This window comes from Pseudophryne corroboree, unplaced genomic scaffold, assembly GCF_028390025.1.
Source record: "Pseudophryne corroboree isolate aPseCor3 unplaced genomic scaffold, aPseCor3.hap2 scaffold_1105, whole genome shotgun sequence".
Taxonomy (NCBI): Eukaryota; Metazoa; Chordata; class Amphibia; order Anura; family Myobatrachidae; genus Pseudophryne; species Pseudophryne corroboree.
The window spans coordinates 8661-147129 of record NW_026967731.1 but is presented as its reverse complement, the minus strand read 5'-3'; the positions used below and the strand labels follow the sequence as shown (position 1 = coordinate 147129).

The 138469-nt window shown below is 45.4% G+C and overlaps 50 non-coding genes and 13 pseudogenes across 50 annotated transcripts; 33 read left to right on the top strand and 30 right to left on the bottom strand.

Annotated features, from left to right (window-relative positions):
* Window positions 1-54296: 54296 nt before the first annotated feature.
* On the bottom strand, window positions 54297-54459 carry LOC134989226 (U1 spliceosomal RNA). Its single transcript, XR_010194529.1, has one exon. It is a non-coding gene; the product is annotated as a U1 spliceosomal RNA (small nuclear RNA).
* Window positions 54460-54611: 152 nt separating this feature from the next.
* On the bottom strand, window positions 54612-54775 carry LOC134989252 (U1 spliceosomal RNA). The gene has a single exon (XR_010194544.1). It is a non-coding gene; the product is annotated as a U1 spliceosomal RNA (small nuclear RNA).
* Window positions 54776-55446: 671 nt separating this feature from the next.
* LOC134989221 (U1 spliceosomal RNA) lies at window positions 55447-55609 on the bottom strand. The gene has a single exon (XR_010194526.1). It is a non-coding gene; the product is annotated as a U1 spliceosomal RNA (small nuclear RNA).
* Window positions 55610-55761: 152 nt separating this feature from the next.
* Window positions 55762-55925, bottom strand: LOC134989261 (U1 spliceosomal RNA). The gene has a single exon (XR_010194552.1). It is a non-coding gene; the product is annotated as a U1 spliceosomal RNA (small nuclear RNA).
* Window positions 55926-56596: 671 nt separating this feature from the next.
* Window positions 56597-56759, bottom strand: LOC134989220 (U1 spliceosomal RNA). The gene has a single exon (XR_010194525.1). It is a non-coding gene; the product is annotated as a U1 spliceosomal RNA (small nuclear RNA).
* Window positions 56760-56911: 152 nt separating this feature from the next.
* Window positions 56912-57075, bottom strand: LOC134989260 (U1 spliceosomal RNA). The gene has a single exon (XR_010194551.1). It is a non-coding gene; the product is annotated as a U1 spliceosomal RNA (small nuclear RNA).
* Window positions 57076-57773: 698 nt separating this feature from the next.
* Window positions 57774-57909, bottom strand: LOC134989229 (U1 spliceosomal RNA; annotated as a pseudogene).
* Window positions 57910-58061: 152 nt separating this feature from the next.
* On the bottom strand, window positions 58062-58225 carry LOC134989249 (U1 spliceosomal RNA). The gene has a single exon (XR_010194541.1). It is a non-coding gene; the product is annotated as a U1 spliceosomal RNA (small nuclear RNA).
* Window positions 58226-58915: 690 nt separating this feature from the next.
* Window positions 58916-59057, bottom strand: LOC134989228 (U1 spliceosomal RNA; annotated as a pseudogene).
* A 152-nt stretch (window positions 59058-59209) lies between these two features.
* On the bottom strand, window positions 59210-59373 carry LOC134989262 (U1 spliceosomal RNA). Its single transcript, XR_010194553.1, has one exon. It is a non-coding gene; the product is annotated as a U1 spliceosomal RNA (small nuclear RNA).
* A 671-nt stretch (window positions 59374-60044) lies between these two features.
* Window positions 60045-60207, bottom strand: LOC134989219 (U1 spliceosomal RNA). The gene has a single exon (XR_010194524.1). It is a non-coding gene; the product is annotated as a U1 spliceosomal RNA (small nuclear RNA).
* A 152-nt stretch (window positions 60208-60359) lies between these two features.
* LOC134989259 (U1 spliceosomal RNA) lies at window positions 60360-60523 on the bottom strand. The gene has a single exon (XR_010194550.1). It is a non-coding gene; the product is annotated as a U1 spliceosomal RNA (small nuclear RNA).
* A 698-nt stretch (window positions 60524-61221) lies between these two features.
* Window positions 61222-61357, bottom strand: LOC134989217 (U1 spliceosomal RNA; annotated as a pseudogene).
* Window positions 61358-61509: 152 nt separating this feature from the next.
* On the bottom strand, window positions 61510-61673 carry LOC134989248 (U1 spliceosomal RNA). Its single transcript, XR_010194540.1, has one exon. It is a non-coding gene; the product is annotated as a U1 spliceosomal RNA (small nuclear RNA).
* A 690-nt stretch (window positions 61674-62363) lies between these two features.
* On the bottom strand, window positions 62364-62505 carry LOC134989227 (U1 spliceosomal RNA; annotated as a pseudogene).
* A 152-nt stretch (window positions 62506-62657) lies between these two features.
* LOC134989267 (U1 spliceosomal RNA) lies at window positions 62658-62821 on the bottom strand. Its single transcript, XR_010194558.1, has one exon. It is a non-coding gene; the product is annotated as a U1 spliceosomal RNA (small nuclear RNA).
* A 671-nt stretch (window positions 62822-63492) lies between these two features.
* On the bottom strand, window positions 63493-63655 carry LOC134989222 (U1 spliceosomal RNA). Its single transcript, XR_010194527.1, has one exon. It is a non-coding gene; the product is annotated as a U1 spliceosomal RNA (small nuclear RNA).
* Window positions 63656-63807: 152 nt separating this feature from the next.
* Window positions 63808-63971, bottom strand: LOC134989250 (U1 spliceosomal RNA). Its single transcript, XR_010194542.1, has one exon. It is a non-coding gene; the product is annotated as a U1 spliceosomal RNA (small nuclear RNA).
* A 666-nt stretch (window positions 63972-64637) lies between these two features.
* LOC134989214 (U1 spliceosomal RNA) lies at window positions 64638-64800 on the bottom strand. Its single transcript, XR_010194522.1, has one exon. It is a non-coding gene; the product is annotated as a U1 spliceosomal RNA (small nuclear RNA).
* Window positions 64801-64952: 152 nt separating this feature from the next.
* LOC134989251 (U1 spliceosomal RNA) lies at window positions 64953-65116 on the bottom strand. Its single transcript, XR_010194543.1, has one exon. It is a non-coding gene; the product is annotated as a U1 spliceosomal RNA (small nuclear RNA).
* A 671-nt stretch (window positions 65117-65787) lies between these two features.
* Window positions 65788-65950, bottom strand: LOC134989275 (U1 spliceosomal RNA). Its single transcript, XR_010194565.1, has one exon. It is a non-coding gene; the product is annotated as a U1 spliceosomal RNA (small nuclear RNA).
* Window positions 65951-66804: 854 nt separating this feature from the next.
* On the bottom strand, window positions 66805-66967 carry LOC134989218 (U1 spliceosomal RNA). Its single transcript, XR_010194523.1, has one exon. It is a non-coding gene; the product is annotated as a U1 spliceosomal RNA (small nuclear RNA).
* Window positions 66968-67119: 152 nt separating this feature from the next.
* On the bottom strand, window positions 67120-67283 carry LOC134989247 (U1 spliceosomal RNA). Its single transcript, XR_010194539.1, has one exon. It is a non-coding gene; the product is annotated as a U1 spliceosomal RNA (small nuclear RNA).
* Window positions 67284-68645: 1362 nt separating this feature from the next.
* LOC134989230 (U1 spliceosomal RNA) lies at window positions 68646-68787 on the bottom strand (annotated as a pseudogene).
* Window positions 68788-68939: 152 nt separating this feature from the next.
* On the bottom strand, window positions 68940-69103 carry LOC134989253 (U1 spliceosomal RNA). The gene has a single exon (XR_010194545.1). It is a non-coding gene; the product is annotated as a U1 spliceosomal RNA (small nuclear RNA).
* A 671-nt stretch (window positions 69104-69774) lies between these two features.
* LOC134989279 (U1 spliceosomal RNA) lies at window positions 69775-69937 on the bottom strand. Its single transcript, XR_010194569.1, has one exon. It is a non-coding gene; the product is annotated as a U1 spliceosomal RNA (small nuclear RNA).
* Window positions 69938-70089: 152 nt separating this feature from the next.
* On the bottom strand, window positions 70090-70253 carry LOC134989274 (U1 spliceosomal RNA). Its single transcript, XR_010194564.1, has one exon. It is a non-coding gene; the product is annotated as a U1 spliceosomal RNA (small nuclear RNA).
* Window positions 70254-70924: 671 nt separating this feature from the next.
* LOC134989280 (U1 spliceosomal RNA) lies at window positions 70925-71087 on the bottom strand. The gene has a single exon (XR_010194570.1). It is a non-coding gene; the product is annotated as a U1 spliceosomal RNA (small nuclear RNA).
* Window positions 71088-71238: 151 nt separating this feature from the next.
* LOC134989245 (U1 spliceosomal RNA) lies at window positions 71239-71402 on the bottom strand. Its single transcript, XR_010194537.1, has one exon. It is a non-coding gene; the product is annotated as a U1 spliceosomal RNA (small nuclear RNA).
* Window positions 71403-78573: 7171 nt separating this feature from the next.
* On the bottom strand, window positions 78574-78740 carry LOC134989266 (U1 spliceosomal RNA). Its single transcript, XR_010194557.1, has one exon. It is a non-coding gene; the product is annotated as a U1 spliceosomal RNA (small nuclear RNA).
* A 2865-nt stretch (window positions 78741-81605) lies between these two features.
* Window positions 81606-81769, top strand: LOC134989258 (U1 spliceosomal RNA). The gene has a single exon (XR_010194549.1). It is a non-coding gene; the product is annotated as a U1 spliceosomal RNA (small nuclear RNA).
* A 152-nt stretch (window positions 81770-81921) lies between these two features.
* LOC134989281 (U1 spliceosomal RNA) lies at window positions 81922-82084 on the top strand. Its single transcript, XR_010194571.1, has one exon. It is a non-coding gene; the product is annotated as a U1 spliceosomal RNA (small nuclear RNA).
* Window positions 82085-82758: 674 nt separating this feature from the next.
* Window positions 82759-82922, top strand: LOC134989272 (U1 spliceosomal RNA). Its single transcript, XR_010194563.1, has one exon. It is a non-coding gene; the product is annotated as a U1 spliceosomal RNA (small nuclear RNA).
* Window positions 82923-83074: 152 nt separating this feature from the next.
* LOC134989223 (U1 spliceosomal RNA) lies at window positions 83075-83237 on the top strand. Its single transcript, XR_010194528.1, has one exon. It is a non-coding gene; the product is annotated as a U1 spliceosomal RNA (small nuclear RNA).
* A 671-nt stretch (window positions 83238-83908) lies between these two features.
* LOC134989254 (U1 spliceosomal RNA) lies at window positions 83909-84072 on the top strand. Its single transcript, XR_010194546.1, has one exon. It is a non-coding gene; the product is annotated as a U1 spliceosomal RNA (small nuclear RNA).
* Window positions 84073-84224: 152 nt separating this feature from the next.
* LOC134989231 (U1 spliceosomal RNA) lies at window positions 84225-84387 on the top strand. Its single transcript, XR_010194530.1, has one exon. It is a non-coding gene; the product is annotated as a U1 spliceosomal RNA (small nuclear RNA).
* A 671-nt stretch (window positions 84388-85058) lies between these two features.
* On the top strand, window positions 85059-85222 carry LOC134989256 (U1 spliceosomal RNA). Its single transcript, XR_010194548.1, has one exon. It is a non-coding gene; the product is annotated as a U1 spliceosomal RNA (small nuclear RNA).
* A 152-nt stretch (window positions 85223-85374) lies between these two features.
* On the top strand, window positions 85375-85516 carry LOC134989239 (U1 spliceosomal RNA; annotated as a pseudogene).
* Window positions 85517-86211: 695 nt separating this feature from the next.
* Window positions 86212-86375, top strand: LOC134989268 (U1 spliceosomal RNA). The gene has a single exon (XR_010194559.1). It is a non-coding gene; the product is annotated as a U1 spliceosomal RNA (small nuclear RNA).
* Window positions 86376-86527: 152 nt separating this feature from the next.
* Window positions 86528-86690, top strand: LOC134989233 (U1 spliceosomal RNA). The gene has a single exon (XR_010194532.1). It is a non-coding gene; the product is annotated as a U1 spliceosomal RNA (small nuclear RNA).
* A 671-nt stretch (window positions 86691-87361) lies between these two features.
* Window positions 87362-87525, top strand: LOC134989264 (U1 spliceosomal RNA). The gene has a single exon (XR_010194555.1). It is a non-coding gene; the product is annotated as a U1 spliceosomal RNA (small nuclear RNA).
* Window positions 87526-87677: 152 nt separating this feature from the next.
* On the top strand, window positions 87678-87840 carry LOC134989277 (U1 spliceosomal RNA). Its single transcript, XR_010194567.1, has one exon. It is a non-coding gene; the product is annotated as a U1 spliceosomal RNA (small nuclear RNA).
* A 674-nt stretch (window positions 87841-88514) lies between these two features.
* On the top strand, window positions 88515-88678 carry LOC134989270 (U1 spliceosomal RNA). The gene has a single exon (XR_010194561.1). It is a non-coding gene; the product is annotated as a U1 spliceosomal RNA (small nuclear RNA).
* A 152-nt stretch (window positions 88679-88830) lies between these two features.
* LOC134989216 (U1 spliceosomal RNA) lies at window positions 88831-88972 on the top strand (annotated as a pseudogene).
* A 692-nt stretch (window positions 88973-89664) lies between these two features.
* LOC134989244 (U1 spliceosomal RNA) lies at window positions 89665-89828 on the top strand. Its single transcript, XR_010194536.1, has one exon. It is a non-coding gene; the product is annotated as a U1 spliceosomal RNA (small nuclear RNA).
* A 152-nt stretch (window positions 89829-89980) lies between these two features.
* Window positions 89981-90122, top strand: LOC134989235 (U1 spliceosomal RNA; annotated as a pseudogene).
* Window positions 90123-90815: 693 nt separating this feature from the next.
* Window positions 90816-90979, top strand: LOC134989243 (U1 spliceosomal RNA). The gene has a single exon (XR_010194535.1). It is a non-coding gene; the product is annotated as a U1 spliceosomal RNA (small nuclear RNA).
* Window positions 90980-91131: 152 nt separating this feature from the next.
* On the top strand, window positions 91132-91294 carry LOC134989278 (U1 spliceosomal RNA). Its single transcript, XR_010194568.1, has one exon. It is a non-coding gene; the product is annotated as a U1 spliceosomal RNA (small nuclear RNA).
* Window positions 91295-91965: 671 nt separating this feature from the next.
* Window positions 91966-92129, top strand: LOC134989242 (U1 spliceosomal RNA). Its single transcript, XR_010194534.1, has one exon. It is a non-coding gene; the product is annotated as a U1 spliceosomal RNA (small nuclear RNA).
* A 152-nt stretch (window positions 92130-92281) lies between these two features.
* LOC134989237 (U1 spliceosomal RNA) lies at window positions 92282-92423 on the top strand (annotated as a pseudogene).
* A 692-nt stretch (window positions 92424-93115) lies between these two features.
* On the top strand, window positions 93116-93279 carry LOC134989255 (U1 spliceosomal RNA). Its single transcript, XR_010194547.1, has one exon. It is a non-coding gene; the product is annotated as a U1 spliceosomal RNA (small nuclear RNA).
* A 152-nt stretch (window positions 93280-93431) lies between these two features.
* LOC134989238 (U1 spliceosomal RNA) lies at window positions 93432-93573 on the top strand (annotated as a pseudogene).
* Window positions 93574-94268: 695 nt separating this feature from the next.
* Window positions 94269-94432, top strand: LOC134989271 (U1 spliceosomal RNA). Its single transcript, XR_010194562.1, has one exon. It is a non-coding gene; the product is annotated as a U1 spliceosomal RNA (small nuclear RNA).
* Window positions 94433-94584: 152 nt separating this feature from the next.
* Window positions 94585-94747, top strand: LOC134989232 (U1 spliceosomal RNA). Its single transcript, XR_010194531.1, has one exon. It is a non-coding gene; the product is annotated as a U1 spliceosomal RNA (small nuclear RNA).
* Window positions 94748-95418: 671 nt separating this feature from the next.
* Window positions 95419-95582, top strand: LOC134989263 (U1 spliceosomal RNA). The gene has a single exon (XR_010194554.1). It is a non-coding gene; the product is annotated as a U1 spliceosomal RNA (small nuclear RNA).
* A 152-nt stretch (window positions 95583-95734) lies between these two features.
* LOC134989276 (U1 spliceosomal RNA) lies at window positions 95735-95897 on the top strand. Its single transcript, XR_010194566.1, has one exon. It is a non-coding gene; the product is annotated as a U1 spliceosomal RNA (small nuclear RNA).
* A 674-nt stretch (window positions 95898-96571) lies between these two features.
* LOC134989269 (U1 spliceosomal RNA) lies at window positions 96572-96735 on the top strand. The gene has a single exon (XR_010194560.1). It is a non-coding gene; the product is annotated as a U1 spliceosomal RNA (small nuclear RNA).
* Window positions 96736-96887: 152 nt separating this feature from the next.
* On the top strand, window positions 96888-97029 carry LOC134989215 (U1 spliceosomal RNA; annotated as a pseudogene).
* A 692-nt stretch (window positions 97030-97721) lies between these two features.
* LOC134989240 (U1 spliceosomal RNA) lies at window positions 97722-97885 on the top strand. Its single transcript, XR_010194533.1, has one exon. It is a non-coding gene; the product is annotated as a U1 spliceosomal RNA (small nuclear RNA).
* A 152-nt stretch (window positions 97886-98037) lies between these two features.
* Window positions 98038-98179, top strand: LOC134989236 (U1 spliceosomal RNA; annotated as a pseudogene).
* Window positions 98180-98871: 692 nt separating this feature from the next.
* LOC134989265 (U1 spliceosomal RNA) lies at window positions 98872-99035 on the top strand. The gene has a single exon (XR_010194556.1). It is a non-coding gene; the product is annotated as a U1 spliceosomal RNA (small nuclear RNA).
* Window positions 99036-99187: 152 nt separating this feature from the next.
* Window positions 99188-99329, top strand: LOC134989234 (U1 spliceosomal RNA; annotated as a pseudogene).
* A 692-nt stretch (window positions 99330-100021) lies between these two features.
* LOC134989246 (U1 spliceosomal RNA) lies at window positions 100022-100185 on the top strand. The gene has a single exon (XR_010194538.1). It is a non-coding gene; the product is annotated as a U1 spliceosomal RNA (small nuclear RNA).
* The last annotated feature ends 38284 nt before the right edge of the window (window positions 100186-138469 follow it).

Below are 138469 nucleotides of genomic sequence, written 5' to 3'. Positions count from 1 at the left end.
GGGGCAATGCTGAAGGAGCGTCACAATCCCCTAGCTCAATTACACTGGGATAAGCGAGGTCTATGCACATTACGGTATACCGAGCTGGATCGCTTAGCAACCTGACAAAATGGCCGCCGACCGTGAACTCCCAGCACGTGGCAGCGCTCGGATATGTAGTGAGATACAGTATGGCATACATTTCACACTCCAGGGGGCAATGCTGAAGGAGCGTCACAATCCCCTAGCTCAATTACACTGGGATAAGCGAGGTCTATGCACATTACGGTATACCGAGCTGGATCGCTTAGCAACCTGACAAAATGGCCGCCGACCGTGAACTCCCAGCACGTGGCAGCGCTCAAATATGGAGTGAGAGATGGTATACATTTTAAAATACACCGGGATAAGTTGTACAGGCCAGGGAGCAATGCACAGGGACATTCATCATTTACGTATATAAATAATTGTAAACCGTAAATGAAAGAATTACCGGTCAAATACTGTATGATGAAACTGTGTCAATGAGCTGGAACACGTGAGCCTAGCAGAAGTTTTCGAAGGCAGAAACAGAGAGCAAATTATCAGGAGATTTCTGAAAGGTCGGAGAAGATCCAGACAGCAAGTCTGCCTACGAGGAAACAGCTTTGCAAAGTGGGTAGTGGGCGGTGACTGAGACGCTCTTTTATTCACATTCAAAAGTACAGTATGCTCTGTGATTGGTGTAAGGATGAATGCGCCTATATTGGCACCAATCACAGCGGTAAGAATTCCTTTTGTGTGAATGTGAATAAAAGAGCGTCTCAGTCACCGCCCCGCTACCCACTTTGCAAAGCTGTTTCCTCGTAAGCAGACTTGCTGTGTGGATCTTCTCCGACCTTTCAGAAATCTCCTGATAATTTGCTCTCTGTTTCTGCCTTCGAAAACTTCTGCTAGGCTCACGTGTTCCAGCTCATTGACACAGTTTCGTCATACAGTATTTGACCGGTAATTCTTTCATTTACGGTTTACAATTATTTATATACGTAAATGATGAATGTCCCTGTGCATTGCTCCCTGGCCTGTACAACTTATCCCGGTGTATTTTAAAATGTATACCATCTCTCACTCCATATTTGAGCGCTGCCACGTGCTGGGAGTTCACGGTCGGCGGCCATTTTGTCAGGTTGCTAAGCGATCCAGCTCGGTATACCGTAATGTGCATAGACCTCGCTTATCCCAGTGTAATTGAGCTAGGGGATTGTGACGCTCCTTCAGCATTGCCCCCTGGAGTGTGAAATGTATGCCATACTGTATCTCACTACATATCCGAGCGCTGCCACGTGCTGGGAGTTCACGGTCGGCGGCCATTTTGTCAGGTTGCTAAGCGATCCAGCTCGGTATACCGTAATGTGCATAGACCTCGCTTATCCCAGTGTAATTGAGCTAGGGGATTGTGACGCTCCTTCAGCATTGCCCCCTGGAGTGTGAAATGTATGCCATACTGTATCTCACTACATATCCGAGCGCTGCCACCTGCTGGGAGTTCACGGTCGGCGGCCATTTTGTCAGGTTGCTAAGCGATCCAGCTTGGTATACCGTAATGCGCATAGACCTCGCTTATCCCGGTGTAATTGAGCTAGGGGATTGTGACGCTCCTTCAGCATTGCCCCCTGGACTGTGAAATGTATGCTATACTGTATCTCACTACATATCCGAGCGCTGCCACGTGCTGGGGGTTCACGGTCGGTGGCCATTTTTAGTGTGCATAGAACTCGCTTATCCACATAGGCCCCTGTGTTTTTAACTACTATATTGAGATGCACATTTCTAGGCCTACAGTATTTAATATACAGTAAGCAGCATTGTTGTTAGGCAATAATTGAAGAATTTACATACAGTACTGACATGTACTGTATGTAATGCTTGTACATCATGTCAGTCGACCCTTATGCTGTACACTACTGTAAGTCTCACAGGGCCCATGCACTTCCAAGGAGGGTTATTTACTGTACTGTATCTGTTTCATACAGGAAACTAATTGCAGTCCATAACACTGAAGTGGTATTTTCAGTACTGTACAGTATACAATACTTAAATTTGAACATCAGGTACTGGATAGTAAACATGTACAGTATTAACTTCTATCATAAAACTCTTATGCATTTTCAGATGTGTAAATTTTAGACTACAGTATTCACAAATGTTTTTTCTCCATACAGGAATTATAGTTGGACAACATGCCAGTAACTATCAACAAAACGATGAGCAAGATAATCGCCAACATGAAAAAAGAAAATAAAACCATCAAAGAGATCCATGCATGGCTCAAGGAAAGTGGCATTATAGTCACTTTAGAAACGGTGCGCTATCATGCATTCGAGAGAACAACGCCCAGATTTGTATTTCCTACAAAATGCACATGGTACGTACACTACTGTAATGTTTAAATGACTTGCTTTATACCATAAACAATTTTTTTGAAATAAAATAAAAACTTCATCAATTGTAACTGTGATTGTGCTGTTCATGAATTCATATTTTTCATACTGTATTGTACTGTAGGAGAGTGCAACAAATTGTGGAGGAACTAACTCGTGAGGATGATGAGCGTACTGCTCTGCAAATAAAACGAATTCTCCATTCCAAGTATGACCTGGACATATCGGCCACCAGCATCAGAAGGATGCGACGGAAAATGGGATGGACCTTTGGCGCAACAAGGTAAAATACTGAAAGCAGTATAAACCATACAGTAAATGCACTGTTAATAATCCCTTGATACGTGATATAATAATGCCATAAATCATTATACAGAGTGTGTACTTTATACTATATACAGTATGTGTGTGTGTATATACTGTATATATTCTATCCCAAAAGAGATACCTACTGTATAGGCACTCAGAGACAGCAATGAAGCATTGCCGGCTTATTGTGATGATTACATACTGTATACTGTGTGTGTGTGTGTGTGTGTGTGTGTGTGTGTGTGTGTGTGTGTGTATGTACAGTATGTATATATATATTACTCTGTATGTACCTTAATGTACTGTATGTACAGTTTAATGTATACAGTAGGTATATAATACAGTATACTGCACATACAGTCTACTGTATATACAGTAATCTGTAAATCAGTAATTTCATAACTGTATCTGATTTCATTATTTTTGGCTCTTCACAGGATATCTCCAATGATAAGAGATGTGAATAAAGAAAAGAGAGTGGAACAGGCACGGCGATGGATTGAGAGTGGTGAAACATTTGATGATGTCATTTTCACAGATGAATCGTCTGTTGCCCTTGAGCGGTTCTCCAGAATGTCATTCAGGAAACGTAACCATATCTCTTTAAAACCACGCCCAAAGCATCCATTGAAAGTCCATGTATGGGGAGGCATATCACGATTAGGAGCTGGTCCCCTATTATTTTTCGAAGGTACAGTACTATACTTTATTCTGTGCCTGTGTTCTGTAAAAATACATGCTGTACTGTAGAGTACGTGTAACTGCACAATAAAAGGAGTTGCTTATTAATGAACAACATTTTTTGATTTCTGTAGGAATCATGGATAAGAAATTTTTCCAAGAAACAATAGTAGAGGAATGTATGGTGCCATTTGTGAATAAATATTACCCAACTCACCATAGGATATTCCAAGACAATGATCCTAAACACTCCGCCTCAGCCAAATTTATGGAAGAGAAAGGTATGAATTGGGAACGCACACCACCAGAGTGAGTATTCTTTCAACAGTGTACAAGTAAAATTTTGGATAGCACTCTAGTACTGTAAAAAAAAAATTTGTTTAATAAACAGTACAATATTGTATGTTTAATTTTCTCTATTTACTGTAATGTAATTAATTTTTTCTATACGCTTTTTTTTAATTTTTATATAGATCACCAGACATGAACCCAATCGAATTAGTGTGGGCTCAATTGAAGAGGTACGTTAGGAGTGTTGCAAAGCCAACAACAAAACAGCAACTGGTGGATGGGATAAAGAAATTTTGGCTAGAAGTACTCACACCTGAACATTGTAATAATTATATAAATCACCTGTATAAAGTATTACCTGTTGTAGTCGAAAGAAATGGTCAAGCCACAAATATGTAGTTCTGTACTGTATTTTCTGTTTAAAATTTTAAATTGGTGCATTATTAAAAAAAATTATAAAATTGCCTTTGTCTGATTATTGCATAAACTAATGTAGAATATTATACAGTAGTAATGTTATTGATGTGTATGAACAGTTATTTTCAGTTTTATAAGTCCTGAATAAGAGTACTGTACATTTTGATCAGTGCAGTACATGGAATCGGATGTTGTAATACTTTTTTTTTACATTAATATTGATGTTTTTCCAATAAATATTCAATTTTACAGTATGGTACGGTACAGTACATGAGGGTACCTGTACAGTATGATACATCATTATGGGGGAGAAATACTGTATCCACTAAATGTACAGTAAAATGTTTTTTTCTTATTACAAACACACAAATGCATCTCAGATGGAAATATGCTATACACAGCAGACAGCTTATGGTGACAGAACTTCCCTACTGTATCCCCACCCATAGTCGTGGTATATTTTAGATTGCCTAATGAGACACTCATGCAGCATTGCCAATGATTCATGTAAAACCTGTGTGCAAACAGTATCTGTATTGAATGCAAAGTACAGTAAGAGTACAGTATACAGTATTATCAGAGCCAAACCTGACCAACATGATGCCCTAGGCTAGATTTTGGCTGAGGCCCTCTTGCACAGATGCTACGTAGTTCCGCCTCTAACCCTGCACCCCTTTCCCAGCACCATCACCCATTTTGGCGCTCCTACCCCCTATAATCTAAATAAGAACAATGTGCACATTTAGTGCCAGCCCAAAACAGTGTACAGTATGTTCTTGCTGGGAAGGGGCATGGTAACACAATAATACCCGAAGATGAAATGACACAACACAGTACTGCAACTTTATTCACATTATATCATGCAGTGGTGTCTCTTATTCTCATGACATCATATCATAGTACCACATTACTCCTAACAGTAATGCCCCTTATTCACATTACACCCCACCACATTCATCTTTATTTACATTAGACCACAGGTTCTCAAACTCAGTCCTCAGGACCCCACACAGTGCAGGTTTTGCAGGTCTCACAGAATCACAAGTGAAAAAATTAGCTCCACCTACTGTATGGACCTTCTAAAATGTGTCAGTTAGTAATGAATACATCTGTGCACTTGCTGGTTTACCTGCAAAACATGCACTGTGTGGGGTCCTGAGGACCAAGTTTGAGAACCACTGCATTAGACCATGCAGTAGTGCCCTTTCCTTATGTTACACCAGAAAATATTGTAGTACACCTTATACACATACAGTACAGTAATGCCACACATTAGTAATGCATTTCATATTTAAATTTTCTGATTTAATTTCATAGAGCCGCAGTCACTCACAGAATATAGGCATGTACTGTAGCATCTCATTTTATTCAGCAGAAGCTGATTATTCCCGTTTGGCTAGTTTGCCGCCTCTGTACAGTATATTACAATAGAAAAAAGTTATAGTGTCAGTGAAAAAAGCACCTCATGACAGATACTGTACACAAGCTCATGTCTAAATACTGTATACTGTAAGCAGTGACATTAAGGGGTACAGTACTGTATATGCAATTGCGGTCGAATTCCGGCAGGAATACGGAAAAAATGGACACGGGATCCCCCATCTTTTTAGAACCAGCACCGGGCTCTGCGCCTGGTCCTGGTGCAAAAAATAAGGGGGACAAAAAAGCGTAGGGGTTCCCCATATTTTTTGAATCAGCACTGGGCTCCACTAGCTGGACAGATAATGCACAGCCGGGGGACACTTTTATACCGGTCCCTGCGGCCATGGAATTAAATACCCAACTAGTCACACCTGGCCAGAGTACCCTGGAGGAGTGGGGGCCCCTTAAATCAAGGGGACCCCCCCTCCAGCCACTCGATTATCTCTATCACCCCTGTGTATTGTAGCTAGGGGATTGTGACGCTCCTTTAGCATTGCCCCGTAGCCTGCAAAATCTGTGCTGTTATTTGCTCCATAGCTGAGTGCCTCTTAGGAGTTAGGAGTCACAGGCGGTAGCCATTTCAATTGAGTCTGCCCTGCTATAGAATTGTATGTGTACATTACCGTACGGTGCATAGAACCTTTACAGTAGAAACTCTCCTGCAGCTTTGGCCTGCTTTACTGTATGTACTGTAAAACTTGTGTTTTGTCAGTTTGCTATGCGACCGAGCCCGGTGTAACGTACTGTAATGTGCATAGACCTCGCTTATCTCTGTGTATTTTGGCTAGGGGATTGTGACGCTCCTTCAGCATCGCCCCGTAGCCTGCACAGCTTATGCCATTTCTCATTCCATACCCAACTGCTGCCTGCCACGAGGTGGGGGTTCAGGAGGTGGGGGTTCATGGGTAGTGGTCGTTTTGACAGTGTGCTATGCGATTGAGTCCGGTGTACCGTAATACTGTATGCAATCCTACAGTAGCTTATCCCTATCTCCCCTGTGTATTTTGGTTAGGGGATTGTGACGCTCCTTCAGCATTGCCCCATAACCTGCACAAGGGTTCAGGGGCGGCGGCCATTTTGCCAGTGTGCTACAGTATGTGATCGAGTCCGGTGTACCATAATGTGCATACTGTGTATTTTAGCTAGGGGATTGTGACGCTCCTTCAGCATTGCCCCCTGGAGTGTGAAATGTATGCCATACTGTATCTCACTACATATCCGAGCGCTGCCACGTGCTGGGAGTTCACGGTCGGCGGCCATTTTGTCAGGTTGCTAAGCGATCCAGCTCGGTATACCGTAATGTGCATAGACCTCGCTTATCCCAGTGTAATTGAGCTAGGGGATTGTGACGCTCCTTCAGCATTGCCCCATAGTCTGTACAATCTGGACTATTACTTGCTCCGTAGCCTAGGGCCTCTGTGGGGCAAGGAGTCATAGGTGGTAGCCATTTCTATTCAGTCTGCCCAGCTACAGAATTGTACAGTATGTGTACTGTACGGAGCATAGAACCTTAACCTGCATAGAACCTGCACATTATGGTACACCGGACTCGATCGCATAGAACCGCTCATGCAGCTTTGCCCTGGTTTATGTGAATAAAAAAAATAATAAAGTGTCTGAAAAAAACTAACATGCATTCGTACTTAAGGAATCGAACCCTGGACTCTGAGTATAGGAAGCGAAACACTTCACCACTTCGCCGCAGACAAATGTATAAATCCGTTGGTTTTGATTATGCTGTAATGGCTACGGGATTAGGACGATAACATACTGTACAAAATTCCTAATCTTGAGAGGCAATAGTGAACTTGTAACACACATCCATTTGCGACAGTGTACACTACTGGTTTTACAGTACTGTATGTTTTGTCTGTGGGACTTGGACGCTCACATACAGTATTCATAAAGTATTGTAGATGGATCATATACTGTATGCTGTACTATTTGCGTCGGTGTCGTATATACAGTACTGTATTAAATAATGCAGCGTAATGAGTACAGTATTTACTGTATGCAGCGTAATGAGACGCCTTAGTAAAGTAGTCCTTATTATGTATTTCAGTATTGTATTTTACGGGAGACCACACGCATGCGCAGTGGTGATTGTAAAAAGCGACATCTGGTGGCTGATCGCAGGTATTACACGTAAAGGTAATGCCAAACGTCAAATGTCTGTCTCCGTGCGATTAGATAGCCTCTCTGTGACTAGGCGCGCCTCGCTACGCCCCAGTATGCTGCGTATGGTCGAACGGGACAAACGCCGCAGCCACTCAAGATAAAGGTGGCTACATCTGTACTTTATCACCTTGCACTTTATCAGTTCACCAGGCTTAATAGATCTGCCCCAATGTTTCAAAATGGAATGCATCAAGAGAACGGTGTTGGTATTGTAAAAATACACACAGCTCCTGGTATTTCCTGGTGGTCTCCCATCCAAGTACTAAAACCAGGACCAACACTGCTCAGCTTCCATGATCAGGAGAGATTGGGCAAATCCAGTGTGCTGTGGCTGTAGATGAGCTCGTGGTTTCTGTTAGAGCTCTTCTACTTCTAACTTCTGGTACATAAAAGAATATGTGTAAAAATTAAATGTACAGTACCAAGAAAAGGGTGTTGGTAGTTTAAAAACACCTAAAGAATCTGATAATACATGGATGGGAGACTGCTTGGTAGTAACAAAGTCCAATACTGCTTTGCTTCAAAGATCAAATGAGATTGGGCATATCCAGTGTGGTGTGGCTTTAGATAAGCTTTGTGGTTTCTGTTAGAGCTCTTCTACTTCTAACTACTGGTACATTAATGAATATGTATAAGGTTGTAGTTTATCCAATATCCCTTTACTACCTTACCTCCCCCCCCCTCCCCTCCCCTCCCCTCCTTATAGCTTCCTTTGTTCTCTCCTCCTCGTGTGTGCGTTATTTGTTTTCTCATACGTCCTAGAGGATGCTGGGATCACATTAAGAACCATGGGGTATAGACGGGATCCGCAGGAGACATGGGCACTTTAAGACTTTCAAAGGGTGTGAACTGTCTCCTCCCTCTATGCCCCTCCTCCAGACTCCAGTTTTAGAATTGTGCCCAGTGAGACTGGATGCACTACAGGGGAGCTCTACTGAGTTTCTCTGAAAAGACTTATGTTAGTTTTTCTTATTTTCAGGGAGGCTGCTGGCAACAGTCTCCCTGCTTCGTGGAACTTAGGGGAGAGAAGTATGACCAACTTCTAGTGAGTTCAATGGCTCTGCTTCTGGCTGACAGGACACCATTAGCTCCTGAGGGTGCTGATCGCTGGGTACGCCTAGATGCCCACTCCCGTAGCCTGCCATCACCCCCTTACAGAGCCAGAAGTCAGAAGACAGGCGAGTAGCAGAAGAACAGAAGACTTCTTCTCCAGTGACGGCATTCTGAGGTACCACGCAGCGAGCGGAATGCTGTGCGCCATGCTTCCACACAAACACAGGCACTGCAGGGTGCAGGGCATGTGGGTGGGTGGGGGGGGGGGCACCCTGGGCAGCATAAATTCCTCACAAAAGGCTGGCAAAAGTGGACATTAGTGCCTGGGCACTGTCCTTACCCCGCCAGCGTAATTAATTATTTGTTTCTGAGCGGGACAGAAGCGTGCCATTACAGCGGCGGGGCTTCTTCCTCACCTCACCAGCACATCTATAGAGCGTTACAAGTCTATCACTATAGAGTTTATTATTTCCCAGACTGTGTACTTTTGGCGCTGGGTTGTGAGCTGAAAAATCCTCTCTGTCCCTCTGACAGATTTACTGTAGGTCTATCCCCCATAAGCCGATGTGTCTGTGGGTACTTGGTACATGTGTGTCAACATGTCGGTGGCTGAATGTTTTTCCCAAGAGGAAACTATATTAGGAATGCAGACATATGATGGTGGCCCTGTTGGCACCACCAATAACTGACTGGGTGAAAGTTTCAATAATATCAGAGTGAGGTTGGATAAATCTGTGTCCCAGACACAGACGTAGATAATAGATGTGATGTTCATGGCTATGCTTCTTTTCCCTCAGGCCCGCAAAAATGTTACTACACACTGATACTGACTCGGATACTGATTCCTATGTCGACCATAATATTTCCTGATTAGATCCAATATTGGCAAGGAGCATTCAGTACATGATTGTGGATATTAAGGACATATTAACATCACTGAGGACCCTGCTGTTCCTGACAAAGGGGTCTATATGTATGTATATATAGATATATAATGAAAGCTGATGTAACGTTCCTCCATCCCTGTTTGAGAAAGTCTGGGCCAGCTCGACAAGATGGTTTCAAATCCCCAAAAAGTTTCCGATTGTTTATTCATTTCCTGCTGCGGACAGAATAAAGTGGGAGTCACCCCCTGTTCTGCACGGGGCCCTGTCAAAAATCCAGCGGATCGTATGCAGGAAGCTACATTATTTCTAGTTATGTAACCACGGGTACATTACTTAGACCTGCCATTACATGCGCATGGGTGAGTAGTAGTATTCAAGAATTGGTCGAATACCTTGTCTTCCGATATAGATATCTTGGAGAGATGGGATACTCCTTACGTTGGATCATATCAAGGACACTGCAGCATACTTACGACTGCAAGGGATATAGGACTCTTGAGTTCACGGGCCAATTTCATGGCAGTCTCGGATAGGAGGGCATTGTGGATTCACCAAGGGAATGCTGATGCTGACTCCAAGAAGAGAGGGAGTCTCTTCACTATGAAGGTGAAGCCTTGTTTGGCAACGGCCTAGTTAATTTGATCTCGGCAGCTCCCGCAGGTAAGTCAACCTTCTTGCCCTATGTTCCCTCTCAACGGATGAAGACGCATCATTGTCTAACGCAGTCATTTTGTCCCAATAGATATGCAAGAAGTTAAGATTCCCCTTTCTTTGCAGGTAGAGGAAGGAGAAGAGGGAAGAGGTCTGTAGCCTCTTCAAGATCGCAGGAGCAGAGATCGTCCTCTGCTTCTGCCAAATCCACTGCATGACGCTGGGGCTCTCTTGCAGGAGCCCACACCAGTGGGGGCACGTCTAAAACACTTCAGTCAGTTCTGGATTAATTTGGACCTGGACTCGTGGGTTTTACAAATAGTGTCACAAGGGTACAAACTGGGGTTTCAAGACGTTCCCCCTCACCGATTGTTCAAATCGGCCTTAGTCAGCAGGGAGAAGGTTTTTATTCAAGCCTCTTCGTGCTCCCGAAGCCGGACGGCTCAGTCAGACCAATCTTAAATCTGAAATCCCTCAATTTCTACCTAAAGAAATTCAATTTCAAGATGGAATCTCTCAGGGTAGGGATCTCCAGTCCGGAGGAAGGAGATTTCATGGTTTTGGTAGACATAAGGATGCCTAATTACATGTTCCCGTTTAGCCACTGCATCAAGCTACCTGAGGTTTGCAATTCAGGATTGTCATTACCAATTTCAGACGTTGCCGTTTGGTCTGTCCACGGCTCCGAGGATTTTCACCAGGGTGATGGTGGAAATGATGGTTCTCCTTCGCAAGCAAGGAGTCACAATTATGCCGTACTTGGATGATCTCCTGATAAAGGCGAGATCCAGGGACCAGTTGGTGCAAAACATCTACTCTCCCTGACAGTTCTTCAACAACATGGTTGGCTCCTAAACTTGCCAAAATCGCAGTTGGTCCCAATAACGTGGTTGTTGTTTCTGGAAGTCATACTGGACACAGAAGAGGCTTTCTTCCAGTGGAAAGGCTATGGAGTTCCAGAGTCTGGTCAAACAAATTCTGAAACCAGCAAGAGTGTTAATCCATCAATGCATTCTGTTGCTGGGGAAGATGGTTGCGGCCTACGAGGCCATTCAGTTTGGCAGGTTCCATGCCAGAGTGTTCCAGTGGGACCTGTTGGACAAGTGGTCCGGATCCCACCTACACATGCACCGGAGGATAATCCTGTCTTCCAAGACCAGAATCTTACTCCATTGGTGGCTGCACAGTTCTCACCTCCTAGAGGGGCGATGGTTCGGGATCCAGGACTGGATCCTAGGGACCATGGATGCAACCCTCCGAGGCTGGGGAGCAGTCACACAGGGGGAAAACATCCAAGGAAGATGGTCAAGTCAGGAAAGTTTTCTCCACATAAATGTTCTGGAGTTAAGGGCCATTTAATAACTGCAGACACAGTACACACTGGGGCGGGTGCCCAGCATCCTCTATGGACTAAGAGAAAAGGATTTACCGGTAGGTATTAAAATCCTATTTTCTCTAACGTCCTAGAGGATGCTGGGGACTCCGTAAGGACCATGGGGATAGATAGGCTCCGCAGGAGACATGGGTACTTTAAGAAAGACTTTAGTTCTGGGTGTGCACTGGCTCCTCCCTCTATGCCCCTCCTCCAGACCTCAGTTTGATACTGTGCCCGGTGGAGACTGGGTGCTTTTCAGGAGCTCTCCTGAGCTTTCTGACAGAAAGTATTTTGTTAGGTTTTTAATTTTCAGGGAGCACTGCTGGCAACAGACTCCCTCATCGAGGGACTGAGGGGAGAGAAGCAGCCCTACTCTCTGAGTTGCAAGGTCCTGCTTCTTAGGCTACTGGACACCATTAGCTCCAGAGGGATTGGTACGCATGATCTCACCCTCGCCGTCCGTCCCAGAGCCGCGCCTCCGTCCCCCTTGCAGAGCCGGAAGATAGAAGCCGGGTGAGTATGAGAAGAAAAGAAGACTTCAGAGGCGGCAGAAGACTTCATGATCTTCACTGAAGTAACGCACAGCACTGCAGCTGTGCGCCATTGCTCCCATACACCTCACACACTCCGGTCACTGTAAGGGTGCAGGGCGCAGGGGGGGGGGGGCACCCTGGGCAGCAATATAAACCTCTTTTTGGCAAAAATATAACACATATACAGCGGGGCACTGTATATATGTATGAGCCCCCGCCAATTTTACAGTTTAAGCGGGACAGAAGCCTGCCGCCGAGGGTGCGGGGCTTCTCCCTCAGCACTCACCAGCGCCATTTTTTCTTCACAGCACCGCTGAGAGGAAGCTCCCCGGACTCTCCCCTGCTTATACCACGGTAGACAAGAGAGTTGAAAAGAGGGGGGGGGGGCACATAATTTGGCGCAAATTACATACAGCAGTACTACTGGGCAAACATTAAGTTACTGTGTATTCCTGGGTTATATAGCGCTATGGTGTGTGCTGGCATACTCTCTCTCTGTCTCTCCAAAGGGCCTTGTGGGGAAACTGTCTTCAGAAAAAGCATTCCCTGTGTGTGTGGTGTGTCGGTACACGTGTGTCGACATGTCTGAGGAAGAAGGCTATATTAGAGAGGAGCAGGAGCAAATGAATGTGGTGTCTCCGCCGACAGCTGATTGGATGGATATGTGGAATGTTTTAAATGCTAGTGTAAACTCATTGCACAAAAGATTAGACAAGGCTGAAGCTTTGGGACAGTCAGGGTCTCAACCCATGCCTGATCCTATGTTGCAGGGACTGTCAGGGTCTCATAAGCGCCCACTATCCCAGATTGTTGACACAGATACAGACACGGATTCTGACTCCAGTGTCGATTACGATGATGCAAAGTTACAGCCAAAATTGGCAAAATCCATTCGATATATGATTATGGCAATAAAAGATGTTTTGCACATCAGAGAGGAACCCCCTGTCCCTGACAAGAGGGTACATATGTACAAGGTGAAAAAGCCTGAGGTAACCTTTGAGGGGGTCACACGAGCTGAACGAGTTATGTGAAAAAGCTTGGGAATCTCCAGATAAAAGACTGCAGATTTCCAAAAGGATTCTTATGGCGTATCCTTTCCCATCAATGGATAGGTTACGATGGGAATCCTCCCCTAGGGTGGACAAAGCATTAACACGCTTATCCAAGAAGGTAGCCCTCCCGTCCCAGTATACGGCTACCCTCAAAGAGTCTGCTGACCGCAAACAGGAGATTACCCTGAAGTCCATTTATACACATTCAGGTACCTTACTCAGACCGGCAATTGCGTCGGCCTGGGTGTGTAGTGCTGTAGCGGCATGGACGGATACCTTATCTGAGGGGATGGATACCCTAGATAAGGATACTATTTTATTGACCCTGGGGCATATAAGAGATGCTGTCCGATATATGTGTGTATGCAAACTACAGGTGGTGCTGCAGGGCTCACACCCTTTTACTTGTCTTGTAGAGCAACTCTGGAGCTGTTTCTGGGTCCAGCTGCTGCAAGAAATCAGCTTGAATGCTTCAGGGGCTGGGGCATGGCCAACATGAGCCCACACTGATGGGGGGTGGGGGTGTATAAAGCGATTTAGGGGTCATCTAAGCGCAACCCCACAAAGGCCGCCATGCCCTGCGTGACCCTTTTCTCTTTTCATATGCAGACGAGGGTTGCAGCCAACTATGCCCACTGCTTGGATGACATCACTATATGCAAATCCATCTGCTGCAGGCCTTCCCCCAGGAATGCTTGCAGTAGTTGTTGCATTTGGTTTGTTGTTTGGGGGTGCTTCAGTATTAGGCAGCCTTCTGCCCTCCCACATTCGTCTGAAAATGTGTTCTCCCTGCAGTTGTTGTTCCCAGATGAGAGTTCCCTTGTGCTTCCTCAGTTGAATCTCCTTAACTTGACAGGGGTGTGCCCGAGCAGCCGCCCTCCACAGCCCTATCCCAACACATACTTATCTTGCATATGAGATCTCTTGATCATGAAGATAGTTCTCACAGGGTGAGGTTCATCCATTACATTTTAAAGTAGGAAGGTACAAATTACATATTCAAATTACATATATGTGCTGGATTCAAATGTTTCCCCCCCTTCCTTTCTCAATTGTGCCCATCAGCAGCTATTCTAATGTTGCTGCCAATGGGTGTGACGCATTCATTTCTTCTGTGGGGTACACTGGACTCCACAAGGATTCACATTGTATATGTACACCAGAGTAGGATCTTGATCTGAGGCACCAACAGGCATAAAGCTTTTGACTGTTCCCAAGATGCTCAGCGCCCCCTCCTCTATAACCTCGCTTCCATGAACAGGGAGCTCAGTTTGTAGTTGGTGCCTTCAGTAGCAGGCCACTTAACAGGGGGCTGCCTCAGGCAGCCTATTCTTAGCTATTAATTTTGGCAAGAAAAGAAGAACTTTTTTTATAAGAATCTATAAGGGCTGCAGCAGGCTAGGTCTAATAGACCTCTTTACTGCAGCTCCATCACTCCCAGTGGCGCAGTATACTCCCGTGCCCCGGTTGCTGGGTCACTGCAGCGGAGGCTCCGGTTTCTTCCTAAGGTCAGTCACACACACACCGCCCTCCGGGATCACGAGGCCGCTGATGGGGGCGGGCCGTGTGCGCACTGGCGTGGACACTGATTACTGGGCAGCCGCTCCACTAGCCACCAGGGACAGTTAAGGAGCACAGCTCTGGGGTTTTTTCTCCTATATTAACCCCATTTTGTACTACCCGCAGTGCATTGTGATAGGTAATGGGGCCTGATTCAGGTTGGATCGCAATCCAACTGCAAAAACTGCTAAGAGCATAAGCATCCGCCTGCATTTTCTGGGGCACCCCGCAGATAATGCGATCACCTCTGCCTGTGAATCGGTGAAGGGGGGGGGGAGGGGGGTCAACAACACTCCATTTCCAAGTCGGAGATGGAGCGGTGCGGGGGCACGGTTTCAAAATGGGGTCGGCAACGGAGAAACAGGAGGCGTGGTCAGAGCAGCTGCATGACATCACATGGGCCGGACTCTGCCAGTGGAGCCCCAGCGTCATGAGGTAGATTTTGTAGAGGCCGGGGAGGACTTCTGTTCCTGGGAACTAGCTGTGTTGTGCAGCTTTATTCCTCTGCCCCTACCTCTGGCAAGAAAGGACGCACCTCGCACTTTCTTGTTTCTTTGTGACCGAAAGGACTGCATTTGATAATGCTGTTTCTTATGCTGTGAGGGAACATAAGGTAAAAAATTTGATTTTCCAACTGTAGCTGTGCGTGTTAATGCTTTGTCCATCCTACGGGAGGATTTCCATCGTAACCTATCCGTTGATGGAAAAGGATACGCCATAAGAATCCTTTTGGAAATCTGCAGTCTTTTATCTGGAGATTCCCAAGCTTTTTCACATAACTCGTTCAGCTCGTGTGACCCCCTCAAAGGTTACCTCAGGCTTCTTTCCCTTGTACATATGTACCCTCTTGTCAGGGACAGGGGGTTCCTCTGTGATGTGCAAAACATCTTTTATTGCCATAATCATATATCGAATGGATTTTGCCAATTTTGGCTGTAACTTTGCATCATCGTAATCGACACTGGAGTCAGAATCCGTGTCGGTATCTGTGTCAACAATCTGGGATAGTGGGCGCTTATGAGACCCTGACAGTCCCTGCAACATAGGATCAGGCATGGGTTGAGTCCCTGACTGTCCCAAAGCTTCAGCCTTGTCTAATCTTTTGTACAATGAGTTTACACTAGCATTTAAAACATTCCACATATCCATCCAATCAGGTGTCAGCGGAGACACCACATTCATTTGCTCCCGCTCCTCTCTAATATAGCCTTCTTCCTCAGACATGTCGACACACGTGTACCGACACACCACACACACAGGGAATACTTTTTCTGAAGACAGTTTCCCCACAAGGCCCTTTGGAGAGACAGAGAGAGAGTATGCCAGCACACTCCCCAGCGCTATATAACCCAGGAATAACACAGTAACTTAATGTTTGTCCAGTAGCGCTGCTGTATGTAATTTGCGCCGAATTATGTGCCCCCCCTCTCTTTTCAACCCTCTTCTCTACCGTGGTATAAGCAGGGGAGAGTCCGGGGAGCTTCCTCTCAGCGGTGCTGTGGAGAAAAAATGGCGCTGGTGAGTGCTGAGGGAGAAGCCCCGCCCCCTCGGCGGCGGGCTTCTGTCCCGCTTAAACTGTAAAATTGGTGGGGGCTCATACATATATACAGTGCCCAGCTGTATATATGTTAATTTTTTTGCCAAAAAGAGGTTTATATTGCTGCCCAGGGCGCCCCCCCTGTGCCCTGCACCCTTACAGTGACCGGAGTATGTGAGGTGTATGGGAGCAATGGCGCACAGCTGCAGTGCTGTGCGCTACCTCAGTGAAGATCATGAACTCTGTGGAGCCCGTCTATCCCCATGGTCCTTACGGAGTCCCCAGCATCCTCTAGGACGTTAGAGAAACTAGGATTTTAATACCTACCGGTAAATCCTTTTCTCTTAGTCTGTTGAGGATGCTGGGCACCCGTCCCAGTGAGTACTGTGTCTGCAGTTATTAAATGGCCCTTAACTCCAGAACATTTATGTGGAGACAACTTTCCTGACTTGACCATCTTCCTTGGACGTTTTCCCCCTGTGTGACTGCTCCCCAGCCTCGGAGGGTTGCATCTGTGGTCCCTAGGATTCAGTCCTGGATCCCGTACCATCGCCCCTCTAGGAGGTGAGAACTGTGCAGCCACCAATGGAGTGAGATTCTGGTCTTGGAAGACAGGATTATCCTCCGGTGCATGTGTAGGTGGGATCCGGACCAATTGTCCAACAGGTCCCACTGGAACACTCTGGCATGGAACCTGCCAAACTGAATGGCCTCGTAGGCCACAACAATCTTCCCCAGCAACTGAATGCATTGATGGATTAACACTCTTGCTGGTTTCAGAATTTGTTTGACCAGACTCTGGATCTCCATAGCCTTTCCACTGGAAGAAAACCTCTTCTGTGTCCAGTATGTGTTATAATTCCAGCACTCTGGTCAGAGAAGATCTTATGGCAAGGACCGGAGCACTGGAACGGAATGCTGGGGAAGGGAGCAGGACAGGAAAATAGCCCCTGGCGCCCTAACTCTGTTGTCTCACCCGTGTTGTCAGAAATCCCCTGCGAGACTATGGTTTCTTGAGCCCTTGGCAGCCGCGTTTGAAGGGCGGATTATGTCTGCCCAACTTCGATGCCCCCCGGTCTTAATGAGAGACAAAGGGAAACCCGAGACAGGGTGATAACAAGAGGCCCTCTAACTAAACAACCTGGCCAGGGGATAAGCAAACTCAAAACTATAATATGTGCGGAGAAACCGCCAGGAAAAAGGACAACCAAAATATCCACTTGTCCAATTCTCCTACCCGGCACCGCCGAGTACCAGAGAGGACTTGTGGAAGCGGAACCCTCTGCAAATGCTCCAAACACAAAATATAAAAGGTAAAGCGGCTGAGCCGCAACACACGGCAGAGCCGCAACTCACGAACACCACTGGATATAAAACGGTGATCAGTCAGGACTCCAGGGAACCAAACGACCTCTTGGGATGAGATGACAACTCCCGAATACCGGACTTCTGCGGACTGGAATGACCGGATACAGCAGGACTGGAAACAGACTCTCAGCAAACAAAGGCAGCATGCAGGAAGCTATTACCGGCATCTGTGAGAAGCCCTGGGAGTGTATTTAACAAGGAGTCCTCCAATCAGCTGCTAATGGCTGATTAGAATAAATGCCGTGCAGCTGCCTTGCTGCACGGCCAGAGAGCAGGTGAATATCTTAATTTCCTAAAGCCTAGCAACGGGGAACGCGGTCCGCCAGTGGCGTCCCCGTTGCTATGGTCCGTGCGGCTCAGCGCGCCCGGCGTCTAGCGTTGCTAGGGAGCCGGCGGCTGTACGTGCACAGCATCTCTAGTTGCTAGGCGCCGGGCCGCGCAGACCATCAAGCGGACCCCGGCGCCTAACAGTACCCCCCCTTGAGGAGGGGTCAAGGAACCCCTAAAGCCAGGTTTCTGAGGAAATTCCCAAAAAAATGCCCTCTTGAGCCTCGGGGCATGAAGATCCTTATCCAGGACCCAAGACCTTTCCTCCGGACCATAGCCTTTCCAGTGAACCAGAAAATACAGCCGATCCCGGGACAATTTGGAATCGAGAACCTTCTCTACCAAGAACTCCTGTTGTCCCTGTACATCCACTGGAGATCTACCCTGAGAGATCTTCCGAGGAAATCTACTGGAAGAAACGTATTGTTTCAACAGGGAACAATGAAACGTATTTCCAATCCTGAGAGATCTTGGTAAACGTAACCGAAAGGCAACTGGGTTGACTCTTTTAATAATAAGAAATGGCCCAATAAATTTGGGTCCCAGTCTAGCTGAGGATTGTCGAAGCCTGATGTTGCGAGTCGACAACCACACCCTATCTCCCACCTTAAAAGTGCAAGGACGTCGGAGCCTGTCAGAAAATTTCTTCTCTCGAAAGGCCGCTTTTCTGAGAGCAAGGTGCACCTTTTTCCAAATGGCTCTGAGATGGGAGGTTAAGGTAAGCGAGGAGACTGAGGAATGATGAAAAAAAGAATTAGCTCTGGGGTGAAAACCAAAAACTGAAAAGAATGGAGACTCTTTAGTGGAGGAATGACAAGAATTATTGTAAGCAAATTCAGCCAACGGAAGAAACTCGGACCAATCATTCTGGAGTTTGGCTGAATACAAGCGCAAATATTGTTTCAATGATTGGTTAACTCGTTCGGTTTGCCCGTTGGATTGTGGGTGGTAACCGGATGTTAACGACAATTTCATCTTCAATGAGGCACAAAAACATTTCCAGAATTGTGCGATGAATTGTGGACCCCGATCAGAAACAATATCAGTAGGCAACCCATGAAGCCTGAATACATGGCGGAGAAACAAAACTGCCAACCCTTGGGCAGAAGGCAATCGGGGAAGAGCAATAAAATGAGCCATTTTACTAAAACGTTCCACTACCACCCATATGACTCGGAATCCGGCTGAAAGGGGAAGGTCAACCACAAAATCCATGAAATATGAGACCACGGCCTGAGAGGAACATTTAAGGGCATAAGTTGCCCGATGGGCAAGGAACGGGGAACTTTATGCTGTGCACAAACCTGACATGAATAAACAAATTCCTTGACGTCTTTAGAAAGACCAGGCCACCATACTGAGCGAGAGACTAACTCCAATGTCTTAGAGACTCCTGGATGCCCTGAAACTTTGTTATCATGGAATTCCGTTAAAACAGTAACTCTCAAAAACTCAGGGACGTAAAGACGACCAGCAGGAGTAATTCTAGGAGCTTGGTGTTGAAGCTGTTTTAACTGGGTAAATAAATCTTGTGTGAGGCCCGCCCAGATGACCGAAGATGGAAGTATGGGGGTAACAGGATTGTTATTGTGAACCGGAAGAAAGCTATGTGACAGGGCATCAGCCTTAGTATTCTTGGAACCAGGCCTGAAAGTGATTATAAATTTGAAACGCGTAAAAAATAATGCCCAACGTGCCTGCCGGGCATTAAGCCGCTTAGCCGATTCAATGTATTGCAGGTTCTTATGGTCAGTCAATACCGAAATAGTATGTTTTGCTCCCTCCAGCCAATGCCTCCACTCCTCGAAAGCCCATTTTACCGCCAGTAACTCCCGATTACCAACGTCATAGTTGGACTCAGCGGAGGAGAATTTCCTGGACATAAAGGCACAAGGATGTAACTCCAGAGACTCCGGATCCTTTTGAGAAAGGATAGCCCCCACTCCAACCTCCGAGGCATCAACCTCCACCACAAAGGGCAATTCCGGATTAGGATGTCTGAGGACTGGAGCCGAGACAAAGGCTTGTTTCAAGGCCCGGAAGGACAACTCAGCTTCACGCGACCAGTTGGTAGGATCCGCTCCTTTCTTTGTCAGAGCTACAATGGGAGCAACCAGGTCAGAAAAAGAATGAATGAACCTCCTATAATAATTCGCAAACCCTAAAAAACGCTGAATTGCTTTTAAATTGGTGGGTTGCGCCCAACTAAGGATGGCCTGGAGTTTCTTTGGTTCCATGGAAAATCCCTGAGGGGAAATTATGTACCCTAAAAAAGATACTTCCGTGACATGAAACTCACACTTCTCCAGCTTGGCATATAAATGATTCTCACATAACTTTTGAAGAACCAGACGCACCTGGGTAACATGTTGTTCCATTGATTTAGAAAAAATCAGGATGTCGTCTAAGTAAACGACCACGAATTTCCCTAGGAAGTCACGGAGCACATCGTTAATGAGGTCTTGAAAAACTGCCGGAGCATTGGACAGGCCGAACGGCATCACCAGGTATTCGTAGTGACCCGACTGAGTACTGAAGGCCGTTTTCCACTCATCTCCAGATTTAATTCGGATGAGGTTGTACGCTCCTCTAAGGTCAATTTTAGAAAAAATCACAGCAGAACGTAACTGATCAAAGAGTACAGAAATCAACGGCAAAGGATAGGTGTTTTTAACTGAGATCTTATTCAGGGCTCTAAAATCAATGCAAGGTCTAAGCGAGCCATCCTTTTTCTCCACAAAGAAGAAGCCTGCACTTAAAGGAGATTTTGATGGTCTAATAAATCCTTTCTCAAGGCTCTCCTTTACATAATCATTCATAGCCGCAGTTTCTGGCCCGGATAATGCATATAATCTTCCCTTTGGCAATGCGGCACCAGGAATTAACTCAATAGCACAATCATAAGGCCGATGGGGAGGCAGAATGTCCGCATTGCCTTTGGAGAAAACATCAGCAAACTCCTGGTATTCCACCGGAATGAGTTCTGGAATGATAGCTGCTACTCTGACTGGAAACGTGATACATTCCTTATCACAAAAAGTACCCCAATGTGAAATTTCCCCCGACCGCCAATCAATGGTGGGATTATGAAAGGCCAGCCAAGGGTGACCCAGAACAACTGGAACTGCTGGGCAATGTGTAAGAAAGAACTCGATTTTCTCGGAATGTAGAGCTCCTACTGTAAGTAGTACAGGGGGTGTACGGAGAGAAATAATCCCATTAGACAGCGGACTCCCATCTAAGCCATGCATGGTGACACACCTACCCAAAGGTAACTGAGGAATGCCTAAGGCCTTAGCCCAAGTTAAATCCATAAAGTTTCCTGCAGCTCCACTGTCAACAAAAGCCGACACCGAAGAACTGAGGCTGCCAAAGGAAACTTTAACTGGGACTAAAAGGGAGTTATTCGAGGAGATAAGCTGCAGACCTAGGTGAACCCCCTCACAATTCACCTGGTCAAAGCGTTTCCCGACTTGTTCGGACAATTACGAGCAAAATGTCCCTTACCCCCACAGTACAGACAAAGACCAGAATTTTGCCTTCTGGCTCTTTCTTCAGGAGACAGCCGGGAGAGACCCATCTGCATGGTCTCCTCTACGTCTTCAGGAATGGAATATACACACGGACTTGACCTTACAGGTGCTCCTTTTTCAGCCCTCCGCTCTCTGAGACGACGATCAATCTTAATAGAAAGCTCCATGAGTTTATCGAGAGTCTCAGGAGCGGGGTACTGAAGGAGACTGTCTTTTATAGACTCTGATAAGCCGAGGCGAAACTGACTGCGCAGGGCTGGGTCATTCCAGCCACAGTCGTTCGACCAACGGCGAAACTCCGTACAATAAACCTCTGCAGGATTTCTACCCTGTCTGAGAGCGCGCAACTGACTTTCAGCGGACGCCTCTCTATCAGGGTCATCATACAAGAGCCCTAAAGACTCAAAAAAAGCGTCAACTGACAACAATGCCGGATCCTCTGCTCTTAAACCAAATGCCCAGGTCTGAGGATCCCCCTGGAGCAAAGAAATAATAAACCCGACCCGCTGAGATTCAGTACCCGAGGAAGTCGGTCTTAAACGAAAATAAAGTTTACAGGATTCTTTAAAATTAAAAAACTCTTTTCTATCACCAGAAAAATGGTCAGGCAAATGCATCTTTGGTTCAGGGACTACCCTTGGGGAAGCTCGCAAAAGATCTTCCTGCGACTTCACCCGAAGAGAAAGATCCTGAACCATCTGAGTAAGTTCTTGAATCTGGCTGACTAAGAGCTGACCAGGATTTGGCCCTAAACCTGTTGGATTCATGAGGCCGATAAACTCTCACAAAACTGAATGAGAAAAAATTAAAACCCGTTTAATTTTAAGTTTTGGTATGGCCGGTAATAATGTTATGATTCCAGCACTCTGGTCAGAGAAGATCTTATGGCAAGGACTGGAGCACTGGAACGGAATGCTGGGGAAGGGAGCAGGACAGGAAAATAGCCCCTGGCGCCCTAACTCTGTTGTCTCACCCGTGATGTCAGAAATCCCCTGCGAGACTATGGTTTCTTGAGCCCTTGGCAGCCGCGTTTGAAGGGCGGATTATGTCTGCCCAACTTCGATGCCCCCCGGTCTTAATGAGAGACAAAGGGAAACCCGAGACAGGGTGATAACAAGAGGCCCTCTAACTAAACAACCTGGCCAGGGGCTAAGCAAACTCAAAACTATAATATGTGCGGAGAAACCGCCAGGAAAAAGGACAACCAAAATATCCACTTGTCCAATTCTCCTACCCGGCACCGCCAAGTACCAGAGAGGACTTGTGGAAGCGGAACCCTCCGCAAATGCTCCAAACACAAAATATAAAAGGTAAAGCGGCTGAGCCGCAACACACGGCAGAGCCGCAACTCACGAACACCACTGGATATAAAACGGTGATCAGTCAGGACTCCAGGGAACCAAACGACCTCTTGGGATGAGATGACAACTCCCGAATACCGGACTTCTGCGGACTGGAATGACCGGATACAGCAGGACTGGAAACAGACTCTCAGCAAACAAAGGCAGCATGCAGGAAGCTATTACCGGCGTCTGTGAGAAGCCCTGGGAGTGTATTTAACAAGGAGTCCTCCAATCAGCTGCTAAAGGCTGATTAGAATAAATGCCGTGCAGCTGCCTTGCTGCACGGCCAGAGAGCAGGTGAATATCTTAATTTCCTAAAGCCTAGCAACGGGGAACGCGGTCCGCCAGTGGCGTCCCCGTTGCTATGGTCCATGCGGCTCAGCGCGCCCGGTGTCTAGCGTTGCTAGGGAGCCGGCGGCTGTACGTGCACGGCGTCTCTAGTTGCTAGGCTCCGGGCCGCGCAGACCATCAAGCGGACCCCGGCGCCTAACAGTATGACTCCCAAAAACAACAACCGCGTCATTGGGACCAACTGCGATTTTGGCAAGTTTAGGAGCCAACCATGTTGTTGAAGAACTGTCAGGGAGAGTGCAATGTTTTGCACCAACTGGTCCCTGGATCTCGCCTTTATTAGGAGATCATCCAAGTATGGGATAATTGTGACTCCTTGCTTGCGAAGGAGAACCATAATTTCCGCCATCACCCTGGTGAAAATCCTCGGAGCCGTGGACAGACCAAACGGCAATGTCTGAAATTGGTAATGACAATCCTGAATTGCAAACCTTAGGTAGCTTGAGGCAGTGGCTAAATGGGAACATGTAAGTAGGCATCCTTTATGTCTACCAAAACCATGAAATCTCCGTCCTCCGGACTGGAGATCACTGCCCTGAGAAATTCCATCTTGAAATTGAATTTCTTTAGGAAGAAATTGAGGGATTTCAGATTTAAGATTGGTCTGACTGAGCCGTCCGGCTTCGGGACCACGAAGAGGCTTGAATAAAAACCTTCTCCCTGCTGACTAAGGCCAATTTGAACAATCGGTGAGGGGGAACGTCTTGAAACCCCAGTTTGTACCCTTGGGACACTATTTGTAAAACCCACGAGTCCAGGTCCGAATGAATCCAGAACTGACTGAAGAGTTTTAGACGTGCCCCCACTGGTGTGGGCTCCTGCAAGAAAGCCCCAGTGTCATGCAGTGGATTTGGCAGAAGCAGAGGACAATCTCTGGTCCTGCGATCTTGAAGAGGCTACAGACTTCTTCCTTTTCCTTCCTCTACCTGCAAAGAAAGGGGAATCTTAACTTCTTGCATATCTATTGGGCCAAAATGACTGCGGTAGATAATGATGCGTCTTCATCCGTTGAGAGGGAACATAGGGCAAGAAGGTTGACTTACCATTGAAATGAGGATGCATCTTGCTGCCTTTCCAATGAAGCAAGTTTAATTTAGTAATAGGTGAAAAACCATCCTTACAAAGGTGTTAATCAGAGACTTGGCTTTGTGGACACTTTTCAGAGAACAAATTTGTTAGCATAAAAATAAAGCCAGAAAATGAAGAGCTGTTTAATCACTCAATTGGATTTTTCTGCCAGCATATTTTTTTTCTCTGCAACCCACTGCTAAATTGTGCTTCCTAGCTGTTTTTATAAAATCACTGAATCAAATCTAACTCTGATTACATCAGAGAAGGCCAGGTACCCTACACCATAACAGGGGGTTTGAAATTTTGACTTGTCTACTTAAAGATCACCAAAATCTGATAACAAGGTCAATTAGGTCCCTGGGTGGGATTGAACCACCAACCTTATGGTTAATAGCCGTACATACTAACTGATTGCGCCACAGAGACACTTTGCGAAAGTCCATACTGACAAAGGCTAATAAGCATTCATCTAAAACGTTTCCTAGAAAAACTTTAAAAAGTCAATAATCTGGAGAGTTTTTGTAAGATGTTTCTTCCATCAACCAACGAAGAAACACATTGGTACTTTCCCATGATGAGTGAGTGCTTCAGGATCTCTTGCACTTACATGTGCAGCAGAGTACAGCAATGGAAGCATGCTGGGCCCATAACCCAGAGGTAGGCAGATTGAAACTATCCTCTGCTATATGCATTTTTTTTGTTAATTAAAGTAATCCAAAACTGGGATTGATATTTTGTCTCTTTTATTTTTACTTAAAGTACAATAACTTTTACCATTTTAATTTGTTTTAATAGTATATTGACAGTATTGTTTTCTTTCAAAAATCCACTTCATTTTCTTTACCCTATTATTAAAATGGTAATTGACAAAAACAAACTACATTGTCACCAGAAGAGCAATACAAAATGTACAAGTGATATATTAAAATCATCTTTCCAGCTTGAATTTCAATGATGCATTGGGTCAACAATTTTGTGAGAAACATCTTCACCCTTAAATAAAGATTTTCTTAATTCCTTACCTGTGTGCTAATTAGATATCACCTTGTTTTCACATTAAACAGACTTCCACATGAGAAAGCAGCAAGGATGCAGTGGCGTTAATGATTCCTGGTGTCAACCTGTATTATTTCAGTAGACATTGAAATGACGATACATCTTGCTGCCTTTCCAATGAAGCAAGTTTAATTTAGTAATAGGTGAAAAACCATCCCTACAAAGGTGTTAATCAGAGACTTGGCTTTGTGGACACTTTTCAGAGAACAAATTTGTTAGCATAAAAATAAAGCCAGAAAATGAAGAGCTGTTTAATCACGCAATTTGATTTTTTTGCCAGCATATTTCTTTTTCTCTGCAACCCACTGCTAAATTGTGCTTCCTAGATGTTTTTATAAAATCACTGAATCAAATCTAACTCTGATTACATCAGAGAAGGCCAGGTACCCTACACCATAACAGAGGGTACGAAATTTGACTTGTCTACTTAAAGATCACCAAAATCTGATAACAAGGTCAATTACGTCCCTGGGTGGGATTGAACCACCAACCTTTTGGTTAATAGCCGTACACACTAACTGATTGCGCCACAGAGACACTTTGCAAAAGTACATACTGACAAATGCTAATAAGCATACATCTAAAACGTTTCCTAGAAAAACTTAAAAAAGTCAATAATCTGGAGAGTTTTTGTAAGATGTTTCTTCCATCAACCAACGAAGAAACACATTGGTACTTTCCCATGATGAGTGAGTGCTTCAGGATCTCTCGCACTTACATGTGCAGCAGAGTACAGCAATGGAAGCATGCTGGGCCCATAACCCAGAGGTAGGCAGATTGAAACTATCCTCTGCTATATGCATTTTTTTTTGTTAATTAAAGTAATCCAAAACTGGGATTGATATTTTGGCTCTTTTATTTTTACTTAAAGTACAACAACTTTTACCATTTTAATTTGTTTTAATAGTATATTGACAGTATTGTTTTCTTTCAAAAATCCACTTCATTTTCTTTACCCTATTATTAAAATGGTAATTGACAAAAACAAACTACATTGTCACCAGAAGAGCAATACAAAATGTACAAGTGATATATTAAAATCATCTTTCCAGCTTGAATTTCAATGATGCATTGGGGCAACGATTTTGTGAGAAACATCTTCACCCTTAAATAAAGATTTTCTTAATTCCTTACCTGTGTGCTAATTAGATATCACCTTGTTTTCATATTAAACAGACTTCCACATGAGAAAGCAGCAAGGATGCAGTGGCGTTAATGTTTCCTGGTGTCAACTTGTATTATTTCAGTAGACATTGAAATGAGGATGCATCTTGCTGCCTTTCCAATGAAGCAAGTTTAATTTAGTAATAGGTGAAAAACCATCCTTACAAAGGTGTTAATCAGAGACTTGGCTTTGTGGACACTTTTCAGAGAACAAATTTGTTAGCATAAAAATAAAGCCAGAAAATGAAGAGCTGTTTAATCACTCAATTGGATTTTTCTGCCAGCATATTTTTTTTCTCTGCAACCCACTGCTAAATTGTGCTTCCTAGCTGTTTTTATAAAATCACTGAATCAAATCTAACTCTAATTACATCAGAGAAGGCCAGGTACCCTACACCGTAACAGGGGGTTTGAAATTTTGACTTGTCTACTTAAAGATCACCAAAATCTGATAACAAGGGAAATTAGGTCCCTGGGTGGGATTGAACCACCAACCTTATGGTTAATAGCCGTACATACTAACTGATTGCGCCACAGAGACACTTTGCAAAAGTCCATACTGACAAAGGCTAATAAGCATTCATCTAAAACGTTTCCTAGAAAAACTTTAAAAAGTCAATAATCTGGAGAGTTTTTGTAAGATGTTTCTTCCATCAACCAACGAAGAAACACATTGGTACTTTCCCATGATGAGTGAGTGCTTCAGGATCTCTTGCACTCACATGTGCAGCAGAGTACTGCAATGGAAGCATGCTGGGCCCATAACCCAGAGGTAGGCAGATTGAAACTATCCTCTGCTATATGCATTTTTTTTTGTTAATTAAAGTAATCCAAAACTGGGATTGATATTTTGTCTCTTTTATTTTTACTTAAAGTACAATAACTTTTACCATTTTGATTTGTTTTAATAGTATATTGACAGTATTGTTTTCTTTCAAAAATCCACTTCATTTTCTTTACCCTATTATTAAAATGGTAATTGACAAAAACAAACTACATTGTCACCAGAAGAGCAATACAAAATGTACAAGTGAAATATTAAAATCATCTTTCCAGCTTGAATTTCAATGATGCATTGGGTCAACAATTTTGTGAGAAACATCTTCACCCTTAAATAAAGATTTTCTTAATTCCTTACCTGTGTGCTAATTAGATATCACCTTGTTTTCACATTAAACAGACTTCCACATGAGAAAGCAGCAAGGATGCAGTGGCGTTAATGTTTCCTGGTGTCAACCTGTATTATTTCAGTAGACATTGAAATGAGGATACATCTTGCTGCCTTTCCAATGAAGCAAGTTTAATTTAGTAATAGGTGAAAAACCATCCCTACAAAGGTGTTAATCAGAGACTTGGCTTTGTGGACACTTTTCAGAGAACAAATTTGTTAGCATAAAAATAAAGCCAGAAAATGAAGAGCTGTTTAATCACGCAATTTGATTTTTTTGCCAGCATATTTCTTTTTCTCTGCAACCCACTGCTAAATTGTGCTTCCTAGATGTTTTTATAAAATCACTGAATCAAATCTAACTCTGATTACATCAGAGAAGGCCAGGTACCCTACACCATAACAGGGGGTATGAAATTTGACTTGTCTACTTAAAGATCACCAAAATCTGATAACAAGGTCAATTACGTCCCTGGGTGGGATTGAACCACCAACCTTTTGGTTAACAGCCGTACACACTAACTGATTGCGCCACAGAGACACTTTGCAAAAGTACATACTGACAAATGCTAATAAGCATTCATCTAAAACGTTTCCTAGAAAAACTTTAAAAAGTCAATAATCTGGAGAGTTTTTGTAAGATGTTTCTTCCATCAACCAACGAAGAAACACATTGGTACTTTCCCATGATGAGTGAGTGCTTCAGGATCTCTTGCACTTACATGTGCAGCAGAGTACAGCAATGGAAGCATGCTGGGCCCATAACCCAGAGGTAGGCAGATTGAAACTATCCTCTGCTATATGCATTTTTTTGTTTGTTAATTAAAGTAATCCAAAACTGGGATTGATATTTTGGCTCTTTTATTTTTACTTAAAGTACAATAACTTTTACCATTTTAATTTGTTTTAATAGTATATTGACAGTATTGTTTTCTTTCAAAAATCCACTTCATTTTCTTTACCCTATTATTAAAATGGTAATTGACAAAAACAAACTACATTGTCACCAGAAGAGCAATACAAAATGTACAAGAGATATATTAAAATCATCTTTCCAGCTTGAATTTCAATGATGCATTGGGTCAACAATTTTGTGAGAAACATCTTCACCCTTAAATAAAGATTTTCTTAATTCCTTACCTGTGTGCTAATTAGATATCACCTTGTTTTCACATTAAACAGACTTCCACATGAGAAAGCAGCAAGGATGCAGTGGCGTTAATGTTTCCTGGTGTCAACCTGTATTATTTCAGTAGACATTGAAATGAGGATACATCTTGCTGCCTTTCCAATGAAGCAAGTTTAATTTAGTAATAGGTGAAAAACCATCCCTACAAAGGTGTTAATCAGAGACTTGGCTTTGTGGACACTTTTCAGAGAACAAATTTGTTAGCATAAAAATAAAGCCAGAAAATGAAGAGCTGTTTAATCACGCAATTTGATTTTTTTGCCAGCATATTTCTTTTTCTCTGCAACCCACTGCTAAATTGTGCTTCCTAGATGTTTTTATAAAATCACTGAATCAAATCTAACTCTGATTACATCAGAGAAGGCCAGGTACCCTACACCATAACAGAGGGTATGAAATTTGACTTGTCTACTTAAAGATCACCAAAATCTAATAACAAGGTCAATTACGTCCCTGGGTGGGATTGAACCACCAACTTTTTGGTTAATAGCCGTACACACTAACTGATTGCGCCACAGAGACACTTTGCAAAAGTACATACTGACAAATGCTAATAAGCATTCATCTAAAACGTTTCCTAGAAAAACTTAAAAAAGTCAATAATCTGGAGAGTTTTTGTAAGATGTTTCTTCTATCAACCAACGAAGAAACACATTGGTACTTTCCCATGATGATTGAGTGCTTCAGGATCTCTTGCACTTACATGTGCAGCAGAGTACAGCAATGGAAGTATGCTGGGCCCATAACCCAGAGGTAGGCAGATTGAAACTATCCTCTGCTATATGCATTGTTTTGTTTGTTAATTAAAGTAATCCAAAACTGGGATTGATATTTTGGCTCTTTTATTTTTACTTAAAGTACAATAACTTTTACCATTTTAATTTGTTTTAATAGTATATTGACAGTATTGTTTTCTTTCAAAAATCCACTTAATTTTCTTTACCCTATTATTAAAATGGTAATTGACAAAAACAAACTACATTGTCACCAGAAGAGCAATACAAAATGTACAAGTGATATATTAAAATCATCTTTCCAGCTTGAATTTCAATGATGCATTGGGGCAACGATTTTGTGAGAAACATCTTCACCCTTAAATAAAGATTTTCTTAATTCCTTACCTGTGTGCTAATTAGATATCACCTTGTTTTCACATTAAACAGACTTCCACATGAGAAAGCAGCAAGGATGCAGTGGCGTTAATGTTTCCTGGTGTCAACCTGTATTATTTCAGTAGACATTGAAATAAGGATGCATCTTGCTGCCTTTCCAATGAAGCAAGTTTAAATTAGTAATAGGTGAAAAACCATCCTTACAAAGGTGTTAATCAGAGACTTGGCTTTGTGGACACTTTTCAGAGAACAAATTTGTTAGCATAAAAATAAAGCCAGAAAATAAAGAGCTGTTTAATCACTCAATTGGATTTTTCTGCCAGCATATTTTTTTTCTCTGCAACCCACTGCTAAATTGTGCTTCCTAGCTGCTTTTATAAAATCACTGAATCAAATCTAACTCTGATTACATCAGAGAAGGCCAGGTACCCTACACCATAACAGGGGGTTTGAAATTTTGACTTGTCTACTTAAAGATCACCAAAATCTGATAACAAGGTCAATTAGGTCCCTGGGTGGGATTGAACCACCAACCTTTTGGTTAATAGCCGTACATACTAACTGATTGCGCCACAGAGACACTTTGCAAATGTACATACTGACAAAGGCTAATAAGCATTCATCTAAAACGTTTCCTAGCAAAACTTTAAAAAGTCAATAATCTGGAGAGTTTTTGTAAGATGTTTCTTCCATCAACCAACGAAGAAACACATTGGTACTTTCCCATGATGAGTGAGTGCTTCAGGATCTCTTGCACTTACATGTGCAGCAGAGTACAGCAATGGAAGCATGCTGGGCCCATAACCCAGAGGTAGGCAGATTGAAACTATCCTCTGCTTTATGCATTTTTTTTTGTTAATTAAAGTAATCCAAAACTGGGATTGATATTTTGGCTCTTTTATTTTTACTTGAAGTACAACAACTTTTACCATTTTAATTTGTTTTAATAGTATATTGACAGTATTGTTTTCTTTCAAAAATCCACTTCATTTTCTTTACCCTATTATTAAAATGGTAATTGACAAAAACAAACTACATTGTCACCAGAAGAGCAATACAAAATGTACAAGTGATATATTAAAATCATATTTCCAGCTTGAATTTCAATGATGCATTGGGGCAACGATTTTGTGAGAAACATCTTCACCCTTAAATAAAGATTTTCTTAATTCCTTACCTGTGTGCTAATTAGATATCACCTTGTTTTCATATTAAACAGACTTCCACATGAGAAAGCAGCAAGGATGCAGTGGCGTTAATGTTTCCTGGTGTCAAATTGTATTATTTCAGTAGACATTGAAATGAGGATGCATCTTGCTGCCTTTCCAATGAAGCAAGTTTAAATTAGTAATAGGTGAAAAACCATCCTTACAAAGGTGTTAATCAGAGACTTGGCTTTGTGGACACTTTTCAGAGAACAAATTTGTTAGCATAAAAATAAAGCCAGAAAATGAAGAGCTGTTAAATCACTCAATTGGATTTTTCTGCCAGCATATTTTTTTTCTCTGCAACCCACTGCTAAATTGTGCTTCCTAGCTGTTTTTATAAAATCACTGAATCAAATCTAACTCTGATTACATCAGAGAAGGCCAGGTTCCCTACACCGTAACAGGGGGTTTGAAATTTTGACTTGTCTACTTAAAGATCACCAAAATCTGATAACAAGGGAAATTAGGTCCCTGGGTGGGATTGAACCACCAACCTTATGGTTAATAGCCGTACATACTAACTGATTGCGCCACAGAGACACTTTGCAAAAGTCCATACTGACAAAGGCTAATAAGCATTCATCTAAAACGTTTCCTAGAAAAACTTTAAAAAGTCAATAATCTGGAGAGTTTTTGTAAGATGTTTCTTCCATCAACCAACGAAGAAACACATTGGTACTTTCCCATGATGAGTGAGTGCTTCAGGATCTCTTGCACTCACATGTGCAGCAGAGTACTGCAATGGAAGCATGCTGGGCCCATAACACAGAGGCAGGCAGATTGAAACTATCCTCTGCTATATGCATATTTTTTGTTAATTAAAGTAATCCAAAACTGGGATTGATATTTTGTCTCTTTTATTTTTACTTAAAGTACAATAACTTTTACCATTTTAATTTGTTTTAATAGTATATTGACAGTATTGTTTTCTTTCAAAAATCCACTTCATTTTCTTTACCCTATTATTAAAATGGTAATTGACAAAAACAAACTACATTGTCACCAGAAGAGCAATACAAAATGTACAAGTGATATATTAAAATCATCTTTCCAGCTTGAATTTCAATGATGCATTGGGGCAACGATTTTGTGAGAAACATCTTTACCCTTAAATAACGATTTTCTTAATTCCTTACCTGTGTGCTAATTAGATATCACCTTGTTTTCACATTAAACAGACTTCCACATGAGAAAGCAGCAAGGATGCAGTGGCGTTAATGTTTCCTGGTGTCAACCTGTATTATTTCAGTAGACATTGAAATGAGGATGCATCTTGCTGCCTTTCCAATGAAGCAAGTTTAATTTAGTAATAGGTGAAAAACCATCCTTACAAAGGTGTTAATCAGAGACTTGGCTTTGTGGACACTTTTCAGAGAACAAATTTGTTAGCATAAAAATAAAGCCAGAAAATAAAGAGCTGTTTAATCACTCAATTGGATTTTTCTGCCAGCATATTTTTTTTCTCTGCAACCCACTGCTAAATTGTGCTTCCTAGCTGTTTTTATAAAATCACTGAATCAAATCTAACTACATCAGAGAAGGCCAGGTACCCTACACCATAACAGGGGGTTTGAAATTTTGACTTGTCTACTTAAAGTTTACCAAAATCTGATAACAAGGTCAATTAGGTCCCTGGGTGGGATTGAACCACCAACCTTTTGGTTAATAGCCGTACATACTAACTGATTGCGCCACAGAGACACTTTGCAAAAGTCTATACTGACAAAGGCTAATAAGCATTCATCTAAAACGTTTCCTAGAAAAACTTTAAAAAGTCAATAATCTGGAGAGTTTTTGTAAGATGTTTCTTCCATCAACCAACGAAGAAACACATTGGTACTTTCCCATGATGAGTGAGTGCTTCAGGATCTCTTGCACTTACATGTGCAGCAGAGTACTGCAATGGAAGCATGCTGGGCCCATAACCCAGAGGTAGGCAGATTGAAACTATCCTCTGCTATATGCATTTTTTTTTGTTAAAGTAATCCAAAACTGGGATTGATATTTTGTCTCTTTTATTTTTACTTAAAGTACAATAACTTTTACCATTTTAATTTGTTTTAATAGTATATTGACAGTATTGTTTTCTTTCCAAAATCCACTTCATTTTCTTTACCCTATTATTAAAATGGTAATTGACAAAAACAAACTACATTGTCACCAGAAGAGCAATACAAAATGTACAAGTGATATATTAAAATCATCTTTCCAGCTTGAATTTCAATGATGCATTGGGTCAACAAATTTGTGAGAAACATCTTCACCCTTAAATAAAGATTTTCTTAATTCCTTACCTGTGTGCTAATTAGATATCACCTTGTTTTCACATTAAACAGACTTCCACATGAGAAAGCAGCAAGGAAGCAGTGGCGTTAATGTTTCCTGGTGTCAACTTGTATTATTTCAGTAGACATTGAAATGAGGATGCATCTTGCTGCCTTTCCAATGAAGCAAGTTTAATTTAGTAATAGGTGAAAAACCATCCTTACAAAGGTGTTAATCAGAGACTTGGCTTTGTGGACACTTTTCAGAGAACAAATTTGTTAGCATAAAAATAAAGCCAGAAAATAAAGAGCTGTTTAATCACTCAATTGGATTTTTCTGCCAGCATATTTTTTTTCTCTGCAACCCACTGCTAAATTGTGCTTCCTAGCTGTTTTTATAAAATCACTGAATCAAATCTAACTACATCAGAGAAGGCCAGGTACCCTACACCATAACAGGGGGTTTGAAATTTTGACTTGTCTACTTAAAGTTTACCAAAATCTGATAACAAGGTCAATTAGGTCCCTGGGTGGGATTGAACCACCAACCTTTTGGTTAATAGCCGTACATACTAACTGATTGCGCCACAGAGACACTTTGCAAAAGTCTATACTGACAAAGGCTAATAAGCATTCATCTAAAACGTTTCCTAGAAAAACTTTAAAAAGTCAATAATCTGGAGAGTTTTTGTAAGATGTTTCTTCCATCAACCAACGAAGAAACACATTGGTACTTTCCCATGATGAGTGAGTGCTTCAGGATCTCTTGCACTTACATGTGCAGCAGAGTACTGCAATGGAAGCATGCTGGGCCCATAACCCAGAGGTAGGCAGATTGAAACTATCCTCTGCTATATGCATTTTTTTTTGTTAAAGTAATCCAAAACTGGGATTGATATTTTGTCTCTTTTATTTTTACTTAAAGTACAATAACTTTTACCATTTTAATTTGTTTTAATAGTATATTGACAGTATTGTTTTCTTTCCAAAATCCACTTCATTTTCTTTACCCTATTATTAAAATGGTAATTGACAAAAACAAACTACATTGTCACCAGAAGAGCAATACAAAATGTACAAGTGATATATTAAAATCATCTTTCCAGCTTGAATTTCAATGATGCATTGGGTCAACAAATTTGTGAGAAACATCTTCACCCTTAAATAAAGATTTTCTTAATTCCTTACCTGTGTGCTAATTAGATATCACCTTGTTTTCACATTAAACAGACTTCCACATGAGAAAGCAGCAAGGAAGCAGTGGCGTTAATGTTTCCTGGTGTCAACTTGTATTATTTCAGTAGACATTGAAATGAGGATGCATCTTGCTGCCTTTCCAATGAAGCAAGTTTAATTTAGTAATAGGTGAAAAACCATCCTTACAAAGGTGTTAATCAGAGACTTGGCTTTGTGGACACTTTTCAGAGAACAAATTTGTTAGCATAAAAATAAAGCCAGAAAATGAAGAGCTGTTTAATCACTCGATTGGATTTTTCTGCCAGCATATTTTTTTTCTCTGCAACCCACTGCTAAATTGTGCTTCCTAGCTGTTTTTTATAAAATCACTGAATCAAATCTAACTCTGATTACATCAGAGAAGGCCATGTACCCTACACCATAAGAGGGGGTTTGAAATTTTGACTTGTCTACTTAAATATCACCAAAATCTGATCACAAGTTTAATTACATCCCTGGGTGGGATTGAACCACCAACCTTTTGGTTAATAGCCGAACACACTAACCGATTGCGCCACAGAGACACTTTGCAAAAAGTGCATACTGACAAAGGCTAATAAGCATACATCTAGAACGTTTCCTAGAAAAACATTAAAAAATCAATAATCTGGAGAGTTTTTGTAAGATGTTTCTTCCATCAACCAACGAATAAACACATTGGTACTTTCCCATGATGAGTGAGTGCTTCAGGATCTCTTACACTTACATGTGCAGCAGAGTACTGCAATGGAAGCATGCTGGACCCATAACCCAGAGGTAGGCAGATTGAAACTATCCTCTGCTATATGCATTTTTTTTGTTAATTAAAGTAATCCAAAACTGGGATTGATATTTTGTCTCTTTTATTTTTACTTAAAGTACAATAACTTTTACCATTTTAATTTGTTTTAATAGTATATTGACAGTATTGTTTTCTTTCAAAAATCCACTTCATTTTCTTTACCCTATTATTAAAATGGTAATTGACAAAAACAAACTACATTGTCACCAGAAGAGCAATACAAAATGTACAAGTGATATATTAAAATCATCTTTCCAGCTTGAATTTCAATGATGCATTGGGTCAACAATTTTGTGAGAAACATCTTCACCCTTAAATAAAGATTTTCTTAATTCCTTACCTGTGTGCTAATTAGATATCACCTTGTTTTCACATTAAACAGACTTCCACATGAGAAAGCAGCAAGGATGCAGTGGCGTTAATGTTTCCTGGTGTCAACCTGTATTATTTCAGTAGACATTGAAATGAGGATACATCTTGCTGCCTTTCCAATGAAGCAAGTTTAATTTAGTAGTAGGTGAAAAACCATCCCTACAAAGGTGTTAATCAGAGACTTGGCTTTGTGGACACTTTTCAGAGAACAAATTTGTTAGCATAAAAATAAAGCCAGAAAATAAAGAGCTGTTTAATCACGCAATTTGATTTTTTTGCCAGCATATTTCTTTTTCTCTGCAACCCACTGCTAAATTGTGCTTCCTAGCTGTTTTTATAAAATCACTGAATCAAATCTAACTCTGATTACATCAGAGAAGGCCAGGTACCCTACACCATAACAGGGGGTTTGAAATTTTGACTTGTCTACTTAAAGATCACCAAAATCTGATAACAAGGTCAATTAGGTCCCTGGGTGGGATTGAACCACCAACCTTTTGGTTAATAGCCGTACATACTAACTGATTGCGCCACAGAGACACTTTGCAAAAGTACATACTGACAAAGGCTAATAAGCATTCATCTAAAATGTTTCCTAGAAAAACTTTAAAAAGTCAATAATCTGGAGAGTTTTTGTAAGATGTTTCTTCCATCAACCAACGAAGAAACACATTGGTACTTTCCCATGATGATTGAGTGCTTCAGGATCTCTTGCACTTACATGTGCAGCAGAGTACAGCAATGGAAGCATGCTGGGCCCATAACCCAGAGGTAGGCAGATTGAAACTATCCTCTGCTATATGCATTTTTTTGTTTGTTAATTAAAGTAATCCAAAACTGGGATTGATATTTTGGCTCTTTTATTTTTACTTAAAGTACAATAACTTTTACCATTTTAATTTGTTTTAATAGTATATTGACAGTATTGTTTTCTTTAAAAAATCCACTTAATTTTCTTTACCCTATTATTAAAATGGTAATTGACAAAAACAAACTACATTGTCACCAGAAGAGCAATACAAAATGTACAAGTGATATATTAAAATCATCTTTCCAGCTTGAGTTTCAATGATGCATTGGGGCAACGATTTTGTGAGAAACATCTTCACCCTTAAATAAAGATTTTTCTTAATTCCTTACCTGTGTGCTAGTTAGATATCACCTTGTTTTCACATTAAACAGACTTCCACATGAGAAAGCAGCAAGGATGCAGTGGCGTTAATGTTTCCTGGTGTCAACCTGTATTATTTCAGTAGACATTGAAATAAGGATGCATCTTGCTGCCTTTCCAATGAAGCAAGTTTAAATTAGTAATAGGTGAAAAACCATCCTTACAAAGGTGTTAATCAGAGACTTGGCTTTGTGGACACTTTTCAGAGAACAAATTTGTTAGCATAAAAATAAAGCCAGAAAATAAAGAGCTGTTTAATCACTCAATTGGATTTTTCTGCCAGCATATTTTTTTCTCTGCAACCCACTGCTAAATTGTGCTTCCTAGCTGTTTTTATAAAATCACTGAATCAAATCTAATTACATCAGAGAAGGCCAGGTACCCTACACCATAACAGGGGGTTTGAAATTTTGACTTGTCTACTTAAAGATCACCAAAATCTGATAACAAGGTCAATTAGGTCCCTGGGTGGGATTGAACCACCAACCTTTTGGTTAATAGCCGTACATACTAACTGATTGCGCCACAGAGACACTTTGCAAAAGTACATACTGACAAAGGCTAATAAGCATTCATCTAAAACGTTTCCTAGAAAAACTTTAAAAAGTCAATAATCTGGAGAGTTTTTGTAAGATGTTTCTTCCATCAACCAACGAAGAAACACATTGGTACTTTCCCATGATGAGTGAGTGCTTCAGGATCTCTTGCACTTACATGTGCAGCAGAGTACAGCAATGGAAGCATGCTGGGCCCATAACCCAGAGGTAGGCAGATTGAAACTATCCTCTGCTATATGCATTTTTTTTGTTAATTAAAGTAATCCAAAACTGGGATTGATATTTTGTCTCTTTTATTTTTACTTAAAGTACAATAACTTTTACCATTTTAATTTGTTTTAATAGTATATTGACAGTATTGTTTTCTTTCAAAAATCCACTTCATTTTCTTTACCCTATTATTAAAATGGTAATTGACAAAAACAAACTACATTGTCACCAGAAGAGCAATACAAAATGTACAAGTGATATATTAAAATCATCTTTCCAGCTTGAATTTCAATGATGCATTGGGTCAACAATTTTGTGAGAAACATCTTCACCCTTAAATAAAGATTTTCTTAATTCCTTACCTGTGTGCTAATTAGATATCACCTTGTTTTCACATTAAACAGACTTCCACATGAGAAAGCAGCAAGGATGCAGTGGCGTTAATGTTTCCTGGTGTCAACCTGTATTATTTCAGTAGACATTGAAATGAGGATACATCTTGCTGCCTTTCCAATGAAGCAAGTTTAATTTAGTAGTAGGTGAAAAACCATCCCTACAAAGGTGTTAATCAGAGACTTGGCTTTGTGGACACTTTTCAGAGAACAAATTTGTTAGCATAAAAATAAAGCCAGAAAATGAAGAGCTGTTTAATCACGCAATTTGATTTTTTTGCCAGCATATTTCTTTTTCTCTGCAACCCACTGCTAAATTGTGCTTCCTAGATGTTTTTATAAAATCACTGAATCAAATCTAACTCTGATTACATCAGAGAAGGCCAGGTACCCTACACCATAACAGGGGGTATGAAATTTGACTTGTCTACTTAAAGATCACCAAAATCTGATAACAAGGTCAATTACGTCCCTGGGTGGGATTGAACCACCAACCTTTTGGTTAATAGCCGTACACACTAACTGATTGCGCCACAGAGACACTTTGCAAAAGTACTTACTGACAAATGCTAATAAGCATTCATCTAAAACGTTTCCTAGAAAAACTTAAAAAAGTCAATAATCTGGAGAGTTTTTGTAAGATGTTTCTTCTATCAACCAACGAAGAAACACATTGGTACTTTCCCATGATGATTGAGTGCTTCAGGATCTCTTGCACTTACATGTGCAGCAGAGTACAGCAATGGAAGCATGCTGGGCCCATAACCCAGAGGTAGGCAGATTGAAACTATCCTCTGCTATATGCATTTTTTTGTTTGTTAATTAAAGTAATCCAAAACTGGGATTGATATTTTGGCTCTTTTATTTTTACTTAAAGTACAATAACTTTTACCATTTTAATTTGTTTTAATAGTATATTGACAGTATTGTTTTCTTTCAAAAATCCACTTAATTTTCTTTACCCTATTATTAAAATGGTAATTGACAAAAACAAACTACATTGTCACCAGAAGAGCAATAAAAAATGTACAAGTGATATATTAAAATCATCTTTCCAGCTTGAATTTCAATGATGCATTGGGGCAACGATTTTGTGAGAAACATCTTCACCCTTAAATAAAGATTTTCTTAATTCCTTACCTGTGTGCTAGTTAGATATCACCTTGTTTTCACATTAAACAGACTTCCACATGAGAAAGCAGCAAGGATGCAGTGGCGTTAATGTTTCCTGGTGTCAACCTGTATTATTTCAGTAGACATTGAAATAAGGATGCATCTTGCTGCCTTTCCAATGAAGCAAGTTTAAATTAGTAATAGGTGAAAAACCATCCTTACAAAGGTGTTAATCAGAGACTTGGCTTTGTGGACACTTTTCAGAGAACAAATTTGTTAGCATAAAAATAAAGCCAGAAAATAAAGAGCTGTTTAATCACTCAATTGGATTTTTCTGCCAGCATATTTTTTTTCTCTGCAACCCACTGCTAAATTGTGCTTCCTAGCTGTTTTTATAAAATCACTGAATCAAATCTAACTCTGATTACATCAGAGAAGGCCAGGTACCCTACACCATAACAGGGGGTTTGAAATTTTGACTTGTCTACTTAAAGATCACCAAAATCTGATAACAAGGTCAATTACGCCCCTGGGTGGGATTGAACCACCAACCTTTTGGTTAATAGCCGTACACACTAACTGATTGCGCCACAGAGACACTTTGCAAAAGTACATACTGACAAATGCTAATAAGCATTCATCTAAAACGTTTCCTAGAAAAACTTAAAAAAGTCAATAATCTGGAGAGTTTTTGTAAGATGTTTCTTCTATCAACCAACGAAGAAACACATTGGTACTTTCCCATGATGATTGAGTGCTTCAGGATCTCTTGCACTTACATGTGCAGCAGAGTACAGCAATGGAAGCATGCTGGGCCCATAACCCAGAGGTAGGCAGATTGAAACTATCCTCTGCTATATGCATTTTTTTGTTTGTTAATTAAAGTAATCCAAAACTGGGATTGATATTTTGGCTCTTTTATTTTTACTTAAAGTACAATAACTTTTACCATTTTAATTTGTTTTAATAGTATATTGACAGTATTGTTTTCTTTCAAAAATCCACTTAATTTTCTTTACCCTATTATTAAAATGGTAATTGACAAAAACAAACTACATTGTCACCAGAAGAGCAATACAAAATGTACAAGTGATATATTAAAATCATCTTTCCAGCTTGAATTTCAATGATGCATTGGGGCAACGATTTTGTGAGAAACATCTTCACCCTTAAATAAAGATTTTCTTAATTCCTTACCTGTGTGCTAGTTAGATATCACCTTGTTTTCACATTAAACAGACTTCCACATGAGAAAGCAGCAAGGATGCAGTGGCGTTAATGTTTCCTGGTGTCAACCTGTATTATTTCAGTAGACATTGAAATAAGGATGCATCTTGCTGCCTTTCCAATGAAGCAAGTTTAAATTAGTAATAGGTGAAAAACCATCCTTACAAAGGTGTTAATCAGAGACTTGGCTTTGTGGACACTTTTCAGAGAACAAATTTGTTAGCATAAAAATAAAGCCAGAAAATAAAGAGCTGTTTAATCACTCAATTGGATTTTTCTGCCAGCATATTTTTTTTCTCTGCAACCCACTGCTAAATTGTGCTTCCTAGCTGTTTTTATAAAATCACTGAATCAAATCTAACTCTGATTACATCAGAGAAGGCCAGTTACCCTACACCATAACAGAGGGTATGAAATTTGACTTGTCTACTTAAAGATCACCAAAATCTGATAACAAGGTCAATTATGTCCCTGGGTGGGATTGAACCACCAACCTTTTGGTTAATAGCTGTACACACTAACTGATTGCGCCACAGAGACACTTTGCAAAAGTACATACTGACAAATGCTAATAAGCATTCATCTAAAACGTTTCCTAGAAAAACTTAAAAAAGTCAATAATCTGGAGAGTTTTTGTAAGATGTTTCTTCTATCAACCAACGAAGAAACACATTGGTACTTTCCCATGATGATTGAGTGCTTCAGGATCTCTTGCACTTACATGTGCAGCAGAGTACAGCAATGGAAGCATGCTGGGCCCATAACCCAGAGGTAGGCAGATTGAAACTATCCTCTGCTATATGCATTTTTTTGTTTGTTAATTAAAGTAATCCAAAACTGGGATTGATATTTTGGCTCTTTTATTTTTACTTAAAGTACAATAACTTTTACCATTTTAATTTGTTTTAATAGTATATTGACAGTATTGTTTTCTTTCAAAAATCCACTTCATTTTCTTTACCCTATTATTAAAATGGTAATTGACAAAAACAAACTACATTGTCACCAGAAGAGCAATACAAAATGTACAAGTGATATATTAAAATCATCTTTCCAGCTTGAATTTCAATGATGCATTGGGGCAACGATTTTGTGAGAAACATCTTCACCCTTAAATAAAGATTTTCTTAATTCCTTACCTGTGTGCTAGTTAGATATCACCTTGTTTTCACATTAAACAGACTTCCACATGAGAAAGCAGCAAGGATGCAGTGGCGTTAATGTTTCCTGGTGTCAACCTGTATTATTTCAGTAGACATTGAAATAAGGATGCATCTTGCTGCCTTTCCAATGAAGCAAGTTTAAATTAGTAATAGGTGAAAAACCATCCTTACAAAGGTGTTAATCAGAGACTTGGCTTTGTGGACACTTTTCAGAGAACAAATTTGTTAGCATAAAAATAAAGCCAGAAAATAAAGAGCTGTTTAATCACTCAATTGGATTTTTCTGCCAGCATATTTTTTTTCTCTGCAACCCACTGCTAAATTGTGCTTCCTAGCTGTTTTTATAAAATCACTGAATCAAATCTAACTCTGATTACATCAGAGAAGGCCAGGTACCCTACACCATAACAGGGGGTTTGAAATTTTGACTTGTCTACTTAAAGATCACCAAAATCTGATAACAAGGTCAATTAGGTCCCTGGGTGGGATTGAACCACCAACCTTTTGGTTAATAGCCGTACATACTGACTGATTGCGCCACAGAGACACTTTGCAAAAGAACATACTGACAAAGGCTAATAAGCATTCATCTAAAACGTTTCCTAGAAAAACTTTAAAAAGTCAATAATCTGGAGAGTTTTTGTAAGATGTTTCTTCCATCAACCAACGAAGAAACACATTGGTACTTTCCCATGATGAGTGAGGGCTTCAGGATCTCTTGCACTTACATGTGCAGCAGAGTACAGCAATGGAAGCATGCTGGGCCCATAACCCAGAGGTAGGCAGATTGAAACTATCCTCTGCTATATGCATTTTTTTTGTTAATTAAAGTAATCCAAAACTGGGATTGATATTTTGGCTCTTTTATTTTTACTTAAAGTACAATAACTTTTACCATTTTAATTTGTTTTAATAGTATATTGACAGTATTGTTTTCTTTAAAAAATCCACTTCATTTTCTTTACCCTATTATTAAAATGGTAATTGACAAAAACAAACTACATTGTCACCAGAAGAGCAATACAAAATGTACAAGTGATATATTAAAATCATCTTTCCAGCTTGAATTTCAATGATGCATTGGGTCAACAATTTTGTGAGAAACATCTTCACCCTTAAATAAAGATTTTCTTAATTCCTTACCTGTGTGCTAATTAGATATCACCTTGTTTTCACATTAAACAGACTTCCACATGAGAAAGCAGCAAGGATGCAGTGGCGTTAATGTTTCCTGGTGTCAACCTGTATTATTTCAGTAGACATTGAAATGAGGATACATCTTGCTGCCTTTCCAATGAAGCAAGTTTAATTTAGTAATAGGTGAAAAACCATCCTTACAAAGGTGTTAATCAGAGACTTGGCTTTGTGGACACTTTTCAGAGAACAAATTTGTTAGCATAAAAATAAAGCCAGAAAATAAAGAGCTGTTTAATCACTCAATTGGATTTTTCTGCCAGCATATTTTTTTTCTCTGCAACCCACTGCTAAATTGTGCTTCCTAGCTGTTTTTATAAAATCACTGAATCAAATCTAACTCTGATTACATCAGAGAAGGCCAGGTACCCTACACCATAACAGGGGGTTTGAAATTTTGACTTGTCTACTTAAAGATCACCAAAATCTGATAACAAGGTCAATTACGCCCCTGGGTGGGATTGAACCACCAACCTTTTGGTTAATAGCCGTACACACTAACTGATTGCGCCACAGAGACACTTTGCAAAAGTACATACTGACAAATGCTAATAAGCATTCATCTAAAACGTTTCCTAGAAAAACTTAAAAAAGTCAATAATCTGGAGAGTTTTTGTAAGATGTTTCTTCTATCAACCAACGAAGAAACACATTGGTACTTTCCCATGATGATTGAGTGCTTCAGGATCTCTTTCACTTACATGTGCAGCAGAGTACAGCAATGGAAGCATGCTGGGCCCATAACCCAGAGGTAGGCAGATTGAAACTATCCTCTGCTATATGCATTTTTTTGTTTGTTAATTAAAGTAATCCAAAACTGGGATTGATATTTTGGCTCTTTTATTTTTACTTAAAGTACAATAACTTTTACCATTTTAATTTGTTTTAATAGTATATTGACAGTATTGTTTTCTTTCAAAAATCCACTTAATTTTCTTTACCCTATTATTAAAATGGTAATTGACAAAAACAAACTACATTGTCACCAGAAGAGCAATACAAAATGTACAAGTGATATATTAAAATCATCTTTCCAGCTTGAATTTCAATGATGCATTGGGGCAACGATTTTGTGAGAAACATCTTCACCCTTAAATAAAGATTTTCTTAATTCCTTACCTGTGTGCTAGTTAGATATCACCTTGTTTTCACATTAAACAGACTTCCACATGAGAAAGCAGCAAGGATGCAGTGGCGTTAATGTTTCCTGGTGTCAACCTGTATTATTTCAGTAGACATTGAAATAAGGATGCATCTTGCTGCCTTTCCAATGAAGCAAGTTTAAATTAGTAATAGGTGAAAAACCATCCTTACAAAGGTGTTAATCAGAGACTTGGCTTTGTGGACACTTTTCAGAGAACAAATTTGTTAGCATAAAAATAAAGCCAGAAAATAAAGAGCTGTTTAATCACTCAATTGGATTTTTCTGCCAGCATATTTTTTTTCTCTGCAACCCACTGCTAAATTGTGCTTCCTAGCTGTTTTTATAAAATCACTGAATCAAATCTAACTCTGATTACATCAGAGAAGGCCAGTTACCCTACACCATAACAGAGGGTATGAAATTTGACTTGTCTACTTAAAGATCACCAAAATCTGATAACAAGGTCAATTATGTCCCTGGGTGGGATTGAACCACCAACCTTTTGGTTAATAGCTGTACACACTAACTGATTGCGCCACAGAGACACTTTGCAAAAGTACATACTGACAAATGCTAATAAGCATTCATCTAAAACGTTTCCTAGAAAAACTTAAAAAAGTCAATAATCTGGAGAGTTTTTGTAAGATGTTTCTTCTATCAACCAACGAAGAAACACATTGGTACTTTCCCATGATGATTGAGTGCTTCAGGATCTCTTGCACTTACATGTGCAGCAGAGTACAGCAATGGAAGCATGCTGGGCCCATAACCCAGAGGTAGGCAGATTGAAACTATCCTCTGCTATATGCATTTTTTTGTTTGTTAATTAAAGTAATCCAAAACTGGGATTGATATTTTGGCTCTTTTATTTTTACTTAAAGTACAATAACTTTTACCATTTTAATTTGTTTTAATAGTATATTGACAGTATTGTTTTCTTTCAAAAATCCACTTCATTTTCTTTACCCTATTATTAAAATGGTAATTGACAAAAACAAACTACATTGTCACCAGAAGAGCAATACAAAATGTACAAGTGATATATTAAAATCATCTTTCCAGCTTGAATTTCAATGATGCATTGGGGCAACGATTTTGTGAGAAACATCTTCACCCTTAAATAAAGATTTTCTTAATTCCTTACCTGTGTGCTAGTTAGATATCACCTTGTTTTCACATTAAACAGACTTCCACATGAGAAAGCAGCAAGGATGCAGTGGCGTTAATGTTTCCTGGTGTCAACCTGTATTATTTCAGTAGACATTGAAATAAGGATGCATCTTGCTGCCTTTCCAATGAAGCAAGTTTAAATTAGTAATAGGTGAAAAACCATCCTTACAAAGGTGTTAATCAGAGACTTGGCTTTGTGGACACTTTTCAGAGAACAAATTTGTTAGCATAAAAATAAAGCCAGAAAATAAAGAGCTGTTTAATCACTCAATTGGATTTTTCTGCCAGCATATTTTTTTTCTCTGCAACCCACTGCTAAATTGTGCTTCCTAGCTGTTTTTATAAAATCACTGAATCAAATCTAACTCTGATTACATCAGAGAAGGCCAGGTACCCTACACCATAACAGGGGGTTTGAAATTTTGACTTGTCTACTTAAAGATCACCAAAATCTGATAACAAGGTCAATTAGGTCCCTGGGTGGGATTGAACCACCAACCTTTTGGTTAATAGCCGTACATACTGACTGATTGCGCCACAGAGACACTTTGCAAAAGAACATACTGACAAAGGCTAATAAGCATTCATCTAAAACGTTTCCTAGAAAAACTTTAAAAAGTCAATAATCTGGAGAGTTTTTGTAAGATGTTTCTTCCATCAACCAACGAAGAAACACATTGGTACTTTCCCATGATGAGTGAGGGCTTCAGGATCTCTTGCACTTACATGTGCAGCAGAGTACAGCAATGGAAGCATGCTGGGCCCATAACCCAGAGGTAGGCAGATTGAAACTATCCTCTGCTATATGCATTTTTTTTGTTAATTAAAGTAATCCAAAACTGGGATTGATATTTTGGCTCTTTTATTTTTACTTAAAGTACAATAACTTTTACCATTTTAATTTGTTTTAATAGTATATTGACAGTATTGTTTTCTTTAAAAAATCCACTTCATTTTCTTTACCCTATTATTAAAATGGTAATTGACAAAAACAAACTACATTGTCACCAGAAGAGCAATACAAAATGTACAAGTGATATATTAAAATCATCTTTCCAGCTTGAATTTCAATGATGCATTGGGTCAACAATTTTGTGAGAAACATCTTCACCCTTAAATAAAGATTTTCTTAATTCCTTACCTGTGTGCTAATTAGATATCACCTTGTTTTCACATTAAACAGACTTCCACATGAGAAAGCAGCAAGGATGCAGTGGCGTTAATGTTTCCTGGTGTCAACCTGTATTATTTCAGTAGACATTGAAATGAGGATACATCTTGCTGCCTTTCCAATGAAGCAAGTTTAATTTAGTAATAGGTGAAAAACCATCCCTACAAAGGTGTTAATCAGAGACTTGGCTTTGTGGACACTTTTCAGAGAACAAATTTGTTAGCATAAAAATAAAGCCAGAAAATGAAGAGCTGTTTAATCACTCAATTGGATTTTTTTGCCAGCATATTTCTTTTTCTCTGCATCCCACTGCTAAATTGTGCTTCCTAGCTGTTTTTATAAAATCACTGAATCAAATCTAACTCTGATTACATCAGAGAAGGCCAGTTACCCTACACCATAACAGAGGGTATGAAATTTGACTTGTCTACTTAAAGATCACCAAAATCTGATAACAAGGTCAATTACGTCCCTGGGTGGGATTGAACCACCAACCTTTTGGTTAATAGCTGTACACACTAACTGATTGCGCCACAGAGACACTTTGCAAAAGTACATACTGACAAATGCTAATAAGCATTCATCTAAAACGTTTCCTAGAAAAACTTAAAAAAGTCAATAATCTGGAGAGTTTTTGTAAGATGTTTCTTCTATCAACCAACGAAGAAACACATTGGTACTTTCCCATGATGATTGAGTGCTTCAGGATCTCTTGCACTTACATGTGCAGCAGAGTACAGCAATGGAAGCATGCTGGGCCCATAACCCAGAGGTAGGCAGATTGAAACTATCCTCTGCTATATGCATTTTTTTGTTTGTTAATTAAAGTAATCCAAAACTGGGATTGATATTTTGGCTCTTTTATTTTAACTTAAAGTACAATAACTTTTACCATTTTAATTTGTTTTAATAGTATATTGACAGTATTGTTTTCTTTCAAAAATCCACTTAATTTTCTTTACCCTATTATTAAAATGGTAATTGACAAAAACAAACTACATTGTCACCAGAAGAGCAATACAAAATGTACAAGTGATATATTAAAATCATCTTTCCAGCTTGAATTTCAATGATGCATTGGGGCAACGATTTTGTGAGAAACATCTTCACCCTTAAATAAAGATTTTCTTAATTCCTTACCTGTGTGCTAGTTAGATATCACCTTGTTTTCACATTAAACAGACTTCCACATGAGAAAGCAGCAAGGATGCAGTGGCGTTAATGTTTCCTGGTGTCAACCTGTATTATTTCAGTAGACATTGAAATAAGGATGCATCTTGCTGCCTTTCCAATGAAGCAAGTTTAAATTAGTAATAGGTGAAAAACCATCCTTACAAAGGTGTTAATCAGAGACTTGGCTTTGTGGACACTTTTCAGAGAACAAATTTGTTAGCATAAAAATAAAGCCAGAAAATAAAGAGCTGTTTAATCACTCCATTGGATTTTTCTGCCAGCATATTTTTTTTCTCTGCAACCCACTGCTAAATTGTGCTTCCTAGCTGTTTTTATAAAATCACTGAATCAAATCTAACTCTGATTACATCAGAGAAGGCCAGGTACCCTACACCATAACAGGGGGTTTGAAATTTTGACTTGTCTACTTAAAGATCACCAAAATCTGATAACAAGGTCAATTAGGTCCCTGGGTGGGATTGAACCACCAACCTTTTGGTTAATAGCCGTACATACTAACTGATTGCGCCACAGAGACACTTTGCAAAAGTCTATACTGACAAAGGCTAATAAGCATTCATCTAAAACGTTTCCTAGAAAAACTTTAAAAAGTCAATAATCTGGAGAGTTTTTGTAAGATGTTTCTTCCATCAACCAACGAAGAAACACATTGGTACTTTCCCATGATGAGTGAGTGCTTCAGGATCTCTTGCACTTACATGTGCAGCAGAGTACTGCAATGGAAGCATGCTGGGCCCATAACCCAGAGGTAGGCAGATTGAAACTATCCTCTGCTATATGCATTTTTTTTTTGTGAATTAAAGTAATCCAAAACTGGGATTGATATTTTGTCTCTTTTATTTTTACTTAAAGTACAATAACTTTTACCATTTTAATTTGTTTTAATAGTATATTGACAGTATTGTTTTCTTTCCAAAATCCACTTCATTTTCTTTACCCTATTATTAAAATGGTAATTGACAAAAACAAACTACATTGTCACCAGAAGAGCAATACAAAATGTACAAGTGATATATTAAAATCATCTTTCCAGCTTGAATTTCAATGATGCATTGGGTCAACAAATTTGTGAGAAACATCTTCACCCTTAAATAAAGATTTTCTTAATTCCTTACCTGTGTGCTAATTAGATATCACCTTGTTTTCACATTAAACAGACTTCCACATGAGAAAGCAGCAAGGATGCAGTGGCGTTAATGTTTCCTGGTGTCAACCTGTATTATTTCAGTAGACATTGAAATAAGGATGCATCTTGCTGCCTTTCCAATGAAGCAAGTTTAAATTAGTAATAGGTGAAAAACCATCCTTACAAAGGTGTTAATCAGAGACTTGGCTTTGTGGACACTTTTCAGAGAACAAATTTGTTAGCATAAAAATAAAGCCAGAAAATAAAGAGCTGTTTAATCACTCAATTGGATTTTTCTGCCAGCATATTTTTTTTCTCTGCAACCCACTGCTAAATTGTGCTTCCTAGCTGTTTTTATAAAATCACTGAATCAAATCTAACTCTGATTACATCAGAGAAGGCCAGGTACCCTACACCATAACAGGGGGTTTGAAATTTTGACTTGTCTACTTAAAGATCACCAAAATCTGATAACAAGGTCAATTAGGTCCCTGGGTGGGATTGAACCACCAACCTTTTGGTTAATAGCCGTACATACTAACTGATTGCGCCACAGAGACACTTTGCAAAAGTACATACTGACAAAGGCTAATAAGCATTCATCTAAAACGTTTCCTAGAAAAACTTTAAAAAGTCAATAATCTGGAGAGTTTTTGTAAGATGTTTCTTCCATCAACCAACGAAGAAACACATTGGTACTTTCCCATGATGAGTGAGTGCTTCAGGATCTCTTGCACTTACATGTGCAGCAGAGTACAGCAATGGAAGCATGCTGGGCCCATAACCCAGAGGTAGGCAGATTGAAACTATCCTCTGCTATATGCATTTTTTTTGTTAATTAAAGTAATCCAAAACTGGGATTGATATTTTGGCTCTTTTATTTTTACTTAAAGTACAATAACTTTTACCATTTTAATTTGTTTTAATAGTATATTGACAATATTGTTTTCTTTCAAAAATCCACTTCATTTTCTTTACCCTATTATTAAAATGGTAATTGACAAAAACAAACTACATTGTCACCAGAAGAGCAATACAAAATGTACAAGTGATATATTAAAATCATCTTTCCAGCTTGAATTTCAATGATGCATTGGGTCAACAATTTGTGAGAAACATCTTCACCCTTAAATAAAGATTTTCTTAATTCCTTACCTGTGTGCTATTTAGATATCACCTTGTTTTCACATTAAACAGACTTCCACATGAGAAAGCAGCAAGGATGCAGTGGCGTTAATGTTTCCTGGTGTCAACCTGTATTATTTCAGTAGACATTGAAATGAGGATACATCTTGCTGCCTTTCCAATGAAGCAAGTTTAATTTAGTAATAGGTGAAAAACCATCCCTACAAAGGTGTTAATCAGAGACTTGGCTTTGTGGACACTTTTCAGAGAACAAATTTGTTAGCATAAAAATAAAGCCAGAAAATGAAGAGCTGTTTAATCACTCAATTGGATTTTTTTGCCAGCATATTTCTTTTTCTCTGCAACCCACTGCTAAATTGTGCTTCCTAGCTGTTTTTATAAAATCACTGAATCAAATCTAACTCTGATTACATCAGAGAAGGCCAGGTACCCTACACCATAACAGGGGGTATGAAATTTGACTTGTCTACTTAAAGATCACCAAAATCTGATAACAAGGTCAATTACGTCCCTGGGTGGTATTGAACCACCAACCTTTTGGTTAATAGCCGTACACACTAACTGATTGCGCCACAGAGACACTTTGCAAAAGTACATACTGACAAATGCTAATAAGCATTCATCTAAAACGTTTCCTAGAAAAACTTAAAAAAGTCAATAATCTGGAGAGTTTTTGTAAGATGTTTCTTCTATCAACCAACGAAGAAACACATTGGTACTTTCCCATGATGATTGAGTGCTTCAGGATCTCTTGCACTTACATGTGCAGCAGAGTACAGCAATGGAAGCATGCTGGGCCCATAACCCAGAGGTAGGCAGATTGAAACTATCCTCTGCTATATGCATTTTTTTGTTTGTTAATTAAAGTAATCCAAAACTGGGATTGATATTTTGGCTCTTTTATTTTTACTTAAAGTACAATAACTTTTACCATTTTAATTTGTTTTAATAGTATATTGACAGTATTGTTTTCTTTCAAAAATCCACTTAATTTTCTTTACCCTATTATTAAAATGGTAATTGACAAAAACAAACTACATTGTCACCAGAAGAGCAATACAAAATGTACAAGTGATATATTAAAATCATCTTTCCAGCTTGAATTTCAATGATGCATTGGGGCAACGATTTTGTGAGAAACATCTTCACCCTTAAATAAAGATTTTCTTAATTCCTTACCTGTGTGCTAGTTAGATATCACCTTGTTTTCACATTAAACAGACTTCCACATGAGAAAGCAGCAAGGATGCAGTGGCGTTAATGTTTCCTGGTGTCAACCTGTATTATTTCAGTAGACATTGAAATAAGGATGCATCTTGCTGCCTTTCCAATGAAGCAAGTTTAAATTAGTAATAGGTGAAAAACCATCCTTACAAAGGTGTTAATCAGAGACTTGGCTTTGTGGACACTTTTCAGAGAACAAATTTGTTAGCATAAAAATAAAGCCAGAAAATAAAGAGCTGTTTAATCACTCCATTGGATTTTTCTGCCAGCATATTTTTTTTTCTCTGCAACCCACTGCTAAATTGTGCTTCCTAGCTGTTTTTATAAAATCACTGAATCAAATCTAACTCTGATTACATCAGAGAAGGCCAGGTACCCTACACCATAACAGGGGGTTTGAAATTTTGACTTGTCTACTTAAAGATCACCAAAATCTGATAACAACCAACCTTTTGGTTAATAGCCGTACATACTAACTGATTGCGCCACAGAGACACTTTGCAAAAGTCCATGCTGACAAAGGCTAATAAGCATTCATCTAAATCGTTTCCTAGAAAAACTTTAAAAAGTCAATAATCTGGAGAGTTTTTGTAAGATGTTTCTTCCATCAACCAACGAAGAAACACATTGGTACTTTCCCATGATGAGTGAGTGCTTCAGGATCTCTTGCACTTACATGTGCAGCAGAGTACTGCAATGGAAGCATGCTGGGCCCATAACCCAGAGGTAGGCAGATTGAAACTATCCTCTGCTATATGCATTTTTTTTTGTTAATTAAAGTAAACCAAAACTGGGATTGATATTTTGTCTCTTTTATTTTTACTTAAAGTACAATAACTTTTACCATTTTAATTTGTTTTAATAGTATATTGACAGTATTGTTTTCTTTCAAAAATCCACTTCATTTTCTTTACCCTATTATTAAAATGGTAATTGACAAAAACAAACTACATTGTCACCAGAAGAGCAATACAAAATGTACAAGTGATATATTAAAATCATCTTTCCAGCTTGAATTTCAATGATGCATTGGGTCAACAATTTTGTGAGAAACATCTTCACCCTTAAATAAAGATTTTCTTAATTCCTTACCTGTGTGCTAATTAGATATCACCTTGTTTTCACATTAAACAGACTTCCACATGAGAAAGCAGCAAGGATGCAGTGGCGTTAATGTTTCCTGGTGTCAACCTGTATTATTTCAGTAGACATTGAAATGAGGATACATCTTGCTGCCTTTCCAATGAAGCAAGTTTAATTTAGTAATAGGTGAAAAACCATCCCTACAAAGGTGTTAATCAGAGACTTGGCTTTGTGGACACTTTTCAGAGAACAAATTTGTTAGCATAAAAATAAAGCCAGAAAATGAAGAGCTGTTTAATCACGCAATTTGATTTTGTTGCCAGCATATTTCTTTTTCTCTGCAACCCACTGCTAAATTGTGCTTCCTAGATGTTTTTATAAAATCACTGAATCAAATTTAACTCTGATTACATCATAGAAGGCCAGGTACCCTACACCATAACAGGGGGTATGAAATTTGACTTGTCTACTTAAAGATCACCAAAATCTGATAACAAGGTCAATTACATCCCTGGGTGGGATTGAACCACCAACCTTTTGGTTAATAGCCGTACACACTAACTGATTGCGCCACAGAGACACTTTGCAAAAGTACATACTGACAAATGCTAATAAGCATTCATCTAAAACGTTTCCTAGAAAAACTTAAAAAAGTCAATAATCTGGAGCGTTTTTGTAAGATGTTTCTTCTATCAACCAACGAAGAAACACATTGGTACTTTCCCATGATGAGTGAGTGCTTCACGATCTCTTGCACTTACATGTGCAGCAGAGTACAGCAATGGAAGCATGCTGGGCCCATAACCCAGAGGTAGGCAGATTGAAACTATCCTCTACTATATGCATTTTTTTGTTTGTTAATTAAAGTAATCCAAAACTGGGATTGAAATTTTGGCTCTTTTATTTTTACTTAAAGTAATATAACTTTTACCATTTTAATTTGTTTTAATAGTATATTGACAGTATTGTTTTCTTTCAAAAATCCACTTAATTTTCTTTACCCTATTATTAAAATGGTAATTGACAAAAACAAACTACATTGTCACCAGAAGAGCAATACAAAATGTACAAGTGATATATTAAAATCATCTTTCCAGCTTGAATTTCAATGATGCATTGGGGCAACGATTTTGTGAGAAACATCTTCACCCTTAAATAAAGATTTTCTTAATTCCTTACCTGTGTGCTAGTTAGATATCACCTTGTTTTCACATTAAACAGACTTCCACATGAGAAAGCAGCAAGGATGCAGTGGCGTTAATGTTTCCTGGTGTCAACCTGTATTATTTCAGTAGACATTGAAATGAGGATGCATCTTGCTGCCTTTCCAATGAAGCAAGTTTAATTTAGTAATAGGTGAAAAACCATCCTTACAAAGGTGTTAATCAGAGACTTGGCTTTGTGGACACTTTTCAGAGAACAAATTTGTTAGCATAAAAATAAAGCCAGAAAATAAAGAGCTGTTTAATCACTCAATTGGATTTTTCTGCCAGCATATTTTTTTTTCTCTGCAACCCACTGCTAAATTGTGCTTCCTAGCTGTTTTTATAAAATCACTGAATCAAATCTAACTTTGATTACATCAGGGAAGGCCAGGTACCCTACACCATAACAGGGGGTTTGAAATTTTGACTTGTCTACTTAAAGATCACCAAAATCTGATAACAAGTTAAATTACGTCCCTGGGTGGGATTGAACCACCAACCTTTTGGATAATAACCGAACACGCTAACTGATTGCGCCACAGAGACACTTTGCAAACGCACATTCTGACAAACGCTAATAAGCATTCATCTAGAATGTTTCCTAGAAAAACTTTAAAAAGTCAATAATCTGGAGAGTTTTTGTAAGATGTTTCTTCCATCAATCAACGAAGAACATTCAAGCTGATTTCTTGCAGCAGCTGGGCACTGTAACAGCTCCAGAGCTGCTCTGCAAGGCAACTAAAAGGGTGTGGGCCCTGCAGCACTACATGTAGTTCGCATTGTGCATTGGCAGGCACAAAGTAAGCAGACGGGAGAAATCAGGATAGTGCGCAAGGGCATAGAAGGGAGCGGCTCAAGAAAAGAGAAGTGGAAACAGACAGCAAACTAGGCTGGAGAGAGATCTGAGACAAAGAGATCTGAATTATACGAAAGTCGACCAGGGGAAACACAAATTATGCAGTCGAGTTTCCCACATTTGGGGAAATTGCTGGAGCAGCACACACAGAGTGCAATGGGTGAGCCTTGCCCTGGGAGAAGCACCTTCCTGATCATAGTATCTCACCTGGCAGGTAAGTAGGAGTTGGGCTAGAGCTGGGGAGGGTCGCTGCTCGGGCACCCCCCTGTCAAGTGAAGGAGATCCAACTGAGGCAGCACAAGGGAACTCTCGAAAGAAGAACAAGGCTAGAGGAAGATCTGAGACAAAGAAATCTGACTTTTACCAGAGTTGACCAGAAGAAAGCACAAACACAGTCCCCCACTACCACAAATAATGCAGTCGAGTTTCCCACATTTGGGGAAATCACAGGGGTCAGCATACCCAGAATGCAATGAATGAACCTCACCCTGGGAGAACAATCTTCATGACCATGGTATCTCCTATGCAAAATAAGTATGATTTGGGATAGGGCTGGGGAGGGCCGCTGCTCAGGCACATCTCTGTCAAGTAAAGGAGATTCAACTGAGGCAGCACAAGGGAACTCTCATCTGGGGACAACAACTGCAGGGAGAACACATATTTTCAGATGAACATGGGAGGGCAGAAGGCTGCCTAATACTGAAGCACCCCCAAACAACAAAACAAATGCAACAACTAGTGCAAGCATTCCAGGGGGAAGGTCTGCAGCAGATGGATTTGCATATGGTGATGTCATCCAAGCAGTGGGTCAAAGTTGGCTTCAACCCTCGTCTGCATATGAAAAGAAAAAATGGATGTGCAGGGCATGGCGTCCTTTTGTGGCGCTTGGATGACCCTTAATTCGCATTAAACATCTCCACCCTCCTTCGGTGTGGGGCTCATGTTGGCTATGCCCCAGCCCCTGAAGCATTCAAGATGATTTCTTGCAGCAGCTGGGCACTGTAACAGCTCCAGAGCTGCTCTGTGAGGCAAGTAAAAGGGTGTGGGCCCTGCAGCACTACCTGTAATTTGCATTGTGTGTTGGAAGGCACAAAGTAAGCAGACGGGAGAAGTCAGGATAGTGTGCAAGGGCATAGAAGGGAGCGGCTCAAGAAAAGAGAAGTGGAAACAGACAGCAAACTAGGCTGGAGAGAGACCTGAGACAAAGAGATCTGAATTATACGAGAGCCGACCAGGGGAAACACAAATTATGCAGTCAAGTTTCCCACATTTGGGGAAATCACAGGGGCAGCACACCCAGAGTGCAATGGGTGAGCCTTGCCCTGGGAGAAGCACCTACATGATCATAGTATCTCACCTGGCAGGTAAGTAGGAGTTGGGCTAGAGCTGGGGAGGGTCGCTGCTCGGGTACCCCCCTGTCAAGTGAAGGAAATCCAACTGAGGCAGCACAAGGGAACTCTCGAAAGAGGAACAAGGCTAGAGGAAGATCTGAGACAAAGAAATCTGATTTTTACCAGAGTTGACCAGAAGAAAGCACAAACACAGTCCCCCACTACCACAAATAATGCAGTTGAGTTTCCCACATTTGGGGAAATCACAGGGGTCAGCATACCCAGAATGCAATGAATGAACCTCACCCTGGGAGAACAATCTTCATGACCATGGTATTTCCTATGCAAAATAAGTATGATTTGGGATAGGGCTGGGGAGGGCCGCTGCTCAGGCACATCTCTGTCAAGTAAAGGAGATTCAACTGAGGCAGCACAAGGGAACTCTCATCTGGGGACAACAACTGCAGGGAGAACACATATTTTCAGATGAACATGGGAGGGCAGAAGGCTGCCTAATACTGAAGCACCCCCAAACAACAAAACAAATGCAACAACTAGTGCAAGCATTCCAGGGGGAAGGTCTGCAGCAGATGGATTTGCATATGGTGATGTCATCCAAGCAGTGGGTCAAAGTTGGCTTCAACCCTCGTCTGCATATGAAAAGAAAAAATGGATGTGCAGGGCATGGCGTCCTTTTGTGGCGCTTGGATGACCCTTAATTCGCATTAAACATCTCCACCCTCCTTCGGTGTGGGGCTCATGTTGGCTATGCCCCAGCCCCTGAAGCATTCAAGATGATTTCTTGCAGCAGCTGGGCACTGTAACAGCTCCAGAGCTGCTCTGTGAGGCAAGTAAAAGGGTGTGGGCCCTGCAGCACTACCTGTAATTTGCATTGTGTGTTGGAAGGCACAAAGTAAGCAGACGGGAGAAGTCAGGATAGTGTGCAAGGGCATAGAAGGGAGCGGCTCAAGAAAAGAGAAGTGGAAACAGACAGCAAACTAGGCTGGAGAGAGACCTGAGACAAAGAGATCTGAATTATACGAGAGCCGACCAGGGGAAACACAAATTATGCAGTCAAGTTTCCCACATTTGGGGAAATCACAGGGGCAGCACACCCAGAGTGCAATGGGTGAGCCTTGCCCTGGGAGAAGCACCTACATGATCATAGTATCTCACCTGGCAGGTAAGTAGGAGTTGGGCTAGAGCTGGGGAGGGTCGCTGCTCGGGTACCCCCCTGTCAAGTGAAGGAAATCCAACTGAGGCAGCACAAGGGAACTCTCGAAAGAGGAACAAGGCTAGAGGAAGATCTGAGACAAAGAAATCTGATTTTTACCAGAGTTGACCAGAAGAAAGCACAAACACAGTCCCCCACTACCACAAATAATGCAGTTGAGTTTCCCACATTTGGGGAAATCACAGGGGTCAGCATACCCAGAATGCAATGAATGAACCTCACCCTGGGAGAACAATCTTCATGACCATGGTATTTCCTATGCAAAATAAGTATGATTTGGGATAGGGCTGGGGAGGGCCGCTGCTCAGGCACATCTCTGTCAAGTAAAGGAGATTCAACTGAGGCAGCACAAGGGAACTCTCATCTGGGGACAACAACTGCAGGGAGAACACATATTTTCAGATGAACATGGGAGGGCAGAAGGCTGCCTAATACTGAAGCACCCCCAAACAACAAACCAAATGCAACAACTAGTGCAAGCATTCCTGGGGGAAGGCCTGCAGCAGATTGATTTGCATATGGTAATGCCATCCAAGCAGTGGGTCAAAGTTGGCTTCAACCCTCGTCTGCATATGAAAAGAGAAAAGGGGCGTGCAGGGCATGGCGGCCTTTTGCGGCGCTTGGATGACCCCTAGTTCGCATTAAACACCTCCACCCTCCTTCGGTGTGGGGCTCATGTTGGCTATGCCCCAGCCCCTGAAGCATTCAAGCTGATTTCTTGCAGCAGCTGGGCACTGTAACAGCTCCAGAGCTGCTCTGTAAGGCAAGTAAAAGGGTGTGGGCCCTGCAGCACTACCTGTAGTTTGCATTGTGCATTGGAAGGCACAAAGTAAGCAGATGGGAGAAGTCAGGATAGTGCGCAAGGGCATAGAAGGGAGCGGCTCAAGAAAAGAGAAGTGGAAACAGACAGCAAACTAGGCTGGAGAGAGACCTGAGACAAAGAGATCTGAATTATACAAGAGCCGACAAGGGGAAACACAAATTATGCAGTCAAGTGTCCCACATTTAGGGAAATTGCAGTAGCAGCACACCCAGAGTGCAATGGGTGAGCCTTGCCCTGGGAGAAGCACCTTCATGATCATAGTATCTCACCTGGCAGGTAAGTAGGAGTTGGGCTAGAGCTGGGGAGGGTCGCTGCTCGGGCACCCCCCTGTCAAGTGAAGGAGATCCAACTGAGGCAGCACAAGGGAACTCTCGAAAGAGGAACAAGGCTAGAGGAAGATCTGAGACAAAGAAATCTGACTTTTACCAGAGCTGACCAGAGGAAAGCACAAACACAGTCCCCCTCTACCACAAATAATGCAGTCGAGTTTCCCACATTTGGGGAAATCACAGGGGTCAGCATACACAGAATGCAATGAATGAACCTCACCCTGGGAGAACAATCTTCATGACCATGGTATCTCCTATGCAAAATAAGTATGATTTGGGATAGGGCTGGGGAGGGCCGCTGCTCAGGCACATCTCTGTCAAGTAAAGGAGATTCAACTGAGGCAGCACAAGGGAACTCTCATCTGGGGACAATAACTGCAGGGGAACACATATTTTCAGATGAACATGGGAGGGCAGAAGGCTGCCTAATACTGAAGCACCCCCAAACAACAAACCAAATGCAACTACTAGTACAAGCATTCCTGGGGAAGGCCTGCAGCAGATGGATTTGCATATGGTGATGTCATCCAAGCAGTGGGTCAAAGTTGGCTTCAACCCTCATCTGCATATGAAAAGAGAAAAGGGGCGTGCAGGGCATGGCGGCCTTTTGCGGCGCTTGGATGACCCCTAGTTCGCATTAAACACCTCCACCCTCCTTCGGTGTGGGGCTCATGTTGGCTATGCCCCAGCCCCTGAAGCATTCAAGCTGATTTCTTGCAGCAGCTGGGCACTGTAACAGCTCCAGAGCTGCTCTGTAAGGCAAGTAAAAGGGTGTGGGCCCTGCAGCACTACCTGTAGTTCGCATTGTGCGTTGGAAGGCACAAAGTTAGCAGATGGGAGAAGTCAGGATAGTGCGCAAGGGCATAGAAGGGAGCGGCTCAAGAAAAGAGAAGTGGAAACAGACAGCAAACTAGGCTGAAGAGAGACCTGAGACAAAGAGATCTGAATTATATGAGAGCCGACCAGGGGAAACACAAATTATGCAGTCAAGTTTCCCACATTTGGGGAAATCAAAGGGGCAGCACACCCAGAGTGCAATGGGTGAGCCTTGCCCTGGGAGAAGCACCTACATGATCATAGTATCTCACCTGGCAGGTAAGTAGGAGTTGGGCTAGAGCTGGGGAGGGTCGCTGCTCGGGCACCCCCCTGTCAAGTGAAGGAGATCCAACTGAGGCAGCACAAGGGAACTCTCGAAAGAAGAACAAGGCTAGAGGAAGATCTGAGACAAAGAAATCTGACTTTTACCAGAGCTGACCAGAGGAAAGCACAAACACAGTCCCCCACTACCACAAATAATGCAGTTGAGTTTCCCACATTTGGGGAAATCACAGGGGTCATCATACCCAGAATGCAATGAATGAACCTCACCCTGGGAGAACAATCTTCATGACCATGATATCTCCTATGCAAAATAAGTATGATTTGGGATAGGGCTGGGGAGGGCCGCTGCTCAGGCACATCTCTGTCAAGTAAAGGCGATTCAACTGAGGCAGCACAAGGGAACTCTCATCTGGGGACAACAACTGCAGGGAGAACACATATTTTCAGATGAACATGGGAGGGCAGAAGGCTGCCTAATACTGAAGCACCCCCAAACAACAAAACAAATGCAACAACTAGTGCAAGCATTCCAGGGGGAAGGTCTGCAGCAAATGGATTTGCATATGGTGATGTCATCCAAGCAGTGGGTCAAAGTTGGCTTCAACCCTCGTCTGCATATGAAAAGAAAAAATGGATGTGCAGGGCATGGCGTCCTTTTGTGGCGCTTGGATGACCCTTAATTCGCATTAAACATCTCCACCCTCCTTCGGTGTGGGGCTCATGTTGGCTATGCCCCAGCCCCTGAAGCATTCAAGATGATTTCTTGCAGCAGCTGGGCACTGTAACAGCTCCAGAGCTGCTCTGTGAGGCAAGTAAAAGGGTGTGGGCCCTGCAGCACTACCTGTAATTTGCATTGTGTGTTGGAAGGCACAAAGTAAGCAGACGGGAGAAGTCAGGATAGTGTGCAAGGGCATAGAAGGGAGCGGCTCAAGAAAAGAGAAGTGGAAACAGACAGCAAACTAGGCTGGAGAGAGACCTGAGACAAAGAGATCTGAATTATACGAGAGCCGACCAGGGGAAACACAAATTATGCAGTCAAGTTTCCCACATTTGGGGAAATCACAGGGGCAGCACACCCAGAGTGCAATGGGTGAGCCTTGCCCTGGGAGAAGCACCTACATGATCATAGTATCTCACCTGGCAGGTAAGTAGGAGTTGGGCTAGAGCTGGGGAGGGTCGCTGCTCGGGTACCCCCCTGTCAAGTGAAGGAAATCCAACTGAGGCAGCACAAGGGAACTCTCGAAAGAGGAACAAGGCTAGAGGAAGATCTGAGACAAAGAAATCTGATTTTTACCAGAGTTGACCAGAAGAAAGCACAAACACAGTCCCCCACTACCACAAATAATGCAGTTGAGTTTCCCACATTTGGGGAAATCACAGGGGTCAGCATACCCAGAATGCAATGAATGAACCTCACCCTGGGAGAACAATCTTCATGACCATGGTATTTCCTATGCAAAATAAGTATGATTTGGGATAGGGCTGGGGAGGGCCGCTGCTCAGGCACATCTCTGTCAAGTAAAGGAGATTCAACTGAGGCAGCACAAGGGAACTCTCATCTGGGGACAACAACTGCAGGGAGAACACATATTTTCAGATGAACATGGGAGGGCAGAAGGCTGCCTAATACTGAAGCACCCCCAAACAACAAACCAAATGCAACAACTAGTGCAAGCATTCCTGGGGGAAGGCCTGCAGCAGATTGATTTGCATATGGTAATGCCATCCAAGCAGTGGGTCAAAGTTGGCTTCAACCCTCGTCTGCATATGAAAAGAGAAAAGGGGCGTGCAGGGCATGGCGGCCTTTTGCGGCGCTTGGATGACCCCTAGTTCGCATTAAACACCTCCACCCTCCTTCGGTGTGGGGCTCATGTTGGCTATGCCCCAGCCCCTGAAGCATTCAAGCTGATTTCTTGCAGCAGCTGGGCACTGTAACAGCTCCAGAGCTGCTCTGTAAGGCAAGTAAAAGGGTGTGGGCCCTGCAGCACTACCTGTAGTTTGCATTGTGCATTGGAAGGCACAAAGTAAGCAGATGGGAGAAGTCAGGATAGTGCGCAAGGGCATAGAAGGGAGCGGCTCAAGAAAAGAGAAGTGGAAACAGACAGCAAACTAGGCTGGAGAGAGACCTGAGACAAAGAGATCTGAATTATACAAGAGCCGACAAGGGGAAACACAAATTATGCAGTCAAGTGTCCCACATTTAGGGAAATTGCAGGAGCAGCACACCCAGAGTGCAATGGGTGAGCCTTGCCCTGGGAGAAGCACCTTCATGATCATAGTATCTCACCTGGCAGGTAAGTAGGAGTTGGGCTAGAGCTGGGGAGGGTCGCTGCTCGGGCACCCCCCTGTCAAGTGAAGGAGATCCAACTGAGGCAGCACAAGGGAACTCTCGAAAGAGGAACAAGGCTAGAGGAAGATCTGAGACAAAGAAATCTGACTTTTACCAGAGCTGACCAGAGGAAAGCACAAACACAGTCCCCCTCTACCACAAATAATGCAGTCGAGTTTCCCACATTTGGGGAAATCACAGGGGTCAGCATACACAGAATGCAATGAATGAACCTCACCCTGGGAGAACAATCTTCATGACCATGGTATCTCCTATGCAAAATAAGTATGATTTGGGATAGGGCTGGGGAGGGCCGCTGCTCAGGCACATCTCTGTCAAGTAAAGGAGATTCAACTGAGGCAGCACAAGGGAACTCTCATCTGGGGACAATAACTGCAGGGGAACACATATTTTCAGATGAACATGGGAGGGCAGAAGGCTGCCTAATACTGAAGCACCCCCAAACAACAAACCAAATGCAACTACTAGTACAAGCATTCCTGGGGAAGGCCTGCAGCAGATGGATTTGCATATGGTGATGTCATCCAAGCAGTGGGTCAAAGTTGGCTTCAACCCTCATCTGCATATGAAAAGAGAAAAGGGGCGTGCAGGGCATGGCGGCCTTTTGCGGCGCTTGGATGACCCCTAGTTCGCATTAAACACCTCCACCCTCCTTCGGTGTGGGGCTCATGTTGGCTATGCCCCAGCCCCTGAAGCATTCAAGCTGATTTCTTGCAGCAGCTGGGCACTGTAACAGCTCCAGAGCTGCTCTGTAAGGCAAGTAAAAGGGTGTGGGCCCTGCAGCACTACCTGTAGTTCGCATTGTGCGTTGGAAGGCACAAAGTTAGCAGATGGGAGAAGTCAGGATAGTGCGCAAGGCGATAGAAGGGAGCGGCTCAAGAAAAGAGAAGTGGAAACAGACAGCAAACTAGGCTGAAGAGAGACCTGAGACAAAGAGATCTGAATTATATGAGAGCCGACCAGGGGAAACACAAATTATGCAGTCAAGTTTCCCACATTTGGGGAAATCAAAGGGGCAGCACACCCAGAGTGCAATGGGTGAGCCTTGCCCTGGGAGAAGCACCTACATGATCATAGTATCTCACCTGGCAGGTAAGTAGGAGTTGGGCTAGAGCTGGGGAGGGTCGCTGCTCGGGCACCCCCCTGTCAAGTGAAGGAGATCCAACTGAGGCAGCACAAGGGAACTCTCGAAAGAAGAACAAGGCTAGAGGAAGATCTGAGACAAAGAAATCTGACTTTTACCAGAGCTGACCAGAGGAAAGCACAAACACAGTCCCCCACTACCACAAATAATGCAGTCGAGTTTCCCACATTTGGGGAAATCACAGGGGTCATCATACCCAGAATGCAATGAATGAACCTCACCCTGGGAGAACAATCTTCATGACCATGATATCTCCTATGCAAAATAAGTATGATTTGGGATAGGGCTGGGGAGGGCCGCTGCTCAGGCACATCTCTGTCAAGTAAAGGCGATTCAACTGAGGCAGCACAAGGGAACTCTCATCTGGGGACAACAACTGCAGGGAGAACACATATTTTCAGATGAACATGGGAGGGCAGAAGGCTGCCTAATACTGAAGCACCCCCAAACAACAAACCAAATGCAACAACTAGTGCAAGCATTCCTGGGGGAAGGCCTGCAGCAGATGGATTTGCATATGGTGATGTCATCCAAGCAGTGGGTCAAAGTTGGCTTCAACCCTCGTCTGCATATGAAAAGAAAAAAGGGATGTGCAGGGCATGGCGGCCTTTTGCGGCGCTTGGATGACCCCTAATTCGCATTAAACACCTCCACCCTCCTTCGGTGTGGGGCTCATGTTGGCTATGCCCCAGCACCTGAAGCATTCAAGCTGATTTCTTGCAGCAGCTGGGCACTGTAACAGCTCCAGAGCTGCTCTGTAAGGCAAGTAAAAGGGTGTGGGCCCTGCAGCACTACCTGTAGTTCGCATTGTGCGTTGGAAGGCACAAAGTAAGCAGACGGGAGAAGTCAGGATAGTGTGCAAGGGCATAGAAGGGAGCGGCTCAAGAAAAGAGAAGTGGAAACAGACAGCAAACTAGGATGGAGAGAGACCTGAGACAAAGAGATCTGAATTATACGAGAGCCGACCAGAGGAAACACAAATTATGCAGTCAAGTGTCCCACATTTGGGGAAATCGCAGGAGCAGCACACCCAGAGTGCAATGGGTGAGCCTTGCCCTGGGAGAAGCACCTTCCTGATCATAGTATCTCACCTTGCAGGTAAGTAGGAGTTGGGCTAGAGCTGGGGAGGGTCGCTGCTCGGGCACCCCCCTGTCAAGTGAAGGAGATCCAACTGAGGCAGCACAAGGGAACTCTCGAAAGAAGAACAAGGCTAGAGGAAGATTTGAGACAAAGAAATCTGACTTTTACCAGAGCTGACCAGAGGAAAGCACAAACACAGTCCCCCACTACCACAAATAATGCAGTCGAGTTTCCCACATTTGGGGAAATCACAGGGGTCAGCATACCCAGAATGCAATGAATGAACCTCACCCTTGGAGAACAATCTTCATGACCATGGTATCTCCTATGCAAAATAAGTATGATTTGGGATAGGGCTGGGGAGGGCCGCTGCTCAGGCATATATCTGTCAAGTAAAGGAGATTCAACTGAGGCAGCACAAGGGAACTCTCATCTGGGGACAACAACTGCAGGGAGAACACATATTTTCAAATGAACATGGGAGGGCAGAAGGCTGCCTAATACTGAAGCACCCCCAAACAACAAACCAAATGCAACAACTAGTACAAGCATTCCTGGGGGAAGGTCTGCAGAAGACGGATTTGCATACAGTGATGTCATCCAAGCAGTGGGCCAAAGTTGGCTGGAACCCTCATCTGCATATGAAAAGAGAAAAGGGGTATGCAGGGCATGGCGGCCTTTTGCGGCGCTTGGATGACCCTTAGTTCGCATTAAACACCCCCACCCTCCTTCGGTGTGGGGCTCATGTTGGCAATGCCCCAGCATTCAAGCTGATTTCTTGCAGCAGCTTGGCACTGTAACAGCTCCAGAGCTGCTCTGTAAGGCAAGTAAAAGGTTGTGGGCCCTGCAGCACTACCTGTAGTTTGCATTGTGCATTGGAAGGCACAAAGTAAGCAGACAGGAGGAGAAGTCAGGATAGTGCACAAGGGTACAGAAGGGAGGGGCTCAAAAAAAAAAGAAGTGGAAACAGACAGCAAACTAGGCTGGAGAGAGACCTTAGACAAAGAGATCTGAATTATATGAAAGCCGACCAGTGGAAACACAAATTATGCAGTCAAGTTTCCCACATTTGGGGAAATCACAGGGGCAGCACACCCAGAGTGCAATGGGTGAGCCTTGCCCTGGGAGAAGCACCTTCCTGATCATAGTATCTCACCTGGCAGGTAAGTAGGAGTTGGGCTAGAGCTGGGGAGGGTCGCTGCTCGGGCACCCCCCTGTCAAGTGAAGGAGATCCAACTGAGGCAGCACAAGGGAACTCTCGAAAGAAGAACAAGGCTAGAGGAAGATCTGAGACAAAGAAATCTGACTTTTACCAGAGCTGACCAGAAGAAAGCACAAACACAGTCCCCCACTACCACAAATAATGCAGTCGAGTTTCCCACATTTGGGGAAATCACAGGGGTCAGCATACCCAGAATGCAATGAATGAACCTCACCCTGGGAGAACAATCTTCATGACCATGGTATCTCCTATGCAAAATAAGTATGATTTGAGATAGGGTTGGGGAGGGCCGCTGCTCAGGCACATCTCTGTCAAGTAAAGGAGATTCAACTGAGGCAGCACAAGGGAACTCTCATCTGGGGACAACAACTGCAGGGAGAACACATATTTTCAGATGAACATGGGAGGGCAGAAGGCTGCCTAATACTGAAGCACCCCCAAACAACAAACCAAATGCAACAACTAGTGCAAGCATTCCTGGGGGAAGGCCTGCAGCAGATTGATTTGCATATGGTAATGCCATCCAAGCAGTGGGTCAAAGTTGGCTTCAACCCTTGTCTGCATATGAAAAGAGAAAAGGGGCGTACAGGGCATGGCGGCCTTTTGCGGCGCTTGGATGACCCCTAGTTCGCATTAAACACCTCCACCCTCCTTCGGTGTGGGGCTCATGTTGGCTATGCCCCAGCCCCTGAAGCATTCAAGCTGATTTCTTGCAGCAGCTGGGCACTGTAACAGCCCCAGAGCTGCTCTGTAAGGCAAGTAAAAGGGTGTGGGCCCTGCAGTACTACCTGTAGTTTGCATTGTGCATTGGAAAGCACAAAGTAAGCAGACGGGAGAAGTCAGGATAGTGCGCAAGGGCATAGAAGGGAGCGGCTCAAGAAAAGAGAAGAGGAAACAGACAGCAAACTAGGCTGGAGAAAGACCTGAGACAAAGAGATCTGAATTATACGAGAGCCGACCAGGGGAAACACAAATTATGCAGTCAAGTTTCCCACATTTGGGGAAATCGCAGGAGCAGCACACCCAGAGTGCAATGGGTGAGCCTTGCCCTGGGAGAAGCACCTTCATGATCATAGTATCTCACCTGGCAGGTAAGTAGGAGTTGGGCTAGAGCTGGGGAGGGTTGCTGCTCGGGTACCCCCCTGTCAAGTGAAGGAGATCCAACTGAGGCAGCGCAAGGGAACTCTCGAAAGAGGAACAAGGCTAGAGGCAGCGCAAGGGAACTCTAGAAAAAAGAACAAGGCTAGAGGAAGATCTGAGACAAAGAAATCTGACTTTTACCAGAGCTGACCAGAGGAAAGCACAAACACAGTCCCCCACTACCACAAATTATACAGTCGAGTTTCCCACATTTGGGGAAATCATAGGGGTCAGCATACCCAGAATGCAATGAATGAACACATATTTTCAGATGAACATGGGAGGGCAGAAGGCTGCCTAATACTGAAGCACCCCCAAACAACTAACCAAATGCAACAACTAGTGCAAGCATTCCTGGGGGAAGGCCTGCAGCAGATTGATTTGCATATGGTAATGCCATCCAAGCAGTGGGTCAAAGTTGGCTTAAACCCTCGTCTGCATATGAAAAGAGAAAAGGGGAGTGCAGGGCATGGCGGCCTTTTGCGGCGCTTGGGTGATACCTAGTTCGCATTAAACACCTCCACCCTCCTTTGGTGTGGGGCTCATGTTGGCTATGCCCCAGCCCCTGAAGCATTCAAGCTGATTTCTTGCAGCAGCTGTGCACTGTAACAGCTCCAGAGCTGCTCTGTGAGGCAAGTAAAAGGGTGTGGGCCCTGCAGCACTACCTGTAGTTTGAATTGTGTGTTGGAAGGCACAAAGTAAGCAGACGGCAGAAGTCAGGATAGTGCGCAAGGGCATAGAAGGGAGCGGCTCAAGAAAAGAGAAGTGGAAACAGACAGCAAACTAGGCTGGAGAGAGACCTGAGACAAAGAGATCTGAATTATACGAGAGCCGACCAGGGGAAACACAAATTATGCAGTCAAGTTTCCCACATTTGGGGAAATCACAGGGGCAGCACACCCAGAGTGCAATGGGTGAGCCTTGCCCTGGGAGAAGCACCTACATGATCATAGTATCTCACCTGGCAGGTAAGTAGGAGTTGGGCTAGAGCTGGGGAGGGTCGCTGCTCGGGTACCCCCCTGTCAAGTGAAGGAGATCCAACTGAGGCAGCACAAGGGAACTCTCGAAAGAGGAACAAGGCTAGAGGAAGATCTGAGACAAAGAAATCTGATTTTTACCAGAGTTGACCAGAAGAAAGCACAAACACAGTCCCCCACTACCACAAATAATGCAGTTGAGTTTCCCACATTTGGGGAAATCACAGGGGTCAGCATACCCAGAATGCAATGAATGAACCTCACCCTGGGAGAACAATCTTCATGACCATGGTATCTCCTATGCAAAATAAGTATGATTTGGGATAGGGCTGGGGAGGGCCGCTGCTCAGGCACATCTCTGTCAAGTAAAGGAGATTCAACTGAGGCAGCACAAGGGAACTCTCATCTGGGGACAACAACTGCAGGGAGAACACATATTTTCAGATGAACATGGGAGGGCAGAAGGCTGCCTAATACTGAAGCACCCCCAAACAACAAACCAAATGCAACAACTAGTGCAAGCATTCCTGGGGGAAGGCCTGCAGCAGATTGATTTGCATATGGTAATGCCATCCAAGCAGTGGGTCAAAGTTGGCTTCAACCCTCGTCTGCATATGAAAAGAGAAAAGGGGCGTGCAGGGCATGGCGGCCTTTTGCGGCGCTTGGATGACCCCTAGTTCGCATTAAACACCTCCACCCTCCTTCGGTGTGGGGCTCATGTTGGCTATGCCCCAGCCCCTGAAGCATTAAAGCTGATTTCTTGCAGCAGCTGGGCACTGTAACAGCTCCAGAGCTGCTCTGTAAGGCAAGTAAAAGGGTGTGGGCCCTGCAGCACTACCTGTAGTTTGCATTGTGCATTGGAAGGCACAAAGTAAGCAGACGGGAGAAGTCAGGATAGTGCGCAAGGGCATAGAAGGGAGCGGCTCAAGAAAAGAGAAGTGGAAACAGACAGCAAACTAGGCTGTAGAGAGACCTGAGACAAAGAGATTTGGGATAGGGCTGGGGAGGGCCGCTGCTCAGGCACATCTCTGTCAAGTAAAGGAGATTCAACTGAGGCAGCACAAGGGAACTCTCATCTGGGGACAACAACTGCAGGGAGAACACATATTTTCAGATGAACATGGAAGGGCACAAGGCTGCCTAATACTGAAGCACCCCCAAACAACAAACCAAATGCAACAACTAGTGCAAGCATTCCTGGGGGAAGGCCTACAGCAGATGGATTTGCATATGGTGATGTCATCCAAGCAGTGGGTCAAAGTTGGCGTCAACCCTCGTCTGCATATGAAAAGAAAAAAGGGATGTGCAGGGCATGGCGGCCTTTTGTGGCGCTTGGATGACCCCTAATTCGCATTTAACATCTCCACCCTCCTTCGGTGTGGGGCTCATGTTGGCTATGCCCCAGCCCCTGAAGCATTCAAGCTGATTTCTTGCAGCTGCTGGGCACTGTAACAGCTCCAGAGCTGCTCTGTAAGGCAAGTAAAAGGGTGTGGGCCCTGCAGCACTACCTGTAGTTCGCATTGTGCGTTGGAAGGCACAAAGTAAGCAGACGGGAGAGGTCAGGATAGTGCGCAAGGGCATAGAAGGGAGCGGCTCAAGAAAAGAGAAGTGGAAACAGACAGCAAACTAGGCTGGAGAGAGACCTGAGACAAAGAGATCTGAATTATAAGAGAGCCGACCAGGGGAAACACAAATTATGCAGTCAAGTTTCCCACATTTGGGGAAATCACAGGGGCAGCACACCCAGAGTGCAATGGGTGAGCCTTGCCCTGGGAGAAGCACCTACATGATCATAGTATCTCACCTAGCAGGTAAGTAGGAGTTGGGCTAGAGCTGGGGAGGGTCGCTGCTCGGGCACCCCCCTGTCAAGTGAAGGAGATCCAACTGAGGCAGCACAAGGGAACTCTCGAAAGAGGAACAAGGCTAGAGGAAGATCTGAGACAAAGAAATCTGACTTTTACCAGAGCTGACCAGAGAAAAGCACAAACACAGTCCCCCACTACCACAAATAATGCAGTCGAGTTTCCCACATTTGGGGAAATCACAGGGGTCAGCATACCCAGAATGCAATGAATGAACCTCACCCTGGGAGAACAATCTTCATGACCATGGTATCTCCTATGCAAAATAAGTATGATTTGGGATAGGGCTGGGGAGGGCCGCTGCTCAGGCACATCTCTGTCAAGTAAAGGAGATTCAACTGAGGCAGCACAAGGGAACTCTCATCTGGGGACAACAACTGCAGGGAGAACACATATTTTCAGATGAACATGGGAGGGCAGAAGGCTGCCTAATACTGAAGCACCACCAAACAACAAACCAAATGCAACAACTAGTGCAAGCATTCCTGGGGGAAGGCCTACAGCAGATGGATTTGCATATGGTGATGTCATCCAAGCAGTGGGTCAAAGTTGGCTTCAACCCTCGTCTGCATATGAAAAGTTAAAAGGGATGTGCAGGGCATGGCGGCCTTTTGTGGCGCTTGGATGACCCCTAATTCGCATTAAACATCTCCACCCTCCTTCGGTGTGGGGCTCATGTTTGCTATGCCCCAGCCCCTGAAGCATTCAAGCTGATTTCTTGCAGCAGCTGGGCACTGTAACAGCTTCAGAGCTGCTATGTGAGGCAAGTAAAAGGGTGTGGGCCCTGCAGCACTACCTGTAGTTCGCATTGTGCGTTGGAAGGCACAAAGTAAGCAGACGGGAGAAGTCAGGAGAGTGCGCAAGGGCATAGAAGGGAGCGGCTCAAGAAAAGAGAAGTGGAAACAGACAGCAAACTAGGCTGGAGAAAGACCTGAGACAAAGAGATCTGAATTATACGAGAGCCGACCAGAGGAAACACAAATTATGCAGTCAAGTGTCCCACATTTGGGGAAATCGCAGGAGCAGCACACCCAGAGTGCAATGGGTGAGCCTTGCCCTGGGAGAAGCACCTTCCTGATCATAGTATCTCACCTGGCAGGTAAGTAGGAGTGGGGCTAGAGCTGGGGAGGGTCGCTGCTCAGGCACCCCCCTGTCAAGTGAAGGAGATCCAACTGAGGAAGCACAAGGGAACTCTCGAAAGAAGCACAAGGCTAGAGGAAGATCTGAGACAAAGAAATCTGACTTATACCAGAGCTGACCAGAAGAAAGCACAAACACAGTCCCCCACTACCACAAATAATGCAGTCGAGTTTCCCACATTTGGGGAAATCACAGGCGTCAGCATACCCAGAATGCAATGAATGAACCTCATTCTGGGAGAACAATCTTCATGACCATGGTATCTCCTATGCAAAATAAGTATGATTTGGGATAGGGCTGGGGAGGGCCGCTGCTCAGGCACATCTCTGTCAAGTAAAGGAGATTCAACTGAGGCAGCACAAGGGAACTCTCATCTGGGGACAACAACTGCAGGGAGAACACATATTTTTAGATGAACATGGGAGGGCAGTAGGCTGCCTAATACTGAAGCACCCCCAAACAACAAACCAAATGCAACAACTAGTGCAAGCATTCCTGGGGGAAGGCCTGCAGCAGATGGATTTGCATATGATAATGCCATCCAAGCAGTGGGTCAAAGTTGGCTTCAACCCTCGTCTGCATATGAAAAGAGAAAAGGGGCGTGCAGGGCATGGCGGCCATTTGCGGCGCTTGGATGACCCCTAGTTCGCATTAAACACCTCCACCCTCCTTCGGTGTGGGGCTCATGTTGGCTATGCCCCAGCCCCTGAAGCATTCAAGCTGATTTCTTGCAGCAGCTGGGCACTGTAACAGCTCCAGAGCTGCTCTGTAAGGCAAGTAAAAGGGTGTGGGCCCTGCAGCACTACCTGTAGTTTGCATTGTGCATTGGAAGGCACAAAGTAAGCAGACGGGAGAAGTCAGGATAGTGCGCAAGGGCATAGAAGGGAGCGGCTCAAGAAAAGAGAAGTGGAAACAGACAGCAAACTAGGCTGGAGAGAGACCTGAGACAAAGAGATCTGAATTATACGAGAGCCGACCAGGGGAAACACAAATTATGCAGTCAAGTGTCCCACATTTGGGGAAATCGCAGGAGCAGCACACCCAGAGTGCAATGGGTGAGCCTTGCCCTGGGAGAAGCACCTTCCTGATCATAGTATCTCACCTGGCAGGTAAGTAGGAGTTGGGCTAGAGCTGGGGAGGGTCGCTGCTCAAGCACCCCCTGTCAAGTGAAGGAGATCCAACTGAGGCAGCACAAGTGAACTCTCGAAAGAAGAATAAGGCTAGAGGAAGAAATGAGACAAAGAAATCTGACTTTTACCAGAGCTGACCAGAGGAAAGCACAAACACAGTCCCCCACTACCACAAATAATGCAGTCGAGTTTCCCACATTTGGGGAAATCACAGGGGTCAGCATACCCAGAATGCAATGAATGAACCTCACCCTGGGAGAACAATCTTCATGACCATGGTATCTCCTATGCAAAATAAGTATGATTTGGGATAGGGCTGGGGAGGGCCGCTGCTCAGGCATATCTCTGTCAAGTAAAGGAGATTCAACTGAGGCAGCACAAGGGAACTCTCATCTGGGGACAACAACTGCAGGGAGAACACATATTTTCAAATGAACATGGGAGGGCAGAAGGCTGCCTAATACTGAAGCACCCCCAAACAACAAACCAAATGCAATAACTAGTACAAGCATTCCTGGGGGAAGGTCTGCAGAAGACGGATTTGCATACAATGATGTCATCCAAGCAGTGGGCCAAAGTAGGCTGGAACCCTCATCTGCATATGAAAAGAGAAAAGGGGTATGCAGGGCATGGCGGCCTTTTGCGGCGCTGAATATGCAGCACTCCTTTTACAAAAGTCTGAACTTCTGGAAGAGAAACCAATTCTTTTTGAAAGAAAATGGGTAAGGCCGAAATCTGGACCTTAATAGAGCCTAATTTTAGGCCCAAATTCACTCCAGTTTGTAGGAAGTGAAGGAAACGGCCCAGATGGAAATCTTCCATAGGAGCATTCCTGGCCTCACACCAAGAAACATAATTTCGCCATATACGGTGTAATGTTTTGACGTTACATCCTTCCTAGCCTTTATCAGCGTAGGGATGACCTCAACCGGAATGCCTTTCACTGCTAGGATCCGGCATTCAACCGCCATGCCGTCAAACGCAGCCGCGGTAAGTCTTGGAACAGACAGGGCCCCTGATGCAACAGGTCCTGTCTTAGAGGAAGAGGCCACGGATCTTCTGTGAGCATTTCCTGCAGATCCGGATACCAGGTCCTCCGTGGCCAATATGGAACAATGAGGATTGTTCTCACTCCTCTTTGTCTTATTATCCTCAACACCTTGGGTATGAGAGGAAGAGGAGGAAATACATAGACCGGCCGGAACACCCACGGTGTCACTAGGGGGTCTACAGCTACTGCCTGAGGGTCTCTTGACCTTGCGCAATACCTCTGTAGCTTTTTGTTGAGCCGGGACGCCATCATGTCTATCTGTGGCAGTTCCCACCAACTTGTAATCTGTGCAAAGACTACCTGATGAAGTCCCCACTCTCCCGGATGTAGGTTGTGTCTGCTGAGGAAGTCTGCTTCCCAGTTGTCCAGTCCCGGAATGAACACTGCTGACAGTGCGCTTGCGTGATTCTCCACCCAGCGAAGAATTCTGGTGGCTTGTGCCATCGCCACTCTGCTTCTTGTGCCACCTTGGCGGTTTACATGAGCCACTGCGGTGATGTTGTCTGACTGGATCAGAACCGGTTGGTCGCAAAGTAAGGTCTCCGCTTGACGTAGGGCATTGTATATGGCCCCTAGTTTCAGGATGTTGATGTGAAGACAAGTCTCTTGACTTGACCAAAGACCTTGGAAATTTCTTCCCTGTGTGACTGCTCCCCAACCTTGGAGGCTTGCATCTGTGGTCACCAGGATCCAGTCCTGAATGCCGAATCTGCGTCACTTGAGACGGTGAGCACTCTGCAGCCACCACAGGAGTGATACCCTGACCCTGGGGGACAGGGTGATCAACCAATGCATCTGTAAATGTGACCCAGACCACTTGTCCAGTAGGTCCCATTGGAAAGTCCTCGCATGGAACCTGCCGAATGGAATGGCTTCGTATGATGCCACCATCTTTCCCAGGACTCGAGTGCAGTGATGCACTGACACAAGTTTTGGTTTCAATAGGTTCCTGACAAGAGTCATGAGTTCCTGGGCCTTTTCTATCGGGAGATAAACCCTCTTCTGGTCTGTGTCCAGAATCATGCCCAAGAAAGACAGACGAGTCGTAGGAACCAACTGCGACTTTGGGATATTGAAAATCCAGCCGAAAATCCAGTGAAAGTGATACGCTGTTCAGCAACTGCTCTCTTGATCTCGCTTTTATGAGATCGCTCAAGTACGGGATAATTGTGACACCTTGCTTGCACAGGAGAACCATCATTTCCGCCATTACCTTGGTGAAAATTCTCTGGGCCGTGGAGAGACCAAACAGCAACGTCTGAAATTGGCAATGACAGTCCTGTACCGCAAATCTGAGGTACGCCTGATGAGATGGATAAATGGGAACATGAAGGTATGCATCCTGTACACAAATGCGGACAACAGGCGTCAAGCCGTGTGTTGCCTTTGTCAAGCTGTAATAAGTAGGGGTAAGGACGTTAACCACCTCAGAACATCCTCCCTTACACGTCACCTGCAGCGCATTAATCATAAGTCAGTGACAAGTTCAAAAACTTTGGATGACAGCGGAAGCAGTCCACTGACCTCTAAATCCCTTCCTCTTGTAACCAAGCTCCTGCAAACCACACCACCAACTCCCTCAGTGTCAATTTCCTCCTTAGACAGGAAAGCCAATAGTCCTGCAGGCCATGTCACTGGCACGTCTGACGAGTCCTCTCCTGCCTGGGATTCCTCCGATGCATCCTTGAGTGTAACGCCTACTGCTGCTGGCGCTGCTGTTGTTGCTGCTGGGAGTTGATCGTCATCCCAGAGGGGAAGTCGGAAGACCACTTGTACTACTTCCAGTAGGCAATTGACTGTCCAACAGTCCTTTGCGAGGAAGATGAAATATCACAGCAGTCATCCTGCTGCAAAGCGGATAACTCAGGTCTTGTCAGCCTGGGTGGTGAGAAACGTGGTTCCGGTATCCATCGTTAATTCAGAGGCAACTAGAGACTTGATTGAGGTACTGTGTCCCCGGTACCAAATGCCATCTAGGTTCCATTTCTCTAGGCAGGCGATACCGAAAATGTACACAGACCTCAAAAAAGAGTCACCAGTGTCCTAAAAAATGCAGTTGTACCCAATGTCCACTAGTCCACATGTCCGTGGTTAAGTGGAGCAGGGCAGACTCAGGGCTATATGACTGTGACAGCCCACTGGGTAGATGTATTGCCTCCCGCAGCAAGAACAGCAGCGGCGGCACCAGTAGCAGCATCTCGCAAATGCCAACTCGTTCCTAGGCAGGCTACGCTTTGTATCACCGCTTTCCATAAGAGGCACACAGCTGACAACCTCTTACGGAAACTGAGGAACATCATCGCAGAATGGCTTACCCCAATTGGACTCTCCTGGGGATTTGTGACATCGGACAACGCCACCAATATTGTGCGTACATTACATCTGGGCAAATTCCAGCACGTCCCATGTTTTGCACATACATTGAATTTGGTGGTGCAGAATTATTTAAAAAATGACAGGGGCGTGCAAGAGATGCTGTCGGTGGCCCGAAGAATTGCGGGCCACTTTCTGCATTCAGCCACCGCGTGCCGAAGACTGGAGCACCACCAAACATTCCTGAACCTGCCCTGCCATCCTCTGAAGCAAGAGGTGGTAACGAGGTGGAATTCAACCCTCTATATGCTTCAGAGGATGGAGGAGCAGCAAAAGGCCATTCAAGCCTATACATCTACTCACGATATAGGCAAAGTAGGGGGAATGCACCTGACTCAAGCGCAGTGGAGATTGATTTCAACGTTGTGCAAGGTTCTGCAACCCTTTGAACTTGCCACACGTGAAGTCAGTTCAGACACTGCCAGCCTGAGTCAGGTCATTCCCCTCATCAGGCTTTTGCAGAAGAAGCTGGAGACATTGAAGGAGGAGCTAAAACAGAGCGATTCCGCTAGGCATGTGGGACTTGTGGATGGAGCCCTTAATTCGCTTAACCAGGATTCAATCTGTTGAAATCAGAGCAATACATTTTGGCCACCGTACTCGATCCTAGATTTAAAACCTACATTGTATCTCTCTTTCCGGCAGACACAAGTCTGCAGATGTTCAAAGACCTGCTGGTGAGAAAATTGTCAAGTCAAGCGGAACGTGACCCGTCAACAGCTCCTCCTTCACATTCTCCCGCAACTGGGGGTGCGAGGAAAAGGCTAAGAATTCCGAGCCCACCCGCTGGCGGTGATGCAGGGCAGTCTGGAGTGAGTGCTGACATCTGGTCCGGACTGAAGGACCTGGCAACAATTACTGACATGTCGTCTACTGTCACTGCATATGATTCTGTCACCTTTGAAAGAATGGTGGAGGATTATATGAGTGACCGCATCCAGGTAGGCACGTCAGACAGTCCGTATGTATACTGGCAGGAAAAAGAGGCAATTTGGATGCCCTTGCACAAACTGGCTTTATTCTACCTAAGTTGCCCTCCCTCCAGTGTGTACTCCAAAAGAGTGTTTAGTGCAGCCGCTCACCTTGTCAGCAATCGGTGTACGAGGTTACTTCCAGAAAATGTGGAGAAGATGATGATCATCAAAATGAATTATAATCAATTCCTCCGTGGAGACATTCACCAGCAATTGCCTCCAGAAAGTACACATGGATCTGAGATGGTGGATTCCAGTGGGGACGAATTAATAATCTGTGAGGAGGGCGATGTACACAGTGAAAGGGGTGAGGAATCGGAGGATGATGAGGTGGACATCTTGCCTCTGTAGAGCCAGTTTGTGCAAGGAGAGATTGATTGCTTCTTTTTTGGTGGGGGCCCAAACCACCCAGTCATTTCAGTCAGCCGTGTGGCAGACCCTGTTGCTGAAATGATGGGTTCGTCAATGTTTTTCTTTTCAATCTAAGCCCCTGCAGTTTTCTGTAAGAATCTGCTTCGCTATGATGATCAACAAGTCACAAGGGCAAACACTCAGGGCAGGAGGCGTAGATCTTAGGACCAGCTGCTACAAGCATGGCAAAGGTGTCACTATCATTGGTGACACCCAGAGAGGCAGCGAGGGAGATTGTAATGCAGTGCGCGCAGATAAGCAGCGCAATGGTAAAAAGGAGGCATGGTCTCATAGGTAGGGGTGTGGCCTGCTGGCCTGAATCTCCATTTTGTTGCTCCGGGTATCCCGGGGGTTGGGGGCTGCACCCGGGGACTAGTGTGTGAGTGGTGCTGGCTCCTGCACAGTGACAGAAACTGGGTGTTGCACGTAATGTCACAGTGAAACACCCATATTCTGTCACTGAAGAGGAGCCAGCACTTTGGTGTCACCCCCCTTGGCGGGTGACACTCGGGTGTGGGCCGCAACCCCATTGTGATGCCACTGACCCATGGAAAGCTTTACGTGGCTTACCCATGTGTTAGTAGCCCCAAGCATCTTTTGTGTTAGTCCCTGAAGAAAAACTTCAAATATTTACAAATAAATTTTGTAATCAATGGGCCTAATTCAGTAAGGATTGCAAATTCCGCTAAGTAACAGAATTTGCAATCCTTTGGTTCACATGCTGGGGCCACCCAGCATGCCGCCTCCCTTCTTGACCACGCTGAAATTGCAGTCGCAGTGCAGTTCAGCGTGATCATAAAAAATGGGTTAGCCTCCAGTTGGTGCAGACTGTATGTGTGCGCAGGAAGCCGCCACAATTTTTGTGATCGCAGCTGCTGCATGTGATGTCATGCAGCCGCTCTGACCACGCCTCCTGTTTCTCCGTTGCCGACCCCATATTGAAGCCCTGCCCACGCACCGCTCCATCTCCGACTTAGAAATGGAGTGTTGCTGACCCCCCCCCCCAGCACCGATTGACAGTCAGAGGCGATCGCATTATCTGCGGGGTGCCGCAGAAAATGCAGGCGCATGCGTATGCTCTTAGCAATTTTTGCAGTTGGATTGCTTATTGCGATTGCAATCCAACCTGAATCAGGCTCTATTACCTATCACAATGCACTGCGGGTAGTACAAAATGGGGTTAATATAAGAGAAAACCCCCCAGAGCTGTGCTCCTTAACTGTCCCTGGTGGCTAGTGTAGCGGCTGCCCAGTAATCAGTGTCCACGCCAGTGCGCACATGGCCCGCCCCCTACAGCCACGCTGGATCACGGTATAGTGCGGGCACAGAAGTACCTTACCTCCCTTTCATCAGCGGCCTCGTGATCCCGGAGGGCGGTGTGTGTGTGACTGACCTTAGGAAGAAACCGGAGCCTCCGCTGCAGTGACCCAGCAACCAGGGCACGGGAGTATACTGCGCCGCTGGGAGTGATGGAGCTGCAGTAAAGATGTCTATTAGACCTAGCCTGCTGCAGCCCTTGTAGATTCTTATAAAAAAAAGTTCTTCTTTTCTTGTCAAAATTAATAGCTAAGAATAGGCTGCCTGAGGCAGCCCCCTGTTAAGTGGCCTGCTACTGAAGGCACCAACTACAAACTGAGCTCCCTGTTCATGGAAGCGAGGTTATAGAGGAGGGGGCGCTGAGCATCTTGGGAACAGTCAAAAGCTTTGAGCCTGTTGGTGCCTCAGATCAAGATCCTACTCTACACCCCAATGTAAATCCTTGTGGAGTCCAGTGTACCCCACAGAAGAAATGAATGTGTCACACCCATTGGCAGCAACATTAGAATAGCTGCTGATGGGCACAATTGAGAAAGGAAGGGGGGAAAACATTTGAATCCAGCACATATATGTAATTTGAATATGTAATTTGTACCTTCCTACTTTAAAATGTAATGGATGAACCTCACCCTGTGAGAACTATCTTCATGATCAAGAGATCTCATACGCAAGAAAAGCATGTGTTGAGATAGGGCTGTGGAGGGCGGCTGCTCGGGCACACCCCCGTCAAGTTAAGGAGATTCAACTGAGGAAGCACAAGAAAACTCTTGTCTGGGGACAACAACTGCAGGGAGACCACATATTTTCAGATAAACATGAGAGGGCGGAAGGCTGCCTAATACTGAAGCACCCACAAACATCAAACCATATGCAACAACAAGTGCAAGCATTCCTGGGGAAAGGTCTGCAGCAGACGGATTTGCATACGGTGATGTCATCCAAGCAGTGGGCCAAAGTTGGCTTGAACCCTCATCTGCATATGAAAAGAGAAAAGGGGCGCTTGGATGACCCCTAGTTCGCATTGAACACCCCCACCCTCCTTCGGTGTGGGGCTCATGTTGGCCATGCCCCTGCCCCTGAAGCATTCAAGCTGATTTCTTGCAGCAGCTGGGCACTGTAACAGCTCCAGAGCTGCTCTGTAAGGCAAGTAAAAGGGCGTGGGCCCTGCAGCACTACCTGTAGTTCGCATTGTGCGTTGGAAGGCACAAAGTAAGCCGACGGGAGAAGTCAGGATAGTGCGCAAGGGCATAGAAGGGAGGGGCTCAAGAAAAGAGAAGTGGAAACAGACAGCAAACTAGGCTGGAGAGAGACCTGAGACAAAGAGATCTGAATTATACCAGAGCCAACCAGGGGAAAGCACAAATGCAGTCCCCCCCCCCTACCACAAATTATGTAGTTGAGTTTCCCACATTTGGGGAAATCACAGAGGTCAGCATACCCAGAATGCAATGAATGAACCTCACCCTGGGAAAACAATCTTCATGACCATGGTATCACCTATGCAAAATAAGTATGATTTGAGATAGGGCTGGGGAGGGCCGCTGCTCAGGCACACCTCCGTCAAGTAAAGGAGATTCAACTGAGGCAGCACAAGGGAACTCTCATCTGGGGACAACAACTGCAGGGAGAACACATTTTCAGACGAATGTGGGAGGGCAGAAGGCTGCCTAATACTGAAGCACCCCCCAAACAACAAACCAAATGCAACAACTAGTGCAAGCATTCCTGGGGGAAGGCCTGCAGCAGATGGATTTGCATATGGTGATGTCATCCAAGCAATGGGCATAGTTGGCTGCAACCCTCGTCTGCATATGAAAAGAGAAAATGGTCACGCAGGGCATGGCGGCCTTTGTGGGGTTGCGCTTGGATGACCCCTAGATCGCTTTATACACCCCCATCAGTGTGGGGCTCATGTTGGCCATGCCCAAGCCCCTGAAGCATTCAAGCTGATTTCTTGCAGCAGCTGGACCCAGTAACAGCTCCAGAGTTGCTCTACAAGACAAGTAAAAGGGTGTGAGCCCTGCAGCACCACCTGTAGTTTGCATACACACATATATAGGACAGCATCTCTTATATGCCCCAGGGGCAATAAAATAGTAGCCTTATCTAGGGTATCCGTCCATGCCGCTACAGCACTACACACCCAGGCCGACGCAATTGCCGGTCTGAGTAAGGTACCTGAATGTGTATAAATGGACTTCAGGGTAATCTCCTGTTTGCGGTCAGCAGACTCTTTGAGGGAAGCCGTATCCTGGGACGGGAGGGCTACCTTCTTGGATAAGCGTGTTAATGCTTTGTCCACCCAAGGGGAGGATTCCCATCGTAATCTATCCGTTGATGGGAAAGGATACGCCATAAGAATCCTTTTGGAAATCTGCAGGGGATTCCCAAGCTTTTTCACATAACTCGTTCAGCTCGTGTGAGGGGGGAAAGGTTACCTCAGGCTTCTTTACCTTGTACATATGTACCCTCTTGTCAGGGATAGGGGGCTCCTCTGTGATGTGCAAAACATTTTTTATTGCCATAATCATATATCAAATGTATTTTGCCAATTTTGGCTGTAACTTTGCATCATCGTAATCGACACTGGAGTCAGAATCCGTGTCGGTATCTGTGTCAACAATCTGGATAGTGGGCGCTTATGAGACCCTGACAGTCCCTGCGACATAGGATCAGGCATGGGTTGAAACCCTGTCTGTCGCAAAGCTTCAGCCTTGTCTAATCTTTTGTGCAATGAGTTTACACTAGCATTTAAAACATTCCACATATCCATCCAATCAGGTGTCGGCGGAGACACCACGTTCATTTGCTCCCGCTCCTCTCTAATGTCGACACACGCGTACCGACACACCACACACACAGGGAATACTTTTACTGAAGACATTTCCCCCACAAGGCCCTTTGGAGAGATAGAGAGAGAGTATGCCAGCACATACCCCAGCGCTATATAACCCAGGAATAGCACAGTAACTTAATGTTTGCACAGTAGCGCTGCTGTATGTAATTTGCGCCGAATTATGTGCCCCCCCCTCTCTTTTCAACCCTCTTGTCTACCGTGGTATAAGCAGGGGAGAGTCCGGGGAGCTTCCTCTCAGTGGTGCTGTGGAGAAAAAATGGCGCTGGTGAGTGCTGAGGGAGAAGCCCCGCCCCCTCGGCGGCGGGCTTCTGTCCCGTTTAAACTGTACAATTGGCGGGGGCTCATACATATATACAGTGCCCAGCTGTATATATGTTATATTTTTGCCAAAAAGAGGTTTATATTGCAGCCCAGGGCGCCCCCCCTGCGCCCTGCACCCTTACAGTGACCGGAGTATGTGAGGTGTATGGGAGCAATGGCGCACAGCTGCAGTGCTGTGCGTTACCTCAATGAAGATCATGAAGTCCTCTGCCGCCTCTGAAGTCTTCTTTTCTTCTCATACTCACCCGGCTTCTATCTTCCGGCTCTGCGAGGGGGACGGACGGCGAGGGTGAGATCCTGCGTACCAATCCCTTTGGAGCTAATCCCTTTGGAGCTAATGGTGTCCAGTAGCTTAAGAAGCAGGACCTTGCAACTCGGAGAGTAGGGCTGCTTCTCCCCCCTCAGTCCCTCGATGCAGGGAGTCTGTTGCCAGCAGTGCTCCCTGAAAATTAAAAACCTAACAAAATACTTTCTGTCAGAAAGCTCAGGAGAGCTCCTGAAAAGCACCCAGTCTCCACTGGGCACAGTATCAAACTGAGGTATGGAGGAGGGGCATAGAGGGAGGAGCCAGTGCACACCCAGAACTAAAGTCTTTCTTAAAGTGCCCATGTCTCCTGCGGAGCCCGTCTATCCCCATGGTCCTTACGGAGTCCCCAGCATCCTCTAGGACGTTAGAGAAAATAGGATTTTAATACCTACCGGTAAATCCTTTTCTCTTAGTCCGTAGAGGATGCTGGGCACCCGTCCCAGTGCGTACTGTGTCTGCAGTTATTAAATGGCCCTTAACTCCAGAACATTTATGTGGAGACAACTTTCCCGACTTGACCATCTTCCTTGGACGTTTTCCCCCTGTGTGACTGCTCCCCAGCCTCGGAGGGTTGCATCCATGGTCCCTAGGATCCAGTCCTGGATCCCGAACCTTCGCCCCTCTAGGTGGTGAGAACTGTGCAGCCACCAATGGAGTGAGATTCTGGTCTTGGAAGACAGGATTATCCTCCGGTGCGTGTGTAGGTGGGATCCGGACCACTTGTCCAACAGGTCCCACTGGAACAGTAAAGCCACGCCCATCCCAACGAAGCCACACCCCCTATTTTGCGGCGCGCGCACATTTATCCCTTTAATAGTGCCAATTGTGGGGAGCGCCAAATAATTTTTTGGCTTGGGGGAGAAAAATTTCTAGTTACGCCACTGATCCCAAATCATACTTATTTTGCATAGGAGATACCATGGTCATGAAGATTGATCTCCCAGGGTGAGGTTCATTCATTGCATTCTGGGTATGCTGACCCCTATGATTTCCCCAAATGTGGGAAACTCGACTGCATTATTTGTGGTAGTGGAGGACTGTGTTTGTGCTTTCCTCTGGTCAGCTCTGGTAAAAGTCAGATTTCTTTGTCTCAGATCTTCCTCTAGCCTTGTTCTTCTTTCGAGAGTTCCCTTGTGCTGCCTCAGTTGGATCTCCTTCACTTGACAGGGGGGTGCCCGAGCAGCGACCCTCCCCAGCTCTAGCCCATCTCCTACTTACCTGCCAGGTGAGATACTATGATCAGGAAGGTGCTTCTCCCAGGGCAAGGCTCACCCATTGCACTCTGGGTGTGCTGCTCCTGTGATTTCCCCAAATGTGGGACACTTGACTGCATAATTTGTGTTTCCTCTGGTCGGCTCTCGTATAATTCAGATCTCTTTGTCTCAGGTCTATCTCCAGCCTAGTTTGCTGTCTGTTTCCACTTCTTTTTTCTTGAGCCCCTCCCTTCTATACCCTTGTGTACTATCCTGACTTCTCCTCCCATCTGCTTACTTTGTGCCTTACAATGCACTATACGAACTACAGGTAGTGCTGGAGGGCCCACACCCTTTTACTTGCCTTACAGAGCAGCTCTGGAGCTGTTACAGTGCCCAGCTGCTGCAAGAAATCAGCTTGAATGCTTCAGAGGCAGGGGCATAGCCAACATGAGCCCCACACCGAAGGAGGGTGGCGGTGTTTAATGCGAACTAGGGGTCATCCAAGCGCCGCAAAAGGCCGCCATGCCCTGCATACCCCTTTTCTCTTTTCATATGCAGATGAGGGTTCCAGACAACTTTGGCCCACTGCTTGGATGACATCACCATATGCAAATCCGTCTTCTGCAGACCTTCCCCCAGGAATGCTTGTACTAGTTGTTGCATTTGGTTTGTTGTTTGGGGGTGCTTCAATATTAGGCAGCCTTCTGCCCTCCCATGTTCATCTGAAAATATGTGTTCTCCCTGCAGTTGTTGTCCCCAGATGAGAGTTCCCTTGTGCTGCCTCAGTTGAATCTCCTTTACTTGACAGAGATGTGCCTGAGCAGCGGCCCTCCCCAGCCCTATCCCAAATCATACTTATTTTGCATAGGAGATGCCATGGTCATGTAGATTGTTCTCCCAGGGTGAGTTTCATTCATTGCATTCTGGGTATGCTGACCCCTGTGATTTCCCCAATTGTGGGAAACTCGACTGCATTATTTGTGGTAGTGGGGGACTGTGTTTGTGCTTTCCTCTGGTCAGCTCTGGTAAAAGTCAGATTTCATTGTCTCAGATCTTCCTCTAGCCTTGTTCTTCTTTCGAGAGTTCCCTTGTGCTGCCTCAGTTGGATCTCCTTCACTTGACAGGGGGGTGCCCGAGCAGCGACCCTCCCCAGCTCTAGCGCAACTCCTACTTACCTGCCAGGTGAGATACTATGATCAGGAAGGTGCTTCTCCCAGGGCAAGGCTCACCCATTGCACTCTGGGTGTGCTGCTCCTGTGATTTCCCAAAATGTGGGACACTTGACTGCATAATTTGTGTCTCCTCTGGTCGGCTCTCGTATAATTCAGATCTCTTTGCATCAGGTCTCTCTCCAGACTAGTTTGCTGTCTGTTTCCACTTCTCTTTTCTTGAGCCGTTCCCTTTTATGCCCTTGCGCACTATCCTGACTTCTCCCGTCTGCTTACTTTGTGCCTTGCAACGCACAATGCGAACTACAGGTAGTGCTGCAGGTCCCACAACCTTTTATTTGCCTTACAGAGCAGCTCTGGAGCTGTTACAAAGCCCAGCTTCTGCAAGAAATCAGCTTGAATGCTTCAGGGGCTGGGGCATAGCCAACATGAGCCCCACACCGAAGGAGGGTGGAGGTGTTTAATGTGAACTAGGGGTCATCCAAGCGCCGCAAAAGGCTGCCATGCCCTGCACGCCCCTTTTCTCTTTTCATATGCAGACGAGGGTTTAAGCCAACTTTGACCCACTGCTTGGATGACATCACCATATGCAAATCCATCTGCTGCAGGCCTTCCCCCAGGAATGCTTGCACTAGTTGTTGCATTTGGTTTGTTGTTTGGGGGTGCTTCAGTATTAGGCAGCCTTCTGCCCTCCCATGTTCATCTGAAAATATGTGTTCTCCCTGCAGCTGTTGTCCCCAGATGAGAGTTCCCTTGTGCTGCCTCAGTTGAATCTCCTTTACTTGACAGAGATGTGCCTGAGCAGCGGCCCTCCCCAGCCCTATCCCAAATCATACTTATTTTGCATAGGAGATACCATGGTCATGAAGATTGTTCTCCCAGGGTGAGGTTCATTCATTGCATTCTGGGTATGCTGACCCCTATGATTTCCCCAAATGTGGGAAACTCGACTGCATTATTTGTGGTAGTGGGGGACTGTGTTTGTTCTTTCCTCTGGTCAGCTCTGGTAAAAGTCAGATTTATTTGTCTCAGATCTTCCTCTAGCCTTGTTCTTCTTTCGAGAGTTTCCTTGTGCTGCCTCAGTTGTATCTCCTTCACTTGACAGGGGGGTGCCCGAGCAGCGACCCTCCCCAGCTCTAGCCCAACTCCTACTTACCTGCTAGGTGAGATACTATGATCATGAAGGTGCTTCTCCCAGGGCAAGGCTCACCCATTTCACTCTGGGTGTGCTGCTCCTGCGATTTCTCCAAATGTGGGAAACTTGACTGCATAATTTGTGTTTCCCCTGGTCGGCTCTCGTATAATTCAGATCTCTTTGTCTCAGGTCTCTCTCCAGCCTAGTTTGCTGTCTGTTTCCACTTCTCTTTTCTTGAGCTGCTCCCTTCTATGCCCTTGCGCACTATCCTGACTTCTCCCGTCTGCTTAATTTGTGCCTTCCAACGCACAATGCAAACTACAGGTAGTGCTGCAGGGCCCACACCCTTTTATTTGCCTTACAGAGCAGCTCTGGAGCTGTTACAGTGCCCAGCTGCTGCAAGAAATCAGCTTGAATGCTTCAGGGGCTGGGGCATAGCCAACATGAGCCCCACACCGAAGGAGGGTGGAGGTGTTTAATGCGAACTAGGGGTCATCCAAGCGCCGCAAAAGGCCGCCATGCCCTGCATGCCCCTTTTCTCTTTTCATATGCAGACGAGGGTTGAAGCCAACTTTGACTCACTGCTTGGATGACATCACCATATGCAAATCCATCTGCTGCAGGCCTTCCCCCAGGAATGCTTGCACTAGTTGTTGCATTAGGTTTGTTGTTTGGGGGTGCTTCAGTATTAGGCAGCCTTCTGCCCTCCCATGTTCATCTGAAAATATGTGTTCTCCCTGCAGTTGTTGTCCCCAGATGAGAGTTCCCTTGTGCTGCCTCAGTTGAATCTCCTTTACTTGACAGAGATGTGCCTGAGCAGCGGCCCTCCCCAGCCCTATCCCAAATCATACTTATTTTGCATAGGAGATACCATGGTCATGAAGATTGATCTCCCAGGGTGAGGTTCATTCATTGCATTCTGGGTATGCTGACCCCTATGATTTCCCCAAATGTGGGAAACTCGACTGCATTATTTGTGGTAGTGGAGGACTGTGTTTGTGCTTTCCTCTGGTCAGCTCTGGTAAAAGTCAGATTTCTTTGTCTCAGATCTTCCTCTAGCCTTGTTCTTCTTTCGAGAGTTCCCTTGTGCTTCCTCAGTTGGATTTCCTTCACTTGACAGGGGGGTGCCCGAGCAGCGACCCTCCCCAGCTCTAGCCCAACTCCTACTTACCTGCCAGGTGAGATACTATGATCATGAAGTTGCTTCTCCCAGGGCAAGGCTCACCCATTGCACTCTTGGTGTGCTGCTCCTGCGATTTCCGCAAATGTGGGAAACTTGACTGCATAATTTGTGTTTCCCCTGGTCGGCTCTCATATAATTCAGATCTCTTTGTCTCAGGTCTCTCTCCAGCCTAGTTTGCTGTCTGTTTCCACTTCTTTTTTCTTGAGCCCCTCCCTTCTATACCCTTGTGCACTATCCTGACTTCTCCTCCCGTCTGCTTACTTTGTGCCTTCCAATGCACAATGCAAACTACAGGTAGTGCTGCAGGGCCCACACCTTTTTACTTGCCTTACAGAGCAGCTCTGGAGCTGTTACAGTGCCCAGCTGCTGCAAGAAATCAGCTTGAATGCTTCAGGGGCTGGGGCATGGCCAACATGAGCCCCACACCGAAGGAGGGTGGGGGTGTTTAATGCGAACTAGGGGTCATCCAAGCGCCGCAAAAGGCCGCCATGCCCTGCATACCTCTTTTCTCTTTTCATATGTAGATGAGGGTTCCAGCCAACTTTGGCCCACTGCTTGGATGACATCACCGTATGTAAATCCGTCTTCTGCAAACCTTCCCCCAGGAATGCTTGTACTAGTTGTTGCATTTGGTTTGTTGTTTGGGGGTGCTTCAGTATTAGGCAGCCTTCTGCCCTCCCATGTTCATCTGAAAATATGTGTTCTCCCTGCAGTTATTGTCCTCAGATGAGAGTTCCCTTGTGCTGCCTCAGTTGAATCTCCTTTACTTGACAGAGATGTGCCTGAGCAGTGGCCCTCCCCAGCCCTATCCCAAATCATACTTATTTTGCATAGGAGATACCATGGTCATGAAGATTGATCTCCCAGGGTGAGGTTCATTCATTGCATTCTGGGTATGCTGACCCCTATGATTTCCCCAAATGTGGGAAACTCGACTGCATTATTTGTGGTAGTGGGGGACTGTGTTTGTTCTTTCCTCTGGTCAGCTCTGGTAAAAGTCAGATTTATTTGTCTCATATCTTCCTCTAGTCTTGTTCTTCTTTCGAGAGTTTCCTTGTGCTGCCTCAGTTGTATCTCCTTCACTTGACAGGGGGGTGCCCGAGCAGCGACCCTCCCCAGCTCTAGCCCAACTCCTACTTACCTGCTAGGTGAGATACTATGATCATGAAGGTGCTTCTCCCAGGGCAAGGCTCACCCATTTCACTCTGGGTGTGCTGCTCCTGCGATTTCTCCAAATGTGGGAAACTTGACTGCATAATTTGTGTTTCCCCTGGTCGGCTCTCGTATAATTCAGATCTGTTTGTCTCAGGTCTCTCTCCAGCCTAGTTTGCTGTCTGTTTCCACTTCTCTTTTCTTGAGCTGCTCCCTTCTATGCCCTTGCGCACTATCCTGACTTCTCCCGTCTGCTTAATTTGTGCCTTCCAACGCACAATGCAAACTACAGGTAGTGCTGCAGGGCCCACACCCTTTTATTTGCCTTACAGAGCAGCTCTGGAGCTGTTACAGTGCCCAGCTGCTGCAAGAAATCAGCTTGAATGCTTCAGGGGCTGGGGCATGGCCAACATGAGCCCCACACCGAAGGAGGGTGGGGGTGTTTAATGCGAACTAGGGGTCATCCAAGCGCCGCAAAAGGCCGCCATGCCCTGCATACCCCTTTTCTCTTTTCATATGTAGATGAGGGTTCCAGCCAACTTTGGCCCACTGCTTGGATGACATCACCGTATGCAAATCCGTCTTCTGCAGACCTTCCCCCAGGAATGCTTGTACTAGTTGTTGCATTTGGTTTGTTGTTTGGGGGTGCTTCAGTATTAGGCAGCCTTCTGCCCTCCCATGTTCATCTGAAAATATGTGTTCTCCCTGCAGTTGTTGTCCTCAGATGAGAGTTCCCTTGTGCTGCCTCAGTTGAATCTGCTTTACTTGACAGAGATGTGCCTGAGCAGCGGCCCTCCCCAGCCCTATCCCAAATCATACTTATTTTGCATAGGAGATACCATGGTCATGAAGATTGATCTCCCAGGGTGAGGTTCATTCATTGCATTCTGGGTATGCTGACCCCTATGATTTCCCCTAATGTGGGAAACTCGACTGCATTATTTGTGGTAGTGGAGGACTGTGTTTGTGCTTTCCTCTGGTCAGCTCTGGTAAAAGTCAGATTTCTTTGTCTCAGATCTTCCTCTAACCTTGTTCTTCTTTCGAGAGTTCCCTTGTGCTGCCTCAGTTGGATCTCCTTCACTTGACAGGGGGGTGCCCAAGCAGCGACCCTCCCCAGCTCTAGCCCATCTCATACTTACCTGCCAGGTGAGATACTATGATCAGGAAGGTGCTTCTCCCAGGGCAAGGCTCACCCATTGCACTCTGGGTGTGCTGCTCCTGTGATTTCCCCAAATGTGGGACACTTGACTGCATAATTTGTGTTTCCTCTGGTCGGCTCTCGTATAATTCAGATCTCTTTGTCTCAGGTCTATCTCCAGCCTAGTTTGCTGTCTGTTTCCACTTCTTTTTTCTTGAGCCCCTCCCTTCTATACCCTTGTGCACTATCCTGACTTCTTCTCCCGTCTGCTTACTTTGTGCCTTACAATGCACAATGCAAACTACAGGTAGTGCTGCAGGGCCCACACCCTTTTACTTGCCTTACAGAGCAGCTCTGGAGCTGTTACAGTGCCCAGCTGCTGCAAGAAATCAGCTTGAATGCTTCAGGGGCTGGGGCATAGCCAACATGAGCCCCACACCGAAGGAGGGTGGGGGTGTTTAATGCGAACTAGGGGTCATCCAAGCGCCTCAAAAGGCCGCCATGCCCTGCATACCCCTTTTCTCTTTTCATATGCAGATGAGGGTTCCAGACAACTTTGGCCCACTGCTTGGATGACATCACTGTATGCAAATCCGTCTTCTGCAGACCTTCCCCCAGGAATGCTTGTACTAGTTGTTGCATTTGGTTTGTTGTTTGGGGGTGCTTCAATATTAGGCAGCCTTCTGTTTTCCCATGTTCATCTGAAAATATGTGTTCTCCCTGCAGTTGTTGTCCCCAGATGAGAGTTCCCTTGTGCTGCCTCAGTTGAATCTCCTTTACTTGACAGAGATGTGCCTGAGCAGCGGCCCTCCCCATCCCTATCCCAAATCATACTTATTTTGCATAGGAGATACCATGGTCATGAAGATTGTTCTCCCAGAGTGAGGTTCATTCATTGCATTCTGGGTATGCTGACCCCTATGATTTCCCCAAATGTGGGAAACTCGACTGCATTATTTGTGGTAGCGGGGGACTGTGTTTGTTCTTTCCTCTGGTCAGCTCTGGTAAAAGTCAGATTTATTTGTCTCAGATCTTCCTCTAGCCTTGTTCTTCTTTCGAGAGTTTCCTTGTGCTGCCTCAGTTGTATCTCCTTCACTTGACAGGGATGTGCCCGAGCAGCGACCCTCCCCAGCTCTAGCCCAACTCCTACTTACCTGCTAGGTGAGATACTATGATCATGAAGGTGCTTCTCCCAGGGCAAGGCTCACCCATTGCACTCTGGGTGTGCTGCTCCTGCGATTTCCCCAAATGTGGGAAACTTGACTGCATAATTTGTGTTTCCCCTGGTCGGCTCTCGTATAATTGAGATCTCTTTGTCTCAGGTCTCTCTCCAGCCTAGTTTGCTGTCTGTTTCCACTTCTCTTTTCTTGAGCCGCTCCCTTCTATGCCCTTGCGCACTATCCTGACTTCTCCCGTCTGCTTAATTTGTGCCTTCCAACGCACAATGCAAACTACAGGTAGTGCTGCAGGGCCCACACCCTTTTACTTGCCTTACAGAGCAGCTCTGGAGCTGTTACAGTGCCCAGCTGCTGCAAGAAATCAGCTTGAATGCTTCAGGGGCTGGGGCATAGCCAACATGAGCCCCACACCGAAGGAGGGTGGAGGTGTTTAATGCGAACTAGGGGTCATCCAAGCGCCGCAAAAGGCCGCCATGCCCTGCATGCCCCTTTTCTCTTTTCATATGCAGACGAGGGTTGAAGCCAACTTTGACTCACTGCTTGGATGACATCACCATATGCAAATCCATCTGCTGCAGGCCTTCCCCCAGGAATGCTTGCACTAGTTGTTGCATTTGGTTTGTTGTTTGGGGGTGCTTCAGTATTAGGCAGCCTTCTGCCCTCCCATGTTCATCTGAAAATATGTGTTCTCCCTGCAGTTGTTGTCTCCAGATGAGAGTTCCCTTGTGCTGCCTCAGTTGAATCTCCTTTACTTGACAGAGATGTGCCTGAGCAGCGGCCCTCCCCAGCCCTATCCCAAATCATACTTATTTTGCATAGGAGATACCATGGTCATGAAGATTGTTCTCCCAGGGTGAGGTTCATTCATTGCATTCTGGGTATGCTGACCCCTGTGATTTCCCCAAATGTGGGAAACTCGACTGCATTATTTGTGGTAGTGGGGGACTGTGTTTGTGCTTTCCTCTGGTCAGCTCTGGTAAAAGTCAGATTTCTTTGTCTCAGATTTTCCTCTAGACTTGTTCTTCTTTCGAGAGTTACCTTGTGCTGTCTCAGTTGGATCTCCTTCACTTGACAGGGGGGTGCCCGAGCAGCGACCCTCCCCAGCTCTAGCCCAACTCCTACTTACCTGCCAGGTGAGATACTATGATCATGAAGTTGCATCTCCCATGGCAAGGCTCACCCATTGCACTCTGGGTGTGCTGCCCCTACGATTTCCCCAAATGTGGAAAACTTGACTGCATAATTTGTGTTTCCCCTGGTCGGCTCTCATATAATTCAGATCTCTTTGTCTCAGGTCTCTCTCCAGACTAGTTTGCTGTCTGTTTCCACTTCTCTTTTCTTGAGCCGCTCCCTTCTATGCCCTTGCACACTATCCTGACTTCTCCCGTCTGCTTAATTTGTGCCTACCAACGCACAATGCGAACTACAGGTAGTGCTGCAGGGCCCACACCCTTTTACTCGCCTTACAGAGCAGCTCAGGAGCTGTTACAGTGCCCAGCTGCTGCAAGAAATCAGCTTGAATGCTTCAGGGGCTGGGGCATAGCCAACATGAGCCCCACACCGAAGGAGGGTGGAGATGTTTAATGCGAACTAGGGGTCATCCAAGCGCCGCAAAAAGGCCGCCATGCCCTGCACGCCCCTTTTCTCTTTTCATATGCAGACGAGGGTTGAAGCCAACTTTGACCCACTGCTTGGATGACATCACCATATGCAAATCCATCTGCTGCAGGCCTTCCCCCAGGAATGCTTGCACTAGTTGTTGCATTTGGTTTGTTGTTTGGGGGTGCTTCAGTATTAGGCAGCCTTCTGCCCTCCCATGTTCATCTGAAAATATGTGTTCTCCCTGCAGTTGTTGTCTCCAGATGAGAGTTCCCTTGTGCTGCCTCAGTTGAATCTCCTTTACTTGACAGAGATGTGCCTGAGCAGCGGCCCTCCCCAGCCCTATCCCAAATCATACTTATTTTGCATAGGAGATACCATGGTCATGAAGATTGTTCTCCCAGGGTGAGGTTCATTCATTGCATTCTGGGTATGCTGACCCCTGTGATTTCCCCAAATGTGGGAAACTCGACTGCATTATTTGTGGTAGTGGGGGACTGTGTTTGTGCTTTCCTCTGGTCAGCTCTGGTAAAAGCCAGATTTCTTTGTCTCAGATCTTCCTCTAGCCTTGTTCTTCTTTCGAGAGTTCTCTTGTGCAGCCTCAGTTGGATCTCCTTCACTTGACAGGGGGGTGCCCGAGCAGCGACCCTCCCCAGCTCTAGCCCAACTCCTACTTACCTGCCAGGTGAGATACTATGATCATGAAGGTGCTTCTCCCAGGGCAGGGCTCACCCATTGCACTCTGGGTGTGCTGCTCCTGCGATTTCCCCAAATGTGGGAAACTTGACTGCATAATTTGTGTTTCCCCTGGTCGGCTCTCGTATAATTCAGATCTCTTTGTCTCAGGTCTCTCTCCAGACTAGTTTGCTGTCTGTTTCCACTTCTCTTTTCTTGAGCCGCTCCCTTCTATGCCCTTGCGCACTATCCTGACTTCTCCCGTCTGCTTAATTTGTGCCTTCCAACGCACAATGCGAACTACAGGTAGTGCTGCAGGGCCCACACCCTTAAACTCGCCTTACAGAGCAGCTCTGGAGCTGTTACAGTGCCCAGCTGCTGCAATAAATCAGCTTGAATGCTTCAGGGGCTGGGGCATAGCCAACATGAGCCCCACACCGAAGGAGGGTGGAGGTGTTTAATGCGAACTAGGGGTCATCCAAGCGCCGCAAAAGGCCGCCATGCCCTGCACGCCCCTTTACTCTTTTCATATGCAGACGAGGGTTGAAGCCAACTTTGACCCACTGCTTGGATGACATCACAATATGCAAATCCATCTGTTGCAGGCCTTCCCCCAGGAATGCTTGCACTAGTTGTTGCATTTGGTTTGTTGTTTGGGGGTGCTTCAGTATTAGGCAGCCTTCTGCCCTCCCATGTTCATCTGAAAATATGTGTTCTCCCTGCAGTTGTTGTCCCCAGAGGAGAGTTCCCTTGTGTTGCCTCAGTTGAATCTCCTTTACTTGACAGAGATGTGCCTGAGCAGCGGCCCTCCCCTGCCCTATCCCAAATCATACTTATTTTGCATAGGAGATACCATGGTCATGAAGATTGTTCTCCCAGGGTGAGGTTTATTCATTGCATTCTGGGTATGCTGACCCCTGTGATTTCCCCAAATGTGGGAAACTCGACTGCATTATTTGTGGTGGTGGGGGACTGTGTTTGTGCTTTCCTCTGGTCAGCTCTGGTAAAAGTCAGATTTCTTTGTCTCAGATTTTCCTCTAGCCTTGTTCTTCTTTCGAGAGTTCCCTTGTGCTGCCTCAGTTGGATCTCCTTCACTTGACAGGGGGGTGCCCGAGCAGCGACCCTCCCCAGCTCTAGCCCAACTCCTACTTAAATGCCAGGTGAGATACTATGGTCATGAAGTTGCTTCTCCCAGGGCAAGGCTCACCCATTGCACTCTGGGTGTGCTGCTCCTGCGATTTCCCCAGATGTGGGAAACTTGACTGCATAATTTGTGTTTCCCCTGGTCGGCTCTCGTATAATTGAGATCTCTTTGTCTCAGGTCTCTCTCCAGCCTAGTTTGCTGTCTGTTTCCACTTCTCTTTTCTTGAGCCGCTCCCTTCTATGCCCTTGCGCACTATCCTGACTTCTCCCGTATGCTTAATTTGTGCCTTCCAACGCACAATGCAAACTACAGGTAGTGCTGCAGGGCCCACACCCTTTTACTTGCCTTACAGAGCAGCTCTGGAGCTGTTACAGTGCCCAGCTGCTGCAAGAAATCAGCTTGAATGCTTCAGGGGCTGGGGCATAGCCAACATGAGCCCCACACCGAAGGAGGGTGGAGGTGTTTAATGCGAACTAGGGGTCATCCAATCGCCGCAAAAGGCCGCCATGCCCTGCATACCCCTTTTCTCTTTTCATATGCAGACGAGGGTTCCAGCCAACTTTGGCCCACTGCTTGGATGACATCACCGTATGCAAATCGGTCTTCTGCAGACCTTCCCCCAGGAATGCTTGTACTAGTTGTTGCATTTGGTTTGTTGTTTGGGGGTGCTTCAGTATTAGGCAGCCTTCTGCCCTCCCATGTTCATCTGAAAATATGTGTTCTCCCTGCAGTTGTTGTCCCCAGATGAGAGTTCCCTTGTGCTGCCTCAGTTGAATCTCCTTTACTTGACAGAGATGTGCCTGAGCAGCGGCCCTCCCCAGCCCTATCCCAAATCATACTTATTTTGCATAGGAGATACCATGGTCATGAAGATTGATCTCCCAGGGTGAGGTTCATTCATTGCATTCTGGGTATGCTGACCCCTATGATTTCCCCAAATGTGGGAAACTCGACTGCATTATTTGTGGTAGTGGAGGACTGTGTTTGTGCTTTCCTCTGGTCAGCTCTGGTAAAAGTCAGATTTCTTTGTCTCAGATCTTCCTCTAGCCTTGTTCTTCTTTCGAGAGTTCCCTTGTGCTTCCTCAGTTGGATTTCCTTCACTTGACAGGGGGGTGCCCGAGCAGCGACCCTCCCCAGCTCTAGCCCAACTCCTACTTACCTGCCAGGTGAGATACTATGATCATGAAGTTGCTTCTCCCAGGGCAAGGCTCACCCATTGCACTCTTGGTGTGCTGCTCCTGCGATTTCCGCAAATGTGGGAAACTTGACTGCATAATTTGTGTTTCCCCTGGTCGGCTCTCATATAATTCAGATCTCTTTGTCTCAGGTCTCTCTCCAGCCTAGTTTGCTGTCTGTTTCCACTTCTTTTTTCTTGAGCCCCTCCCTTCTATACCCTTGTGCACTATCCTGACTTCTCCTCCCGTCTGCTTACTTTGTGCCTTCCAATGCACAATGCAAACTACAGGTAGTGCTGCAGGGCCCACACCTTTTTACTTGCCTTACAGAGCAGCTCTGGAGCTGTTACAGTGCCCAGCTGCTGCAAGAAATCAGCTTGAATGCTTCAGGGGCTGGGGCATGGCCAACATGAGCCCCACACCGAAGGAGGGTGGGGGTGTTTAATGCGAACTAGGGGTCATCCAAGCGCCGCAAAAGGCCGCCATGCCCTGCATACCTCTTTTCTCTTTTCATATGTAGATGAGGGTTCCAGCCAACTTTGGCCCACTGCTTGGATGACATCACCGTATGTAAATCCGTCTTCTGCAAACCTTCCCCCAGGAATGCTTGTACTAGTTGTTGCATTTGGTTTGTTGTTTGGGGGTGCTTCAGTATTAGGCAGCCTTCTGCCCTCCCATGTTCATCTGAAAATATGTGTTCTCCCTGCAGTTATTGTCCTCAGATGAGAGTTCCCTTGTGCTGCCTCAGTTGAATCTCCTTTACTTGACAGAGATGTGCCTGAGCAGTGGCCCTCCCCAGCCCTATCCCAAATCATACTTATTTTGCATAGGAGATACCATGGTCATGAAGATTGATCTCCCATGGTGAGGTTCATTCATTGCATTCTGGGTATGCTGACCCCTATGATTTCCCCAAATGTGGGAAACTCAACTGCATTATTTGTGGTAGTGGGGGACTGTGTTTGTTCTTTCCTCTGGTCAGCTCTGGTAAAAGTCAGATTTATTTGTCTCATATCTTCCTCTAGTCTTGTTCTTCTTTCGAGAGTTTCCTTGTGCTGCCTCAGTTGTATCTCCTTCACTTGACAGGGGGGTGCCCGAGCAGCGACCCTCCCCAGCTCTAGCCCAACTCCTACTTACCTGCTAGGTGAGATACTATGATCATGAAGGTGCTTCTCCCAGGGCAAGGCTCACCCATTTCACTCTGGGTGTGCTGCTCCTGCGATTTCTCCAAATGTGGGAAACTTGACTGCATAATTTGTGTTTCCCCTGGTCGGCTCTCGTATAATTCAGATCTGTTTGTCTCAGGTCTCTCTCCAGCCTAGTTTGCTGTCTGTTTCCACTTCTCTTTTCTTGAGCTGCTCCCTTCTATGCCCTTGCGCACTATCCTGACTTCTCCCGTCTGCTTAATTTGTGCCTTCCAACGCACAATGCAAACTACAGGTAGTGCTGCAGGGCCCACACCCTTTTATTTGCCTTACAGAGCAGCTCTGGAGCTGTTACAGTGCCCAGCTGCTGCAAGAAATCAGCTTGAATGCTTCAGGGGCTGGGGCATGGCCAACATGAGCCCCACACCGAAGGAGGGTGGGGGTGTTTAATGCGAACTAGGGGTCATCCAAGCGCCGCAAAAGGCCGCCATGCCCTGCATACCCCTTTTCTCTTTTCATATGTAGATGAGGGTTCCAGCCAACTTTGGCCCACTGCTTGGATGACATCACCGTATGCAAATCCGTCTTCTGCAGACCTTCCCCCAGGAATGCTTGTACTAGTTGTTGCATTTGGTTTGTTGTTTGGGGGTGCTTCAGTATTAGGCAGCCTTCTGCCCTCCCATGTTCATCTGAAAATATGTGTTCTCCCTGCAGTTGTTGTCCTCAGATGAGAGTTCCCTTGTGCTGCCTCAGTTGAATCTGCTTTACTTGACAGAGATGTGCCTGAGCAGCGGCCCTCCCCAGCCCTATCCCAAATCATACTTATTTTGCATAGGAGATACCATGGTCATGAAGATTGATCTCCCAGGGTGAGGTTCATTCATTGCATTCTGGGTATGCTGACCCCTATGATTTCCCCTAATGTGGGAAACTCGACTGCATTATTTGTGGTAGTGGAGGACTGTGTTTGTGCTTTCCTCTGGTCAGCTCTGGTAAAAGTCAGATTTCTTTGTCTCAGATCTTCCTCTAACCTTGTTCTTCTTTCGAGAGTTCCCTTGTGCTGCCTCAGTTGGATCTCCTTCACTTGACAGGGGGGTGCCCAAGCAGCGACCCTCCCCAGCTCTAGCCCATCTCATACTTACCTGCCAGGTGAGATACTATGATCAGGAAGGTGCTTCTCCCAGGGCAAGGCTCACCCATTGCACTCTGGGTGTGCTGCTCCTGTGATTTCCCCAAATGTGGGACACTTGACTGCATAATTTGTGTTTCCTCTGGTCGGCTCTCGTATAATTCAGATCTCTTTGTCTCAGGTCTATCTCCAGCCTAGTTTGCTGTCTGTTTCCACTTCTTTTTTCTTGAGCCCCTCCCTTCTATACCCTTGTGCACTATCCTGACTTCTTCTCCCGTCTGCTTACTTTGTGCCTTACAATGCACAATGCAAACTACAGGTAGTGCTGCAGGGCCCACACCCTTTTACTTGCCTTACAGAGCAGCTCTGGAGCTGTTACAGTGCCCAGCTGCTGCAAGAAATCAGCTTGAATGCTTCAGGGGCTGGGGCATAGCCAACATGAGCCCCACACCGAAGGAGGGTGGGGGTGTTTAATGCGAACTAGGGGTCATCCAAGCGCCTCAAAAGGCCGCCATGCCCTGCATACCCCTTTTCTCTTTTCATATGCAGATGAGGGTTCCAGACAACTTTGGCCCACTGCTTGGATGACATCACCGTATGCAAATCCGTCTTCTGCAGACCTTCCCCCAGGAATGCTTGTACTAGTTGTTGCATTTGGTTTGTTGTTTGGGGGTGCTTCAATATTAGGCAGCCTTCTGCCCTCCCATGTTCATCTGAAAATATGTGTTCTCCCTGCAGTTGTTGTCCCCAGATGAGAGTTCCATTGTGCTGCCTCAGTTGAATCTCCTTTACTTGACAGAGATGTGCCTGAGCAGCGGCCCTCCCCATCCCTATCCCAAATCATACTTATTTTGCATAGGAGATACCATGGTCATGAAGATTGTTCTCCCAGAGTGAGGTTCATTCATTGCATTCTGGGTATGCTGACCCCTATGATTTCCCCAAATGTGGGAAACTCGACTGCATTATTTGTGGTAGCGGGGGACTGTGTTTGTTCTTTCCTCTGGTCAGCTCTGGTAAAAGTCAGATTTATTTGTCTCAGATCTTCCTCTAGCCTTGTTCTTCTTTCGAGAGTTTCCTTGTGCTGCCTCAGTTGTATCTCCTTCACTTGACAGGGATGTGCCCGAGCAGCGACCCTCCCCAGCTCTAGCCCAACTCCTACTTACCTGCTAGGTGAGATACTATGATCATGAAGGTGCTTCTCCCAGGGCAAGGCTCACCCATTGCACTCTGGGTGTGCTGCTCCTGCGATTTCCCCAAATGTGGGAAACTTGACTGCATAATTTGTGTTTCCCCTGGTCGGCTCTCGTATAATTGAGATCTCTTTGTCTCAGGTCTCTCTCCAGCCTAGTTTGCTGTCTGTTTCCACTTCTCTTTTCTTGAGCCGCTCCCTTCTATGCCCTTGCGCACTATCCTGACTTCTCCCGTCTGCTTAATTTGTGCCTTCCAACGCACAATGCGAACTACAGGTAGTGCTGCAGGGCCCACACCCTTTTACTTGCCTTACAGAGCAGCTCTGGAGCTGTTACAGTGCCCAGCTGCTGCAAGAAATCAGCTTGAATGCTTCAGGGGCTGGGGCATAGCCAACATGAGCCCCACACCGAAGGAGGGTGGAGGTGTTTAATGCGAACTAGGGGTCATCCAAGCGCCGCAAAAGGCCGCCATGCCCTGCATGCCCCTTTTCTCTTTTCATATGCAGACGAGGGTTGAAGCCAACTTTGACTCACTGCTTGGATGACATCACCATATGCAAATCCATCTGCTGCAGGCCTTCCCCCAGGAATGCTTGCACTAGTTGTTGCATTTGGTTTGTTGTTTGGGGGTGCTTCAGTATTAGGCAGCCTTCTGCCCTCCCATGTTCATCTGAAAATATGTGTTCTCCCTGCAGTTGTTGTCCCCAGATGAGAGTTCCCTTGTGCTGCCTCAGTTGAATCTCCTTTACTTGACAGAGATGTGCCTGAGCAGCGGCCCTCCCCAGCCCTATCCCAAATCATACTTATTTTGCATAGGAGATACCATGGTCATGAAGATTGTTCTCCCAGGGTGAGGTTTATTCATTGCATTCTGGGTATGCTGACCCCTGTGATTTCCCCAAATGTGGGAAACTCGACTGCATTATTTGTGGTAGTGGGGGACTGTGTTTGTGCTTTCCTCTGGTCAGCTCTGGTAAAAGTCAGATTTCTTTGTCTCAGATTTTCCTCTAGCCTTGTTCTTCTTTCGAGAGTTACCTTGTGCTGTCTCAGTTGGATCTCCTTCACTTGACAGGGGGGTGCCCGAGCAGCGACCCTCCCCAGCTCTAGCCCAACTCCTACTTAAATGCCAGGTGAGATACTATGGTCATGAAGTTGCTTCTCCCAGGGCAAGGCTCACCCATTGCACTCTGGGTGTGCTGCTCCTGCGATTTCCCCAGATGTGGGAAACTTGACTGCATAATTTGTGTTTCCCCTGGTCGGCTCTCGTATAATTGAGATCTCTTTGTCTCAGGTCTCTCTCCAGCCTAGTTTGCTGTCTGTTTCCACTTCTCTTTTCTTGAGCCGCTCCCTTCTATGCCCTTGCGCACTATCCTGACTTCTCCCGTATGCTTAATTTGTGCCTTGCAACGCACAATGCAAACTACAGGTAGTGCTGCAGGGCCCACACCCTTTTACTTGCCTTACAGAGCAGCTCTGGAGCTGTTACAGTGCCCAGCTGCTGCAAGAAATCAGCTTGAATGCTTCAGGGGCTGGGGCATAGCCAACATGAGCCCCACACCGAAGGAGGGTGGAGGTGTTTAATGCGAACTAGGGGTCATCCAAGCGCCGCAAAAGGCCGCCATGCCCTGCATACCCCTTTTCTCTTTTCATATGCAGACGAGGGTTCCAGCCAACTTTGGCCCACTGCTTGGATGACATCACCGTATGCAAATCCGTCTTCTGCAGACCTTCCCCCAGGAATGCTTGTACTAGTTGTTGCATTTGGTTTGTTGTTTGGGGGTGCTTCAGTATTAGGCAGCCTTCTGCCCTCCCATGTTCATCTGAAAATATGTGTTCTCCCTGCAGTTGTTGTCCCCAGATGAGAGTTCCCTTGTGCTGCCTCAGTTGAATCTCCTTTACTTGACAGAGATGTGCCTGAGCAGCGGCCCTCCCCATCCCTATCCCAAATCATACTTATTTTGCATAGGAGATACCATGGTCATGAAGATTGTTCTCCCAGAGTGAGGTTCATTCATTGCATTCTGGGTATGCTGACCCCTGTGATTTCCCCAAATGTGGGAAACTCGACTGCATTATTTGTGGTAGTGGGGGACTGTGTTTGTGCTTTCCTCTGGTCAGCTCTGGTAAAAGTCAGATTTCTTTGTCTCAGATCTTCCTCTAGCCTTGTTCTTCTTTCGAGAGTTCCCTTGTGCTGCCTCAGTTGGATCTCCTTCACTTGACAGGCGGGTGCCCGAGCAGCGACCCTCCCCAGCTCTAGCCCAACTCCTGCTTACCTGCCAGGTGATATACTATGATCAGGAAGGTGCTTCTCCAAGGGCAAGGCTCACCCATTGCACTATGGGTGTGCTGATCCTGCGATTTCCCCAAATGTGGGAAACTTGACTGCATAATTTGTGTTTCCCCTGGTCGGCTCTCGTATAATTGAGATCTCTTTGTCTCAGGTCTATCTCCAGCCTAGTTTGCTGTCTGTTTCCACTTCTCTTTTCTTGAGCCGCTCCCTTCTATGCCCTTGCGCACTATCCTGACTTCTCCCGTCTGCTTACTTTGTGCCTTCCAACGCACAATGCAAACTACAGGTAGTGCTGCAGGGCCCACACCTTTTTACTTGCCTTTCAGAGCAGCTATGGAGCTGTTACAGTGCCCAACTGCTGCAAGAAATCAGCTTGAATGCTTCAGGGGCTGGGGCATAGCCAACATGAGCCCCACACCGAAGGAGGGTGGAGGTGTTTAATGCGAACTAGGGGTCATCCAAGTGCCGCAAAAGGCCGCCATGCCCTGCACACCCCTTTTCTCTTTTCATATGCAGACGAGGGTTGAAGCCAACTTTGACCCACTGCTTGGATGACATCACCATATGCAAATCCATCTGCTGCAGGCCTTCCCCCAGGAATGCTTGCACTAGTTGTTGCATTTGGTTTGTTGTTTGGGGGTGCTTCAGTATTAGGCAGCCTTCTGCCCTCCCATGTTCATCTGAAAATATGTGTTCTCCCTGCAGTTGTTGTCCCCAGATGAGAGTTCCCTTGTGCTGCCTCAGTTGAATCTCCTTTACTTGACAGAGATGTGCCTGAGCAGCGGCCCTCCCCAGCCCTATCCCAAATCATACTTATTTTGCACAGGAGATACCATGGTCATGAAGATTGTTCTCCCAGGGTGAGGTTCATTCATTGCATTCTGGGTATGCTGACCCCTGTGATTTCCCCAAATGTGGGAAACTCGACTGCATTATTTGTGGTAGTGGGGGACTGTGTTTGTGCTTTCCTCTGGTCAGCTCTGGTAAAAGTCAGATTTCTTTGTCTCAGATCTTCCTCTAGCCTTGTTCTTCTTTCAAGAGTTCCTTTGTGCTGCCTCAGTTGGATCTCCTTCACTTGACAGGGGGTTGCCCGAGCAGCGACCCTCCCCAGCTCTAGCCCAACTCCTACTTACCTGCCAGGTGAGATACTATTAAGTGGATTTTTGAAAGAAAACAATACTGTCAATATACTATTAAAACAAATTAAAATGGTAAAAGTTATTGTACTTTAAGTAAAAATAAAAGAGCTAAAATATCAATCCCAGTTTTGGATTACTTTAATTTAAAAAAAAATGCATATAGCAGAGGATAGTTGCAATCTGCCTACCTCTGGGTTATGGGCCCAGCATGCTTCCATTGCAGTACTCTGCTGCACATGTAAGTGCAAGAGATCCTGAAGCACTCACTCATCATGGGAAAGTACCAAGGTGTTTCTTTGTTGGTTGATCTAAGATACATCTTACAAAAACTCTCCAGATTATTGACTTTTTAAAGTTTTTCTAGGAAACGTTCTAGATGAATGCTTATTAGCCTTTGTCAGTATGCACTTTTGCAAAGTGTCTCTGTGGTGCAATCAGTTAGTGTGTTTGGCTATTAACCAAAAGGTTGGTGGTTCAATCCCACCCAGGGACGTAATTGACCTTGTGATCAGGTTTTGGTGATCTTTAAGTAGACAAGTCAAAATTTCAACCTCCCTCTTATGATGTAGGTTACCTGGCCTTCTCTGATGTAATCAGAGTTAGATTTGATTAAGTGATTTTATAAAAAACAGCTAGGAAGCACAATTTAGCAGTGGGTTGCAGAGAAAAAAAATATGCTGGCAGAAAAATCCAATTGAGTGATTAAACAGCTCTTCATTTTCTGGCATTATTTTTATGCTAACAAATTTGTTCTCTGAAAAGTGTCCACAAAGCCAAGTCTCTGATTAACACCTTTGTAGGGATGGTTTTTCACCTATTACTAAATTAAACTTGCTTCATTGGAAAGGCAGCAAGATGCATCCTCATTTCAATGTCTACTGAAATAATACGGGTTGACACCAGGAAACATTAACGCCAATGCATCCTTGCTGCTTTCTCATGTGGAAGTCTGTTTAATGTGAAAACAAGGTGATATCTAATTAGCACACAGGTAAGGAATTAAGAAAATCTTTATTTAAGGGTGAAGATGTTTCTCACAAAATCGTTGCCCCAATGCATCATTGAAATTCAAGCTGGAAAGATGATTTTAATATATCACTTGTACATTTTGTATTGCTCTTCTGGTGACAATGTAGTTTGTTTTTGTCAATTACCATTTTAATAATAGGGTAAAGAAAATTAAGTGGGTTTTTGAAAGAAAACAATACTGTCAATATACTATTAAAACAAATTAAAATGGTAAAAGTTATTGTACTTTAAGTAAAAATAAAAGAGCTAAAATATCAATCCCAGTTTTGGATTACTTTAATTAACAAAAAAAATGCATATAGCAGAGGATAGTTTCAATCTGCCTACCTCTGGGTTATAGGCCCAGCATGCTTCCATTGCAGTACTCTGCTGCACATGTAAGTGCAAGAGATCCTGAAGCACTCACTCATCATGGGAAAGTACCAATATGTTTCTTCGTTGGTTGATTTAAGAAACATCTTACAAAAACTCTCCAGATTATTGACTTTTTAAAGTTTTTCTAGGAAACGTTCTAGATGAATGCTTATTAGCCTTTGTCAGTATGTGCTTTTTGCAAAGTGTCTCTGTGGCGCAATCGGTTAGTGTGTTCGGCTATTAACCAAAAGGTTGGTGGTTCAATCCCACCCAGGGACGTAATTGACCTTATTATCAGATTTCGGTGATCTTTAAGTAGACAAGTCAAAGTTTCAAACCCCCTCTTATGGTGTAGGGTACCTGGCCTTCTCTGATGTAATCAGAGTTAGATTTGATTAAGTGATTTTATAAAAAAACAGATAGGAAGTACAATTTAGCAGTGGGTTGCAGAGAAAAAGAAAAATGCTGGCAGAAAAATCCAATTGAGTGATTAAACAGCTCTTCATTTTCTGGCTTTATTTTTATGCTAACAAATTTGTTCTCTGAAAAGTGTCCACAAAGCCAAGTCTCTGATTAACACCTTTGTAGGGATGGTTTTTCACCTATTACTAAATTAAACTTGCTTAATTGGAAAGGCAGCAAGATGCATCCTCATTTCAATGTCTACTGAAATAATACAGGTTGACACCAGGAAACATTAACGCCACTGCATCCTTGCTGCTTTCTCATGTGGAAGTCTGTTTAATGTGAAAACAAGGTGATATCTAATTAGCACACAGGTAAGGAATTAAGAAAATATTTAAGGGTGAAGATGTTTCTCACAAAATCGTTGCCCCAATGCATCATTGAAATTCGAGCTGGAAAGATGATTTTAATACATCACTTGTACATTTTGTATTGCTCTTCTGGTGACAATGTAGTTTGTTTTTGTCAATTACCATTTTAATAATAGGGTAAAGAAAATTAAGTGGATTTTGAAAGAAAACAATACTGTCAATATACTATTAAAACAAATTAAAATGGTAAAAGTTATTGTACTTTAAGTAAAAATAAAAGAGCTAAAATATCAATCCCAGTTTTGGATTACTTTAATTAACAAAAAAAAATGCATATAGCAGAGGATAGTTTCAATCTGCCTACCTCTGGGTTATGGGCCCAGCATGCTTCCATTGCAGTACTCTGCTGCACATGTAAGTGCAAGAGATCCTGAAGCACTCACTCATCATGGGAAAGTACCAATGTGTTTCTTCGTTGGTTGATTTAAGAAACATCTTACAAAAACTCTCCAGATTATTGACTTTTTAAAGTTTTTCTAGGAAACGTTCTAGATGAATGCTTATTAACCTTTGTCAGTATGTACTTTTTGCAAAGTGTCTCTGTGGCGCAATCGGTTAGTGTGTTCGGCTATTAACCAAAAGGTTAATCAGAGACTTGCAGAGAATTGCATTCTGGGTATGCTGACCCCTGTGCTTCACAATTTTTATGCAGGATCAAGTAGCTCAATGGGAAAGGTGTTTGATTAGAATTCAACAGGTTATAGGTTTGAATCCTGGGTATGGTAGTTTGAGGTGTTATTTAATAAAGTGTGTTTATATATTAGTCACACATGGCTTACTTGTACAAATGGCATGTCACCAGTTAGTGCTGACTGCTGATATGCCATTTGCACAAGCAAGCCATGTGTGACTGTATATGCATTTAAGGAGGGCACCCCGGCAATACCACAAACCATTGAGTGTCAAGTATACTAGATATATCTTCATATCTCATGTGCTTTCTCTGAGACCAATCTTGTTATGCCCCTTCCCCACGAGGCATGCGCCTTTTGTCCATATTGCAAAAATAGTGGGGGGGGGCATATAATTCTCTGTCACAGGGCACTAAAAAGTCTAGTTATGGCTCTGGTATGCATTATGTAATCTGGCAGACCATCTCTCCAACACTGGCTGGTTGGCATAGAAATCCGGTTATCTATGTGAGCAAATGACCATCAACAATTTACTCTCAAACACTAGAAAATGGACAAAAATGGTCCCCTAAACAAATTGGTTAAATTTGGGGTTTAACCAATTTGTGTAATGACCATTTTTGACCACTGTTCTAGTGTTTGGGAGCAAATGGTTAATTGACATTTGCTCCTATACATTACCAGATTTTTATTCCATCCATCCAGATTGGATAGATAGCCTGACAGATAATTGTGTAGTGTACGCCCAGGATAACTGTCAGTTATGCTTTCTTTTATGATGGCACACAAATGGGTGGGCAGATCCAGGGCAAGCACTGCCCACTCATGCATAGTTGTCAACTGATGTGAAGTTCCAGGGGGCAATCTCAGTTATAAAGAAAAGTATCTGGAAATTGTCCCTAGTTTAATAAAAAAAAAAAAAAATTGATCAACTCCATTTATTTAGTATGATATCCCAGGTGATAGGATGCCGGCAGTCAGAATAACATGCTTTATTAAATAACACATCTCAAACTACAATACCCAGGATTCAAACCTATAACCTGTTGAATTTTAATCACACACCCTACCCATTGAGCTATTTGATCCTGCATAAAAATTGTGAACATTATATGAAGCTATTGGTACTTTGAAAAAAAAAAGTATCAGCATTGCAACGCAGCAGATCCATGCAGTTTGCAGCCACACACTACATGTATCTGCTCAGCCACAATGCTGATTATTTCTTCACAAAGTACAAGGTGAGCTCCAAATAGAATTCTCTAGCTTAGAATTATACCTTTCTATGCCAAACCTAGAAGTCGGGGCCCCCACCCTGGGATCCCCCAGAGGGAGGCCCGCCCCGTCATGCGGCAGGCTTGTCCATTTTGGAAGCAGGCTGACGGGCAGCCCAGGCTTGCTTCAGTCTGGGCTTGGCAGGTCTGGAAGCATGAGCTTGCTTTGGGTATGCCTGACCATGGGTACGCTTTACCTGGAGGATGAAAGGGCCAAGGGAAAGTACTTTTAGCCTTCTGCGTGGTAGGAGTCATACTAGGTAGGCAAGTTGTTTTAGCAGTAGCCAGATCAGCTACAATCTTATTGAGGTCTTCTCCAAAGAGAGTGTCTCCCTTGAAAGGAAGCACCTCCAGGGTTTTCTTGGAATCCATATCCACCGACCAGGATCTCAACCAGCTGTATAAAGTATTACCTTGGAACTGGCTCTCCACTCCCCATTATCTGGTTATCATGACTTCTTCCGCCAGTTTCCAGACTCGCTTGCTGAAGCTCGGCCACTTCTTCCTAGCAGCAGGCTCCTGGATCACTGGGCAGCAGAGGTGCTTGGGAGCCGGATGGGGGAGGAGCAATCAGGCAGGCAGCCTTTGGCACCCACACACACACACACACACACACACACACACACACACCAAAAAAGAACATATCCCAGTTTAACATAACGCTATGTGGTGCAAGGTATGGAGCTGGTCACTTGTATCAGACCTCTGACATTTGCCTTTTCACCCATATTGCATACTTTTTCTTGCAGGTTGTGTCTTAATTCAAGAAGTGTTCTAAGTACTTCAGCTTAGTATCTTTACTGACCCCTCTTTACCCCACACTACATAACTGACCCCTCTATACCCTACACTACATCACTGACCTTTCTATAACCATCACTGCATTACTGACCCCTCTTTACAGTACACTGACCTCTATATACCTGCTAGTACATCCCTGATGCCTATATTCCCTACGCTACATCCCTGACACCTCTATTCCCTACGCCACATCCCTTATGCCTCTATTCCCTATGCCACATCCCTGACGCCTCTATTCCCTACGCCACATCCCTGACGCCTCTATTCCCGCCTCTATTCCCTACGCCACATCCCTGATGCCTCTATTCCCTACGCCACATCCCTGACGCCTCTATTCCCTACGCCACATCCCTGATGCCTCTATTCCCTACGCCACATCCCTGACACCTCTATTCCCTACGCTACATCCCTGACGCCTCTATTCCCTACGCTACATCCCTGACGCCTCTATACAGTATAATGCATTACTGATCCCTCTAGACCATACATCCTCATTACATCAGAGAGATAGTGAAACACTGGAAAAAATAAGGGTATAAGTGGACTACAGAAACTGATGCTCTAAACAAAGGAGAGAGAGAGAGAGAGTAAAGCACAAGGGAAAGTGGGCAATTGGAACACCATAGAGAGAGGAGAGATAGAAATGCCTGAAAAAGTAAAGGGGGTTGGGTATGGCATCCGGCGCTCGGGATTCCAGCGGTCACATGATCCCCAATCCTAATACTAACCATCTGGGGGGTGGCGGATAGGGCTAACCCTCAGGGGGTGGCAGCTAGGGCTACCCCCCCTCCTAGTGCCTTCCCTTACACCACCTCACCTGGTCCGACTCCTAACCCTCCCTCCAATACTCGCCTTCGGGATGTTGGCTGTCTGTGTGCCGGCACCAGTCTCCCAAGTGGTGTCAGGATTCCATCATCGGTCAAATGACCGCCGGTATACCGTCTGCCGGGATGGTAAATGTATCCTGAGGACAGGTAGTGAGTGTGGAGGGATAGGTGGTTCAGTAAAATGTAACGGCTCAAACTGCGATCATTCACTGATAAATTGATTTATAGCTCTCCCTTTTTAACCATTGCAATTATAAAAGCAATGTTTTTTAAACTTTTAAATAAAGCTTGTTAGCATCCCCAGCACACTGTATATGCTGGGAGATGTAGTTCTCAATATGAAAACATTTAATTACTGTATGAACTCTAATCCCCCAACTGAAACCTGGATGGTGCCCCTGGCAAGTGACATCCTGGCAAAGGGGTAGATACGCCCCTGAGGGTCAGGGCCAGCAACAGAAATCTTGGGCCCCAGTACACTGATATCTCTGGGGCCCCCTTAACCCCCCCTTAACTTGGCAGAGGGATCTTTAAAAAAAAAATGGAGCCTTTGACTCGGACCGTCAGTGAGGCCGGCAGGTGGTTTTCATACTGGGCTATCCAGCTCTTCGGTGGCGGTGGCAGGGACATTCAGAAAAGGGCCAGCACAGCAACATGCATAATAATGGCAATACAGTATGGACCACAGGTACTGGACAAAGTGATGGGTTAAAAGGAGGGGGGAGGGTTTAGTTGGCCTGTTGACACTGCAGCATACTTACGACTGCAACGGATATAGGACTCTTGAGTTCACGGGCCAATTTCATGGCAGTCTCGGATAGGAGGGCATTGTGGATTCACCAAGGGAATGCTGATGCTGACTCCAAGAAGAAAGGGAGTCTCTTCCCTATGAAGGTGAAGCCTTGTTTGGCGACGGCCTAGTTAATTTGATCTCGGCAGCTCTCGCAGGTAAGTCAACCTTCTTGCCCTATGTTCCCTCTCAACGGATGAAGACGCATCATTATCTACCGTAGTCATTTTGGCCCAATAGATATGCAAGAAGTTAAGATTCCCCTTTCTTTGCAGGTAGAGGAAGGAGAAGGAAGAGGTCTGTAGCCTCTTCAAGATCGCAGGAGCAGAGATTGTCCTCTGCTTCTGCCAAATCCACTGCATGACGCTGGGGCTTTCTTGCAGGAGCCCACACCAGTGGGGGCACGTCTAAAACTCTTCAGTCAGTTCTGGATTCATTCGGACCTGGACTCGTGGGTTTTACAAATAGTGTCCCAAGGGTACAAACTGGGGTTTCAAGATGTTCCCCCTCACCGATTGTTCAAATTGGCCTTAGTCAGCAGGGAGAAGGTTTTTATTCAATCCTCTTCGTGGTCCCGAAGCCGGACGGCTCAGTCAGACCAATCTTAAATCTGAAATCCCTCAATTTCTTCCTAAAGAAATTCAATTTCAAGATGGAATCTCTCAGGGCAGTGATCTCCAGTCCGGAGGACGGAGATTTCATGGTTTTGGTAGACATAAAGGATGCCTACTTACATGTTCCCATTTAGCCACTGCATCAAGCTACCTAAGGTTTGCAATTCAGGATTGTCATTACCAATTTCAGACATTGCCGTTTGGTCTGTCCACGGCTCCGAGGATTTTCACCAGGGTGATGGCGGAAATTATGGTTCTCCTTCGCAAGCAAGGAGTCACAATTATCCCGTACTTGGATGATCTCCTGATAAAGGCAAGATCCAGGGACCAGTTGGTGCAAAACATTGCACTCTCCCTGACAGTTCTTCAACAACATGGTTGGCTCCTAAACTTGCCAAAATCGCAGTTGGTCCCAATGACGCGGTTGTTGTTTTTGGGAGTCATACTGTTAGGCGGCGGGGTCCGCTTGATGGTCTGCGCGGCCCGGCGCCTAGCAACTAGAGACGCCGTGCACGTACAGCCGCCGGCTCCCTAGCAACGCTAGACGCCGGGCGCGCTGAGCCGCACGGACCCTAGCAACGGGGACGCCACTGGCGGACCGCGTTCCCCGTTGCTAGGCTTTAGGAAATTAAGATATTCACCTGCTCTCTGGCCGTGCAGCAAGGCAGCTGCACGGCATTTATTCTAATCAGCCTTTAGCAGCTGATTGGAGGACTCCATGTTAAATACACTCCCAGGGCTTCTCACAGACGCCGGTAATAGCTTCCTGCATGCTGCCTTTGTTTGCTGAGAGTCTGTTTCCAGTCCTGCTGTTTCCGGTCATTCCAGTCCGCAGAAGTCCGGTATTCGGGAGTTGTCATCTCATCCCAAGAGGTCGTTTGGTTCCCTGGAGTCCTGACTGATCACCGTTTTATATCCAGTGGTGTTCGTGAGTTGCGGCTCTGCCGTGTGTTGCGGCTCAGCCGCTTTACCTTTTATATTTTGTGTTTGGAGCATTTGCGGAGGGTTCCGCTTCCACAAGTCCTCTCTGGTACTCGGCAGTGCCGGGTAGGAGAATTGGACAAGTGGATATTTTGGTTGTCCTTTTTCCTGGCGGTTTCTCCGCACATATTATAGTTTTGAGTTTGCTTAGCCCCTGGCCTGGTTGTTTAGTTAGAGGGCCTCTTGTTATCACCCTGTCTCGGGTTTCCCTTTGTCTCTCATTAAGACCGGGGGGCATCGAAGTTGGGCAGACATAATCCGCCCTTCAAACGCGGCTGCCAAGGGCTCAAGAAACCATAGTCTCGCAGGGGATTTCTGACAACACGGGTGAGACAACAGAGTTAGGGCGCAAGGGGCTATTTTCCTGTCCTGCTCCCTTCCCCAGCATTCCGTTCCAGTGCTCCGGTCCTTGCCATAAGATCTTCTCTGACCAGAGTGCTGGAATCATAACATTATTACCGGCCATACCAAAACTTAAAATTAAACGGGGTTTAATTTTTTCTCATTCAGTTTTGTGAGAGTTTATCGGCCTCATGAATCCAACAGGTTTAGGGCCAAATCCTGGTCAGCTCTTAGTCAGCCAGATTCAAGAACTTAATCAGATGGTTCAGGATCTTTCTCTTCGGGTGAAGTCGCAGGAAGATCTTTTGCGAGCTTCCCCAAGGGTAGTCCCTGAACCAAAGATGCATTTGCCTGACCGTTTTTCTGGTGATAGAAAAGAGTTTTTTAATTTTAAAGAATCCTGTAAACTTTATTTTCGTTTAAGACCGACTTCCTCGGGTACTGAATCTCAGCGGGTCGGGTTTATTATTTCTTTGCTCCAGGGGGATCCTCAGACCTGGGCATTTGGTTTAAGAGCAGAGGATCCGGCATTGTTGTCAGTTGACGCTTTTTTTGAGTCTTTAGGGCTCTTGTATGATGACCCTGATAGAGAGGCGTCCGCTGAAAGTCAGTTGCGCGCTCTCAGACAGGGTAGAAATCCTGCAGAGGTTTATTGTACGGAGTTTCGCCGTTGGTCGAACGACTGTGGCTGGAATGACCCAGCCCTGCGCAGTCAGTTTCGCCTCGGCTTATCAGAGTCTATAAAAGACAGTCTCCTTCAGTACCCCGCTCCTGAGACTCTCGATAAACTCATGGAGCTTTCTATTAAGATTGATCGTCGTCTCAGAGAGCGGAGGGCTGAAAAAGGAGCACCTGTAAGGTCAAGTCCGTGTGTATATTCCATTCCTGAAGACGTAGAGGAGACCATGCAGATGGGTCTCTCCCGGCTGTCTCCTGAAGAAAGAGCCAGAAGGCAAAATTCTGGTCTTTGTCTGTACTGTGGGGGTAAGGGACATTTTGCTCGTAATTGTCCGAACAAGTCGGGAAACGCTTTGACCAGGTGAATTGTGAGGGGGTTCACCTAGGTCTGCAGCTTATCTCCTCGAATAACTCCCTTTTAGTCCCAGTTAAAGTTTCCTTTGGCAGCCTCAGTTCTTCGGTGTCGGCTTTTGTTGACAGTGGAGCTGCAGGAAACTTTATGGATTTAACTTGGGCTAAGGCCTTAGGCATTCCTCAGTTACCTTTGGGTAGGTGTGTCACCATGCATGGCTTAGATGGGAGTCCGCTGTCTAATGGGATTATTTCTCTCCGTACACCCCCTGTACTACTTACAGTAGGAGCTCTACATTCCGAGAAAATCGAGTTCTTTCTTACACATTGCCCAGCAGTTCCAGTTGTTCTGGGTCACCCTTGGCTGGCCTTTCATAATCCCACCATTGATTGGCGGTCGGGGGAGATTTCACATTGGGGTACTTTTTGTGATAAGGAATGTATCACGTTTCCAGTCAGAGTAGCAGCTATCATTCCAGAACTCATTCCGGTGGAATACCACTATTTCGGTATTGACTGACCATAAGAACCTGCAATACATTGAATCGGCTAAGCGGCTTAATGCCCGGCAGGCACGTTGGGCATTATTTTTTACGCGTTTCAAATTTATAATCACTTTCAGGCCTGGTTCCAAGAATACTAAGGCTGATGCCCTGTCACATAGCTTTCTTCCGGTTCACAATAACAATCCTGTTACCCCCATACTTCCATCTTCGGTCATCTGGGCGGGCCTCACACAAGATTTATTTACCCAGTTAAAACAGCTTCAACACCAAGCTGCTAGAATTACTCCTGCTGGTCGTCTTTACGTCCCTGAGTTTTTGAGAGTTACTGTTTTAACGGAATTCCATGATAACAAAGTTTCAGGGCATCCAGGAGTCTCTAAGACATTGGAGTTAGTCTCTCGCTCAGTATGGTGGCCTGGTCTTTCTAAAGACGTCAAGGAATTTGTTTATTCATGTCAGGTTTGTGCACAGCATACGGTTCCCCGTTCCTTGCCCATCGGGCAACTTATGCCCTTAAATGTTCCTCTCAGGCCGTGGTCTCATATTTCCATGGAATTTGTGGTCGACCTTCCCCTTTCAGCCGGATTCCGAGTCATATGGGTGGTAGTGGACCGTTTTAGTAAAATGGCTCATTTTATTGCTCTTCCCCGATTGCCTTCTGCCCAAGGGTTGGCAGTTTTGTTTCTCCGCCATGTATTCAGGCTTCATGGGTTGCCTACTGATATTGTTTCTGATCGGGGTCCACAATTCATCGCACAATTCTGGAAATGTTTTTGTGCCTCATTGAAGATGAAATTGTCGTTAACATCCGGTTACCACCCACAATCCAACGGGCAAACCGAACGAGTTAACAAATCATTGAAACAATATTTGCGCTTGTATTCAGCCAAACTCCAGAATGATTGGTCCGAGTTTCTTCCGTTGGCTGAATTTGCTTACAATAATTCTTGTCATTCCTCCACTAAAGAGTCTCCATTCTTTTCAGTTTTTGGTTTTCACCCCAGAGCTAATTCTTTTTTTCATCATTCCTCAGTCTCCTCGCTTACCTTAACCTCCCATCTCAGAGCCATTTGGAAAAAGGTGCACCTTGCTCTCAGAAAAGCGGCCTTTCGAGAGAAGAAATTTTCTGACAGGCTCCGACGTCCTTGCACTTTTAAGGTGGGAGATAGGGTGTGGTTGTCGACTCGCAACATCAGGCTTTGACAATCCTCGGCTAGACTGGGACCCAAATTTATTGGGCCATTTCTTATTATTAAAAGAGTCAACCCAGTTGCCTTTCGGTTACGTTTACCAAGATCTCTCAGGATTGGAAATACGTTTCATTGTTCCCTGTTGAAACAATACGTTTCTTCCAGTAGATTTCCTCGGAAGATCTCTCAGGGTAGATCTCCAGTGGATGTACAGGGACAACAGGAGTTCTTGGTAGAGAAGGTTCTCGATTCCAAATTGTCCCGGGATCGGCTGTATTTTCTGGTTCACTGGAAAGGCTATGGTCCGGAGGAAAGGTCTTGGGTCCTGGATAAGGATCTTCATGCCCCGAGGCTCAAGAGGGCATTTTTTCGGGAATTTCCTCAGAAACCTGGCTTTAGGGGTTCCTTGACCCCTCCTCAAGGGGGGGGTACTGTTAGGCGCCGGGGTCCGCTTGATGGTCTGCGCGGCCCGGCGCCTAGCAACTAGAGATGCCGTGCACGTACAGCCGCCGGCTCCCTAGCAACGCTAGACGCCGGGCGCGCTGAGCCGCACGGACCCTAGCAACGGGGACGCCACTGGCGGACCGCGTTCCCCGTTGCTAGGCTTTAGGAAATTAAGATATTCACCTGCTCTCTGGCCGTGCAGCAAGGCAGCTGCACGGCATTTATTCTAATCAGCCATTAGCAGCTGATTGGAGGACTCCTTGTTAAATACACTCCCAGGGCTTCTCACAGACGCCGGTAATAGCTTCCTGCATGCTGCCTTTGTTTGCTGAGAGTCTGTTTCCAGTCCTGCTGTATCCGGTCATTCCAGTCCGCAGAAGTCCGGTATTCGGGAGTTGTCATCTCATCCCAAGAGGTCGTTTGGTTCCCTGGAGTCCTGACTGATCACCGTTTTATATCCAGTGGTGTTCGTGAGTTGCGGCTCAGCCGTGTGTTGCGGCTCAGCCGCTTTACCTTTTATATTTTGTGTTTGGAGCATTTGCGGAGGGTTCCGCTTCCACAAGTCCTCTCTGGTACTCGGCGGTGCCGGGTAGGAGAATTGGACAAGTGGATATTTTGGTTGTCCTTTTTCCTGGCGGTTTCTCCGCACATATTATAGTTTTGAGTTTGCTTAGCCCCTGGCCTGGTTGTTTAGTTAGAGGGCCTCTTGTTGTCACCCTGTCTCGGGTTTCCCTTTGTCTCTCATTAAGACCGGGGGGCATCGAAGTTGGGCAGACATAATCCACCCTTCAAACGCGGCTGCCAAGGGCTCAAGAAACCATAGTCTCGCAGGGGATTTCTGACAACACGGGTGAGACAACAGAGTTAGGGCGCCAGGGGCTATTTTCCTGTCCTGCTCCCTTCCCCAGCATTCCGTTCCAGTGCTCCGGTCCTTGCCATAAGATCTTCTCTGACCAGAGTGCTGGAATCATAACACATACTGGACACAGAAGAGGTTTTCTTCCAGTGGAAAGGCTATGGAGATCCAGAGTCTGGTCAAACAAATTCTGAAACCAGCAAGAGTGTTAATCCATCAATGCATTCAGTTGCTGGGGAAGATGGTTGTGGCCTACGAGGCCATTCAGTTTGGCAGGTTCCATGCCAGAGTGTTCCAGTGGGACCTGTTGGACAAGTGGTCCGGATCCCACCTACACATGCACCGGAGGATAATCCTGTCTTCCAAGACCAGAATCTCACTCCATTGGTGGCTGCACAGTTCTCACCTCCTAGAGGGGTGATGGTTCGGGATCCAGGACTGGATCCTAGGGACCACAGATGCAACCCTCCGAGGCTGGGGAGCAGTCACACAGGGGGAAAACGTCCAAGGAAGATGGTCAAGTCAGGAAAGTTGTCTCCACATAAATGTTCTGGAGTTAAGGGCCATTTAATAACTGCAGACACAGTACACACTGGGATGGGTGCCCAGCATCCTTAACAGACTAAGAGAAAAGGATTTACCGGTAGGTATTAAAATCCTAGTTTCTCTAACGTCCTAGAGGATGCTGGGGACTCCGTAAGGACCATGGGGATAGACGGGCTCCACAGAGTTCATGATCTTCACTGAGGTAGCGCACAGCACTGCAGCTGTGCGCCATTGCTCCCATACACCTCACATACTCCGGTCACTGTAAGGGTGCAGGGCGCAGGGGGGGCGCCCTGGGCAGCAATATAAACCTCTTTTTGGCAAAAATATAACATATATACAGCTGGGCACTGTATATATGTATGAGCCCCCGCCAATTTTACAGTTTAAGCGGGACAGAAGCCCGCCGCCGAGGGGGCGGGGCTTCTCCCTCAGCACTCACCAGCGCCATTTTTTCTCCACAGCACCGCTGGGAGGAAGCTCCCCGGACTCTCCCCTGCTTATACCACGGTAGAGAAGAGGGTTGAAAAGAGAGGGTGGGGGCACATAATTCGGCGCAAATTACATACAGCAGCGCTACTGGACAAACATTAAGTTACTGTGTTATTCCTGGGTTATATAGCGCTGGGGAGTGTGCTGGCATACTCTCTCTCTGTCTCTCCAAAGGGCCTTGTGGGGAAACTGTCTTCAGAAAAAGTATTCCCTGTGTGTGTGATGTGTCGGTACACGTGTGTCGACATGTCTGAGGAAGAAGGCTATATTAGAGAGGAGTGGGAGCAAATGAATGTGGTGTCTCCGCTGACACCTGATTGGATGGATATGTGGAATGTTTTAAATGCTAGTGTAAACTCATTGTACAAAAGATTAGACAAGGCTGAAGCTTTGGGACAGTCAGGGACTCAACCCATGCCTGATCCTATGTTGCAGGGACTGTCAGGGTCTCATAAGCTCCCACTATCCCAGATTGTTGACACAGATACCGACACGGATTCTGACTCCAGTGTCGATTACGATGATGCAAAGTTACAGCCAAAATTGGCAAAATCCATTCGATATATGATTATGGCAATAAAAGATGTTTTGCACATCACAGAGGAACCCCCTGTCCCTGACAAGAGGGTACATATGTACAAGGGAAAGAAGCCTGAGGTAACCTTTGAGGGGGTCACACGAGCTGAACGAGTTATGTGAAAAAGCTTGTGAATCTCCAGATAAAAGACTGCAGATTTCCAAAAGGATTCTTATGGCGTATCCTTTTCCATCAACGGATAGGTTACGATGGAAATCCTCCCGTAGGATGGACAAAGCATTAACACGCACAGCTACAGTTGGAAAATCAAATTTTTCACCTTATGTTCCCTCACAGCATAAGAAAGCTCCGCATTATCAAATGCAGTCCTTTCGGTCACAAAGAAACAAGAAAGTGCGAGGTGCGTCCTTTCTTGCCAGAGGTAGGGGCAGAGGAATAAAGCTGCACAACACAGCTAGTTCCCAGGAACAGAAGTCCTACCCGGCCTCTACAAAATCTACCTCATGACGCTGGGGCTCCACTGGCAGAGTCCGGCCCATGTGATGTCATGCAGCTGCTCTGACCACGCCTCCTGTTTCTCCGTTGCCGACCCCATTTTGAAACCGTGCCCCCGCACCGCTCCATCTCCGACTTGGAAATGGAGTGTTGTTGACCCCCCTCCCCCCCCCCCTTCACCGATTCACAGGCAGAGGTGATCGCATTATCTGCGGGGTGCCGCAGAAAATGCAGGCGGATGCGTATGCTCTTAGCAGTTTTTGCAGTTGGATTGCGATCCAACCTGAATCAGGCCCCATTACCTATCACAATGCACTGCGGGTAGTACAAAATGGGGTTAATATAGGAGAAAAAAACCCAGAGCTGTGCTCCTTAACTGTCCCTGGTGGCTAGTGGAGCGGCTGCCCAGTAATCAGTGTCCACGCCAGTGCGCACACGGCCCGCCCCCATCAGCGGCCTCGTGATCCCGGAGGGCGGTGTGTGTGTGACTGACCTTAGGAAGAAACCGGAGCCTCCGCTGCAGTGACCCAGCAACCGGGGCACGGGAGTATACTGCCACTGGGAGTGATGGAGCAGCAGTAAAGAGGTCTATTAGACCTAGCCTGCTGCAGCCCTTGTAGATTCTTATAAAAAAAGTTCTTCTTTTCTTGCCAAAATTAATAGCTAAGAATAGGCTGCCTGAGGCAGCCCCCTGTTAAGTGGCCTGCTACTGAAGGCACCAACTACAAACTGAGCTCCCTGTTCATGGAAGCGAGGTTATAGAGGAGGGGGCGCTGAGCATCTTGGGAACAGTCAAAAGCTTTGAGCCTGTTGGTGCCTCAGATCAAGATCCTACTCTGGTGTACATATACAATGTGAATCCTTGTGGAGTCCAGTGTACCCCACAGAAGAAATGAATGCGTCACACCCATTGGCAGCAACATTAGAATAGCTGCTGATGGGCACAATTGAGAAAGGAAGGGGGGAAAACATTTGAATCCAGCACATATATGTAATTTGAATATGTAATTTGTACCTTCCTACTTTAAAATGTAATGGATGAACCTCACCCTGTGAGAACTATCTTCATGATCAAGAGATCTCATACGCAAGATAAGTATGTGTTGGGATAGGGCTGTGGAGAGCGGCTGCTCGGGCACACTCCTGTCAAGTTAAGGAGATTCAACTGAGGAAGCACAAGGGAACTCTCATCTGGGAACAACAACTGCAGGGAGAACACATTTTCAGACGAATGTGGGAGGGCAGAAGGCTGCCTAATACTGAAGCACCCCCAAACAACAAACCAAATGCAACAACTACTGCAAGCATTCCTGGGGGAAGGCCTGCAGCAGATGGATTTGCATATAGTGATGTCATCCAAGCAGTGGGCATAGTTGGCTGCAACCCTCGTCTGCATATGAAAAGAGAAAAGGGTCACGCAGGGCATGGCGGTCTTTGTGGGGTTGCGCTTGGATGACCCCTAAATCGCTTTATACACCCCCACCCCCCATCAGTGTGGGCTCATGTTGGCCATGCACCAGCCCCTGAAGCATTCAAGCTGATTTCTTGCAGCAGCTGGACCCAGAAACAGCTCCAGAGTTGCTCTACAAGACAAGTAAAAGGGTGTGAGCCCTGCAGCACCACCTGTAGTTTGCATACACACATATATAGGACAGCATCTCTTATATGCCCCAGGGTCAATAAAATAGTATCCTTATCTACGGTATCCATCCCCTCAGATAAGGTATCCGTCCATGCCGCTACAGCACTACACACCCAGGCCGACGCAATTGCCGGTCTGAGTAAGGTACCTGAATGTGTATAAATGGACTTCAGGGTAATCTCCTGTTTGCGGTCAGCAGACTCTTTGAGGGTAGCCGTATACTGGGACGGGAGGGCTACCTTCTTGGATAAGCGTGTTAATGCTTTGTCCACCCTAGGGGAGGATTCCCATCGTAACCTATCCATTGATGGGAAAGGATACGCCATAAGAATCCTTTTGGAAATCTGCAGTCTTTTATCTGGAGATTCCCAAGCTTTTTCACATAACTCGTTCAGCTCGTGTGACCCCCTCAAAGGTTACCTCAGGCTTTTTCACCTTGTACATATGTACCCTCTTGTCAGGGACAGGGGGTTCCTCTCTGATGTGCAAAACATCTTTTATTGCCATAATCATATATCGAATGGATTTTGCCAATTTTGGCTGTAACTTTGCATCATCGTAATCGACACTGGAGTCAGAATCCGTGTCTGTATCTGTGTAAACAATCTGGGATAGTGGGCGCTTATGAGACCCTGACAGTCCCTGCAACACAGGATCAGGCATGGGTTGAGACCCTGACTGTCCCAAAGCTTCAGCCTTGTCTAATCTTTTGTGCAATGAGTTTACACTAGCATTTAAAACATTCCACATATCCATCCAATCAGCTGTCGGCGGAGACACCACATTCATTTGCTCCTGCTCCTCTCTAATATAGCCTTCTTCCTCAGACATGTCGACACACGTGTACCGACACACCACACACACAGGGAATGCTTTTTCTGAAGACAGTTTCCCCACAAGGCCCTTTGGAGAGACAGAGAGAGAGTATGCCAGCACACACCCCAGCGCTATATAACCCAGGAATACACAGTAACTTAATGTTTGCCCAGTAGTACTGCTGTATGTAATTTGCGCCAAATTATGTGCCCCCCCCCTCTTTTCAACTCTCTTGTCTACCGTGGTATAAGCAGGGGAGAGTCCGGGGAGCTTCCTCTCAGCGGTGCTGTGAAGAAAAAATGGCGCTGGTGAGTGCTGAGGGAGAAGCCCCGCACCCTCGGCGGCAGGCTTCTGTCCCGCTTAAACTGTAAAATTGGCGGGGGCTCATACATATATACAGTGCCCCGCTGTATATGTGTTATATTTTTGCCAAAAAGAGGTTTATATTGCTGCCCAGGGTGCCCCCCCCCCCTGCGCCCTGCACCCTTACAGTGACCGGAGTGTGTGAGGTGTATGGGAGCAATGGCGCACAGCTGCAGTGCTGTGCGTTACTTCAGTGAAGATCATGAAGTCTTCTGCCGCCTCTGAAGTCTTCTTTTCTTCTCATACTCACCCGGCTTCTATCTTCCGGCTCTGCAAGGGGGACGGAGGCGCGGCTCTGGGACGGACGGCGAGGGTGAGATCCTGCGTACCAATCCCTCTGGAGCTAATGGTGTCCAGTAGCCAAAGAAGCAGGACCTTGCAACTCAGAGAGTAGGGCTGCTTCTCTCCCCTCAGTCCCTCGATGAGGGAGTCTGTTGCCAGCAGTGCTCCCTGAAAATTAAAAACCTAACAAAATACTTTCTGTCAGAAAGCTCAGGAGAGCTCCTGAAAAGCACCCAGTCTCCACTGGGCACAGTATCAAACTGAAGTCTGGAGGAGGGGCATAGAGGGAGGAGCCAGTGCACACCCAGAACTAAAGTCTTTCTTAAAGTACCCATGTCTCCTGCGGAGCCTATCTATCCCCATGGTCCTTACGGAGTCCCCAGCATCCTCTAGGACGTTAGAGAAAATAGGATTTTAATACCTACCGGTAAATCCTTTTCTCTTAGTCCGTAGAGGATGCTGGGCACCCGCCCCAGTGCGTACTGTGTCTGCAGTTATTAAATGGCCCTTAACTCCAGAACATTTATGTGGAGAAAACTTTCCTGACTTGACCATCTTCCTTGGATGTTTTCCCCCTGTGTGACTGCTCCCCAGCCTCGGAGGGTTGCATCCATGGTCCCTAGGATCCAGTCCTGGATCCCGAACCATCGCCCCTCTAGGAGGTGAGAACTGTGCAGCCACCAATGGAGTGAGATTCTGGTCTTGGAAGACAGGATTATCCTCCGGTGCATGTGTAGGTGGGATCCGGACCACTTGTCCAACAGGTCCCACTGGAACACTCTGGCATGGAACCTGCCAAACTGAATGTCCTCGTAGGCCGCAACCATCTTCCCCAGCAACAGAATGCATTGATGGATTAACACTCTTGCTGGTTTCAGAATTTGTTTGACCAGACTCTGGAACTCCATAGCCTTTCCACTGGAAGAAAGCCTCTTCTGTGTCCAGTATGACTCCCAGAAACAACAACCGCGTCATTGGGACCAACTGCGATTTTGGCAAGTTTAGGAGCCAACCATGTTGTTGAAAAACTGTCAGGGAGAGTAGATGTTTTGCACCAACTGGTCCCTGGATCTCGCCTTTATCAGGAGATCATCCAAGTACGGGATAATTGTGACTCCTTGCTTGCGAAGGAGAACCATCATTTCCACCATCACCCTGGTGAAAATCCTCGGAGCCGTGGACAGACCAAACGGCAACGTCTGAAATTGGTAATGACAATCCAGAATTGCAAACCTCAGGTAGCTTGATGCAGTGGCTAAACGGGAACATGTAATTAGGCATCCTTATGTCTACCAAAACCATGAAATCTCCTTCCTCCGGACTGGAGATCCCTACCCTGAGAGATTCCATCTTGAAATTGAATTTCTTTAGGTAGAAATTGAGGGATTTCAGGTTTAAGATTGGTCTGACTGAGCCGTCCGGCTTCGGGAGCACGAAGAGGCTTGAATAAAAACCTTCTCCCTGCTGACTAAGGCCGATTTGAACAATAGGTGAGGGGGAACGTCTTGAAACCCCAGTTTGTACCCTTGTGACACTATTTGTAAAACCCACGAGTCCAGGTCCAAATTAATCCAGAACTGACTGAAGTGTTTTAGACGTGCCCCCACTGGTGTGGGCTCCTGCAAGAGAGCCCCAGCGTCATGCAGTGGATTTGGCAGAAGCAGAGGACGATCTCTGCTCCTGCGATCTTGAAGAGGCTACAGACCTCTTCCCTCTTCTCCTTCCTCTACCTGCAAAGAAAGGGGAATCTTAACTTCTTGCATATCTATTGGGACAAAATGACTGCGTTAGACAATGATGCGTCTTCATCCGTTGAGAGGGAACATAGGGCAAGAAGGTTGACTTACCTGCGGGAGCTGCCGAGATCAAATTAACTAGGCCGTCGCCAAACAAGGCTTCACCTTCATAGGGAAGAGACTCCCTTTCTTCTTGGAGTCAGCATCAGCATTCCCTTGGTGAATCCACAATGCCCTCCTATCCGAGACTGCCATGAAATTGGCCCGTGAACTCAAGAGTCCTATATCCCTTGCAGTCGTAAGTATGCTGCAGTGTCCTTGATATGATCCAACGTAAGGAGTATCCCATCTCTCCAAGATATCTATATCGGATGACAAGGTATTCGACCAATTCTTGAATACTACTACTCACCCATGCGCATGTAATGGCAGGTCTAAGTAATGTACCCGTGGTTACATAACTAGAAATAATGTAGCTTCCTGCATACGATCAGCTGGATTTGTGACAGGGCCCCATGCAGAACAGGGGGTGACTCCCACTTTATTCTGTCCGCAGCAGGAAATTAATAAACAACCGGAAACCTTTTGGGGATTTGAAACCATCTTGTCGAGCTGGCCCAGACTTTCTCAAACAGAGATGGAGGAACGTTACATCAGCTTTCATTATATATCTATATATACATACATATAGACCCCTTTGTCAGGAACAGCAGGGTCCTCAGTGATGTTAATATGTCCTTAATATCCACAATGATGTACTGAATGCTCCTTGCCAATATTGGATCTAATCAGGAAATATTATGGTCGACATAGGAATCAGTATCCGAGTCAGTATCAGTGTGTAGTAACATTTTTGCGGGCCTGAGGGAAAAGAAGCATAGCCATGAACATCACATCTATTCTCTACGTCTGTGTCTGGGACACAGATTTATCCAACCTCACTCTGATATTATTGAAACTTTCACCCAGTCAGTTATTGGTGGTGCCAACAGGGCCACCATCATATGTCTGCATTCCTAATATAGTTTCCTCTTGGGAAAAACATTCAGCCACCGACATGACACACATGTACCAAGTACCCACAGACACATCGGCTTATGGGGGATAGACCTACAGTAAATCTGTCAGAGGGACAGAGAGGATTTTTCAGCTCACAACCCAGTGCCAAAAGTACACAGTCTGGGAAATAATAAACTCTATAGTGATAGACTTGTAACGCTCTATAGATGTGCTGGTGAGGTGAGGAAGAAGCCCCGCCGCTGTAATAGCACGCTTCTGTCCCGCTCAGAAACAAATAATTAATTACGCTGGCGGGGTAAGGACAGTGCCCAGGCACTAATGTCCACTTTTGCCAGCCTTTTGTGAGGAATTTATGCTGCCCAAGGTGCCCCCCCCACCCACCCACATGCCCTGCACCCTGCAGTGCCTGTGTTTGTGTGGAAGCATGGCGCACAGCATTCCGCTCGCTGCGTGGTACCTCAGAATGCCGTCACTGGAGAAGAAGTGCCCATGTCTCCTGCGGATCCCGTCTATACCCCATGGTTCTTAATGTGATCCCAGCATCCTCTAGGACGTATGAGAAAACAAATAACGCACACACGAGGAGGAGAGAACAAAGGAAGCTATAAGGAGGGGAGGGGAGGGGGGGGGGTAAGGTAGTAAAGGGATATTGGATAAACTACAACCTTATACATATTCATTAATGTACCAGTAGTTAGAAGTAGAAGAGCTCTAACAGAAACCACAAAGCTTATGTAAAGCCACACCACACTGGATATGCCCAATCTCATTTGATCTTTGAAGCAAAGCAGTATTGGACTTTGTTACTACCAAGCAGTCTCCCATCCATGTATTATCAGATTCTTTAGGTGTTTTTAAACTACCAACACCCTTTTCTTGGTACTGTACATTTAATTTTTACACATATTCTTTTATGTACCAGAAGTTAGAAGTAGAAGAGCTCTAACAGAAACCACGAGCTCATCTACAGCCACAGCACACTGGATTTGCCCAATCTCTCCTGATCATGGAAGCTGAGCAGTGTTGGTCCTGGTTTTAGTACTTGGATGGGAGACCACCAGGAAATACCAGGAGCTGTGTGTATTTTTACAATACCAACACCGTTCTCTTGATGCATTCCATTTTGAAACATTGGGGCAGATCTATTAAGCCTGGTGAACTGATAAAGTGCAAGGTGATAAAGTACCAGCCAGTCAGCTCCTAACTGTCATTTTTCAAACCCAGCCTGTGACATGGCAATTAGGAGCTGATTGGCTGGTACTTTATCACCATGCAAATTATCATTTCACCAGGTTTAATAAATCGTCCGCTTATTCATTTATGTACGAGTAGTTAGAAGTAGAAGAACTCTAACAGAAACCACTAAGCTCATCTACAGCCACACCACACTGTATATGCCCAATATCACCTGATCTTAGGCCTGGTTTGTTCTTGGATGTGAGACCACCTGGGAATACCAGGTGCTGTAGGTAGTTTTATACTACCAACACCGTTCTCTTGATGCATTCTATTTTGAAACTTATTCATTGATGTAGAAGTTAGAAACAGCAAAAATCATCTACAGCCGCATCCCACTGGATATGTCCAATCCAGTGGCGTAACTAGAAATTTTTCTCCCCCAAGCCAAAAAATTCTTCGGCGCCCCCCCCCCCCCCCCCCCCCTTCATGCTCCATAATTGGGAGCAAGAAAGGGATAAATATGCGCGCGCCTAAGGCGCGCGCGTCAAAAAAGGGGCGTGGTTTTGTTGGAGTGGGCGTGGTTTCGCATAAAGGTGCGTGGCATTGCAGGAAAAGACTACCTTATACCCCAGTTTTGCAACCTGCACGCCCATACGTTGGCCACCACAGGAAAGAAAAATAATCCTGATTCATGCCCCTTACATTATTTGTCATTTTTCCTCCTTATAGTAATGTCCAGTATACATTATGCCACATACTGCAATGGCCCTTAGACATTATGCCGCACACAATAATGCACGACACAATATGCACACACTGTAATGCCCCCGACACATTATGCCACACACCGTAATGTCTGTGATACATTATGCCACACACCGTAATGCCTGTGACACATTATGACAGGAATCGCAATGCTCGTTATACATAATGCTACACACTGCAATGCCCCTGATACATTATAGCACATACAATGTCTGTGACACATTATGACACACACCGCAATGTCCGTGATACATTATGCCACACACTGCAATGCCCGATACATTATAGCACATACAATGCCTGTGACACATTATGCCACACACTGCAATGACCTTGAGACATTATACCACAATGCCCGTGATATAGTATACCATACACCGTAATGCCTGACACATTATGACACACACCGCAATGTCCGTGATACATTATGCCACACACTGCAATGACCCTGAGACATTATACCACATATCACAATGCCCGCGATATAGTATACCATACACCGAGGACTGCGGGGGCAGTAGTTACGCCACTGGTCCAATCTCATCTGATGATAGAAGCTAAGCAGTGTTGTGCCTGGTTTGTTTTTGGATTTCAAGTCGTGCCTTCTGGTTTGGCCACGGCACCTCGGATATTCACCAAGGTCATGGCCGTGATGACGACCCTTCACCATCAGAGAATCAGGATCCTGCCAAATCTGGACGACTTGCTGATCCTGGTGAACTCCCAAGAGGTTCTCCACAGTTATCTGGAACTGGCGGTCCAATTCCTAAAAGTCCACGGGTGGCTCATCAACTGAAAAAAGTCCTCGCTGGTCCCTGCTCGGAACATGGTGCACCTAGGGGCACTGCTGGACACACACAGCCAACAATTGTTTCTGTCTCCAGAGAAAGTCCTGAAAATTCAGGACAGTATCGTCCTCTCTCGCCCAAGAGTGTTGATACACACGGCGATGCAAGTACTAGACCTCATGGTGTCGGCTTTCGATATGGTAGAGTACGCTCAATTTCATTACCGCCCTCTGCAGAGGTTAATCCTCTCCAAGTGGGACGGCCTGCCTCATCGGATGATGTCTCAAATGATCTCCTTGACTCCGGAGGTTCGTCTGACACTGAGCTGGTGGCTACAGGACCAACAGTTGAGCAGGGGCCATCCCTTCTGGATCTCCAACTGTGTCCTCCTGACAATGGATGCCAGTCTTTTGGGCTGGGCCATGGTGTTGGAGCAACACTTTCTCCAGGGTCGGTGGACCAGGGAGGAATCTCTCCTCCTGATATACATTCTGGAATTGCAGGCAGTGTTCAATTAATTGACACTGGCCCTGCCTCTAGTACAGAACAGGCCTGTTCAAGTACAATCTGACAACGCCACCACGGTAGTGTACACAAATCATCAAGGCGGCACTCGAAACTGCATGGCAAAGCTGGAAGTATCAAAAATCCTCCGTTGGGTAGAAAGTCATCTGACAGCAATATCGGCAGTGTTCATTCCCGGAGTCCTCAACTAGGAAGCGGATTTCCTCAGTCGTCAGGACGTTCACGCTGGAGAGTGGAGAGGCCGCAGCAGAAATGTCTGCACTGGTGTCAGTAGGTGACTGAGGCAGGGATGACTGGGAGATAGTGGGTGACTGAAGCATGTATGAGTGGGAGATAGTGGGTGACTGAGGCCGGGGTGACTGGGAGATAGTGGGTGACAGGGAGATAGTGGGTTACTGAGGGAGGGGTGATAGGAAGGGGTTGGGTAAGTATGGGAAGAAAGTGGGTGACAGGTATAATAAATGACTACGGCAGGGGTGATAGGGAGATAGTGGATGACTGTGGCAGGGGTGACAGGGACAGTAAGAGACTGAGGCAGGGGTGACAGGGATAGTGGCTGACTGAGGCAGGGGTGACTGGGAGATAGTGGGTGACTGAGGCAGGGTTGACAGGGATAGTGGGTGACTGAAGCAGGGGTGATAGGGTGACAGTGGGTGACTAAAGCAGGGGTGACTGGTATAGTGGGTGACTGAGGCAGGGATCGCAGATATAGTGGTTGACTGAGGCAACAGTGACTGGGAGATAGTGGGTAACTGAGGCAGGGGTGACAGGGAAAGTGTGTGACTCAGGCAGGGGTGATAGGGAGATAGTGGGCTGCATATCTCTGCCTCACTGCAGCAGCACATTCCTGCTTCAATGACAGCAGCACATCCCTACCTCACTTATAGCAGCACATCCCTGCCTCGCTGACAGCAGCACATCCCTGCCTCGCTGACAGCAGCACATCCCTGCCTCGCTGACAGCAGCACATCCCTGCTTCGCTGACAGCAGCACATCCCTGCTTCGCTGACAGCAGCACATCCCTGCTTCGCTGACAGCAGCACATCCCTGCTTCACTGACAGCAGCACATCCCTGCCTCGCTGACAGCAGCACATCCCTGTCTCGCTGACAGCAGCACAGCACTGCTTCGCTGACAGCAGCACATCACTGCTTCACTACCAGCAGCACATCCCTGCCTCACTGGCAGCAGCACATCCCTGCCTTACTGACAGCTGTATATAGGGCCTAATTCAGACCTGATCCCTGCTGTGCATATTCACACAACAGGAGATCAGGTCTGAAGTGCGTGTGTGCTGGTGCCGCAGTGCACCGGCACATGCCAGAGATATGATCAGCATCTTTGCCCAGTGAGCGCCTCTGCCTGATTGACAGGCAGAGGCGGTCACTGGGCAGGAGGAGTCGGGCCAGCGGCGTTGTGCCGCCATTTTGGGGGCACAGTCAGGACAACGCAGACATGACCGGACCGTATGGGGGCGGGCCGTGACGGCTGCGTGACCCAGACAGCAACGGGCCTTATTTACTAAAATCTCAGATAAATTTTATGGCATTTATGTGCAGTCTAGTTTGCACAGTTGATAGAGTGTTGATCTTGCACTATCAATGTAAGCCTCACATAGGTTTGATACACATGTAAGTTTGTTTTTATTTTACTACATTGTGGTTTGTGGCTCTATACCATGTAATGCATGTCTTTTAACAGTAGTCAAGTCTTCCAATGTGCTTGTTAGTGAAACCCAATAGATAGCTTTATTTTATTTTGTTTCTTCAAATATTGAATGCATATGTCTTATAACTTTTTTTTTTTTCAATATATAGGTTGAGTATCCCATATCCAAATATCCGAAATACGGAATATTCCGAAATACGGACTTTTTTGAGCGAGAGTGAGACAGTGAAACTTTTGTTTTTTGATGGCTCAATGTACACAAACTTTGTTTAATACACACAGTTATTAAAAATATTGTATTGAATGACCTTCAGACTGTGTATATAAGGTGTATATGAAACATAAATGAATTGTGTGAATGTCGACACACTTTGTTAAATGCACAAAGTTATAAAAAATATTGGCTAAAATTACCTTCAGGCTGTGTGTATAAGGTGTATATGATACATAAATGCATTCTGTGCTTAGATTTAGGTCCCATCACCATGATATGTCATTATGGTATGCAATTATTCCAAAATACGGAAAAATCCCATATCCAAAATACCTCTGGTCCCAAGCATTTTGGATAAGGGATACTCAACCTGTATATACATTTTTATTATAAGATTTTCAATGACACAAGTACATCCAAGTTGCAGATTATGGATTGTGAAGGACAAATCAACCATATAAACAATTTAAGCAATTTAAATTGCATGCAGGTAGTAGAATATCAAACTCCTTGGATGAGAGTTGGTCGTAATAAACTAGGATAGAAAAGAATAAAGTAGAAAATAAGATTTTAAACCTACCGGTAAATCTTTTTCTCGTAGTCCGTAGAGGATGCTGGGGACTCCGTAAGGACCATGGGGATAGACGGGCTCCACAGGAGACATGGGCACTTTAAGAAAGACTTTAGTTCTGGGTGTGCACTGGCTCCTCCCTCTATGCCACAGTTAGAGAAACTGTGCCCAGAGGAGACGGACAGTATGAGGAAAGGATTTTGTTAATCCAGGGCAAGATTCATACCAGCCACACCAATCACACCGTATAACTTGTGATAAACTACCCAGTTATCAGTATGAAAAAACAACATAGCATCAGTGCAGGACCGATGCAACTATAACATAACCCTTATTGAAGCAATAACTATATACAAGTATTGCAGAAGTAGTCCGCACTTGGGACGGGCGCCCAGCATCCTCTACGGACTACGAGAAAAAGATTTACCAGTAGGTTTAAAATCTTATTTTCTCTAACGTCCTAGAGGATGCTGGGGACTCCGTAAGGACCATGGGGATTATACCAATGCTCCAAAACGGGCGGGAGAGTGCGGATGACTCTGCAGCACCGATTGAGCAAACATGAGTTCCTCCTCAGCCAGGGTATCAAACTTATAGTATTTTGCAAAGGTGTGTGAACCCGACCAAGTAGCAGCTTGACACAGCTGTAGTGCCGAGACCCCTCGGGCAGCCGCCCAAGAAGAGCCCACTTTCCTTGTGGAATGGGCCTTGACCGATTTCAGTAACTGCAATCCAGCCATAGAATGCGCTTGCTGAATCGTGTTACAAATCCGGCGAGCAATAGCCTGCTTTGAAGCAGGGGCACCAATCTTGTTGGTTGCATACAGGACAAACAGCGCTTCAGTTTTCCTGACTCTAGCCGTCCTGGCCACGTAAATTTTCAAAGCCCTAACCACATCAAGTAACTCGGAATCCTCCAAGTCACGCGTAGCCACAGGCACCACAATAGGTTGGTTCATATGAAAAGATGAGACCACTTTTGGTAGGAATTGAGGACGGGTCTGCAATTCCGCTCTATCCACATGGAATACCAAATATGGGCTTTTATGTGACAAAGCCGCTAATTCCGACACTCGCCTAGCCGAAGCCAAGGCTAATAACATGACCACCTTCCATGTGAGATATTTTAACTCCACTGTTTTAAGTGGTTCAAACCAGTGTAATTTTAGAAAACTTAACACCACGTTAAGGTCCCAAGGTGCCACCGGAGGCACAAAAGGAGGCTGAATATGCAGCACTCCTTTTACAAAAGTCTAAACTTCTGGAAGAGAAGCCAATTCTTTTTGAAAGAAAATGGATAAGGCCGAAATCTGGACCTTAATAGAGCCTAATTTTAGGCCCAAATTCACTCCAGTTTTTAGGAAGTGAAGGAAACGGCCCAGATGGAATTCTTCCGTAGGAGCATTCCTGGCCTCACACCAAGAAACATAATTTCGCCATATACGGTGTAATGTTTTAACGTTACATCCTTCCTAGCCTTTATCAGCGTAGGGATGACCTCAACCGGAATGCTAGGATCCGGCATTCAACCGCCATGCCGTCAAACGCAGCCGCGGTAAGTCTTGGAACAGACAGGGCCCCTGATGCAACAGGTCCTGTCTTAGAGGGAGAGGCCACAGATCTTCTGTGAGCATTTCCTGCAGATCCGGATACCAGGTCCTCCGTGGCCAATCTGGAACAATGAGGATTGTTCTCACTCCTCTTTGTCTTATTATCCTCAACACCTTGGGTATGAGAGGAAGAGGAGGAACTACATAGACCGACCGGAACACCCACGGTGTCACTAGGGCGTCTACAGCTACTGCCTGAGGGTCTGTTGACCTTGCGCAATACCTCTGTAGCTTTTTGTTGAGCCGGGACGGCATCATGTCTATCTGTGGCAGTTCCCACCGACTTGTAATCTGTGCAAAGACTTCCTGATGAAGTCCCCACTCTCCCGGATGTAGGTCGTGTCTGCTGAGGAAGTCTGCTTCCCAGTTGTCCACTCCCGGAATGAACACTGCTGACAGTGCGCTTGCGTGATTCTCCACCCAGCGAAGAATTCTGGTGGCTTGTGCCATCGCCACTCTGCTCCTTGTGCCGCCTTGGCGGTTTACATGAGCCACTGCGGTGACGTTTTCTGACTGGATCAGAACCGGTTGGTCGCAAAGTAAGGTCTCCGCTTGACGTAGGGCATTGTATATGGCCCTTAGTTCCAGGATGTTGATGTGAAGACAAGTCTCTTGACTTGACCAAAGACCTTGGAAATTTCTTCCCTGTGTGACTGCTCCCCAACCTTGGAGGCTTGCGTCTGTGGTCACCAGGATCCAGCCCTGAATGCTGAATCTGCGTCCCTCGAGAAGGTGAGCACTCTGCAGCCACCACAAGAGTGATACCCTGACCCTGGGGGACAGGGTGATCAACCAATGCATCTGTAAATGTGACCCGGACCACTTGTCCAGTAGGTCCCATTGGAAAGTCCTCGCATGGAACCTGCCGAATGGAATGGCCTTGTATGATGCCACCATCTTTCCCAGGACTCGAGTGCAGTGATGCACTGACACCTGTTTTGGTTTCAATAGGTTCCTGACAAGAGTCATGAGTTCCTGGGCCTCTTCTATCAGGAGATAAACCCTCTTCTGGTCTGTGTCCAGAATCATGCCCAAGAAAGACAGACGAGTAGTAGGAATCAAATGCGACTTCGGGATATTGGCCCTCATTCCGAGTTGTTCGCTCGGTATTTTTCATCGCATCGCAGTGAAAATCCGCTTAGTACGCATGCGCAATGTTCGCACTGCGACTGCGCCAAGTAACTTTACTATGATGAAAGTATTTTTACTCACGGCTTTTTCTTCGCTCCGGCGATCGTAATGTGATTGACAGGAAATGGGTGTTACTGGGCGGAAACACGGCGTTTCAGGGGCGTGTGGCTGAAAACGCTACCGTTTCCGGAAAAAACGCAGGAGTGGCCGGGGAAACGGTGGGAGTGCCTGGGCGAACGCTGGGTGTGTTTGTGACGTCAACCAGGAACGACAAGCACTAAAATGATCGCACAGGCAGAGTAAGTCTGGAGCTACTCTGAAACTGCTAAGTAGTTAGTAATCGCAATATTGCGAATACATCGGTCACAATTTTAAGAAGCTAAGATTCACTCCCAGTAGGCGGCGGCTTAGCGTGTGTAACTCTGCTAAAATCGCCTTGCGACCGATCAACTCGGAATGAGGGCCATTGAGAATCCAGCCGTGTTGCTGTAACACTTTCAGTGAAAGTGATACGCTGTTCAGCAACTGCTCTCTTGATCTCGCTTTTATGAGATCGCCCAAGTACGGGATAATTGTGACACCTTGCTTGCACAGGAGCACCATCATTTCCGCCATTACCTTGGTGAAAATTCTCAGGGCCATGGAGAGACCAAACAGCAACGTCTGAAATTGGCAATGACAGTCCTGTACCGCAAATCTGAGTTACGCCTGATGAGGTGGATAAATGGGGACATGAAGGTATGCATCCTGTACACAAATGCGGACAACAGGTGTCAAGCCGTGTGTTGCCTTTGTCAAGCTGTAATAAGTAGGGATAAGGACGTTAACCACCTCGGAACATCCTCCCTTATACGTCACCTGCAGCGCATTCATCATAAGTCAGTGACAAGTTCAAAAACTTTGGATGACAGCGGAAGCAGTCCACTGACCACTAAATCCCTTCCTCTTGTAACCAAGCTCCCGCAAACCACACCACCAACTCCCTCAGTGTCAATTTCCTCCTTAGACAGGAGAGCCAATAGTCCTGCAGGCCATGTCACTGGCAAGTCTGACGAGTCCTCTCCTGCCTGGGATTCCTCCGATGCATCCTTGAGTGTAACGCCTACTGCTGCTGGCGCTGCTGTTGTTGCTGCTGGGAGTCGATCGTCATCCCAGAGGGGAAGTCGGAAGACCACTTGTACTTCTTCCAGTAAGCAATTGACTGTCCAACAGTCCTTTGCGAGGAAGATGAAATATCACAGCAGTCATCCTGCTGCAAAGCGGATAACTCAGGTCTGGGTGGTGAGAAACGTGGTTCCGGTATCCATCGTTAATTCAGAGGCAATTAGAGACTTGATTGAGGTACTGTGTCCCCGGTACCAAATACTTTCTAGGTTCCATTTCTCTAGGCAGGCGATACCGAAAATGTACACAGACCTCAGAAAAAGAGTCACCAGTGTCCTAAAAAATGCAGTTGTACCCAATGTCCACTTGTCTGTGGTTAAGTGGAGCAGGGCAGACTCAGGACTATATGACTGTGACAGCCCACTGGGTAGATGTATTGCCTCCCGCAGCAAGAACAGCAGCGGCGGCACCAGTAGCAGCATCTCGCAATTGCCAACTCGTTCCTAGGCAGGCTACGCTTTGTATCACCGCTTTCCATAAGAGGCACACAGCTGACAACCTCTTACGGAAACTGAGGAACATCATCGCAGAATGGCTTACCCCAATTGAACTCTCCTGGGGATTTGTGACATCGGACAACGCCACCAATATTGTGCGTGCATTACATCTGGGCAAATTCCAGCACGTCCCATGTTTTGCACATACATTGAACTTGGTGGTGCAGAATTATTTAAAAAACGACAGGGGCATGCAAGAGATGCTGTCGGTGGCCCGAAGAATTGCGGGCCACTTTCTGCCTTCAGCCACCGCATGCCGAAGACTGGAGCACCACCAAACATTCCTGAACCTGCCCTGCCATCATCTGAAGCAAGAGGTGGTAACGAGGTGGAATTCAACCCTCTATATGCTTCAGAGGATGGAGGAGCAGCAAAAGGCCATTCAAGCCTATACATCTGCCCACGATATAGGCAAAGGAGTGGGAATGCACCTGACTCAAGCGCAGTGGAGAATGATTTCAACGTTGTGCAAGGTTCTGCAACCCTTTGAACTTTCCACACGTGAAGTCAGTTCAGACACTGCCAGCCTGAGTCAGGTCATTCCCCTCATCAGGCTTTTGCAGAAGAAGCTGGAGACATTGAAGGAGGAGCTAAAACAGAGCGATTCCACTAGGCATGTGGGACTTGTGGATGGAGCCCTTAATTCGCTTAACCAGGATTCAATCTGTTGAAATCAGAGCACTACATTTTGGCCACCGTGCTCGATCCTAGATTTAAAACCTACATTGTATCTCTCTTTCCGGCAGACACAAGTCTGCAGAGGTTCAAAGACCTGCTGGTGAGAAAATTGTCAAGTCAAGCGGAACGTGACCCGTCAACAGCTCCTCCTTCACATTCTCCCGCAACTGGGGGTGCGAGGAAAAGGCTAAGAATTCCGAGCCCACCCGCTGGCGGTGATGCAGGGCAGTCTGGAGTGAGTGCTGACATCTGGTCCAGACTGAAGGACCTGGCAACGATTACTGACATGTCGTCTACTGTCACTGCATATGATTCTGTCACCTTTGAAAGAATGGTGGAGAAAAAGAGGCAATTTGGAGGCCCTTGCACAAACTGGCTTTATTCTACCTAAGTTGCCCTCCCTCCAGTGTGTACTCCGAAAGAGTGTTTAGTGCGGCCGCTCACCTTGTCAGCAATCGGCGTACAAGGTTACTTCCAGAAAATGTGGAGAAGATGATGATCATCAAAATTAATTATAATCAATTCCTCCGTGGAGACATTCACCAGCAATTGCCTCCAGAAAGTACACAGGGATCTGAGATGGTGGATTCCAGTGGGGACGAATTAATAATCTGTGAGGAGGGGGATGTACACAGTGAAAGGGGTGAGGAATCGGAGGATGAGGAGGTGGACATCTTGCCTCTGTAGAGCCAGTTTGTGCAAGGAGAGATTGATTGATTCTTTTTTGGTGGGGGCCCAAACCAACCAGTCATTTCAGTCAGTCGTGTGGCAGACCCTGTCGCTGAAATGATGGGTTCGTCAATGTTTTTCTTTTCAATCTAAGCCCCTGCAGTTTTCTGTAAGCATCTGCTTCGCTATGATGATCAACAAGTCACAAGGGAAAACACTCAGGGCTGGAGGCGTAGATCTTAGGACCAGCTGCTACAAGCATGGCAGAGGTATCACTATCACTGGTGACACCCAGAGAGGCGGCGAGGGAGATTGTAATGCAGTGCGCGCAGATAAGCAGCGCAATGGTAAAAAGGAGGCATGGTCTCATAGGTAGGGGTGTGGCCTGAATCACCATTTTGTTGCTGCGGGTATCCCGGGGGTTGGGGGCTGTACCCGGGGACTAGTGTGTGAGTGGTGCTGGCTCCTGCACAGTGACAGAAACTGGGTGTTGCACGTAATGTCACAGTGAAACACCCATATTCTGTCACTGAAGAAGAGCCGGCACTTTGGTGTCACCCCCCTTGGCGGGTGACACTCGGGTGTGTGCCGCAACCCCGTTGTGATGCCACTGACCCATGGGAAGCTTTACGTGGCTTACCCATGTGTTAGTAGCCCCAAGCATCTTTTGTGTTAGTCCCTGAAGAAAAACTTCAAATATTGTTTACAATTTTGTAATCAATGGCCTAATTCAGTATGGATTGCAAATTCTGCTAAGTAACAGAATTTGCAATCCTTTGGTTCGCATGCTGGGGCCACCCATCACAGGGCATGGCCACCCAGCATGCCGCCTCCCTTCTTGACCACGCTGAAATTGCAGTCTCAGTGCAGTTCAGCGTGATCATAAAAAATGGGTTAGCCTCCTGTTGGTGCAGACTGTACGTGTGCGCAGGAAGCCGCCTCCATTTTTGTGATCGCAGCGGCTGCATGTGATGTCATGCAGCCGCTCTGACCACGCCTCCTGTTTCTCCGTTGAAGCCCTGCCCCCGCACCGCTCCATCTCCGACTTTGAAATGGAGTGTTGCTGACCCCCCCCCCCGCACCGATTGACAGTCACAGAAAATGCAGGCGCATGCGTATGCTCTTAGCAATTTTTGCAGTTGGATTGCTTATTGTGATTGCAATCCAACCTGAATCAGGCTCTATTACCTATCACAATGCACTGCAGGTAGTACAAAATGGGGTTAATATAGGAGAAAACCCCCCAGAGCTGTGCTCCTTAACTGTCCCTGGTGGCTAGTGGAGCGGCTGCCCAGTAATCAGTGTCCACGCCAGTGCGCACACGGCCCGCCCCCTACAGCCACGCTGGATCACGGTATAGTGTGGGCACAGAAGTCCCTTACCTCCCTTTCATCAGCGGCCTCGTGATCCCGGAGGGCGGTGTGTGTGTGACTGACCTTAGGAAGAAACCGGAGCCTCCGCTGCAGTGACCCAGCAACCAGGGCACGGGAGTATACTGCGCCGCTGGGAGTGATGGAGCTGCAGTAAAGATGTCTATTAGACCTAGCCTGCTGCAGCCCTTGTACATTCTTATAAAAAAGTTCTTCTTTTCTTGTCAAAATTAATAGCTAAGTATAGGCTGCCTGAGGCAGCCCCCTGTTAAGTGTCCTGCTACTGAAGGCACCAACTACAAACTGAGCTCCCTGTTCATGGAAGCGAGGTTATAGAGCAGGGGGCGCTGAGCATCTTGGGAACAGTCAAAACCTTTGAGCCTGTTGGTGCCTCAGATCAAGATCCTACTCTACACCCCAATGTGAATCCTTGTGGAGTCCAGTGTACCCCACAGAAGAAATGAATGTGTCACACCCATTGGCAGCAACATTAGAATAGCTGCTGATGGGCACAATTGAGAAAGGAAGGGGGGAAAACATTTGAATCCAGCACATATATGTAATTTGAATATGTAATTTGTACCTTCCTACTTTAAAATGTAATGGATGAACCTCACCCTGTGAGAACTATCTTCATGATCAAGAGATCTCATATGCAAAATAAGTATGTGTTGGCAGAGGCGCTCACTGGGCAGAGATGCGCATCTCTGGCATGTGCCGGTGCACTGCGGCACCAGCACACACACACACACACACACTTCAGACCTGATCTCCTGTTGTGTGAATATGCACAGCAGAGATCAGGTCTGAATTAGGCCCTATATACAGCTGTCAGTAAGGCAGGGATCTGCTGCTGCCAGTGAGGCAGGGATGTGCTGCTGTCAGTGAAGCAGTGATCTGCTGCTGCCAGTGAGGCAGGGATCTGCTGCTGCCAGTGAGGCAGGGATGTGCTGCTATAAGTGAGGCAGGTATGTGCTGCTGTCAATGAGGCAGGGATGTGCTGCTGTCAGTGAAGCAGGGATGTGCTGCTGTCAGCGAGGCAGTGATCTGCTGCCCACTATCTCCCTATCACCCCTGCCTGAGTCACACACTTTCCCTGTCACCCCTGCCCCAGTTACCCACTATCTCCCAGTCACCGCTGCCTCAGTTAACCACCATACCTGCGACCCCTGCCTCAGTCACCCACTATACCAGTCACCCCTGCTTTAGTCACCCACTATCTCTGTCACCCCTGCCTCAGTCAACCACTATCTCCATATCACCCCTACCTCAGTCACCCACTATCCCTGTCACCTCTGCCTCAGTCACCCACTGTCACCCTATCACCCCTGCCTCAGTCACCCACTATCCCTGTCACCCCTGCCTAAGTCTCCTACTGTCCCTGTCACCCCTGCCACAGTCATCCACTATATCCCTATCACCCCTGCCTTAGTCACTGACTATCTCCCAGTCACCCCGGCCTCAGTCACCCACTATCTCCCAGTCATACATGCTTCAGTCACCCACTATCTCCCAGTCATCCCTGCCTCAGTCACCTACTGACACCAGTGCAGACATTTCTGCTGCGGCCTCTCCACTCTCCAGCGTGAACGTACTGACGACTGAGGAAATCCGCTTCCCAGTTGAGGACTCCGGGAATGAACACTGCCGATATTGCTGGCAGATGACGTTCTACCCAACTGAGGATTTTTGATACTTCCAGCTTTGCCATGCAATTTCGAGTGCCGCCTTGATGATTTGTGTACACTACCGTGGTGTCGTTGTCCGATTGTACTTGAACAGGCCTGTTCTGTACTAGAGGCAGGGCCAGTGTCAATGAATTGAACACTGCCCGCAATTCCAGAATGTTTATCGGGAGGAGAGATTCCTCCCTGGTCCACCGATGGTGAAGGGTCGTCATCACGGCCATGACCTTGGTGAATTTCCGAGGTGCCGTGGCCAAACCAGAAGGCAGGACCTGAAATCCAAAAACTAACCAGGCACAACACTGCTTAGCTTCCAACATCAGATGAGATTGGACATATCCAGTGTGATGCGGCTGTAGATGATTTTTGCTGTTTCTAACTTCTACTTCTAACTACTGGTACATCAATGAATAAGTTTCAAAATAGAATGCATCAAGAGAACGGTGTTGGTAGTATAAAACTACCTACAGCACCTGGTATTCCCAGGTGGTCTCACATCCAAGAACAAACCAGGCCTAAAATCAGGTGATATTGGGCATATACAGTGTGGTGTGGCTGTAGATGAGCTTAGTGGTTTCTGTTAGAGTTCTTCTACTTCTAACTACTCGTACATAAATGAGTAAGCAGCCGATTTATTAAACCTGGTGAAATGATAATTTGCATGGTGATAAAGTACCAGCCAATCAGCTCCTAATTGCCATGTCACAGGCTGGGTTTGAAAAATGACAGTTAGGAGCTGACTGGCTGGTACTTTATCACCTTGTACTTTATCAGTTCACCAGGCTTAATAGATCTGCCCCAATGTTTCAAAATGGAATGCATCAAGAGAACGGTGTTGGTATTGTAAAAATACACACAGCTCCTGGTATTTCCTGGTGGTCTCCCATCCAAGTACTAAAACCAGGACCAACACTGCTCAGCTTCCATGATCAGGAGAGATTGGGCAAATCCAGTGTGCTGTGGCTGTAGATGAGCTGGTGGTTTCTGTTACAGCTCTTCTACTTCTAACTTCTGGTACATAAAAGAATACATGTAAAAATTAAATGTACCAAGAAAATGGTGTTGGTAGTTTAAAAACACCTAAAGAATCTGATACTACCAAGCAGTCTCCCATCCATGTATTAACAAAGTCCAATACTGCTTTGCTTCAAAAATCAAATGAGATTGGGCATATCCAGTGTGGTGTGGCTTTAGATAAGCTTTGTGGTTTCTGTTAGAGCTCTTCTACTTCTAACTACTGGTACATTAATGAATATGTATAAGGTTGTAGTTTATCCAATATGCCTTTACTACCTTACCTTTCAACCCCCCCTCCCTCCCCTCTTCTCCTTATAGCTTCCTTAGTTCTCTCCTCCTCGTGTGTGCGTTATTTGTTTTCTCATACGTCCTAGAGGATGCTGGGGTCACATTAAGAACCATGGGGTATAGACGGGATCCGCAGGATACATGGGCACTTTAAGACTTTCAAAGGGTGTGAACTGTCTCCTCCCTCTATGCCCCTCCTCCAGACTCCAGTTTTAGTATTGTGCGCAGTGATACTGGATGCACTACAGGGGAGCTCTACTGAGTTTCTCTGAAAAGACTTGTTAGTTTTTTTTATTTTCAGGGAGGCTGCTGGCAACAGTCTCCCTGCTTCGTGGGACTTAGGGGAGAGAAGTATTACCAACTTCTAGTGAGTTCAATGGCTCTGCTTCAGGCTGACAGGACACCATTAGCTCCTGAGGGTGCTGATCGCTGGGTACGCCTAGATGCACACTCCCGTAGCCTGCCATCACCCCCTTATAGAGCCAGAAGACAGGTGAGTAGCAGAAGAACAGAAGACTTCTTCTTCAGTGACGGCATTCGCCATGCTCCCACACAAACACAGGCACTGCAGGGTGCAGGGCACGGGGGGGGGCACCCTGGGCAGCATAAATTCCTCACAAAAGGCTGGAAAAAGTGGACATTAGTGCCTGGGCACTGTCCTTACCCCGCTAGCGTAATTAATTATTTCTGAGTGGGACAGATACGCGCCATTACAGCGGCGGGGCTTTTTCCTCACCTCACCAGAACATCTTTAGAGCATTACAAGTCTATCACTATAGAGTTTATTATTTCCCAGACTTTGTACTTTTGGCGCTGGATTGTGAGCTGAAAAATCCTCTGTGTCCCTCTAACAGATTTACTGACGGTCTGTCCCCCATAAGCCGGTGTGTCTGTGGGTACTTGGTATATGTGTGTCAACATGTCGGTGGCTGAATGTTTTTCCCAAGAGGAAACTATATTAGGAATGCAGACATATGATGGTGGCCCTGTTGGAACCACCAATAACTGACTGGGTAAATGTTTCAGTAATATCAGAGTAAGGTTGGATAAATCTGTGTCCCAGACACAGACGTAGAGAATAGATGTGATATTCATGGCTATGTTTCTTTTCCCTCAGGCCCCGCTGGGTCGCAAAAATGTTATTTTGCCCAGTTACTACACACTGATACTGACACGGATACTGATACTTATGTCGACCATAATGTTTCCTGATTAGATCCAATATTGGCAAGGAGCATTCAGTACATGATTGTGGATATTAAGGACATATTAAAATCACTGAAGACCCTGCTGTTCCTGACAAAGGGGTCTATATGTATGTATATATAGATATATAATGAAAGCTGATGTAACGTTCCTCCATCTCTGTTTGAGAAAGTCTGGGCCAGCTCGACAAGATGGTTTCAAATCCCCAAAAGGATTCTGGTTGTTTATTCATTTCCCGCCGCGGACAGAATAAAGTGGGAGTCACCCCCTGTTCTGCACGGGGCCCTGTCACAAATCCAGCGGATCGTATGCAGGAAGCTACATTATTTCTAGTTATGTAACCAGGGGTACATTACTTAGACCTGCCATTACATGTGCATGGGTGAGTAGTAGTATTCAAGAATTGGTCAAATACCTTGTCATCCGATATAGATACCCTGGAGAGATGGGATACTCCTTACGTTGTATCATATCAAGGACACTGCAGCATACTTACGTGAGACTGCAAGGGATATAGGACTCTTGAGTTCACGGGCCAATTTCATGGCAGTGTCGGATAGGAGGACATTGTGGATTCACCAAGAGAATGCTGATGCTGACTCCAAGAAGAAAGGGAGTCTCTTCCCTATGAAGGTGAAGCCTTGTTTGGTGACTGCCTA